Source organism: Pseudopodoces humilis, chromosome 4 (genome assembly GCF_049639895.1).
Source record: "Pseudopodoces humilis isolate 2021_Gansu_Grassland_sample_001 chromosome 4, ASM4963989v1, whole genome shotgun sequence".
Lineage (NCBI taxonomy): Eukaryota > Metazoa > Chordata > Aves > Passeriformes > Paridae > Pseudopodoces > Pseudopodoces humilis.
Genome location: NC_142203.1, coordinates 40,243,500 through 40,376,959, shown reverse-complemented (window position 1 = coordinate 40,376,959; position 133,460 = coordinate 40,243,500). Strand labels below are relative to the sequence as shown.

General features: G+C 38.6%; 1 protein-coding gene across 2 annotated transcripts; it reads right to left on the bottom strand.

Annotated features, from left to right (window-relative positions):
- Window positions 1-71,960: 71,960 nt before the first annotated feature.
- On the bottom strand, window positions 71,961-108,890 carry SLC28A3 (solute carrier family 28 member 3). Of its 2 annotated transcripts, XM_005522744.3 has the most exons (18): window positions 108,741-108,890; window positions 101,367-101,471; window positions 97,388-97,470; window positions 94,754-94,845; window positions 93,181-93,370; window positions 91,189-91,333; window positions 89,712-89,825; window positions 88,277-88,354; window positions 84,230-84,310; window positions 83,159-83,239; window positions 82,062-82,187; window positions 81,619-81,749; window positions 80,687-80,855; window positions 78,862-79,059; window positions 76,203-76,284; window positions 75,222-75,320; window positions 73,355-73,478; window positions 71,961-72,251 (listed from the first exon to the last, which is right to left on the bottom strand). In XM_005522744.3, exons 1-18 carry the CDS (start codon window positions 108,795-108,797, stop codon window positions 72,149-72,151), a joined length of 2,058 nt encoding a protein of 685 aa, XP_005522801.2. In that variant the 5' UTR covers window positions 108,798-108,890; the 3' UTR covers window positions 71,961-72,148. The 2 variants fall into 2 exon arrangements, with proteins under 2 accessions (XP_005522801.2, XP_087910458.1); XM_088054332.1 differs by lacking the exon at window positions 84,230-84,310.
- Window positions 108,891-133,460: the final 24,570 nt, after the last annotated feature.

The following is a 133,460-nucleotide window of genomic DNA, read 5'->3' as shown; positions in this document are numbered from 1 at the left end:
CGGTTTATAAACACAAGCATATCTGTGTCCCTTTCTTGCCCTCCCACAGGGAAGAGAAACGGAGGAGTTTATAACCCTGTGAGCCACCTCTGTGTTTATTTTCTGAGGCTTTTGGGAACAGTGCATTGTCTAGAATTGTAACAGCAAAAGCTTTTTCCTGTCTGGAGCCTAGACTACTGGATCTTGGGTTACAGTTTCAGAAAAAATTGCTTGTTAGTAGGAAACTGACCAAGCTTAATTTCATGTAATCCTTGTAGAAGTTAATAGAGCTGACTGTAAATCTTTAGTGCCATTTTATGGAAATATTTCTCCTATAATGAGTTAGGAAACTTCCTTTGAAGTTTTTGCCTTAGCATGTAAAAGAAAAGGAGTCTTTAAACTTCAAACAGCATGAATAATAGACAGATTTTATACTGCTTGTGCAAAGCAAGAGCCATGTTATTCAAACTGCAAAATTGAATTGTTATATTTGGTTTAGATGATGAAGACACACCTGCCCCTCCTTTTTTTCATTTGCCTTAGCCATCTCTGCTACAATAATTGCATGTCTCCTGTTCTCTTCCTCCTTCCTCCACCTTTCCATCTTAAAGGCAGTGTTATTTATCTGACATTTTCTCCTCCCCGCCCTCCATTGTCCTTGTATTCATATTCAAGCCACTCTCATTCCTGTGGTCCAGTTCAAGCAAGATCTCAACAAAGCTGTTTACAGCATGACTGCTCTGCAGATATTTCAGTGCAATTTTCTGGTGTACAAGGTTACCAGATCTGTGTTCAGGCTTTTAGAATAAATGAGAAATACTGCATAGTTTTTCCAACAAGAAAAGGAATGAAATTAATGATATTGAGAAAGCATGCTTAGTTAAGAGCTGATGTCAAACAGAAAACGGTTTATGTGGTTATGCATACCAGTCATTGATCTTGCCTTATCCACTTTCTTTGCTCTCAGAATCAATTTTTCTCTTAACAGTCTTAATGTTTTGGTGCTATGTGTATACATGGTGTGCATATATTGCCTCACTGTACCTGGCAGTGATGTGTGTCAGAGCTCTTCAGAGAACCGCTGTTCTTACAGGCTGAATTCACAACACAGTTGCAACCCCAGCAGAGATATGGCCACATTTCTGGAGAGTGCAACAGCTCTGCTGTATCAGCTGCTGAAGGCACTTGTCATGGCAGCTGCTCTCACACATTACATGTAGCCTTCTGGCAGAAAGCAGCTTTTGCACTTTCTGTGATCTCTTGTCTACACCATATCACAAACCAACTTCTTCTTCATGTTTTCTTTGGTTCAGGTGCTAAGTAGACTTCTGCACTTGCAGTGTATCTGACTGCAGTTTCAGAATCCGTGTTCTTCAAGAATATTTTCATTTTTATGGGGAAAATAAGCTGCTTTTTTTGTTGCTGTTCACAGTGAGAACTTCCAATTAACTTGGTCTCAATATATGAAACCTGCAATATTCTCACACAAGGACATGGATGTTATTCTATTAACAATAAAAGTTGGTTCTTGCCTTACAGTTATTCAAGAAAATGAAACCCCGTGCTATGGCAGTGCCAGGTACCTGCATCAAAATATCCTTTAAAAGCTCTGTCACTAAGGCAAGCTAGTAGAAAACAGAAGGCTCTCAGAAACTTTGCTGTGCCCTAGTTCTTTTCAAGGTATTCACTCAAACTGTAGAATAAGGCCATGGCTAGTCCAAGAAATATGGCAGGTTGCCAAATAGACTAGGCTGGCAAGAACAGCTTGAGGACTAGTCTAATCCTACTGGATGTTAGTTTGGCCACAAATATGCATGTCATTATAACCCAGCAACCTTCTTGTTGAACACTGGCAGTGTTCTCAGGAAGCAACAGCTAGTTGAGATAATGTAATTTCAAAGTATGAATGAAGAATGTTAAGGGATTTCCTAAAAGGTATTTTGGACTGCTCAGTAATGTGAGTTCACAGTAGAAGAATTATATATTCAGGTCATATCAAAAGCAGAAATTTTCACAGTAATGGAACGTGATTAGATGGTACAGTAAACAGAACATTTGATTCTAAATACAAAGACCTATTTCTTGATGTCTCACTGTAATAATGTCAAACATTTCTGTTTTGAAAAAAAAGGTAATAACTTCAAGCTTTTTGCTATAGGGGGGAAAGAACGATTTATAATACAGTGTTTCTGAATTATCTGGTGGCAAGGAAAATTACATGTATTTATCTGAGAGGAAAAGGCAGAAAGGACTTTAAAATTTAAGTAACACCTCTCATTTCAGATCCCATTCTCTCGTGTTATGGTGCTAGAAGGAACAGAATACCAGTAGTAATAACAGCTAATGAAAGGATAAAGGATAGCTGACATTACAGCTCTGAATTCAACAGAAGAGGCAAGTTTCTTACAAATCAGCTGCTCATTTAAATGTGTGTGTATGAAAGTCTATGTTCTGTATCAGTCTGTCACTCTTTTCCTTAAGGACTACGTATCATACTGGATTTTCTAATAGGGTGAAATTGCAGTGTGTGGCTGTTAAAATTTGTCCAGCTTCTGATTCTTAAGGCTAAAAAAGCCTAGTTCTTCCATCCTTTCCAGGAAATGGCATGTGCTCTATCTCCCTGACCACCTTGGCAGTGCCTGCTGGTCACCTGCTTCACTGTCAGTGGCTTTGTTGTGCTAGGGAATGCTAAATAGGACACAACACTCCACATGCAGTCTCACAAGTGCAGAAAGCAGAAGGTAGCTTGCTCTCTGGGACCTGCTTGTTGGCTCTGATGGTCGTTGCCGCCATAACGTCACATAGCTGACTTCTGGTATGCCGCACACTTGGGCTCTTACCCTAAAGCTTCCTACTAACCAGCTGGTTCCCAACCCATACTCTTGCATGGAGTTGTTTCTGCAAGGATAAAGGAATTTGCATTTGTCTTTGTCAAACTTACATTTCTGCAAGTCCACGTGTCCATCCTATGCCATATTGATTCTGTATCTAATTGCTTTCATTTCTTTTCTTGCCCCTCCGTGCCACGTGCGAAAACTTCTCTACCACTTGTGCCATATCTACACAATCAGACACCTCTTTCTAGAGGGAATTAGGTTAGGCAGACATGACACTGTAGGCCTGTGCTGACTGTTTCAAACTACCATCACCTTCATGTGCCTAGGTATGGATTCAGAGAGGATTTGCTTTAACCTCTGCGACTGCGGTTAGACTGTCAAGTCAGTAATTCCCTGGATCCTCCTCCTGAAACATGGGTGTGACACTTGTCTTTTACCACTCACCAGCTACTGCTATAACCTCTCCAGTGTCATGGAGAATGTCCTTGCGGGACATGATCCAGCACCCTCTCTGGTCCCACGTGGAGTTGTATGTGTTTGCAGGGTGAAGTACTCTTGCTACAAGGGGGTGCTGGTACGTATGAGCTCAGTAAGACACTCTGACTCTAAAATACCATTTATAACACAAGTTATTAGAAGTAACACTTCCAGATAAAGGCAAGGCCATGCAGGTGGCATTAGCTCTGATACAAATGGCAGCTGCCTGCTGGCTCCTCCAACACTGTGTCCTGCTGAGCTTGTCCCACCACTAAGAGATTTGGACAGCCCAATACAGCCTGAAGGCCACAGTGGCTGTGCACAGCACAGACCTGTGCCTGCTCAGGATAGTCATTACATTATGTGGGTCACTGGACACTCAACATCTTCTGGTCAGCATCATCCCATTCCCTGTCCCATTACTTGCAGTAGGCTGTACTACCTTTCTACAGATACTGTTCATAGGCTTGTGAAAGGTAATAGGCTTCTTGTCATCTGCTCATGGAACACCTGCTTCTTTGGGAATCTGTGTTGCCTGTGTGAGCTGTAAGTTATTTAGGCTGTATCACAGGTTTCACACTGTAGTGGCAGAGGAGATGGTGGAAGAACATTTTTGGCCAGACAATACTATTTAAAAAGCCATGGTAATATATAACTTACTGCTTTGTGCCAGGTGAATACCAAAACATATTTTAGATTGTTTTCATGGACAAAACTAACATTGATTTCAGCAAAGTTCTGTTAATATAAAGGAGGGCAAATGTAGGCTTCACAAATACTGTCTGAATTTGTAATGTGGCACAAACCAGTGAGCTGAGTTGGGTGAACTGAGAGAGGTACTCACAGAAGGAGTTAGAGATTAGAGACCTTTCAGGATAAGGGTATTTCCCTGTTTATCAGGGGAGTTTTCATAGTCACTGTGACAAAGAAAATTTGCCTCAATTCTGTGGCTATTCAAAAAGCAGGAATTCCAATCCAGTTGTCTGACAGAGCATCAAATCTTCAGCCCAAAAAGAAAAGTTTGAGCAACTTTTTTGGTAGGTGGAGATTGGAGCTGGGAGACATTCCATACTTAACACTTCTTAGTAGCTAAATGAGCACATGGACTTAGATTTTTTTTAGCTTAATTCCTTGTATAAACTTCAGAGATACACAATATAGTTAATTTAGCTGGTGTAAATCACTGTGACATGTTAAACAGCTTTTTGTTTGCATACTTGGTAGGTTGGAATTTTCTTCTAGGATGAGAATAGTCTTTTGTACAGGGGGAAGAAAAGAGCTCTACAGAGAGACCTGGAGATTTTCAATCAATGGGCTAAGGACAGCTTTGTGAGGCTCAATAAGGCAAAGTGTCCAGCTCTCGAGTCACAACCACCCCATGCAGTGCTACAGATTGGGGGAGGAGTGGCTGGAGAGCTGTTTGGCAGAGCAGGATTTGGGGGGTGTTGGTTGAAGCCAGCTCAATGTAAGTCAGCAGTGTGCCTAGGTGGCCAAGAGGGCCAATGGCATCCTGGCCTGTATCAAGAATAGTGTGGCCAGCAGGAGCAGGGCAGTGATTGTCTCTATTTGGTACTGCGGGGGCCACACCTTGAATCCTGTGTTCACTTCTGGGCTCCTCGCTTTAAAAAGGACGTTGAGGTGCTGGAGAGTGTCCAGAGAAGAACAAGGCTTGTGAAAGGACTAGAAAGCATGTCATACAAGGAATGGCTGAGGGACCTGGGTTTGTTTAGTCTGGAGGAGGCTCAGGGGGTGTCTCATTGCTCTCCACAACTGCCTGAAAGGAGGGTGTAGTGAGCTGGGGGCCAGTCTCCTCTACTGTGCCTGCAGTGAGAGGACCAGAGGAAATGGCCTTAAGATGAGACAGGGGAGATTCAGACCAGATAATAGAAACTTTATTTTTCACTGTTAGGGTGGCCAGGAAGTATGTTTCCCTGGGAGGTGGTAGACTCTCTATCCCTGGAGGTGCTCAAGAGGAGTCTGGATCTGTTGCTGAGTGGTGTGGTTTAGTAATTTAGGGGTTACAGTGGTCATGCTGGACAGTGGGACTGGATGATCTTAAAGGTTTCTTAACAATTATATTATTCTATGAAAAGCAGATTATTATTTCTGCTTAAAGGGTCAAGGATTTCTTTTATTGATGTTGATAATCACAGTCTAAGAGTGAGGCAATGGTAGCACTAACTGCAGAAGACAAAAGTATGATCTCACTTTTAAAGTATTGACAGAATAACAGTCTTCACAAAGCATTCTTTCAAATTAAAAAAAACATTAAAGTGCTAATGTGAAAATATACCTACGTTGAACACAATCTGTGATGGAAATGATTGTGATTTGTGGTAATTGAAGTGGTGTGCTCCATTACCTGCATTTAAGAAATAAATGTAATTTCAACCTAAATATCCACAACTGATTTTCCTGCTCCTAGGACAATCTCTTTTTATATTTACAATTACAGCACAATCATCATTTAACAGATGTGTACTATATACAAAATTTGGGCAAGTATTACTGATATTAAATGACAAATCTATCATTTATTGCAAAGAGAAACAGCAGCCCCTAGTGCTGCTGGCTGCCTAAGCATATGCATAAGTAATTTACTCCCTAGTACCAACTATTAGTGTAATTCCCTCATACAGTTTCTCCAAACTAGAAAGTGCCATTAAGTAGAAAGTGTAAATAAGGATCTACTTGTAACTTAAAACATTCAAATTATCTTTCATTAGATACCTTTTTATGGAAGCACGTCATTTGTCTTAAACCTTTTATTTAAAAATGGGCAACTCAAATGCAAATATTGAGAAATTTGTTTGAGCTGCCAAGAATATTCTGCTAAGCATATGTGCAGTAAAGGCCTATATAAATATTATATTACTTTAAAATAAATGTTAGTATACAGAAGAGCACTGAAATAGATTTTACTTTTTTGTTTTAGTGGTTTAGTGGTTTGCTTGTTTAGCAAGCATCATCTGTTAAGTGCTATGGAATCACATTGGATAGCGTAGGCAAAGACAACAGGAGAAAAGTAGGTGTCTTGCTTATGGGGCCCTTTGATACTCATGAAAGAACATGAGTCTAATGCTCATGATACTTTCAAAATCAACATTATCTTTTGCTTATGATCTTCTTATTTTCTAATACCAGTGTTGTAATATATTTATATAAGTTATAATATTTTAATGTAAAATAAGAAAGGACAGTGTGAAACAATCCTCTATATTAATCTACTGTCTAATATTGGTGATGGTTGATGACTAATGAAGAGACCAAAAAGCCCTGAAAGTCTGGTTTACTTCTGGTTTTCTTCTATCGGGTGACACCAGTTAGGTGACTGTTGTTTTTCCAATTGCATTTAAAACTCCTGATTCAGTGACCATTCTTCCATTTATATTATTTTAAAAATAGAATTTGGAGTTAGTTTGATCTAATGATATCTTCATAATGGCCTTTATAATAATCAGTAAGTTATGCCCTGGTTATGTGTACAAAAATAAAGAGGTAGCATAACTGAATATTGGCAGCTCATTATTATTTCTCCATACATGAGCATTGATTGTTAATCACTCTGCAAAGACAGAAACAAGTATACAAAATGCAGCATGTCTACGTATTTCATATGTTTTCCATATTTTTTAGTTGTAATTTATCCATGCAACACAGAATCTGATATGTTTCAACTGTATTGATGTATATCGATAAAATGTATTGATGGTGCTTTTGCAAAACCATTATCTTGTAGACAGAAATAAAATATTAAGGTCTCTATTCCTGTTTCTTTGTAGAGGGAAGCTTTCTTTATAGAAGTTTTTTTTTCTCATCTGAAGATACATGAAATTGTGTGCTAAGGAAAAATATTAATGTTCTGATAATCTTAATAAAGTGTTTTAAATTCACAGTTTGTTATTTATGAAGACTCATTATTTCATGAAGTGAATAGTTTTGAATCTAAGAATCCAATAGTATGTCTTCAGTGTAATTTACAACTTTACATCTTCCTGAGAAATACATTTTACATTCCCTGAGAAATACTTCCAATACTTTCATATTGTATTATGCCAAGGATTTAAATGTTTAAGAAAGATGTTTTGTCATGGAAGTAAGCAAAATAAACTTTTATCATGACAGAAGTATATTCTAATATTGGGAAATGGTGTGTCTGTTTCTGACTTCATTTGGGGAGTATAAGGGATTGATAGAGGAGGAAAATTTTTTAGTGGAAAAGGAAAGGGTAGCTGGAGAGAAAGTCAGGTATCTTAAATAAAGTTTAAGCAAGATGTTATTTCACCTATTGTTTGTTATAAATGAAATTTTAGCAAGATGTTTCCTTACTTGATTTGAGGGGAAAAAGCAAAAGCTTAAATAAAACAACTTTTAAAAAACCTGAGCGTCATATACTGGTTTTAATTTAATTTGGTTTCTGTAGAAAAGTCTATTTAAATAAACTAAGGTTGCTGTCCTAGGCAAGGAAGTAATGTGCTTTACACATATGGTGTACTTGATGTTGCTCTAGTGGTATACACAGACCAATCAGTAGCAAAACCTTTGTTGGACACTCATAGCAGAGCTCATCTGCCAAAAGCTTCATGCTGCTCTGTGTTTTTTTTACCATTCTGTCTCATTTGGAATGTTGTTCAAAACATAAGCTTGTGTATTAATGTGAACCTCATGCTTTTCAGGTACAGGAGGTGAATTTGTTTGAGTTTTTTGGGGAACAGGCTCAGTGCAATTAATTATTTGTGGTACCATTGACACAAGATGTGTAAGCTGATATAATTAGTGTCATCTTGCAGAAAGTTGTGTAATAACCCCAGGTAATAAAATAATGCCCATGTTGCACCTAAAATTTTGGGTAGAATTTGACTGACTGAAAAAGGATTAAAATAACTGATCACTTCATAGCTTAGTACTGCATTTGCTTTATATCTGTATAAACCATACTGGCCACTAAAAGCAGGTATTAAACCTTTCCTGACCCTGTTTTCGTGCTTGCATACCATTTTCTGTGGCTGCATTAAAAGCAATCAAAATCATGACCCTTAACTGCTGGTTTAAAAATTCTCTAATTGTTGGGCCAGCTTTTAGCTTGAATCAGTTCCCTGAGGTATGAAGGAGGAAATGCTGCAGGGGTGGAAAGAAGCAGGGCCAAATATTGAGAAACCGCCCAGCTATTCACCAGTCTTCACAGAAGTAATTGTGAACGCTGTTTATTTCTATTATTAACACACCTTTTATAGGGTTCTACAGGGTCCGCAGGCAGAGCAAGCTATTATTGGCTAACACACACAGTTTACATTTTTTCTCCTACACACAAGAATATTGTTTTGCTTTACTCTCTCTTCTGCAGGCAAGTTTCAAGGATTTTAGCCCTTAATACCATGACTTATTTCAAAGGCTGGTTTGTGCATACAGGCCTTTACTAATATATAAAATATATCAACAATTCCCCCTTTCTCTTTTTGCACAAACCAAGCTTTGGATAAGATAACATACAACTTAGACTGTAATCTCAATTAACACTATAAGTCCGTCCCCCTTCTAGCACGAGAGACCTCAGCCATCCAGTGATACCCCAGCTGGCGAACCAACTTCCAGTGGGGTCACTATCTTCTTTCAGGGTATGTAACCCATCCTGTAGCTGTTGTAGTTGCTTATGGATGGAAGCTGAATGATCAGTAAGATTCAAACAGCACATGCCTTCAAACTCCCCACAACCATGTCCTTGTGCTAAGAGCAAAAAGTCAATTGCAACTCAATTTTGTAATACTGCATGACATACACTACTCACATCGGCTGAAAGCTCACTTAACATTGTGGATGTTAAATTTAATTCTTTCTTAGTCTAGCAAGCGAGCCTTTTTAGAGTGGCTAGGCTTTAATTTATTCAGGCTTCGCTTTGACTGTTTGATGTTTTTCATTTTGCTAGCTACATTCAGCAATTGATGTAGGCTTGGGTGGAACAAAGTTAAGTTTCCCAAGATAACAGGGTCTTCTGTGGATTAGCAGGAATCTAATTCCACGCTCTATCTCCACAGGTTAGGAATATGGAATTAGGTAATCGCTTTGGTAATTGTCCTGTGAGATTGCACCGTGAATAAAGGCTTTACTTTCAATGGTAGTAATGAGATCAGCCATAGGGTTGACTGCAGCTCAGTGCTGCATTACTTTGTTAGAATGGCTTTTTGTTGGGGGTTCAAACATTATCCATCCACCTGAGGTATTGGTGGAACTTAACAAATCTAATTCTTCTGAGGGTTGTAACATTGAGAACTTTGGTAATTTTTGCTTGCCAACAGGCTTCAAGTTGTCTTAATGTGAAGCCAACAGTGCGACTGCACTCTTGCAACATTGCCAATTGATTCAGTTGAGTCTCATTACTAATTAAACCTTTAAATGCTGGAGGATCCCGTTCAGGGACTCCTATGAGACAGGTGCGAAAGGATCTCCAGGGGTGGCTAGGCTTAGACACATTGACCTTTGGCCAGTTCAATGTGCCAGAGTGACCCATATGTTCTGTCGCTTTTGGAGGTTAGTTAGCAGACAGTTGGTCATGACTATACACAACACAATTACCATAACCAGTTTGTTCCATGTAAATGACACCATACTTACAAACTCACAGCTAAAACTTCAGTCGTTAAATGAACTTTCAAAGATGCTTACACTACCTCTTGAAGGGGGATACTTATACTTTATACTAACATAACAATTACTACACAGGCTAAACTCTTTATCTTAAACTATTATCTAACTACCTGTAACACACGTGCTCTGGTATATATGTAGTCTAAGCGTGAAAGCAATTTGCTGAAAGGGTAAACACACAACTACAATTTGCTTTATATACAGTTAAATGGAGTCTCTACACTTCTTAGATCTTCTACAGAATTTCTCTAACACGATTCAGTCCTGGAACGTTCACTGCTCCCGTGATGCCAGCTGGCAGTTGATCGGTGACTGAGGGCTTTGATGTTCAAGTTGTTGTTCACATCCTTCTAAATCTTAAAACAAAGGATAACTGAAAAATTGGTAGAGACACAACATCATAATAACAACATAAAAGTTCTGTTGGTAAACTGTCTGTATAGTGTTCAGACACAACTGTGTCCTGACAGCTCCACTTCTGATCCATGTCTGAAGTACCAAGGCTGTGTGATGACATCTCTGTTCACTGGATCTCGTGTGTTCAGAGGCACACAGTCTAGTCAGATGGACAGGTGACCTTTTTGAGCCTGCCAACAAAACACAGACACTTCTCTCCTTGAAGTTAATGAATTACACTAATCAAATGCTTTTAGGGCATCCATTTCCCCCGTTTTCTTAAAAAAAAATAAAAATGAGATGTACTTCTGTTATAAACATCAACATCAACACAAAACCATATACACAATTAATAAGAACTTATACCAGTTAAAAATCAATTAAATCATAAACATTATTAATAACATATGTAATATAAAAGTACTATTAATTACTAAAACACTGTACCAGCATCCCATAGTTAGCAAACAAACAGAAACAAAAAAAATCAGTGAAGGATTGGATAATCACCTCCGGAAATGATTCTCCAAGCTCACTTCAAAATTGATCCAGCTGTCATATCAATAGGGTCAAATTGTTGAGTCAAAAAGTGACTCAAATACTGATTTGGTACAGAAAACATCTGGATCTGTTGACAAACATTCCATCCAGGTAAAGTCAAGGCTTGGCCAGGGCCTGGCTTTAAACTGGAAAGATGCCTCTTAACATATTTTTAGAACAAGGTTCTCAATAGTAGCAGCTATGAGATGCTTACAGCACAGCAAACTCTTAAAATGCATTTGTACAAATCAAATTATCAGGAGCCTTAGGTACCAGACCAATTAAACCATGCAGCAGTTGGTTTAATCTGAAGCCTCTCCTATGGCAGCTGATCTTCAACAATGGTACATCTTCTTAAAATTCCGGAAACACTGAAAAATAAGAAAGCTATAACAAACAAAAACTGCAGAGATTGCAACAACAAATAGAACTCCCGGTGAAGTCAAGGGTGTCACAGACTGCATTCACTTCTATCCACAAGCAGGTGTTCATCAGTGTTCTATCACAGCTGTTTCAGTTGTAGCTGTCTTCATATCTCTAGGAAAATAACTATATTTTGCAGTTTAGACAAGTGTCTCCAATAAAACATAAAACAATTTAAATTAAACAATATTTAAACCTAACAATAATTATTTATGACAAAAGGAAATAACAAACTTAACCTTAAAAGAATATCTAAGTTAGAAAACTTAACTTAAAAGCATTCAAGCCTGAACATTATAAAACTTGACTATCCTTAATTCTATTAACACTTAATCTATATTAAATAAAAACATAACTTAATCTTATTCTGTTACTACAAAAAAGCAACTAAAAGTTTGATATATACCTTTTAAACACAATATAACAATAACATGGATTCACTATAAAGATTATAAAACTGTAACAAATACATCACAATTCTATGTCATCTAGCTTTGAGAATAACCCACAATAACTGCAAATGTTACTAAAAATACTTATTCATAACAGGAATTTACCTAGTATAAAGTGCAGTCTTTCTAGAGAAAAACCACAACACAGGATTTGGCAGGTTGCCATCCAGCTTTTGTAGCACTTTTCAGAAGCATCAAGTCCAATTCTTAAACTAAAATCCAAAATCCAAATTGGTGTATATGCAGTTATATGTGTTTTATATAACAAAAGAACTCACATTAAAATTACCTTATTAAAATTGTGGGAAAAAAAAGCAAATGGATAATATATACTTTAACTTAACTTTGTCTTGTACAGTAAACTTCTCCTAACTAATTATTTTTTAAACCACAAATCTCTTCTGTAGATAACACTAATTGGAAGGTTTTCCTAGAAGCTGTAAATCACACCATGTTTTAACCTTAGGTTCTAAAACCAATTATTGCAAGGCAACTTCTGTTAAAACACTTTTTCTCTTTTTTTTTTTTTTTTTAATCGTTCAAAGAATCACAATAACTTCTCTAGTAAAATCCTAAAAACTGCAATTGCATGAACTCATAATTACTTAAAACACAAAATTAACTCTACAATGGTATATAAAAACATTTTGAAAACCCAATAAATCATGACTTTTTAACAAACTGGGTATTATCCAGGTGCTTTGTCTTAGAGAGGGAGCGGGGGGGGTGGACTGCCCACTCTGCTGCTGCTGCAGCTCTGCTCTTATCTTTCTTCACATTCTCTACATACTCTCGCAGAGAGGAAAAATGGAGAGAAAGAAAAAAAAAAACCTCACAAAGTTAACTTTAACAAATGCAGTTTTTTCTCTCAATCTCTCTTGTTCACTGATAGAGGAAAAAAGGGCACGATTTTACAAAAGCAGGCGATGTTACACGGAAAGTCTCTCACGGCCAGGTGCTAACAACGGCGATCATTGCAGCTTATCAGCGTGGCCTTGGAACTTTTCATGCAGTGCTTCTACCCCGAGGGTGCCTTTGTTCTCTGCACCCACCTCAGTGCTCCCCCATGTCCCCCTGGTTCGGGTGGAAACTAATCTAAATTTGGCTTCTTTTCTTCCAGGGTGGTAAAGATGGAACTTAAATAAGATTGTAATATTAAAAGCAACTCCAAAAATGAAGCAAATATTTCTGGATGTATCACATCCTGCCATAACTGAACAGATTCTGTTCGTTGTTTCAGCATTCGCTGTGGAATTTCTTTCTCATTATTTTCTTCTCTCTGACTCTCCCTCCCTCTCTCCAAGGGCAGCATAGATAGGAGAGCTTGCAGCAGTGGGAGATAAAGGCATCTGCCGCTGTGACGCAGGTAGAACTACGGGGCTCACAGCCTCAGCATATCTCGCTTTTCTGTTTTTTAAGGTATTAATTACAATCTGCCAAGTTCGACCGAGAGACACAGTGTCCTTGCTCTTTTCCGTGATTGCCGTTTCCCATATCAGAATCCTTATTTCAGTCCATTCTTCGACCGCAAAAAGCAGTGTGGGCACTGCAAATGCCTGTGACAATTAGCCCATATAATGAGCATATCCAGGTCCTTTTCCCGGGCTGCTTCGCCTCGTTTAACGAGGATGCGGAGAAGCAGTTTTTCCGCTGCCGCACATTCCGCTTCCATGCTAGCGGCAAACCACGAGAGGGAAGGTTGCGACCCTTCTACTACACCCTCGCCTCTCGGTCCCCCCCAGCAGCCTGAATTTCCACGTCCTACCGCTCCGCATCTCACTGCGCTCAGGCTGCCTATCTGGTACGGATCCAAGGCAGCATCTATCTGCTCTCAGATCCGCTCCACCAACCTCGGTCCAAGGCTCCATCCCACCGTGTGTGGATCCAGTGAAGCCCCCCTGCCCGCAGGGTGTCCCTGTTCGGGCGCCAAATATTGAGAAACTGCCCAGCTATTCACCAGTCTTCACAGAAGTAATTGTGAACGCTGTTTATTTCTATTATTAACACACCTTTTATAGGGTTCTACAGGGTCCGCAGGCAGAGCAAGCTATTATTGGCTAACACACACAGTTTACATTTTTTCTCCTACACACAAGAATATTGTTTTGCTTTACTCTCTCTTCTGCAGGCAAGTTTCAAGGATTTTAGCCCTTAATATCACGACTTATTTCAAAGGCTGGTTTGTGCATACAGGCCTTTACTAATATATAAAATATATCAACAGGGGGAGGGACATGGAGAGTGCATATGCCAGTTTATTGTGTGTGGAGCCATAGCCACTGTTCTGCTGAGGGATAGCAACAGGCATCCTTTGGAGTCAGCAGGAGGAAAAAAGGATGAATATATATGAAGAAGGAAGTCAAGAACAGAAGGGAAGGAAGCCAAGAGGTACAGCTATGAATATCAAAATGAGAAAAAGCTTACTGTATCCTTTGTTTTCTTTCATGAACCAAATAATGTTTTTATTAGGAGCAGTAAAGAATAATAAACAAAGAAGGTTGGAGAAAGGGAAAATCAAAGCTTTCTGTTATGTTGAAAACTGTATGTGATTGTGGAAAGCCCAGAAGAACTGCAGAAGAAGCTAAAAATTAAAATCATGCATATTAATATTGATTAAAGCTACCAGTAAAGATATACAAAATAATCGGAATAAATTGCTTAATTTGAGGAGGCTTAGTATCTACAGTATGTTTCTTGTTGAAATTTTCCTATCAAAAGAGAAAGGAAGGCACAGTGAATCAATATTTTCTCATAAGTATTCCACTGAACTCGAATTTCTTACATCTGGAAGTGCTAAAGTATATACTGTACTTCTGTGAATGAGTACAAAAGTAATGTAACAGTAACAATAATATTTGTCTTCTTGACAAGTGATAACACAGAATCATTGAATTGTTAGAAAATGTCTCTAAGATCATCTGTGGAACTGTTAACATAATAAAATATTACCTTTAATAAACCTTTAAACAGTCGTGTATCATGGTGCTAGCTTCAGTTTTTCTGTCAGAATTCAGGGGGGAATGCAATGCAGGTATAATACAAGCAAAGGAATTGCATGTTTAGGACTTTACTCCCAAAGAAAAACAAAATGAGGTGTGTCTTAGTATATTTTGAATCCGATTCTATGCCATCCTGTTCACTTACTGAACTTTTCACTCACATGAAACTAAACATGGTCTGTTGCAGCACTTCACCCATCCTTCCATTGGTTAGGAACATAGCTTTCTTCTAGGTACCAATATCCCAGTTCCCCTGAGCTGCATAAGTAAAGAACAACCTGGTTCTAATAAGAATATAGGCAACCATGCTGAATTTTGTAGCACTATTTTATGACAGCGAAGGGGAGTATGGGTGAAGGCTGAGCAAGGATTCTTGATGCTAACTTTTCCCCTGATGTTTTTTAAGCAATGCATTTATCTGTTCTTTATTTCTCAAAGTATCTTCTTCAGCTGTGCAATTGTAATTCAGCAGTGTCATGTGTTGTCATTTCTGCATTAGTAAATAGGTAGGACCTATTTACTGGGTAATTATGAAATAACCTCATAATGAAATACAGGAAAGGGTTCTAATTAAATTTTAAAGTTGCTAAACAACTCTTCGACTTTAAATGAGGATTTTTTTATCTGTGTATCCTAATGAGTTCTCAGAATACATTACTAAAGTATGTAAATGATACAGTAAACACAAAATGTGATTTTCCCACTTTTTCAGTGTATAGAAAATAATTTGCAAATGAAATATACACAAGAATTCAAATATTAACTTATGATGGAATAGTAGGGCAACCACAAGAAATTTTTAGTACTTTTTAATATATAACCAGCAATAAAGGGAGCCTGTAAAGATTGATATCAATAACCCATGTAGTTGAACATTTTGTCTGAAAATGTCTAGTACTAGGTGTGGTAGATAGCATGGCAAGGGTGAAGTGTTATTTCCTGGGTTCATTCAGCAGTATTCAGCTTGTGGACATCCTCAGCCAGAGGTTGTATCCTTGCACTTAATAGTCCCTCACTGGAAATCAAGAGAATGAGATTATCAGACTGTGCCAGATAATCAGATGTTTCAGTGAATATAAAATGTTAAAATTTAGTTCTTCTTTACCATCTCTGATTCAGGTACTGCAACACTTATGTGCAAAGAAAAACTATTTTTTGGATATAATATCTATTCCTAGTTTTCTTAAATTCTTACCTTGTTCTGTTACCACATAAACCTTAGGTTAATCTGTTTTTAAGAAATCTGGTATGTGCACAGTCTAATACAGGTACAGTTAATGCCATAATCTACATATCATTAGTATTACTTAAACTGTAAAAACAACACCAAAAAACCCAGCAAACAAAAATCTCCACACAAGTTAATCTAATAGTCAGATTAACACAAATTAATCCAATAGTTAGATTAACACAAATTAATCCAAGTAGGAAAACGGATTTAAAACACTAACTGAAGATTTATAAGTAGCATTAATCATCACAATATTAATTAATAATAATTTGGAATTTGTAGCAAAGCTACATGAAGTAGCAATTATAGTATTGTTTGAAAAATCTTTTTGACAACTGATAAATTCAGTGAGGATAGATAGAGCTAGTCTAAGGAAAGTCTTCATTAGATTAGAGAAATAAATACACAAAACTAGTTATATTGCTATATAAAGAAAAAAAGAAAAAGAAAAGAAAAAAGATAAAGAAAAAGAAAAAGTATCTCAATCACACAGAAGCCTTACCAATAACGCAACCCTATCTTCAAGTTTCTGACTTTACCGTTATGTATACTGCTCATACTACTTTTTCTCATATTCTTTCTGGTTTTTGTTCTTGAATTTTAAGTTCATTATCATTTTTACTATTTTTGTAATTAACTTTAACTGAAGTGTCTTATACTGTTTCTCTGTACTTGGAACTTTTAGGTAAGTAATAAAAAACATAAAAGTATGTATGTAAAACATACAAGTAAACATAAACCAACCCTAATAACCCCAGATACAAAACTGTAACACCCTAAACCGAACTCCATAATCCCTAATCCTTAATCATAACCTTAAAATATGAAATAATGCTTAGAATCATAGACTCATTCCAGATGGAAAAGGTCTTTAAGATCATTGGGTCCAACCATTCATCCAGCCAAATCCATTCAACCATTGCCAAGTCCACCACTAAACCATGTCCCTAAATTCCACATCTACACGTTTGAAATGCATCCAAGGATGCATTCTTTGGTTAACCTGTCCCAGTGCTCGACAACCCATTCAGTGAAGGAATTTTTACTGACATCCAATCTAAACTTCTCCTGGAGCAATTTGAGGTCATTATCTCTTGTCCTGTTGCTGGTTGCCTGGGAGAAGAGGCCAACCCCCACCCGGCTGCCCCCCCCACCCAGTCAGCGAGTCGTAGAGAGTGATAAGGTCTCCCTTGAGCCTCCTCTTCTCTAGATGAAACAACCCCAGCTCCCTCAGCCACTTCTCAAGTTCTGGACTTGTGTTCCAGGCCCTTCACCAGCTCCATTGCCCTTCTGTGGACACACTCGAGCCCCCAATATCCCTCTACTTGTGAGGGGCCCAAAGCAAGATGCAGCTTCATCAAGGTAAAATGCAGGGGGGCGATCCCTTTCCTAGTCCTGCTGACCACACTCTTGCTGATACAGGCCAGGATGCCACTGACCTTCTTGGGCACCTGAGCACATACTGGCTTGCTGTCAACCTGTACCCTCAGGTCCTTTGTGCCAAGCAGAAGCAGCTTTCCAGCCACTCTGTCCCAAGTCTGTAGAGCTGCCTGGGGCTGTTGTGGCTCAAGTGCAGGACCACAGAGCTGCCTTGTTGAACCTCATACTGTTGTTCTCAGACTCAGTCCAGATCCCTCTGCAGGGCCTTCTTATGCTACAGCAGATCAACGCTCCCACCCAACTTGGTGTTACCTGCAGACTTATTAGATGCACTCCATCACCTCATCCAGATCCTTGATCAAGATATTAAAAGAGCATTGTCCCAGTACTGATCCCTGGGGAGCACCTATAGTTACTGGCCACCAACTGGATGTAACTCCATTCACCAATACTCTCAGCCCAATCATCCAGCCAATTTTTAATCCAGTGAGCAGTGGACCCAACAAAGACATGAACACCCAGATTCTCCATGAAAATGCTATGAGAAATGTTGTCAGATGCTTTATTAATGTCCCAGTAGACAATGTTCAGAACCTTTCCCTCATTTGTTAAGTGGATCACCCACTTCATAGAGTGATCTTAGGATGTCATCAGGTTGTTTAAGCGGGACCTGCCTTCCACATACCCCTCCTGGCTGGGCTGTCCTGCAAATGCCATACGATGACACTCAGGATGATCTGCTCCATGACTTTGCCTGGTACCGAGGTCAGACTGACAGGCCCATAGTTGTCTGGATCCTCCTTCTGACCCTTCTGTAGATGGACATCACATTGGCCAATATATAGATTGGACATTACATTCAATCATCTAAGATCATTTGACAAGGGCTGATGATAAATGATAGAATGTGGCTCAGACAGCACTTTCAAGAGCTTCCTCAGTATCCTCAGGTAGATTCCATCTGGTCACATAGACTTGAGACTCGTAAGTCACTGACCATTTCTCCTTGGACTGTGGGAGGTTCATTCTGCTCCCTATCCCTGTCTTCCACCTCAGGGGGCTGGGTACCCCATAACTTATTGCTGTCTCCAGCTTATTGCCCTTTCAGATACAGGAAATCAAGTAGAATAAATTCCTTGTCCAGAAGAACCTGGTTCTCTATTTTTTGGTTTTACAATTCTGAACACAATTTTTGGGCATTATTTTGCAAGGAGATTATCAGAATGCAGCAGTTTTCCATCATGTTTTCTTCTTGTTCTAGTATTTTAAGTGATCAGTAAGAAGTCAATGGGAAAACAATAGCAGGAGTAGAGTAGGTATTTCTGCCCCAAGAAGCAGGAGACTTGTGTAGCTACTTTTTTGTATTACATCTCAAAAATATTATGTTTTTTGTTTACTTACTGATATTCAAGCCTGAGGATGCATACTCTCAATTTTTTTCTCCACACTCACTTTCCTATAGGGTCAAGGATTCTGGGTTTTATTTGATTTCAGGTAATCACATAATAGCTGGAAGAGAGGCAGCACTACCATCTTACTCTGGTATACACTATGTTATAGATACTCTACTGAGTAGGGTCTGTGTTGGTAAGCACTTTATACACACAACCCCTCCCCTTAAAGGCACCCTACTTTAACTAGACTGCACAGTAAGTGCTGCCTCTTAAACTGAAATGAATGCTGAGGACTTTCCTTATAATTGCTGTCCCTGGCACCAGTGGCACTCTGGCACTTAGCACAACAGCTAAGAGGATAGGATTTTTTCCTGCACTGCAGAGCTCAACTTCTGAAAGAGAGGAATGGGAAAATGGAAAGGACTGAGTTTTCAGAAGACAGAAAGTAAGGAAAAGGCTAGATGAAAAGAAAGCATGAAAGCTACAATGAATCTCTTTTTTGTAAAGGGTTGTCCAGAGGACAGTCCTGAATTTCTGAGTACCTGGACAGAACAACAGGAAGTAAAAGCTGGAGATGTAAGAGGCAGGCAGGGCCCATATAGACAGAGAAAAAGGAAATTTGATTATGTGGAGGCTTGCAGAAGAAAAAGGGAAGAACAACTAAGGTGAGAAACTTGAATAGCTATGGGAAAGGGTTTGCACATGAACTGTAAGATGGTGGTAAATGGGCAGATGCTAAAAGTTGGAAGATTAGAAGCTGACAGGGCTGGAAATAAATAGAAGTTTGATAGTGTAGCAGACAGGTAGGCTGGACATGCAGTGCCTGTGAACATAGAGATAAGAGAGAAGAAAGACAAAAGAGATAGCTCCCTTCAAACGCATTTTCCCATGACTGTAAAATTATAAGCAACTGTAAAGCTTTTTTAGGGTCAAAATAAAAAATGTTTTCCTTCTGAAGAATATCAACACTTGAGACATTCCTAAAGCTATCCTAGGGTGGATGGAGTTAGACCTACAAAAAGTGAGTTTATTTGAAAGGCCTTTTTTACCCTAACAATAGTGGACTATGACCTACAAATGTGCTATTTTTTGCTTATCCACAGCTGTGTAATTTTTGTATTTATCATGTAGACTCACCAAGGCACTTTTTGTCAGTGGAGTCCTATTTATGCTAGGAACATCTTTTGGCCCATCTTCTGGCCCTTTGCAATCATATCTTAAAGCATCTCTGATATAAAATGGGCTTCTTTGCTTGGTTCTAATTTTAGGTCTGCAACCTGTGCAATTCATTAGCAAGAAATGGAAAAAAAGATAAAGTCACAGCAGCAGAAAGGGAAACCTTTATGAAATCCAGAACGGAATCCACAAAGACTTTAAGTGCTGATAACTTCCTCCAGTACTAAAAAAATGGAAGTTTTCTGGTCTTCAAATTCACAATCTAATTTTAAAATACAGTATCTCTTAGTTTGCAAAAGTTGATTGTTTAATAAATTGGCTTTAAATGTCAGTATGTTATCAATATATATATATTATATATATGTATATATCTGCATCTGTATCTATCTATGTATATATCTACATTGTCCATGTTTGAACCTTGCTTATCTTTTGACATTAAATCAAAAATCTCTTTTGACATTAAAATTCGAGGTGGTTCTTGCTTTACAGTTTTTGCTAATCCAGTTCCTGCTGTTCAAATAGGACATCATAGTCTATTTTTCACTTCTTCCTTGGTTTTCCTGGAGAAGGTAATGAGCTCTGTGTGGTTTGGAGAAGTCTTATTCCTTTAGAGAGTGATTTACTTAGATCATTTTATCTAAATAATCAGTAAATCCTTTACATGTAGTGGAATTACCAGCACATGCAGCAAGCAGATCAGAACTACCAACCCTTTTTTGAGATATTAATTATTTTTTGAAAATTGTGTGCTGTGTTTATGCATGTGTAATACGTTAATTAAAATGTGCCTTGTAAAATTTGTATTTATTAACTCCTTTCTTTTTCCTTAACATCCCAACCAGGTAATTGTGACACCTGTTTTAGAACACTAGGTACTGCTGAGATACCTGTATATACTATAATGCTGATGTATCTCTGGTACCCTTGCTCTTACAGTATCTAAATAATGCATCCAAATCAGTATTTAGACAAGTAGCTGATACTTAACATAGCAGTTGAGATTAATACAGATTTCAGGAAGTTACAGGTTTCTCTGATGTTTTAAAACAGAACATTGTACAGTGAGAATGTTGTTAGCTATATTAATGTTTTATAAGTAGAGCTACTGTAATTAAAAGAAATAAGGTGGCATTTCCAGTTCTTCTATTTTCTCTCTACAGATCTTAATTATTCAACCATAAAAGCTCTAAGTTTTTCACATTTTTGGGGGCCTTTGTATGTGTAATGCAGAATTCAAGCAGTTATTCCTGAATAAATTCTTTAATTTGGTCTTGCTATAACATAGAATATATTTTAAAGTGTCACAACACATTGCATTTATTGCATACGTTTATCAGAAGATCAGCAAACAATGTATTTCAGCTTCCTAGGGAACCAGATACTGCTAGTGATGTTTGTTTTCAGTATGAAATAATGAAGAACAGTTACTTCACATACGTTTGTGTTTTCCTTCTGGGTATTTTTAAAAAATACCTTTTAAAACAACTTCTTATTTCAATAAAAGAACTTCAAAGCATTGCATAGAATCAACTTCTGCTCCCAGGGTTGTGTTTACTGATGTTATTCTTCTTAATGCAGTTCCAGCAATTAATAGAAATGGTTCTGAGTGGAGACATCTGGAACATAAAGATAATTATTCTGTGTACTGTGACTTGATACAATGAGGATATGCTTTCTATCTCTCCAGCAACAAAAAGCTATCTATTATCACATGAACAGTACTAAAAGAAAAGAAATGCTATCTTGATTTAAATAGGACTCCCTATTTCCTGTTACAAAACCCCAAACCCTCAAACAATGCTAAAAACAAAATTTTCAGATACAGGAACAATCACAGAGTAAGAAGTCAGAAGAGAATAGTACCTAGTTTTTATTCCAAAGGAAATATAGGAAATGTTCTTTCCTGCTCTTGAAGATGAGAATTTATTAGACCTCTTAGCAAATAATTTAATTTTACAGTAGATTACCAGGAATTAGTGAGATTGGTTATGTCACTAATTATGTGGTTTTTTAAAATGTCCTTAGGCTACTTTGAAAAATTTTGAAGTGGAACTCTATTATGCTTCCAGAATTGTTTAAAGGAGCATAGCACTCTCAAAATAAGGGTCACAGGTGGAATGTAGCAAAGCTAATATAAAAGGTAGTGGAAAATCCACTACTGCTCTTCACTGCTTAAATTATGTGATTGGGTAAATGGATTTCTCTACCTTCTAGGTGTGTGCTTCTACATTAGTCTAGCAGCCATTAGAGAGAAGAGGTTGCTCTGCAAATTGTCTCCATGAATCATGTAGTTCATCTTTTTATTGTGTAAAACATAAAAAATTGCTCCTAATCAATCCACTTCAATTTTCCATCTCAAAATTACTTATCATCCCTTTTTGGCCTAGAGTGCTTCTGAGATGTTTTCCTGAAATTAAGTAAAAGGAGATGGTATTTGTATCAATAAGCAGATTATGGCTATGTGAGGTAAATCTTACTGTGGCAGCAACAAAGATTCAACATTTTTACCTCAAAGTTGTTAACAAATTGATCAATGCTTTTAGAATAATTAGTCCACATTTCAGATGTAATAGTGGTCTCTAATAAATAAAAGATGCATCTCTGATTACAATAATAGACTCATAGAATAGAATCATAAAACATCCTGAGTTGGAAGGGACACAGAAGGTTCATTGAATTCAACTCACATCCCTGCACAGCACCATCCCCAAGAGTCACACCGTTTGCCTGAGAGCATTGTCCAAATGTTTCTTGAACTCTGTCAGGCTGGTGCTGTGACCACTTCCCTGAGGAGCCTGTTCAGTACCCAACTGCCACTGGGGTAAAAAACTTTTCCTAATATCCAGCCTAAATCTCCCTAACACAACTTCAGGCCATTCCCTCAGATCCTGTCACTGATCATCACAGAGAACAGAGCCTGCCCCTCTTCTTCCCCTCAGGAGGAAGCTGTAACTCCAGTGAGGTCTCCCCTCAGTCTCCTCCAGGTTGAACTGACCAAATGGTCTCAGCTGCTCCTCATACAGCTTCCCTCAAAGCCATTCAACATCTTTGTAGCCCTCTTTTGGACACTCTTTGATACGTTTAGATTCTTCTCATATAGTAACACCCAAACCAGCCCCCAACGCTGGAGCTGAGGCTGCCCCAGCTCAGAGCAGAGCAGGACAATCCCTTGCCCGGCTGGTGATGCTGGGCCTGATGCCCCCCAGGACAGGGTTGTCCCTGCTGGCTGCCAAGGCACCTCTGGATCATGTTTAACACATCATTGACCAGGAACCCCAGGTCTCTTTCCATGGTGCTGCTTCCCAGTGTCTCATTCCCCAGTCTGTCCATACATCCAAGGCTGCCCCATCCCAGCTGCAGAATCCAGCACTTTCCCTGTTGAACTTCATGTGGTTGGTGATTGCCCAAACCCCTGATTTGTCAAGGTCTCTCTGCAGGGCCTCCCTGACCTCGAGAGAGTCAACTCCTCCCAGTTTTATATCATCTGCAAACTTGCTCAGTATCCCTTCCAGTCCTGTGTCCAGGTCATTTATGAAGATGTTGAAGAGCAGAGGGCTGAGGATGGGGCCCTATGGAACCCCACCAGTGGCAGGTTCCCAGTCTGATGTCACCCCATTCACTGTGACCCTTTGTGCCCAACCCATGACCCAGTTGCTCACCCAGCCCAAGATGTGTTTATCCAGCTGTGGGCTGGACATTAGGTCCAGAAGAATCCTGTGAGAGACAGTGTCAAAGCCTTCACTGAAATCCAGAAACATCACAACAACTGGCTTCCCTTGGTCAGAGGAGATGGTTAAAAGGTGACCAGCACTGATGGACCCCAGCACTTTTAAAAACATTTTCCCCACAGGACCTTTCTCACTATTACTCTGAGCAGCCTGGCATCTGCTCCACTCCTGTCCAGGGTTGAAGTTTTGCTTTTCCAATTGACAACAGAGATTTTAAACTTGATCACTTTATGGCCACTGTGACCAAGACAGCATCAATCATGAGACCTTCTCTGTTAACAAACAACACATCAAGGAGCATCGATCAGCTCCTTTAGAACATGTACCATGAAGTTATAACTGTAGCAGGACCTCTACCCCTGCCACAGGAGAGCTTATCTGTTGTTTGCTAGCTGGTGCAGTAACTCATGGAATCTTTCTCTTACATAAACCTCAGATGAGTTTTGGTGAAGTAATTCAATCAGGACAGCTTGCCTTGTCATGAGTTGTTTCAGTGCCATGTGGTTGATGCTTTCAGCTGACAGTAAACCTCTTGCTGTGGAAGCAGATATGGAAAAATAAGATGGAATTTCTGACTGACACTTCACTACAAAAACTATAAAAGCTACACCATACTTTCACAAAGCAGAAGTCTGCCCATTCCCTGAAATGTGTGGAGTTTTCTTCCTGAAGTCAGGATGCCTACTCCATGATTATTCTCCTGGGGGCTGAGAGAAAGGACTATCACCACTATTGTACACTATTGTCAATTTGGTGGTAAGTGTCATTGACTCCTAATCTACACTATTTCTTTGCTAGCTGTAATGTAGGTACCATTGTGTCATGCACTGTTTTATGTAATCTACTAGTAGTGCTTTTTGTTTTATCCTGTCTAGTAAGTAACTCTGTTTAAGGCCTGTTATCTGTTAATCTCCTTTTTATTCAGGAAATAACTCATTTTATAATAGGCCTGATTGGCTATCCTTAACAACTTGCGAACCAGAGTGATTTAGGTGCAGGGATTTAGAGCTGCTGCCAAAAATCTGATCCTAAGGCAGGGCTTGTCTGAAGCCCTCACTCAATCCATAACAATCATTCAGGCATTTAGGAGTCTTCTGGACCTGTTTGTGCCATCTCTGTGGTTTCCCCTTGTAACATCTGTCAGGACAAGGCCAGCTGATTTACAGGTGCCTGTTAGTTCCTAGAAGAATTATTCATTGGCATTCTCATCCTGGCTAGGAGGTCTATACTAGATTCTCACACTGACATCCACATGATTGTTTTTTCTCTTAATCCTTTCCCGAGGGCTCTCAGCTGTGCCAGTGGCAACCAAAAGCTCCATACATTCCAGTCCTCCATTACACAGAACGTCACCCACCTACATCACCTGCCTATACCTCCTGAAGATCCTGTAACCATCCAATATGACACAACACTTAGAGGGCTCATCCCACTAGGATTCACTTATGCCAGTGATGTCATGTCTCTGGGACTGGGCCAAGGCTTTGAGCTCCTTTTGCCCACTCTTTATGCTGCATGTTTGTGTAGAAATGTTTCAAGCATGGTTCATTGTAATTAACACCTCCTGGAGAAGACTGAAGGATGTCTCTGACACTCAGTTCCTCAAGTTTTGGCATGCCATCCCATTCCTTACCACTGGCAAGCTTGGTTTTGTCCCTTCCCTGCTTCAAAACTCATTTGAAGTTCTACCAATCAGCGCTTCTAGCTCCTGTGCTAGAACACTTTTCCCTCTCTGAGAAAGGTGCATCCCATCAGATGTTGGTAGACCAGGTGTCAGATGCACCATCTCACAGTCAAAAAGCTCAGATTTTTTCCAGTTACATCAGACTTGTATCCATGTGTTGGACAATTCAGTCTGCCTGTTAATTTTGTTTTTCTTTCTTGCTACTGAATGACCAAGAAAAACACTACCTGTGCTCCTGATCCTTCAACAAATCATCCAAGTTGATGATTCAGTACTGAACTGTCTTATTTTTTAAAAAAGAAACTAAATTATTTTGAACTTCCTAGCAGGAAGGAAAGGTAGCAAGTAACTTACTAAATAAAGATTATTTTTGGCTTATATTCATTCCTCTGAGACTTACAGAGACTTCTTTTGTGAACAGAAGTAATTTCCATTGGCTTACTGATAGTCATTAGCTCCTAGAACATCATACTCATTATGTTCAGGTTAAAGAACAGTTAGGAGATATGATGGTAGGCTACTAGTTTGTCAGGAAATTATTAAATCTCTGGATTTTCTGTAGTTTGCAGGTGTGATGTTCATGGCTGGAATATTGCAAGGCTTAATTAATTGCTCTTGAGATGTCCTGGCAGAAGAACTTCTGAAAAGTACTGTTGTCTGAATAAATATTTTGAGTCTAGTTTTGTAATCCTCTGGAAAACAATGTTATTATTACAGCTGATAAAAAGCTATAATTCCATTTCATTGTAAAAGTCAATATTTTCAAGTTTGTTTCTCTTCTGTGGTGCAGTAAAACCAAAACTTTTAAAAATTTTTCACACAGAAAACTGCACTGTAATAGCGTTTTCTGAATAAATTATTCAGATTTTCAATTTCATCTTCTCTCAGCAGAAACAGCTGCCTAACTTAGGATGTTCAAAACCTTTCCCACAAAAACTCCATAGAGCTAACAATGTCCTATATACTTCAGCTTGGACAATCAGGATATTTTTTCAAAAATGTGTTTTTTGAAAATGTTGCAACCAGATTTACTGATATAAAAATTTTCTGATCAATTAGATCTTGCACCTGTACACAGAAACTATAATCTAATGGTATTCAAATTTGCCTTCTATAGCCATTTTGTAATTTTGCTGAAAGTAGTGACACCAAAAATAAATCACACTCAGAATGTCATAATGTTCCTATTGGTATGTAATAATGATACTTGAAAGTATATTAAGATAGCTGGAAGTCTTCTCTAATTGTTTAAGTAAATCAGTGCAATCATCCTGTACAGTGTATGTGAAACTTTAATAGCATATTATGGCATGTGGTACCAGAAAACTGAGCAGTGAGCAGGTTCTATTCTGACTTCTAGATGGATATGTGCATCCAAAATTCACATTTCAGTGTATTCTGACTTGTGAATGGCTATGTGCAAACCAAAATTCACATGGTTTACTTGGCCAAAAGCATGCAAGTGCAGGAAAAAAACCCGTTCAAATTCATAAAAATCCAGGTTGAATTTTTAAGGCTAAAAGACAGACTGGAAGTCTTTTGGACCCAATCAAAGTTTGTGCTGGAAATTTTCTGAGTCAAATTAGAATGTTACTTTATGGTGACTTAATCTTTTTAGGTGAAGGTGTCCCAGAACAACAGCAGGGATTTCTATATGTTTCCAAAATTACCTTCACAGCCAGTGAAAGCTGTCTTGGAAAAAGAGAAAATAAGTTCTTATCTTTGGAGATATAATATTTAATACTGATAAATTTATAATTACTAGTGCTCAACAGGATTTTCAAAGATTTGCTGTGTCGGGGCAGGCGAGGGTGGTGGAATGTCGTGACCTTCCAAGGGAAGTGTCTCCAAAGGGACACCCCTTAGGCACACAGGCATGTCTGCCTTGTCCCAGTCTCAGCTCCCAGCCCTAAGAAGGGCTGTTGGGTGCCACAGTTCTGCGGGTGACACAGAAGGAAGGGACCAGAGTCTTTGTATGGGGCTCCACGAGGGATCTTTATTCTTCTCTCACAAGGGGATGAAGGATAGCCCCAGGTCTGAGAGGGCCAGGGTTATATAGGGGAAGGTTATACTTGGGAAGGCAGGAGGTGGGGTACACCAACAGGGCCAATGGTCTGAGGGCTCAGGGGCAGAGCAAGGGGGAAGGGCCAATAAGGTACAAAAAATATACATACATACATACAGGGGAAAGGCATGCTGGGGGGAACTTATCAACTCCAGAGGAGAATGGGTGCACTATTGACCACCTCGCCAGCCCCCACATTTCTGGTCAGTGAATGTGTCTGTCTGGCTCTTCAGAGCACTGGGAAGAGGGATGCAGGCTGTGTGACAAAAAGGATTTCTGATGTTACTTGCATATTATATCACACTGCCTCTGAATTTGGGTTTCAAAGTGCAGATGAGAAGTATCATTTATTGTCCTTAAACGAGCATACACGTAGTTCCTGATAGGATACTGCTTGTAAGTGTGGGAAGAGATTTTTCAGAAATATTTGGAGACATTTGGTGCTTCTGAGTGCAGATAGTTGGAACAGAAATAGAACTTAGAATGCAAACAATAAGGTGAGAATGCCATTACTGGCACTAAGGTGGAAGATTGCAGGCCCACATTATCTCAGACCTGCTTATTATAAGTTAGCTCAAGAAAGGCAAGTAGGTAGTTATAAGAAATTAGAACTTGGTTCCAGCATTACAGGCATTTTGAAGGGTATTATTAGATATTTTGAAACTTCCTGTTACACAGAGATGTAGACTTAGCTTAGCTGCCACTATGCTTATCATCATAAGTGTGTAGGTTTCTGTACATGAAAATGTGAAGATATATAGGTGTAGAGATTTTTATATAAATACAGACAGATATGTAGTGTTTTTCATTTTTTCCAGAAAACCAGAAGAGGAGTGGAACTGAGTTGTTTAGCTGTTTGTTGATATGTCACTGTGAGATGTGTGACATATTTTGTTTCTTAAAGGCTGCAGCTACAACACCAAATTACTGTCACGTTGTAAACAAAACCAACAGCTTTTTTCTATATGCTTCAGAATACTGTCCCTGAGACCAAGCTACAGCCCATGTTGCTTCCACTTAGAAGTGACTGCAAATGTGATTCTGTGTCTATTTATCTGCTTCCCAAACCCCAAAACTATATAGGGCTTGGCTGAAGATTCAAGCTTACAGGTGCTGATGTTTGAAATGCTGCCATGCACTTCTAGTGTTCTTCACTGGTCTCACAGGCAGAAGTATAGCAATCCTTGTCAGATTTACGTCTTGCTAGGGGTTCCTGAAAAACTAGGAATCAAAATGGACTGTATTTTCCAGTGTCGCTCTCTCTCTTATGCAGAAGAGCAGAGGGAGAGCATATTGGTAAATTCTGCCCTCAGGAAATTATTTCTCCAAATAATTAAGTCAACAGACTTTTCTGAGAAAAGGTCTGGAATTCCCTGTGAGCTACTATTGCACCCCAAAGAAGATAAATAATTCAACTTACATTCAGGCAGCCAAAGTCTCTGGCAGACCTGTGACAAAGAACTCAGATTCTGATTATGGAAAATGGGAGTGGAAAACTAAGGTGGCCAGAATGTGATCATGTGATTTTTCTGTGCAAATAAAACTAAATATAGCATCAGGATCTTCCTCTATGGTGTGATCTCCCACAAAGGACTAAGTACATAAGTACTGGGGTTCAGGACAGTAAGACTGTTGTGGTTTAGGAATGGTATTCCCCAAATTAGTTATTGTGCTAAAACCACACCGTCACTCACTTCCCCTCCCTACACCCCAACACAGTGCACAAAAGGCAGAGATCATGAGTTGAGAACAATTTACTGGAAAGACCAATGAGACAAGAAAATAAGCAGTAAAAGCAACAATATTAATGGAAAAAGTGTACAAAGAGAGGCTGATTTACATGTAAAATGCTCACAAAGTCTGAGACAATGAAACATCTGCTGATGAAACATCGGCTTCCCTCCATCTGCCACATTGGTTCGACTGGAAACCACGCCCCTCTTCCCAGAAGCCAGAGGGTCCCCTGGCCCCTCTCCCAGCAATGATGTGAGGTGGTATAGAACAACCTTCTATCCAGGCCGACAAGGCTCCACCGTCTCATGACTATGGCAAAAATTAACAGTGTCGTGGCTGGAACTAGGACATTATCCACCTGTATGCTATACAATTTACATCATGCCCAGATCCTACACCTTCCAACTATATGCACGCACATTTTTATTAATATACACCAAATCAGAAATAATTCACCCTTATGGTGCCACTCCAGATCCTCCCGAGACAATTTTAATTTTGGCAGCTCAGTCCACCCGTCCCTTGTTGAGATGTTCTTCAGCAGCCTAACACTTGGGCACATATGCATCTCATGAGGTACTTCTACACAACTTCTCTACCCAGTTATATTGTAATTCCTCCCTATCATGTGATATGGAACAAGGATGATTTCTTTATTTTATTTGTATTTAAAACATATTCCTTTAGATATCTTTCTTTTTATTTCCTCACTAGCCTCTAACAAGATTTTATTTTTATTTCCTTATCTGTCCATTCCTTTTTGACAAGCATTCTGGTTTACTTTGACCTATATGGGTCTGATGCCTTGAGAGTCTACCTGGAACAGTGGCTTGACATAGTTAAAGGAATAAAGTAGGTTTTTATTAAAAAGGCTTTCAAAGGATACACCCTGGGCAGTACAATGACCCAGTTGTGGCTGCACCCAAGATGGACACTGAGTCACGAGTTCTCACACTTTTATAAGTTTTGGTCCATTTACATATTGGGGTTAATTATCCAATTATGGCTTCAGGTTATGAGGTCCCACCCTCCCAGACTGCTCTCCTCAATTCGCCATTGTTTGTACTTTTTTGGGCTTGAAGCTGCAACAGTTTCCTTGGTTCTTGGGCTGGAAAAGTGTTATAAATGAAATTAGAATTTTGACAACTAGGTCCCTTGAGTTAACAGCAGTTTAATTAAAAATTAATGCAATTTAGTAAACTGTATAGCAATTTGGTATAAAAGAATACAATTTTGTAAAAGAATACAATTTAGCAAAAAAAAAATTACAATTTATATATGTAATTTGCCAGTAATTAAGTGTGATTAAAGCATAAGCAAAACCGACTGGGGTACGGAGAGGGCTTACCACTCTGCCTCAGGTACAAAACAAAGCACTTAAAGCTAAACTTATATACTGTATACTTACACATATTCATTAATGTTTCCCGTAAGTTTCCTCCTATTTCCGATTTTTCTGACTTTACGTGACTATTCTTCACAGCGCATGCTTCACTTGTTTTAGGGGGTCTCCAGTCTTCTTTTGGTGGTCTTTGGACCACCTTATCCTCATCCTTGCTGTCCTCTGGATGGCCTCACAAGTTTGCACGTGTGTACTAAGCGTTGTGTTATGTAAACCTACTAATTAATCTTACATTTAATGACTTTTAGGCCCTATGCCTAAAGTCATTCTAATTTTGTCCATTTCCAGGCTGTTTTCAACTTGGGACATCACTTACCTTCCAAACTACATCCTGTACCTTAATTTTAACATAAAACATCTATGAAGGGGTACATCTGCCTTGTAACACTGATTCTCTTGATTGTTTCTAATAATAACTTTCCAAATAGTTACAATTTAGTTAGCATAAATCAATTCCATTTATTACAAAAGGATTGTTTTGTCTAACTACACTGTGAATAAAAATTTATAACTTCATATAATGCTTTATATGAAGTTTAGAGTTATATACCAATACAGTACAGAATCTGGAAAATATGAAAGCTAAAACTTAAGGCATCAGGTCAAAAGTTCAATGTTCTTGAAAAATATACAGCTTGATATGTAAAGATTGCATTGCTTTTAGTAAATCATGCAGTTCATTCAATGCTGAGAAAAACACACCCCTGCACATATTTAAGAAAAATAATCCACAAATTTGTGCATAATCTTCCTTTATTCCATGACTACTAGTCTAACTAATCCTTACTAATTAGTATTTTCATCTGTGCCACTTGTTTTATTTGCAGTCTTGGATGTGAATTTATGGAGGTTCTTTTGGCTGTCCTAAACAAATAATCTATTCCTCTTAATTTTGTTCAACATTTCGTTTCTTTATAAGTTACTGGTGATTTGCAAACATGACATGTCCACATGTTTCTTTCAAATCTCTAGTCTACATGTTAAAATGGAAAGGTGCTTAATTTGGAGGCCAAAGACAGAACAAATCAACAGCCAACAGAGGTCAAACAAATATTATCAGGCTTTCATAACTGCAGTTTACAGAACAGGCTGTTTGTTTGGGTTTTTTCCTAATTATATTTGAAAATCAGCATGATTCAACTCTACTGGATAATATCATCTAGACAAAACAAAATTATTTTATCTGGCTATACTCACCTGCAATGTTATACCTCTTGACCTTGTTATTCTGTCAACTTGAAATAAACTGACCTTTCACAATCCTTGTTAGTTTTGTTTCAAGTCCATAAATAAATACCATATAAATTATACTTTAAGAAAAGGTATATAAAGCACAGTCTTTAAAGATAACATTTAAATTTGTATCTCTTAATGTTAGTTAATTTTTTTCCCATTTGTCTCCTTTAAACAAGTGAAAGTGGTGTGCTCGCTGTAAACTGCTGGAAATCAACGTTAATACAGATGGTAAGTAAATAGGTACCTTATCTTCCCCATGCCAGATGTTCACTAATCATAGAACTGAATAATGGATAATAACACATCCTAATATATTTATCAAGCCACGTATCTTTTTTACAATGCAAAAGAGGTTATCTGAGACTTTTGTAGGTTTTTTCAGCTCTTACTATGCACTAACAAGGAGCAGCCTGAAAAGGCTGCCATGTGAAAGAGAGGCCACATTACCTAGAAACAATAACAGAGTGTGATACCACATTAAATAGAAATTCACTTTGACTGTGGCTGGGATACAGTTGCATTCATCAGTATCACTCAGAATTAAAGTTACACTTAAAAAAGGATATGAGGTGAGTTTGATTTAACAGTGACCAACCTAGTTTGTTCCCATTAACTCCAAACCTTTGAAAGAACAGGAGGGAAAAACCAGTGATATGATCACCATATTGTTAACACCAGAAAAAAAATGCACTGCCATTTTAGTTATCTTTAAAGGGAACAATAATAGGATAATAACTTGATCAGAACACATGGACCACTGTATTCCTCACTAGGACTTGGAGGTTAAAACCTCAAAAATAATGTTCTGGGGTGATTTTATGATGCTTGTTTCCCCTATAGTTTGTTCTGTTTAGATTACATATTAAGTTCTGCATCTTTAAGACTGGTTCTGAGAGGGAAGGGGGAAAAGAAGAAGTGCACAGTTTGTTTTCAGAAACTGCACTCACTCCCCTGCATGCTGCTCCTAGACTGTGTTGTCTGCAGCCCAGACAGACACTAAAAACGTTTTTTTAATCCCTTCAGGAACTTCACAGAGAAAACTGGAATAATGCCTGTGAAAAATGGAGTCCTAATTCTGAAGCACTACAAGAATCAAAGAGGGAAGGGAGTTTAGTGTGAAAGCAGTTAACAGACAGGAATGCAGTTAAGCTGTCCAGCTTTGTGATGGCAAACTAGCTGTCCATCACTGTTTATTGACTTTGCACTGCTTCTTGTCCTTGATTTTCCACTAAAGCAATAAAAACGTTCCTGTTTTTCAGCAGTAGAAAACCAGCTATTCTGCATATTTTTAAAGATTCCTAATCAGAAACAGGAGACTCTTAAAATTTCTGGTGGAAGGCTAAGAGAGACAAGAAAATAAAACATATTTTAGTGAACTATCATATCAAGTGTTATTATATTACACCTGGCATCTGTTTGTCTCTTTTCTTTCTCTTTTCCAGTGTCCTTGCCAAGTGACTGCTAATAAATAGATTTAACCTGTGCCATCTGTTGTTTTACTCTAGACCTATGTGCTGCAGCCTCCTGTTTACTATAGCATTACATTTAATCATTTTTTTTGCTAATGACATTTAAAACATGCACACATCCAGGCTAACCAGACAACCACTGTTAAGAAGCAAAGAGAACCTCCTCAAACACATGTTATATGACATTCTCTTTCATTTACAAGACCCGCTTAGTCCTGGAGTGCACTTGGTTTTGTTTGCAACCTTAGTTTTGTTTGTTTAAAAGTTGCTGTTTATTAATGCACCATACTAGAAACGGCAGGGGAATCCCCATATGGTATATTGTACAGATGATTAAGTAACTGAAGAATTGATCATTATGTGTTGACTCTTTGGCTCTTTCCCGTGATTAGATTTCTTTCTTGCTTTGCAGCATTTTTCTTTGCAAGGGACAAAGTACTGCTGTCACTTCAGTTCCTGATAAAACAATTCTTTCACAAGAGGAGGAATTGGTAGCAGTGTAGTTTCTTTTTCTGAGCAGAACAGTAGATTGTAACTCTTATCACCTTTCTGTCCTCATCATAGGTGCAGGAACCTGGCCAATAGAAGTCTATCAAATGTGGTGTGCAAGCACTGAAAATGGATCTATCTTGCTGTCATATACACAGAGATTAGGCATGAATGAATAAATACACAAAAACCCAAACATGCGGTTTGTTTTCTTTTTCAAAGATTTTTAGAGCTATACTTACCTGTGTCATAAAACACAGCTATGTGTTAAAAAGATGAAACACTTCAGATAAACCATTTGGGCAAGGTGTTGCCATTATAACATGAAAAACCTTTTAATCATTTTAATGTGGTCAATTACTTCAAATCTGGGTGTCTGGAGAGTGCTCAAATAGTTGTTTTTTCCCCCTCCTGTAAGAGACTAAGTAAAGATGTCCGGGGTTTAAGAAGTTCTAAATATGTGGAGGTATTGTAAGAGAGAACTGAAAGGGAGCTGCAAGTACTAAGTGCTATTAAACAGTGAAAATCAAGAGATGAAGCTGCAAACACTGTTTTCCCCACCTTTTTAATGAAAATCCTTTGAAGAAGTGATACTTCTTAATTCTCGCTCATTTCAGGGCTCAAAACTGACCATAAAGAGATTTGGCAAAGGATCCTTAAAACAGGTGGCCAGAATGAGTAATACCCTTATGCAACAGCAGATTTTTCTGTGGTATTTCTGAGCTCATGGAAGCAGAAAGGTTAGCAAATCCTAATACTATTTGAATGTATTTAAATTGTAAATAATTAGCTTCTTTATGTAAAATGCAGGCTACTCTTAAAGATTTTGTTGTTCTTCAGATGTTCAAAATGACGCTTCCAAAGATAATAATATCACTTCAATACTTCCAAAGATAATGGCAATATCAATGTGTGTGTAGTACTTACAGCTCAAAAAATAAAAATGTAAATTTATACCTAGAGATACCTCACAAATATAGTTACATCATTAAATATTGGTTTAAATAAAAAAAATCCACATCTTTCCCTGTTTACAATTTTTTCAATATCACAGTGTCCTAGTACTTACATTCAATTAGGAGCGACATAAAAACTTCATCTGTGTCTCCATTTCTTGTTCTTTTATTTGATACTCCATCATGAATCATAGAATCATTACAGTAGGAAAAGACCTCTAAGACGATTAAGTCCAACTGTCAACTTAGCAACACCACCATGTTCACTGCTAAACTATGTCCTCAAATACAATATCCACACATCTTTTAAACACTTCCAAGTATGGTAACTCAACACTTCCTTGAGCAGCCTGTTCCAGTGCTTGACAACGTTTTCCTAATATTCAGTCTAAACCTCCATTGGTGTAACTTGAGGTAATTTCCTCTTGTTCTATCCTTGTTACCTGGGAGAAGAAAGCAACCCCTACCTGGCTACAACCTCCTTTCAGGCAGTTGTAGAGAAACGAAACATTTAATTTAATTACTTTCCAGATCACTGAATAGTCTGAGTTGGAGTGATAACATCTCCCTGAACCTCTTCTCCAGGCTAAAACAATCCCAGCTCCCTCAGCTGTGATTCCTCACAGCTGGTTCTTTCCCCTTGGGCACTGCCCAGCCGCTCTGCCCCAAGTCTGTAACACTGCCTGGGGCCATTGTGAGCCAAGGGCAGGACCGCACACTTCACCTTGTTGAACTTGTCTTGGTTCGAAAAAGACAGGTGTCTGCTAAGGAAGGCAGAAACCTCCCTTGAAATGGAAAAATGCAAGCCTGTCCCCCCTGTGAATTACTATAATCTTGAAATCAAGGGGCTCTCAGGCAAAGACATGGGCATAGGAATAACAGTTCTTTACTAGGAAAATTAAAATAAAATGCAGTAGTACAAAAAACACAACCCATCAACAGAGTCAGAATACAACCTGGCACCCTGTTGGTCAGGGTGTTGGTAGCAGTCAGATTAAATGGTGGCTGCAGCCCTCCTGCAGTGACAGATGTGGTTCTGTTGAAGCAATGATCCTGTAGGAGGGTGTAGTTTTCCTCTGAAGGGCCAGTGGTGGTGTAGATGGGTCTGGTCTTCCGGAAATCCAGTGGAAAAAGGCTGCCTGCAATGTTCCAAGTCTCAGATTATATCCAGGTAGGAATGCTTGGCTCCTCCCCCTGGGTGGAGCATCTCCCAATGGGATGATGTAATTTTATCAGCCATGCAGTGAGACTCACTGGCCCATTAACAGGAGATATCCCCCTGGAGGGAGGATGGGTTGTGGAAGAGATAAAGAACACTGCCGCACCTGGTTTTAACAGATGGTAATGGAATTCATACTTTTGGTTACACCTTGCATTCCAACTCAAAACAAAACCTCAAACAATTGACCTCAGCCCACTGATCCAGCCTGTTCAGGTTCCTCTGCAGAGCCTTCCTGCCCTCCAGCATATCAACACTCCCACCTAGCTTGGTGTCACTTCTAAACTTGCTGAGGGTACACTCAATCCTTTCACCCATGTCTTTGATGAAGATACTAAACAGGGTTGCCCAAGACTGAGCCTTGGGGAAAACCAGGACTCAAGAAGGAATTTTTTAATTTATTTATCTATTTCTTGATTAAAATATTTTACTAGTAAATGGCAACATTACAAGGCTCAAAATACTCCACAAACGTGTAAAAGGTGAAATCTTCCAAACTTTAAATTTAAAAAAAATGTGTAAAAATGTTAAGCTAAGAACAATCATGACTGCATCATGTAAAAAAAAAAACAATCCTTGAAATGCAGACTTTTTTCTGCTGTTTTAATAGTGATACGGATAATAATTTTGCTGGTGTTTAAATGCCATGACCATTTTCTCTTTCTTCCTTTATTTAAAATGCCTATATTTATAATGCCTATAATGAAGACTAACAATGTGCAAGGTAACTACAACAGACATATTAGCTGATGCACAGGGATTACCTCAAGAACATACAGGAATTAAAGCACAGATGGCAGAAGACCTACAAAGATGAACAATGAACTCATAACAGAACTTGGAGATAAGGGAAGAATTCAAGAGAATGAAGAGAGACACTGCCCAAATGTGCAGGAATGGAATTAGGAAAGCCAAAATCCACATGTTCCTTGGCTTTGGTCTTTATTCGTAGAGCTCATCTTTAGGACTGCCAAGTCTGCTGAGCTGCCTGACAGCCCCCAGCTATGCTGTGATGCTGTGGTTATTAAAGCTGTATATCTCTTGCAATATAACCTGCATTAAGACCAATGCAAGAAGAAACAGCAGCAAGGTATATTATTGGTGATGCCTTGTGGTATGGAATGGAAACATCTGTTTGCAGACAGATCCTCTATTGATGGTGATTTGTTGCCTCCCTGGGACCCAAATTAGCGATGTCACCACAAGGCTCAAGAAGCTAGCATGACTTTCAGAGAGGGATCCGAATAGACTGGAGCACTGGGTAACTATCAGTGGCATGAAACTTTAATGAGAACAAATACAGATTCTGCCCCTGGGATGCAGTAAAACTGGGCACAAGTATCGGCTGGGAGAGGAGTGTGTGTAGAGCAGCCCTGCAGAAAGGGATCTGGGGGTGCTGGTCTGCAGCAGCTCAGGGTGAATCAGCAGTGTGTGCCCGGGCAGCCAGGAGGGCAAACCCCATCCCAGACATAGCATCACCAGCCAGCCAAAAAAAAGGCTGGAAGGCATGACCTGTGAGAAGCAGCTGAGGAGTCTGGGTTTAGAGAAAAGGAGGCTGAGGGGTGGCCTGTACAACTTCCTAATGAGGGGATGTGGAGAGGCAGGTACTGACCTCTTCTGCCTGGGATCTGGTGACAAGATGCATGGGAAGACATGTCAGGGTAGGTTCAGTCTGGACGTTAGAAAGTGTTTATTTACCAAGAAGGTAGTTAAACATTGAAACTTGTGAAGTCTTGTAAAGAGGTGGTTGATGCCCCAAAACTCTCAGTGTTTAAGAAGAATTTCAACAATGTCCTTAACAACGTGTTTTAGCTGTTTTTCAGCCCTGAAGTGGTCAGGCAAGAGGATTAGATGATAGCTGTAGGTCTCTTCCAACATAAATATTCTATTGTATTTTATTGGCATGTTTTGGTTCCTGTAAGATTAGCAAATCATATACTGTAAGATAGCTGGTGATCTGTGCCTTCAAATTTCAAACTAAAGCAGATTTCTCTGCTCAAGCACAAGTCTTGGAAGTTGTGTCTGCAAGACTGGTGTGTTCTTAGTGTACTTGTTTGCTATGGCCCCAAGGACCTGATAAAAAGATACTTGCCTAAAAGAAAACCTATTTTTCTTGGAAGACAGAGTCCAACACACCCATATTCAGCTTTGTTTTGATGGTTTTCTCCCATTCTATAAAGCCAAAATTGTGCCAGCTGAAGAACAATCTGAAAATAGCAATACCTATAAACTTCTTTCTGTCTTCTAGCTTCAAAATAGCACCTTATCAGATGCTATGCAAGGAAAGCTTTTTTCCACCAGCTTTGCAGTTGGAATTTCATAATTTCTTGCATATGTAAATGCTAATCTTCTAAAGAAAAACATTGTTAATGTTGTTGCTCAAGTATTTCAGAGCAACAAAGCTCAGTTCAGAAAAGTCAGTACTCAACCATCTGAAATGCCTGAACTAGAAATGGCTGCTGAGTTGGTACCCTGGTACCATCCAAATAAATGGCTTAAATGAAAGCCAGGGAAGAAAGACAGCCCATGAAAACGTAGAAGACAAAATCTATTTTTAAATATTTTAAAATATTTTAAATATTTTTAAATCTATTAAAATCCTCTTTTTTGAGGATGTGCTCTTTTCAATATTAATAATATTCAGCATTTAAGCATGCTACTAAACATGAAGGTCTATTTCTGCATGCATTTGAGTGTACACAGATTTACTGAGCCAAAGACTGCTCCCAAAATATCACTGCCCTCAAAAGTATCAGGCACATCTATCTGGACAATTTCTATCCCCTTTTGAAAGCATCCAACACAGTGAGGATATAGCACATCTGGGAACTTTGACAGCGAGGTGATTTGTTACACTCACAAATGTTTACGTGCAAAAGAAGTGGATAAATTAAACACTTTGTGATGGGATGTAGATCTGTTTCCCTCCATATGTCTTCTGAATCTGGTACAGCCTGTCTGGAGCTGAACTTGTGGGTGGCTGTGTAATGGGGAAAAGTGAAGCAGTCTTCTTTGAAGTTCTACTGACAAACACACTTTTTAGAAGTAGCAAGCCATCTTCTCTAAAGATACTGGCTGGCTACACTAGGAGTTGTTCTGCACAGGGGTGGAAAGTGCAGTGAGGTGAGAGTGAGCCAGAGGAGGGATATTTCTGAGTCTCAGTGAGAAAAGCCCAACAACAAGTGCCTTAATAAGGCATCTGCTTTAATAAGACAGAAGAAGATGATTATAGGTAGCGAGAAGAGTCTTACATGCCCTCATATGCTGGGCACCCCATGTTTGTGCAGCATCAGGCATGGTCCTGAGGGTTTTCTTATGGCTAGAGCAGATCCTGTCCATGGGGAGAAACTCTCCTTTTCTGCCATTCACGTTCATGTATAAATGCCTTGAGAGTAAACAAGTTTGGGAATAATAAAATTATTTTGCTGCATTATGGATTCTGTCTATCCTGCTGCTATCAAGCTTTCCCTGGTGGGTAAGTGATTATTGATATGACAGAAAAATTCTTAATTTTTTATTCCAAAGCTATACCACAACACTGTTAGACACTCTGAAATGCAATGTCATGTCCGAAGGCAGAAAAAGGGGCCTGTGGTTGTAAATAACCAAGATGTAATTGCTAAACACTGCCAGCAATAAATATTAAAGTAAACTCTAGTTAATTTCTAATAATGATTCATGCTGAAAGACCACTGTGTTGACTTTCAAATTTTCATCTCTTTTACAGGTAATATGTTTGAAATATATTTGGAGTAATGTATTATATTATGTATATATTATAAGAAATTAAAATCAAGCTGGCTGGGAATCTTGTGCTTGAATTTGTAAGACTAAAACAGAGTTCTTATTATATTCCAGGAAAAATTTACATGCTAGGTAAAAGACAATAGTAATTTTTAATTCTGACAGACACACTAACAGTAATGACATGAGAATTCTGTTATTAAATTACAAATCCTGCAAATAAAAGCCTTACTTAAGGAGAGGAGTTGTATTGGTCATCTTCCAAGTCAACATTTTATATAAAAAAATAGCTGGGAACAAAAAATGTCAAAATTACATAGTTAATTATAGCTGAAATATAGTGCTGCAACTTTGGATTTCTGAAGGTTCTGAGGTTTTTTTCTATTTTTTTAGGCCATGAACTGTAATCCTGCCAGGCCCAACAGTCCCTACGAAAAGGGTGATTTGCAGGGACACTGTAGGCATGTCCTGTGAGTGAAGGTAGGGATGGAGAAGGCTGGCTGCTCTCTAAAGACGAGGAGGATTAAGGGTCCTTGTGGAGATTAGGGAAAAGAAGAAGAATGTAAGTTACATAGATATGGCAGCTTAACAGGAGACACTTTAAACTGGCATTAGGCCACTCTCTGCTGGGCACAACAAATTTACTTGGTCATTCACGACACAGAGGTGTGGTTAGGATAGTTCACTAGAATAATACTGGATTTCCTGTCAGGTTTTTGGGCAAGAGATATGTTGTCTGTGGCAGAACAGGCACATCAGAATTTTTCACTCTGCAGTGATTGAAGGACACAGACCATGCTATGCAAGCAAAAGTCACTTTATTACACTAATCACCAGTATTTACAGCTCCCTGACTTCCATACAAAATTTTCTACTCAGACCCCTTTGCCCCTATTCCTTTAGCAACACAATATTTTTGGTTATCCAGTCCCTATTACAATCTTTTGCGCCAGCAATGTCCTTGTTACATCTTTTCTTGTCAGAATGGTCAGAGTGACCAGACATGATGTCTTCACTTTTGTTCTTGCCTTGAATTTATCTCTCCCATGGCTTTCACTGCACCAGGGCCGAGGTCTGTGGCTGTCTGACCTTCTGCACACCTCTTAGTTCTTAGTGGTCCCATTCTGTGAAAGAATCTGTTTCCTTCTTGCACAAGTCAAACAGTAAGATTTGCAACAGCTAAAAGAAACATGATGAGAACCCCTTCTTTCTCACTTCATACACTCCTTCTCTGAGCAGACCCCTCTTACTGGGGCAAAGTGTGGGCTCTCACCCTTGATAAGTCTCCCAGTCTCCATCAGCTGTCATTGCGCTGGTGTTCTTCATCCTACCCTCAATTTCCTTTTCTTCCGTGACAGGTTGCAACTCAGAGATGAACTCCTGCTCTTTGGTATCTACCATTGCATCCTGCTCTCCTGTCACAAAGAGCTCCTGATGATGACCCTGCTTGCCACAGATTTGTGTGATCTCTGCCCTTCTTTGTCTCACCCCAGAAGAAATAGCCCAGCAGGGTTAGAGGGCAGTCACTGAGGACAGCTAATGCTCCAGTTTTCCCTCCAGGTGATGCCTCCTGTGGTGGCTGTTAAGTCAGTTTGCATCATTTTCATAACAAAATCACATGGCATCTCCTCATAGCTGTTGTCTTAAAAGCCTTGGTCCCAGGCATCTTTAAAGCTACCATCAGTTGTTCCCATATTTAACTGAAAGAGAAACAAGGAGATCTTCTTGATTGCCAGGAAAAGCCTTCCCAGGCTCTTTGGAGAAGAAAGGGTCTGAGCTGCCCAAGGTTGCTGAGCCACAGCATATAATCTCCTTTGTAAAAATTTGCTTTGAGGTCACAGACAGAAGGAGAAAACATGGAGAAATGTATACCCCAGAAACTCTTTCAAGAGCCAGCTGGCAACTCAACATTTGTTGAGTTGTGCTTCAGTGCACTTGGTTGCCATTGTATTATTACCATTTCTTTTTGCACCAGTTAAATATGGTTGGCTGCATACAAAACTGATTTGCTAGAATTAATTTCCCTCATTTTCCCCATGTTGCAGTCCTGCTACAGGTTGTAGAGAGGATGTATATGGTTACCATAACATAAGAGTAGTTAAAAATATTGAGAGTTAGTAAATGTATAAAGTCTTTGAAAGTGCTCTTTGCTGGAAGTTTCAGAACTTTCCTAAATATTGTGACCTATACAATAAGAATCACACTTAAAAGACAGCCAACAGTGATTCAGAAAAAAACTTCAGCAAGATGCAGACTCCCTGTTCCAAAACTGTTAACTAATTAATTAGCTGCTTGAGCACTAAAAGGCTCTTTCAAAAGCAGTTATAGCTCCTGTCCAAACTCAATAGGATGTGAGAAATCATGAAGTTCTGCTTTAGCTTTACTAGAAGAGTGAATCATTTAGTGAACCTAAATGATTTCAGTGAGCCATGAGGAACAGCCTTCTGCTAAAAATTTTTAACATTTTTAAGATAATGTTTTTCTTCTCTTCCTTTTTCACAGACAACATAAATTCTGGGATTGGACTTGAACGTATTAGAAGGTAAACAGCTATTAGGCAGGTTGTTGTTGCACTTTACTTATTTAACTTCTATGTCTACAAGAAATATGAAAAGAATCTCAACTCCATAAGATGAAAACAGGAACATAGTGCCTCCTGGCAACAGTGCATGCAAATGATATGAACATGCTGCCAATGTTCAATGATTACCTCTGCAGCTAATTTTTGTCCTCCTTTATAAATAAGAGAGTTTTACTTTATGAATGATTGCACCTTCAGATCACATGTACTTTCTGTGATTGGAATGTCCAATAAAAAATTTAGATTAATTCACACTTGGGTGAATATACGGTATACAGGTAAACATTAAGGTATTTATTTGAGAATCACTGATTGCCTTCGACACATTTCTATTTTTAATAGTAGCCTGACTGTCAGGCTAATTAATACTCAATCAGTAATCGATACCTTGAGAGTGTGAGAACTCCCTTGGCTTTTGGCTTTTGCTAGTGTATGCCACACTCAGCCTGGCTCGAAACACCAAATCTGTGTAAATAACACAAATACGGATATGCTGATACACCATGTCCCTGAGCACCACTCCTTTGGGTCAGGAGGAGTTTCCAATGCGTTGTTTCCTCCTCTTCAAGCCCTGACATCATTACACTCTAATGCCAGGCAATCAAACACCTAACAGATCTTCTACCCACACTCTAGCTCCTGTATTTTAATCTTTTCAGGGGTCATGACAGAACCCTCAATTCAAATCAATTAATTTCCTTTATGAGCAGACCAGCACCATCAGCCTGGAAGGCATCATCATCAGGTTACAAAAGTTGTCCCACCAGTAGTTTGGTTTAATTTCATTAAGCCTGGATTCTCATGTTTCTAGTCTTGATTTCCTCAGACTCCTGTTCAGTTGGATGGACACATAATAAGCTTAAACATTATGCAGCTACTAGCTTTGCATTAAGCTGAAGTTGCAAACCACAATTTTTTAGTTAGTATTGTGCTCAGAAAAATAACATGAGGATTTCAATTGTAGTCTATATGCAAACTAATCCATTACTGAGGATAAGGAGCATTGGCCAAAGCAGGGCAAGATGAGCAATTGTGTAAGAGCATGTTATAGTCCCTGAGGTACATTAAAGTGCACTTTAGAAAACCATAGAGACCTTGTAATTACAGAGATCAGAGGTTTTTTCTTCTCTCTGCCTCATTTGTTTAGAAAACAAATTGGTATACATTTTATTTGAGAGGTTTGCCTTATTTCACCCAGCTTTTTTTATTTTTTTAATTTTAAAACAAAATGTAGAGACAGGTTAGCTCTGTCAGGTAAATAAGTTTTGAGGTATGGGTCAGCTTGGAAGCTGAAACAGCTAATGGTCAAAAGAAAGGCACAAGCTTAAACAGCTGCAGTGTGGCAACCTCACTGTAGCATTTGCTACATTATGTTTGTCTTTTGGAGAACAAGCGTTTTACCATATACTACTGAAACAATCCTTTCAAACAAAAGGTTTTTTTGAGCAAATTACAAAACCTTTGCCTTCAGGAAACTTCAGGAGCTGAAGACACGAAACAAATTCTTTTGTATCAGTTTATTTTATTTCATGGCAAGTAATTTTTAATACTGCAAAGTTTATAATGTACCTTGGCCTTTTTGCATTCTATTTCCATCAAGGCCTGCCACCTGTATAGATTGGACAATTAATATTTTAGAATCCCAGAGTAGTCAATATGAATTAGGCACTTAAATTATTGTCTTGAAACAGCTTTTGTGACATGGAGGACAAGTTTTTCTGTCATCTGCTCAATATTTATTTTAAGCATTTTAAACACCTCAGGAATATTCAGTGCACAAGAACCTTTTTATGTTTGAATGGATTAAATTTTCAAGTCCAGATTAAAGCTATAAATTGCATTTACATAGTTCCTTCTCCACAAAGGGGAATTTGTGTAGCTTTTAATAGATGCAAATGAAGATGGAAACACAATACATGTTGCTAACTTGGACAAAGCAGAGTTTTTAGACCATTTCAACCCCAGGTTGATGACCTTTCTTTCAGCACCTGTGTTTCACAATTACGCAGCATGTACAGGTGTTCTCAAATAAAAAGGGTTGTGTTAAGTAACAGACCTCACTTTGGCTCTTAGAAATATAATAATGCTTCAAGAGCTATTATTAGTATTTTGGTTTTTAGCATAAATAGGAAAAGGCAACTGGGGATAAGTAACGTAATTGAACAGAAGGTTAGGCACTGCTGTTTTTCTTTTTCAGTTTGAAACATCTGCAAGAAAAACAAAGCCAAGATCAAATACTAATTAGAATTAGTTTTTGATTTTAAAAAAATGAGAAGTTTTCTAGAGTTAACCAAAGCACTAAACCATTTTGCCGTGCTTGAAATTGGTAAAATTTATGTGGATAAATCCATCTGTCATTTTGAAGTCACAAATCTCACGATAATTTTGAAACTATGAAGTGACTTGTACATTTGGAATGGTTGATGTTAGCAATTTTTTTGCAAAATAGAAGAACCTTAATATACCCAACTGCTTAGTTTTAGAAAACCTGCCTTGTAGCATACTAACAACAAAGAGTGTTCATAAGTACAAAGTATGAGCACTTGATAAGGTGTTTGACAGCCCAGTCTTAAGATTTGTGTTCATTTAGATGTACTTAAGAAATCAGACTCCAATTTTTTCTCTTGTGAGCCAGTGCTAGTTTTTTAGGTCAAAGGAAACACTGAATATCCTCTTCCTTCTGCCTTTAACACATTTTTTTCATTGATTAAGAAGAGAAACCAGATTCAAAAGTGCCTACAAGCACCTGCCTGGCAGTCACATTAAATAATTGATGCCTAGGCAATATTTGAGTGAATTTGAAAGCAATATTTGAGCCAGCTCTTTTTATTTTTTTTTTTAAGTTTGTGGTCTCTTTGTCTTTCGGCACAACATATGTACACAAATTCAATAATTTGAAGAGAAAATTATGCTGGTCTCTTACTGACTTATATGCTATTAACTCAGACACATAAATAAAACTTAATACGTATGTGGTCAAAAGTTCTTGAACTGTAATTATTAGTAGTATTATTATTTGTTACCTGAGCACATATTTCTAGAGCCTGAATACTCCTGCATTTTCTTGCTTCAGTGATGGGTCAGCTTTCATCTATTAGTGGCACCTCGTTATATGTAATTTCAGCTTCCATTCCAAAAACTCCCTGAATGATCATGTCCCACTAAAATTAATTCAACTTCAGACAAAATACATAAAAGAAAACAAAATTAGAGTAACAGTGAAGTGAGGATACAGGCTAATACTTAGGCACAAAATTTTGTATCCTTGAATGCCCTTACACAACACCTTAATGGTCCATATTACTGGGGCCCTTCTTGCAACCATGCTTACCCATTGGTCCTCATGTCATATTTAAACTACGTGTTTCCACCCATGGCTGTGTAGGACCTCCAGTCAGCAACTGTGTTCTCTTCTGGATTTTGTTGTGTTTGGAAAACACCTATGGGGATGACACTGATAAAGTGCTCAGACATTGGCAGCTTGGGGTCATCTCAGAAAAGATACTATCTTAAACAAAAACTACTGCCTGTTAGAGACTGTTCAGCAGTGTCTGCCTTATGTCAGAGCCTACCTCCTCCAGGAAATGACATGGTGCTTTCTGAATCTGAAGGAACTGTTATCAGCAGAAACTATATTTCAGTTTAATTTGTTTTGAGCTGATCAGGACCTGCTGAGGGTTCATTCACTGCCCTCCAATCCCTCACCCTCTGTAGAACTGTTAGTAGCTCTGAGCATGATATGTATTTTATTGTTCATGGGCTTGGTCTTATGGCTACTGCAGGACTTGTGCCATACTTCTGGAGGCACCAAAGCATTTTGTACTGCAATCCCCTTAGTCAGAGAAAACGTGATGTTGCGTCCCTTTTCAGCTGTGGAAAATCAGCCAAGGAAATTTGCAGGTAATCAAAAAAACAAATCAAAAAGCAAAAAGTACTGAGTCTGGTTGGGATGTAGTCAATTCTCTTGCAGCAGCTTGTACAATGCTGCGTTCTAGATTTGTGGCCAATACAACACTGGTAACACAGCTGTTCTTGCCTGTCTTGCTGAGCAGTGTTTTCCCAGCATCCAGGGCTTCTCTGTTTCTCCCTCTGCCACCCCAGTGAGGGGGCTGGGGGTGGGCAGGATGTTGTGACGGGATACAAGGGAGATGAGCTGAGTTACCAAGGAGATACTGCACATCATATCATGCCACAGGCAGCAATGAAACAAAGAGGAGGGGGTTTAGAGACATTGTCCATGTTTTGCTTCAGTCTGCCTGTGAGAGGCGGTGAGTGGTTTTGCATGACTTGTTTCGTTGCAATGTATTTCTTTCTTCTTCCTCTCCTTCTTCACTTACTGAACAATTTTTAGCTGGATCCAAAAGGTGTTTTGCCAATACCCTTCCTTTGCTCCTCCCCCACTCCACTGGGGGAGGGGGCAAAGTGAGAAAACAGCTGTGTGATACTTAGCTGTCTACCAGGGTTAATACATGATAGCAATTAGTTTGAAGGGCTGAAGTTCCTGTTATTACTAAGCAGAGTTCTCTACCAACATCATGAGTTATGAGAAATAAAAATGTTAAACCAATCGTACTCACATTGAGTAATTTTATTCAATTCTGCTTTTTTCCCCCTTAATTATAAAGACATTATCCCTTTCTTCTCATAAATACTTGCAATGTAAAGTGTATGAAAGCTGTTGCTTCAAAGACTTTAATGACTATGATTACAATAATTTTAAAATAATGACTGCATAAAAGTCAAGGTACTCCCCTCGCTCCACTTCTGAAAACATCTTCTCTGGTAATGGAAAAGACTGAGGTCTCATTTTTATTGTACAGAGCTGTGTAGAGGATCCTGACTTGACAGACTGTAATGTCAAGTGGAGTATCCTCACTGCAGAGTCAAGCAAGAGTTTTTTCTAATTCAGTTGACCAGGCAGGTCACCCTTACATATGTGTGAGGAGCAAGCCCTTGCTGATGGCCACTGGCATTTGTAAATCAGATGTTCTGATGCTTTAATAAACTCAGATGTTTTGTGATTCCTCCATGCTGACTCAAAAAAGAGCATGCTTCTTCTCTGGACGTGATATGGGAGGCACTGGAGGCCCATACCCACAGCTGACTGACATCAGCTGCAACCTCACTGCAGCACGGAAGACTTAAAAAGCTGAGCCTAAAACCTAGTATAGGGTTTAATATGTAGTCTAGAGAGCAAGCTAGCACATCTAGAGGGTTACTGTGAAGATGGGCAAGGTTTTAGCTGATGAAGAGGAAGATTTATGTCAACCATGCAGTAAATGCTCAATTCATAGTAAATGCATATGCAGTACACTATCTGGTGGGAAGTTTTACTATGGTTCAGACAGAGAGAAATGGACTTGGAAAGTTCATCTCGGGCAGAAAATGTGAAGTGTTTTGAGCACCTTGTGCTGAAATCTGGCTTTGAAGAAAGTGTAACATGGGGCTGACACACAGCACAGGATATTCCAGCATGTCATAGGCCCTACTCAGAAAGATGTGTAAGGTCTCCCGACAGCTGCCTGAAAGGAGGTGCATCCAGGTAGGGGCTGGTCCCTTCTCCCAGGGAACCACTGACAGGACAAGAGAACACAGTCTTAAGCTGTGTCAGGAGAACTTTAGGTTGGACACTATGAAAAAGTTCTTCACAGAGAGGGTGACTGGGCATTGGAGTGGGCAGCCCGGGAAGATGGTGGAGTCATCATCCCTGGAGGTGTTTAAGGAAAGATTGGATGTGGCACTCAGTGCCATGGTGTAGGTGACAAGGTGGGTCATAGGTTGGACACAGTGATCCCAGGTGTCTTTTCCAACCTAGTTAATTCTGTGATTCTGTCTTCCTCTTTCACTCCTGTGTTGAAGGACTGTTTGAGACTGGAGAAGTTCAAGCCTGTAATTAACAAGCTGTAACTAATAAGCACATCTTTTAGAGCTTAAAAATAGCCTGTTGGGTAAAAGATGGTTACTGACTGTCTTGGTTTGAAAGACAGGTGTCTGCTAGGGAAGGCAGCAGACTCCCTTGGAATGAAAAATGTAAACCCCCTCCCTCCAAATTACAATTTTGAGATCAAGGGACTCTCAGGCAGAGATCAGGGAATAGGAATAACAGTTCTTTACTAGTATCTATAACGAGGCAAACAAACAACACTAACTACAGCATTAACAACAAAACAGAACCAGGGACCCCATGACAGACGGGAAGGGATGGAGGAGAGGTTTTGCTTCACAAACCCCCTCGGGCGGGCAGTCCCGGTGATCCTGCAGGGCTCTGAGGAACACCCAGCTGGACATCCTGGAAGGACAGGGAGTGGGGGGGGGGAAGAAGAAGAAGAAGAAGAAGAAGAAGAAGCAGCAGAAGAAGAAACTATGAAGAAGAAGAAGAAGAAGAAGAAACTTCTTAGGAGAAGAAGAAGAAGAAGAAGAAGGAGAAGGAGAAGGAGAAGGAGAAGGAGAAGGAGAAGGAGAAGGAGAAGGAGAAGGAGAAGGAGAAGGAGAAGGAGAAGGAGAAGGAGAAGGAGAAGGAGAAGGAGAAGGAGAAGGAGAAGGAGAAGGAGAAGGAGAAGAAGGAGAAGGAGAAGAAGGAGTAGGAGTAGGAGTAGGAGCAGGAGCAGGAGCAGGAGCAGGAACAGGAGCAGGAGCAGGAGTAGGAGTAGGAGTAGGAGCAGCAGTACCGGCAGTCAGGTTTCCCCACAACTAAAGGGGAAAATTCTGTAGGTGAGAAGGAAGGAAAGGAAGGACACCTAGCCCCTCAGAACTACAAAATCATGCTTCAGTTCAACTTGTGCTGTCTCTCTAACTGCACAGAAAACACAGGCTGTGCTCTGAATACCATTTGATTTTCTGATCCCCTATGTCCTGCTGATGCACTTGCTCTCTTTCTCTGTGCTGTATTATCAGATGGTCTCCACTCTCAGCAAAACTGCTGGCAGTCAGCCATTTGGAATAGGCAGCCACAGAGTGCAGAGAGAGTCTTGCTCAGTTTAGTAAATGGATTTTACTGGACAAAGAGCTGGAATTTTCCTGGGAAGTGGAGTATTTTAAAGGGATAATTTCCTCCTTTTTATTTTCTTTATTTTTGCAAGGTGCTATTTGTTTAGTAATTTACTTCTCATTCCCTCAGTTTGCAAATTCACCAAATATAGCTTCTCCTGCACCATGATTGTTACAAAATACTTATATTCCAGAGAGAACAATCCCCCCATTTGACAAATAAACAAATACACAAAGGATAAGCTTTCAATCTTACAGTTCCCATATCAGGGACTGAACAACGTCAGTATTAGTACTGGATGCAGCTTAGAGCAGTACTTGAAAGAAGAAAATCATTGAGTGTATAAACACTGGACACTCAGGAAATAGAGATTTGCTGTTTGTTCTGTGTGATTTACCTCTCAAGTTGCAGGAGCACAATTACCAAAAGCAAGTAAGTTCACCAGGGAAAACTCAGATCAGCATCAGGGCTGCAGAAATTATTGCCCTTGAAACTTCAGCAACAGGTACTAAAGAATTGTTTGTATTAGGGTGAAGCAAATACATTTGAATGCAAAAATTTCCTGAATGTAATCACTAATTTCAGTTTAGCAAACACCCTAATTTCTTTCATTTGCCATATCTAGGGATGACATTGCTCATCAACTACTTTCTATTCCAGATACGTTAAATCATTCAAAGTAAAGAAATATGACCAAATAAATTGATTATTTAAGCTGGATATTCCAAGTCTATCAGACTTCAAAAACCGACTTTTGTATTTAGGGTCTCTGGGCCCAGTTGCTCATATTTTCAGCAGCTGCTTTCAAATCAAGGATTTAAACTAAAAAAAAAGAAAACTTTTTTCCCCTCCCTCTACCTTTCATTTTTGTTTTTGTTTTTGATGTTTTTTCAGCCATTGTTTTTTGTCAGTGGATCCACTTGCATTTGAAAGCTTCCAATTAAACTTTTGGAGCTTGAATAAGTAAACAGAAATGCCAAGTAACTTGAAGTTGCATCTTAAAAATAGTGAAAGGAGCGAAGCATCAGAAGTTATCATACATATTGCATTGGTATAGTATTGACATAATGAGAAAGATCTAAATAAGGGATTTTTACTGAAATAATATTGTTCAAATAAATAACAAGCCTTTTTCCCCTGCAACTTCTCTTCCTTACTCTGCTGCTGTGGTATAATAACCCTGATCCAAAAACCTCAGTTCCCCATCTGACTCAGGTAAATGCCTTCTCCCCTTAAATCCCACAAATTAACCTCTTTAGTCTTCTTCTTAGGTACTGTGCATGGACTGAAGAAAATTACATTTGCATTTTCTGTTCCATTCCTAGTACTGCAGCCAAAGCATGATGAGTTTCTTGTGCTGCTTTCAGTTTGAAAGCATGTAGCCCTGCATGTGGGAGAAAATAACACACCACAGTATTACTAACATTTTAAGGGCATTCTCAGGCCCCCAGTCATGAGGATTACTTAAGTGCTTTAAGTCCCTAAAATACAGGTTGTTATAGAAATGCAAACAATTATTGATCCATTTCAAATTGTGATTTCTGAAACTTAAAGCCCTAGGATACATTATTGTGGTGGAGGGAAAAATCTTTCATTTTACAGCTTTTACAGAAAAAATTGTCTCCAGTCCCAATGTAGAATATGCTGTACATTAGCATTTAATTGAGCAGCACTGGAAAATAGAAAACCAACAATGAGAAATATCTGGAATGTACATTTAGAAAATAAAGCAACAATAATAAAGTAGGGTCCATTTAAATCCAAGATAAAAAGAAATAACTTGAAGTAAACAAAAAGATAAAGCCTTTAAGCAAGTCTCTGATTATATATGCTTGAAAGATGACTACTCTGATGCACATAATAATAAAATTAATGCACTCCATAACAGCATCCAAGTGCCCCACATGCCTACATACACAAAGGGCTGACGTAGAAAAAGCATTAGTTGAGGAGACCATTAATGCACTGAATTATGGGAAAACAGCTGGATTGAATGTTTTCCCATACAAATTATATCAAATATTTAAAGAAACTCTGAGTTCCACTTACTGTGCACCATTCACCATGGTCTTGAACATGGTGACAAGCCAAGACATTTGGCACAATTTGGCATATCCAACATCCTGCCATCTATCTGCAAAGGCATTTCCAGAGGACTTAAATCTGTATTTTCCCATTACTGAAAACCACAAGTAGATAAACTTTTTAAACAGACATTATTTGTTGAATAATAAACATATTTCCTGTATTAATCAGAGCAACAAGAATCATTACTCATGAAGCCTATAAAGAATTTGGTTACAAAGTCTTACCTTTAAAACAGTGGTAAAGGCTTCTACATCCATATTAGCAAATTGCACTAGATTTTTCAAACAAAATATTATTCCTTAAGGATATAGTGCCTGGAGTAATTCAAAGCACCCTTTTCCTCCCATAAAATGTAATTTCTCAATCCAAAAAATGTTTCTGAGGAAACAATCATTTCAACAAATTCTTGAGCCCAAAAAATGTTTGGAGAAGTTTCAGAACTATCAAAAAGTCTGTTCAAGATACAAAATTGGGTCTTTTTTTTGAGTGTGCAAAATACTAGTTATAGTGACAGTTTTAATAGATTATGCCAAAGAAATACTTTAATGGACCTTAATCAATATGTCCCCAAGTTGAAGGGCAGGGCATCCCGACTGAACCCTTTCACTGCATTTCCCAATTATCAGTTTAGAAGATAACCCTGTTACTCTGAGACAAGCAGATTCTTCTGGCCTTACTTAGCAGATCTATGGATTGCTCATAGCAAGGAACTGAAGGTTTTCATCCACTTTGTGTAGGCCAGAAGTGGCCCAAGATTTTCTTAATCTGGATCATCTGCTATCCTTGTGTCATTTTCTTCCTCACAGGGAAATACACCATAGAATGAGGTTGAACGCACAGGAGAAAACTCAGTTTGTGTAATTATGTCTTGCATTTGTTTTCCTGGGGTTTTGAGTTATTCAATGTCGAAATAATTTTTTCTCTGATTTTTGTTTCCACTTCGTCATCCTGGTCCTGTAAATTTAATGCTCCTACTCAATTCTGCAACCTTTCTTTCACTCCATCCACTCTATTTCTTCCACTCACTCCTTTCTTTCTAATCCCTGCCCAAATGACAGCAGATTGTTCAGTTTCTTTGGCAAGCAGAATTAAAAATGAAAGCAAAAGCAAATTACAGTAACAAAAATAAATCGACCTGTGGAAATTATATCTACAGTTCACATTCTCATATTAGAGAGAAGAGGGACAATGTGGTTTTAGGTCCAGCTGAAAATTAAGCACCACACAGACACTCCCTCTACCTCCACTCTCTCCTCCTCATTCTTCCCCTGTAAAATGGAGAGCAGAATCAAGGTAAGATTTGTAGGTTGAGATAAGAACAGTTTAATAATTGAAAAGAAATTTAATAAATTGAAAATAAAATACAGTAATAATGGCTAATAATAATAACAATAGTAAAAAGGAAAAACCAAGTGATGCACAATGCAATTGTTCCCTGCTCACTGAAGGGTGCTGTTCCCACACCCAAATCAGCTGCCCTTCCAGGTAACTCCCCCCAGTTTATACACTGGACATGATGTTCTGTGGTGTGGAATATCCTTTTGGCCAGTTTAAGTCACCTGTCCCAGCTGTGCTCCTTCCCACTTTCTGTTGTGTTCCAACTCACTGGCAGAGCATGAGACACTGAATAAGTCCTTGACTCAGGATGAACACAACTTAGTAGAAAACCAAAACATCAGTGTGTTATCTACACCATTCTCATTCTGAGTCCAAAACACAGCACTGTAACAGCTGCTGAGAAGAAGTTAACTCTATCCTAGCTGAAAACAAAACAGAAAACATTTATTTTTAAAGGATGTCAAAACCCACCAACCCATGAACTGCACTGCCACAGGGTAGTAACAAGCATTCAGCCCCCCAGAGCTCCAGTGTGGCATGCCACTTGAGAGTTACTTATGATTGTCATGTCATCAACTCCTAAATATAATTTTACATTACTCCAGCTCCCAGCAATGATTTTTCTCCTTCAATAAAATATAACTAACCCTCTGAAAAACTTCTGTTTGAAAATCCTTAGATAGAGATCTCTTTACTTAAGCTTTAAAAGCTTCATTGTTCAGACATTGATGTCATTCTTCAAGTTTCTTCAGGGAAAAAGAGGAAAAACCCAAAGGTTTTATTCATTAATTCAGATATAAATCAAATAAGAGAATATGTTAGTTACTTAGTCCTGTATAAACACATATTTACTGTGGATATTTTCAATCTGACTTCAGAGCGACCTTGGAAAGACAGTGGCAAACGTCTAAGCCTACGCAGTATCTGTTACATGCAATCTCCTTCCCATCAGTTTTCCCTGTTAGTGGCATCTCAAGAACCCACATACATTATGTTTTTTTCCACTCATGTTCTTGCAGTTATAAAGTGACGGGTAACTTAACCAATATTTTACATATACAGATCTATTACTTCATCATTTTACAATAACACATCATACCTCAGCTACTGTCAAACTCAAAAGTTCTCTGAAATTATTGTGACTTATTGATTATTATATGACTTCCTCTGACTGCTTGCATTTGAAACAGGCCCTACATTGCTATGACTCTCTCACAGAGCAGCAGACAAGAAAACTTCTTAATGCTCAGCATGGCCTTCTCCCCCTTTTATGGTCAGATATTAATCACATGGACATTTAATTACATATATTTACAGCTGCTCCCTATTCAAAAACAGACCAGAAAAACAGGAGAAGGATTAAATTCAGCAGTGAGTGGGGGAAGCCAAGAACTTATGAATGGCTGTGACTGGATGGTCCTAATGTGCTTAATTGTCAGAAAAGCAGAACTGTTCAACAGGTTTGTGAGAAGGGACTAGAAAATAGAATGCAATGTAACTGATGGGCTCAGAAAAGCATTTTAAAAGTGGGGAACTACAGAAACAACACACAGCTGAGTTAGTAGGACACAAGTGGAACAAAGTCAGCTTAAAACCAGGGCAGAGGAGCAAGGAAGCAATCATTTAAAGAAGAAGAGGAAATTTTAGAAGGTTGCAAAAATTTCTAGAATAGATGAATTTCCTATTATTCTCAGAGAATGAAGAGGTTAGAGATGAGTTTTCAATCAGCCAGAGATGATGAGGTGACAAAAGAGCAAACATGCCTCTGTGAAAGTCTACACAAAATTTGGAGTGTTGAAATACTCCATTTTCACATTGAAGCTTAGGGTTTTTCAGAGATTGGTGTTTGAAGTAATAGGCTTCTTTGGGCTCAAGAATGATTACTGCAGAAATCATCACTTGATGAAAGGTGAGTGCACTTACTATTCTATCATCTTCTCTCAAATGTTGTGTCACTTCTCTGATGCTTTGCAAACCTGAGCTTGGGAAACTTACAATTAAATAACAGGAAGCTCAAAGTGAGATCAGTCATTCCCACAAAGAGGTTGGCCCATGGATATAAACCAGTTTCAAGCCTTTCTAGAGTGTTTCTCATCACAGTAAGTATACTCTAGCTCTGTGAAGAGATATTGTGGTAGACAAAACAAATAAATAGACAAACACCCATCCAGGAAGTAAAGAAGTTGACAAAGTAAAAAATGAAGTCCAGCTCTAAAAAATATTTCCAGTCATCCCTGTTTTTATTTAAAATTTAAAATTATTTTCTGGAAACCAGGTGACAGAAGAACTTATATACATTATATCTATAGATATAGATAGAGATTATATTTACATATCTATGAGAGATTCACAATCAGAGATGGAGGAGGAGTCAAATTTTCAGCATTGATGGGAGTTATTACACATTTTCCTGGACATGCATTGTTGAGGCTTTTGCAGGTGTGCTTGGCTTACAGCCTCTTTACAGAGCGTGCCGACCCTAACAGTGAACTGCCAAAGAAAACAAAGTGATAAATATTCCTGCTTGTTGAGCAAGAACAAGGATCAAAGGTCTGCAAGCATCTAGTAATTTGCTTTAAGATAAGGATAGTAATGTGTTTAGAGAAGAACGAAAACCTACCAAAGTGTTATAAAATAGAGCTATAAGTTTGTATTCTATTTTTAGATGCTTGGCAAAAACTATGTAAGTAATGCAAGAGCAAAAAATAAAGGTCTCAGTTTCACATCATATTGGTGTGCTGTCGGATTCCTGCCTTAAGATTGGACTTAACAATCCATATTGTTAAAATGTTGTCTGAAGGCTAATTTTAAATTTAAACCTTTGCCACCTTCTGTGTCAGGAAAAAAATATAGCTTTAAATAAACTGGTTGATTAGCAGCAATGAACCTATTGTATGTAAGTTGTGTAGCACATAATAATTTTGGCAGGTTGGGAAGTCCAAACACTGGACAAAATGAGTGATGGTCTCAGCTATCATATGGAAAACCAAAGTGTGTTCTGAAAAATCTGTCTCAGAAAATAACAGTTGCATGAATAATATACGGAGGTTTTAATTTCCCACTGTTTTGAATTTTGTATTTCAGGTCTACTTTCCAGGCTTTCTTAACTGCTGTCATCTTTTACCTTTGGGATGGTGAGAAATTTTAGATATTTCTGCGTATTCCCAAAGGACACAGTACTGAAAATCCTATTGGGGTATGACAGTCCTCAGCTCATGAACAGTGTTTAAGTTCTTGTTTTGCAAAGACAGCTTTGAAATTGGGTACTCCACATGTGGTCAAAGGCCGCACTCCCACTCCCATCCCACCCCACACCGTGTATCCCACGGCTCCTTTCTCCTTGTGACGTCCCTTTGCTGTCCTTCTTGTCCCCCAGAGGGAAAGCAGTCAACTGGGGAGGCAGAAACACAGTCTGACCTCTGAAAAGAGAGACAAAGAAACACAGGGAAGCACAGAGGGGGGAACAGAGAAGAGACAGAAAAGTATCAGAGGAAGAACAGAGAGAGGAAAAGGGAAGTCTCCATTCCATGGATGCTGGGGAGAGGTGCAAGCCCACTGACCTTTGGCAAGCTCCTTCACAAAAAGGTCAGAGCAGACATGAAGGACAGAAAAGAGGTTTGAAAATCTTAAAAAGACACCTCAGAGTTAAAGAAATATCTGTCAAAACCATAAACACTCAAGTAGGAGAAAACATCCATCGTGCTTGGAGATGCACGTTCTTCCCTGCCTCTCCCCCCTCTCCACCTTCCTTACTCCTCAGAGGAAGTCTGAGGCTCAGAATCTTTCACAACATATGCTACAACATATGTCAGTATGTCACCAATGCCATATGGATCATTACAATCTCCAGTGTAAACAACATGGAGGGGATTTTTCAGATCTTTGTAGCAAAGGATGACTAGAAACAGCTTAAGAACATGTATATGATGGGTTAGCAGTCAGGATCCTTCAGTCTGGAGATTTCAAACTTCTTTTCAATTGTAGCATTCATCTCTTGAGGGCATATCATTACAATAAATTTCATAGCATAAAGCTTTACATTCCCTCCAGAAATCCTGTGAATTGCCACTTTGTCCTTGACTAGAGCTTTAATCCAGAGGAATAGGCAGTACTCTCTGCCGAGAGTAATGGGCATACTTCAGGATACTTTAGCATACATTATTAATGGTGGATGAGAGGTACAAAACTGTCACATGAACCTCTCAACCTGGGGAATGTTTCTCATTCAATCCTGCATGTCCTATGCCATCATTGCTGGTTGGTTGCTGTTCTCTATAATTATTTTCTTTCCTGACATATGTTTGTAGAAGAATCATAGGATTCCAATGCTCTGAAGAAACCTTAAAGCCATTTTTTAAGTAAAAAAATGCTGATGAGTAAGGTACATTTGAAAAAAACCTTGGCTGATGGCAGAAACCACCACAGTTCACAAGCCTAAACTCTATGGAAAGTCCTCTTCTGACAAGCTTACTCAGGTAACACCACTGGTACACAGTCAGTTTGGAAAGGGTGCAAATCCCATTTCAGCATCAGATATACCAGACTCTGGATTCTAACCTCTCTGTACATTCTGGCCATGTGTGCCAGGATGCAAAGTGCTTGATGATGAACATGTAAAAGTTGCCTGTAAGTGAGACATGCTTGAGAAGCTGTCCCCAAACCCAGCTCTTCTAACATATTCACAGCAGCAAGGCAGCTCTGAACTTGGTCACTTCTATTGCTGCATCCAGACTTCTTGGAGTGGAACCATAGGGCAGTCAGTCCTGGTGCCAGCATGAATGAAATGCCTAAGCAGGAGTGTTGGAGTAGGTGATCTTCAGAGACCCCTTCCAATCCTAACAATTCCGTGGTTCTGTGAGCTCTGCACAAATGCATACAGGAATAGAAACAAAGCCTGCCTCTGAAGATGTCCTTTTCCTTCTTTAGATGTTACCAGGCAGGTTTTAGCTATTCAAGAGCAGATTGCAATTCAAGTAGCTGAAAAAAAAAATGAACATTATCCTTAAAGATTCTTGGAGTGTATATGAGAAAAAATAGCATAGATTATGATCACACTAACTAGAAGGGTCAAAGCGGTTCATGTAGCCCTTTTTTTTTGTTAAATAATAGTGCTAAAATGGCTTGTTCTGTGTTTCTAATGAGACACAGGGCTAATATAAAGTGTAATCTATTAATTAGTATTAGTATTAATTAGTATTGTTTATGTTATTTGTAACTTTTTATTAATAGAGAGCCCTTGGAATTTGTTTATTGTTTCCTTTTTCATGTCCAGTCTGCTGGTGCATTCAGACCAATTTCACAGCCTGAATATTTTCCAAAGCTGTACATAGACTGTGGAGGTATTTTCACACACAAAATATGTGGACTTCAGTGGTGGGTCCGTTTTGGAGCTTGCTGTGTCTGACATGGGGACAGCCCTTGTCTCTTCTCACAGAGGTCAAACATGCAGCTCCCCACTACCAAAACCTCGCCACATAAAAAACAATATACCACTTTCTGTGTGCTTGTGTGCTGAAGTGCTCCGGCAAGAGCAGCTCCATAACTTCTGACACTGATTTCAGAGGAGCTCTAATGGCAGCACCTGTATTGGTTTACAGTGGAGATCTAGCACAGAGCCTTCTACACCGCATCGGCCAGTCCTAGACCCAATGTAGTGCAGAGCTGAATAAGATAGTGCAAAATCAATATATTCTTTCACTTTTGGTCATTATCAAGCTGGCTAGTTATAAACTAATCAAACAAAACCTCCAAATGAAGTTGCCTCCCATCCTCACCCTTTACAAACACTTATGAAAAGTTTGTCTTTGTTGACAGTTTTTCGGCCTCACAGGTGCTGCCAGCAGCGCCATGAGATGCTCAGTCCTGGTCTATGTAGACTTGTGGTGAGGAGACCAGGGCTAAGACTGGCTAAAACAGAATACTTGCCCTGAAAATCTTACTGATTCTACAGCAATATATGAGTCTCTTCAGAAGACATGTATATATAAAACTCTAGTATCCACCCAAAAAGAAACAGTGTTTTTCTGTGGTGCAAACAAAGCCCCATGGGCCCATCTCTGATATAATAAAAGAGACCTTTGTTATGCATTGCAGCAATGGAACTGACTGATACAGACCTAGCAGTAGGCCACTAAATGTTGTCAAAAGCAGGAGATTATCTGATTGTGGCATATCTGCATAGTTTTACCAGGAGTTGAGGACTACACTGCACAAATAATATACAAGTGCAACACATCCATACTCTGGCTTAGGAAAAGAGGCCTGGTCATATTTGTATTGTGCTCTGTATTGTATCATTAGTGGCTGCTTAATTTGTACTGCCTTTATGGTAGCCCTACTATGATTACCATTGCATGCACCACTGTCTGTTGCCTTGATCTCTAAACAAGTTCTTCTGTTTGCTCCATAAAAATCGGATCAAAAGCTCTCTGTAGTTTGGTCTATTTGTTTCCATAATGTACACTAAAAGGAGGTTAGTGCCTGTTCATGGGCCCTGATGAAGTAATATACTCAGAATTATGTGGGAGTCAGCTTGACTAAAACAAAGGATTTGCCCCTGATAAGCCAAGCCTCGGTTTTAAGCCCTGGGAAGCATTTGTTTAACACAGGAGGAACCTGAGTTCTCCTCCCAGGAGCTTTTGAGGTTGCTATGTTAAGTGGTCCAAGTTCTGTTTTCCTATTGGTTAGTTGTGTTCCTTATATGGTTTTGTTTCCAGAATGTTCCTCCCCTAAGGTTATCTATTATTGTACCCTCCTTTGTTCTTGTCTTTGTTTGGTTGTTCCCCGCAGAGTTCCCTGGGTTACTGTGATCAGCTTTTGGGTATTGTCCCTATTTTCTTTATTCCTTATTAAAGTGTTATTTTCCTGGCACCAACCATCATTCCCACTCCTAATTATTTTCTCCCCACCCTCTGCCATGAAGTCAGGGGGCCTAAAGGTTTGTTACAGCCACACTCACAGCGACAGAATTATATCTATTGTGTTTTAGAACATGTTTTGCCAGACAGTGCCACCAGATAGAACAGGTACCACCAACATAGTCTTATTTAGTCACAATCAGTAAAAAGACATCTAACAACAGGTGTTTTGGTGTTTTGATTCTTTTTTCCTTTTTTTTCTGTGGCATTGTTATAGTTTCAGTCCAGATGGAAATTAAGTGCCACAGAGCCACTTGTTTGCTCAACCTCTAATCTCTCCTGCTGCCATCCTGGTGGAATGGGGAGGACAATTAAACCTACAGCTCTAGGTTGAGATAAGAACACCTTAATAATTGTTGCAAATAAAGTAAAATGTAATCATAATGATAAATAATAATCATAATAAAAAAGAGGAAAAACAAGTGATGCACAATACAAGCTTTCACCACCCATTCATGTGTTCCCCCACCCAGATCAGCTGCCCTTCCAGGTAACTCCCCCCAATTTATACACTGGGCATGATGTTCTGTGGTGTGGAATATCCTTTTGGTGATTTCAGGCCGTTTGTCCCAGCTGTGCTACCTCCCAGTTTCTTCTGTCTATGTCCCAACTGGCAGAGCATGAGACAAGAAAACAGTCCTTGACTCAGGATAAGCATGACTTAGCAGAAACCCAAAACATCAGTGTGTTATCTACACCATTCTCATTCTGAATCCAAAATACTGCATTGTAATAGCTGCTGAGAAGTTAACTCTACCCTAGCTGAAACCATGTCAGGCATGTAAGCATAAGAGAGTCTGCCAAGAATTCTAAATGAGATTGCTTTTACAAAGACAACAGTAAGGGTTCCCAATGTCACCATAATAGTTCCTTGTTGTAGTTGATAGCTTGAAATGTATCTTTTCCCATCTTTTAATTGTGATTCCCCGCCCCCCCCCCCCCCCGCCCCCCGCTTCTCTTTCTCCTAATTGTTTACCTGGCGTCAAGTTACCATGAGTTACCATGGTTACTGAAGTTTCTCTCCTCATCTCCACTGCGAGAGGCCGGATAGAGTAAAGAGAGGACCCTGCTGGCATTTTCAGCTGCTTGAAGTTTCCTTAGCCCAGGAAAGCACGAGGTTGGGAGAAGGAGACTCTTCTTCCCAACACGGAAGTTTGTAACTCTGTTTTTCCTGTCCCAGAATGTCTCTGAGCTATGGAAGCTGAGAGGGCATGCTTACCTTGCCTTCCCTTTCTTTCCCCCCTGTGTTGCCAGGAAAACAGGCTCCCCCCCCCCCCCCACTGCTCCTCCTCTGCCCCTCTGTAGAGAATACTCCTACATCTTTGTGGGCATTTGAAGAAGTTGGTGTCTGTTATTTCTTATCTTGGTGTGTGTAACCTTGATTTGTAGAAAGTTTGTAAGATGTACTAACTGAGAAAAATAATTGGTTCCCTCTCTGATGTTCCCTCCCTCTGAGAAACCCTGTTAAAAGAGACCCCCCCAAACCCCAAATCCTTTGTCTCTCATCCTTTGGATTCCCCTTCACAGAAATAAACTGTGGAATGCAAACCAGAGAGAGAGTCCCCCCCTGATTTCTTTACTCGCTCTATAGACTTGGATTCTTGAAGAAAATCAGTGAACCCCACAAACATATGCTGGCTCGAAACTCGAGTGAAGAGAAACAACACTGAGCTAGCTGGGCCACACTCGAGAAGATCGAGTCAGCTCCTCAGTCATTTGTATCAGCAGCACCTTAGGATTCAACCTTCTCTCTTTGAAATGCCTGTATTTGCAAAGATAATCTGCAAGTGGAAGATTTCTTGTATTTTAAAAACTGGTTTCTTCCATCTCCCCTACCAAAATAAACCAGGAGGAGAATTACTATTCTCCTCCACTTTGGACAGCATTATCAAATTTGGTTCAATGGAAGTTTTCTTTGGTAGATTCATACTTGTCAGATAATGTGTTTGTTGGTTTTTATTTTCTTGACTACTAGTGCAGCTAAGTCAAATTTTTGTCAGGTATTAGACTAGCTCTCTCTTTGATGGCTAATGAGTAAACTACCTGATTGGATTTGTGTAGAACTATTACAAGCATATCTAGAAAAGCACAAAGCAGGAAAAGAATGCAGTTCACTAACTGCAGCCACCTGATGCAGTTTTAGTTGGGAGTCAAAGACACTGAAATATACTTTTTTTTTGCCTAAGCACATGCATGTGAGCCCAGTGCAGAAGCCATTTTTGTTGATGTCTGTGTTGTAGGGTTTTGGGAGACGTTTGCACAGACGAAAGACTTTGCCTCAGAGAAGGAACAAATCTAGATGCAGCTGAAAGCAGCTATTACTATTTTAGGGATTATTTAAAGACTAAGGAGGGGGTGAAGGTAACTTCTAATGCAGAAACTAATTTGGTACATTTTGAACATCTTATTGAATCCTTAAAGGCCTACAAAGGAAAAGGTCTTTGCAGATCAGAATAGCAATGGTTAGATAAAAAATTATATTTTTATAGTTACTGCAGTATACTCAGATATGGAAAAGAAAGTTCTTCTCTTTGGCATGAATATTTTGAAGGAACTTCAGGGAGCAAACTTTATGGAAAGTAAAGCTACTTCTATTTAATTTCTAGCAATTCTCTGTTACAAAATAAGTAGAGAAAATACTGTGGTGTATAAGAGCAACATTTTAGTTTTTTCCTTTTGACCATTACTTGGCGAAGACTTCTTTGGAAGCAGTTTGGTTGAGGTCTCCAGGACAGAAATACACTTTTTGAAACTAGCTGATACTATCTTTGGAGAATGTGCTCCCTTTCATGTCCAAGTGAAAATGCTTTTATGAACAATTTTCCAGAAGAGGTAGCCTTTTCAAAGCTGGGTATTGCTAGTAAGAGCAAATCAACCACCCATCCTATACTGCTCCCAAGGGGTTCAGTTCATTCTGTTGGCTAACATAAACACTAGGCTTTGTAGAATGACATAAGGAAATACGAAGAAAAGCTAGCGCAAGAAAGCCAAATCTGTCTAAGCTCTTAACAGTACATTGTTGTTGAAGGACTTTGAGCCCTTCAAGTTTTCTGAGTGTTTTGTGGATGGTTCCTGAAGGATAGGTGCTCATATCTTGTATAAGCTTTTCCTGAAATTCCCATTAACACAGTCATAGACCTGATAGATGAAGAGCAGCCCAAAGTCAGTAGCTGATGTCTCACTTTGTTAGATGAAATGTTTCATGTTAGATTAAATGTTGGAGTGAAAGTAATGGTGAGACCTTCTTATTTGGTATTGAGACTACTATATCCATCCAATCTCTTTCAAGGAGCCTTTTAAATTCTGTTGAAGCTCTTGCAACTCACTGTGAACAGATTGTTACTCTGCAAAGTGGATTACTTTGCTGTATTTAGAACTAAGCATTTAAGCTCTTGAACAGCGGCCCTAGTACCTCTAGAAGGCAAGGAAGGCTCATTGTTCTTCCCTCTTCCTTGTAAAAACAGAGTTTGCCAGACACTGTGACAATCAATATTCCAGAAGCAAACCATTTACTTGAGTAAATGAGTACATATCATAAGGATGTCCTGTCATTGTTTTCTCCACAATGAGTTTCTCTCTCTTTTCCAAGGATACTGTTTTCTAGGACTTCTACTCAAGGTTATGTCATTATTAGTATGTTTGTCTTAACCCTCTGTCCAACAGTGAGATGATTCCCCCTTCTCCCCCTTACCTCTATAAGGCAACTAAGGAAGACTATATAGTTGCCTGGAATAAAACACGTATCTTTCCCAAACAGCATTAAAATTATAATATATAAGCAAATCCTTTATTGAAAGTCTTTCAAGGTGCACAGTATGGTGATATGCACACATTATAGAGTGTTTCTGCAATTTTTATAAGGTTAATTGATTAGTATATATATCAAATATTGTCCAGTTGGTTAGGTAATTCCCCCCTGTGTTCTACCCCACTGGAGTTATTCCAGGGGCTTTCTTGTTATGTCTTTTAAGTTCTAGTGGAAAACAAAGTGTCCTTGCTGGCCTAAAAAGCAATATTAAGCAGAATTCCAAGATGCTATCATAATATCTAGGAATGTGTAGGTATTATGCCAAAGTGACAAAGAGTTAAAAACTATATAGCTATATATTAAAACATATAAAACTACAGATATACACAAAACACAAAAATCTTTAGGCATCAATATCAGCTTGTAAAAAGCCTTATTGTGTCCAGCAATCCTGAAGGCAAAGGACAAGCTGAGAGCTGGACTGGTGGTGGGGGTTACAATAGAATAGACTTTGGTATTATTAACACTGTTGCTATTCTGGCCCACGCATAATTTTTAGAAACCTTTAGCCCCATGTTACCTGCAGGTAAATAGAATGAAAATTTTGTAGCAGGATACACAAATACCCTCTTCACACCTTCATCTATTGCAAGTTTTGTCAGCGTCTAAATTTTCTGTAATCCAAATTCATTCTACTACTTCCTCTAAGGTTACTACAGACAGGCACTAATAGCCTTCACTACAATCTACAATGGGGACAAGAAATGTAGGGGAACCAGCAGACATCAGTTTAGGAAAAGATGATCTTCAGGAATGTCTATATGGCACTTTGGCATGTGGAAATGTAAAGCGCCCAGAGTGGCCCCTTAAAAGCAAACCACCCTAGCCAAAGCAGATCACGATTTTTATATGAAAAAAAATCCTTGAAAACAGGGTAAAAAAGTATTTAACACGAAATTTTTATCAAGAAAACCCCCAAGTGGACTACATAATAAATAAAAAGACTAGATACTTGTATCCCTACCTATTTCCTGGGAAGAGCTTTTACTGAGTCTCTTGTGCCATCTAGTGACTGAGCGAAGGAAAAACTTCAGCACCCCGTGACAGTGTGTAAAATCAAAATAAAGTTGATCAAAATTAGTAGGTAGAGAAAGCAAGATGAGAAGAATACTTCTGTAAAGTCATGGAGTGATCAGAAGAAAAAAGGATGAAGAGAGGGAAGCAAGATGCTTGGGAATTCAGCAGTTACCTAGGAAATGACACCTGACCTGATATCTCAGCCTTGGCTCTGCTGTGGTTTTATTATGGCAGTAAAGTAGCATAAAGGGCAAAGTGATAGTTATGGGGAGATCTCTTATTTTTCCTACATATGGTTTCAGGTGAAGCCAGGTCTCATAATCACTTATGAATGGAAAATATGCATAGTACAGAGGTTACCTTAGCTGATTTCAGCTGAGCTGTCTACAGGAATAGCACATAGTGGCAAGGTTCAGTTCCTTTTTTGAAACTCCTGAGCATGATTATTCAAAAAACTGTGGAGGATGGATGTCTTCTATGTGATATTCCTGAACTGAAAATAGAGAAAGACTTTTTTTAGTGGCTCCTTGGGGAAGTACCTGTAACAAAAAAAGTATTCCAAATAAAGAGAAAATGCTTCAGAGACTTTCCCTATTATGTAATATGGCCACATAGCCAACTAGAGTCAAATGAGAGTTTTGTAAGACAATTTCAGTCAGGAGTTAATGAAACTTGGATTATTTAGAGCTCTAAACAGCTGTGTAAGATAGGTGGGATTGTGTGATGTAACAGTAGTTTGGCATGGACATTAAACTTGTGTCCCTGCTGTTGCTTGAGGTAAGATATTTCAGCAGTGTGAGAGTTTTTCTTCAGAGAGAGGAAATAACACTGGTACAAACCTGTCTTGCTTCTGAACCAGAAACCAGAGCTGTTAGCTCAGGCAAAGTACCAGGCTGGTGATGTTGTATCTGTTTCAATCCACGTATAAGAGAAACTAGGCATGTAATGTATAGGTTCTCCTTGCTTTACAGTACAGTCAGACAGATGGATTTCCTGGGTGTATAATCACCTGCAAAAGTCCTGCTCTCTCATTTCTGCTAACAACTTTTGCTGTAACTCAACTTCCAACAAAATACCCAGGTTACTGCTTCATTTTACAGATCAGGAACAGAGATGAGAAACTTTCTCAAGTTTCCAAAACACAACTGGATACAAATCCATGTTTATTATACTAGGTATGGGGCTATTCTCCCTAACATGGGGACTCCAAACATTGTAATGCAATTGGTGCTGAGGTAGGAATGCTTCCCTAGCAGGCTGAAAACAAGACAACCAAACTTGAAATTTCTTACCTATGTTTAATTCTAGTAAAAAGCAAGATTTTGCATGCAAAAATTCAAAATTTTCTCATTTCATCTAGACAAATGTGATCCTTAGCTGCCATCAATATTTACCATCAGGAAACAAGAAGAATGTCATGTAGTGTACTCCAATGTCCCTCATATTTCTAGCCACCTGACATCAATCAATGTAGAAAAAAATAAAATATTCACTGTGACAATCATGGCAACATATGCATTCTGATCAATGCTTTATGATGTAATGCACTGGTTGCTATAGTGAACCCCTATGCTGCAGAATGCCGTAGCAACAAGAAAATTATTTGATTTTTCCCCCCTCTATAAAGCCATCAAGAGCTAAAGAGTGAGCTGGTTTTTACCAGTCAGTCTTCTAGTTTTGTATCCTCATGTTTCATAGCTTCACAAAGCAAAACAGAAGCATGTGTACAGTTGTACACATGCAATACACAATATTTGATTAAATTAAGTACTTTCATTGGTTTCTGTGCACTGATAGACTTTAAAATCAGCTTGAAGTCAAAATGAAATGTGAGAAAACAACTATTTTCTGATTTACATTGTTGTAAGTGTATGATAATTCAAGCTTCAGTGAAGATCCATCAAGTTTAGACTGATGCAAATGAAAAGAGAATTTGATTCAGCTTCTCCAATATGAAAGTTTTGTGACCTGAGCTTGTTTTTATGTTGATACCAGAAAACAGCATAGGATTGCAGCAGACCTATTTATTTTGTGGGTCTGCTCTCAGAATTGAGATGGTCCCACATAGATAAACTCTGGCCACAATTGTCAAACTTAGGGCTTCACCCAGGGCAAATCCAGCTGTGCTGGTGACTGCTGAGCAGGGCTGTGCTCCCCATGCCATGGTACCTCACAAGGACAGAGATCTTCCCTTGCCAAAGCACCAATGCCTTTGACAACTGACAGGGCTGAAGTTCAGAGACACCTTCACAGCTATATAGCACTGCTAAGCATTTAATGCAAGCTATTTCTAGTTGAAATTTGAAAGTCTGTCAGTGATGTACAGACTTACAACTTTTGGGAACAATGAATTTATGGCACTGCATAGTGAGAAGTAGACTGACCACTGCATAACAAAACCAGTTTCATTCTATAGAAGAACTGGGATTAATATACTGTATCCTTGGCATCTTGCCTCTCTCTATTCATGCCTTTTGTAAGAGAAGTTCTCCTGGTTTGGAGAACACTGATTTGACTCTGTAACTTGCTGTGTAGAACATGCCTCTGACTCTTAGTTTGGCTGGGATAGGATTGTTTCTCTTCCTAGTAGGTGGTTAAGTGCTGTGTTTTGGATTTAGGATGAAAATTATGTTGATAACACCAAGTAGTGTAGTGCTTATCCTAAGTTAAGGACTTAAGCTTCTCATACCACCCCAACAGTGAATAGGGTGGGGCAGAGCACAAGAAAATGGTCCTGGTTCCAGACAGGACAGAGTTCATTTTTGCTGTACCCAGGACAGGGTGGGGTCAGGACCTGGCAGTTACTCTATACCAATTTATTATTCTATACCACCTCACATCACTGCTTAGGGAAAGAGGAAGGGAGTCTCTGCTGAGGTGAAGGGGTTCCTTTGGGTTGAATAAGCATGGGAGTGAGGAGCAGTAGGCTAATGCTGATTTCCACAGAGGGAAATGTTGGGTGATTCTGGTTCTGACACTGACAGAGCAGTTGGTGGTATGGCTGCAGTCAGGCTGAGCTCTGTGGTAACAGCATTTTTGCACATGAATCACTCTCCCTCTCTTTTGTACATTTTTGCTCTTTGTATTGCTGCTGTTAATGCTTGTTTTCTTATCTCATTGATGTTTCCAGTAAGTTGTTCTTGTCTCAGCCCATGATCTTCGCCTTTTGTGCCTGCTCTCCAGCCACTCACAGGGGCCTTCCTGTGGGAAGGGAGCAAGAGGGGAAGCAAGCGATTTGTGGTGTGGTTTTGGAGGGTCTCAGTGAGAGCACTGCACTGGGGAATACCATTCCTAAACCATGACACACACAGAGCACAGCAGACTCAAACTGTTTGAAAGGATATTCCATGCTATATGGTGTCATGCTCAGTCTATAAACTGGGAGGGAAGGCTGGATGGGGGCTGCAGCCTAGGGACTGAGCGGTCAGTAGTCAGTGGATAGAAAACAATTGCCTTATGTATCACTTCTGTATTTTATTGTTATTATTATTACTATTATTGCCTCCAACTGTCTTTACCTCAACACACAAATTTTACTTTTGTTTTGCTTTGAATTCTCTTCTCTGTCCCAGGTAGCAGGGAGTGATCAAGTGACTGGGTCGTGTTTAGCTGCCTGCCAGTTAAATCACAACATAAGAGTCAACTATTCATTTGTTCACAAAGGTATATAGGTTTCAATGGCTGCTGTGATACGTAGAATTGGAAAAAGCTTGTTTCTAAAATGTCCTTGTTTTTTCCATCTGCCTCTCATCTCAGCCAATTAAAATAAAAATATTCCTGTTACCTGCCAGACATCCCTAATTTACATATTTCAGCACTTTTCTAAATTGGTTGAGAAAAAACTTTGTCTTACTTTTAGGGCAATTTCCATTGATTGTACGTGTTCTGAGCATGATAAGGGCTATACAGTAGATTTCCTGGAACTCTTGCACACAAAATTGCGTAAAAGTTTTCCTGGAATTATTAGCAGTGACTTTTAGTGACTAACACCCTGCAAAAGCTACAGCACAAAGCTATTAGATATGTACTGACATCCAGTGGGTAGCTCGTGAGGGTGAGAAATTGAGTCATGCCACTAATGCTTCATTCACTTGTCACCTTCATTAGTTCTAACCTAATGTGCACTGCCGTTCTGATAACTTGAAAGTTAAACTCTCTTTTTTGCAAGACCTTTGAAGCAGAGTTACCTCCACATGGACTTCATCTATTATTTATGGATTGAAAACATGTTCATTTACATCTTTGAGCCTATAGGTGTAGAGTGTGTACTGGGTTTATGTGCCCATGTTTTGGTAGTGGAGGGAGGGAGGGGAGTGTGCTACAGGGTGCCTTCTTTGTGAAGTTACTGGAAGCTTCCTCAGTGTCCAATGGAGCCAATGCCAGCTGGCTTAAAGACGGACTTGCCACTGGCCAAACTGAGCCCACCAATGACAGTGGTAGTGCCCTGTGTATTTAAGAATGGGGAAAAAACCTGCTGCAGAAGCAGGCAAAAGATAACAGTGAGAAAATGTGAGAGAAAGTCTCCCAGGTCAGTGGAGAAGGGGCAGGAGCTGGTCCAGGTAGAGCTGAGATTTGCCTGAAGTTCAGCCCATGGTGAGGCAGCTCTGCCCCTGCAGCTTATGGAGGTCCATGGGAATGCAGAGATCAACTTGCAGCATGCAGAAAAGACCCACCAAAGCCCAGATGGATGCTCAAAGGAAGCTGTGACCCTGTGGGAAGCCCACATTGGAACGGGCTTCTGGTAATACCCATAGCCCCATGGAAAGAGGAGTTGGTGCTAGAGCAGGGTCCTGATAGCCTGTGGAGAGAGAAGTCCACACTGGAGCAGGTTTGCTGGCAGGACTTGTGACCCTGTTGGGGTCTAACACTGAAACAGTGTGCTCCTGAAGGACTGCACCCCATGGAAGGGACACATGCTGGACCAGTTCATGAAAAATTGCAGCTGATGGAAGGACTCGAAGGATTCACACTGGAGAAGTTTGTGGAGGACTGTCTGCTACAGCAGGGATACCACAATGGAACAGGGGAGGACTGTGAGGATTCCTCTTCCTGAGGGAGGATGGGTAGAGACATCATGCAATGAACTGACCACAACCCCAGTTCCTCATCAGTCTGGGTTGCTGGCTGGTGGGGTTGGAAGTAAAGAACATCACAGGTATAGCTGATCACAAGGCAGGGGAAGGTCAAGGAGAGGGTTTTAAAGATTTGGGTTTCGTTTCCCTGTAACCTACTCTGAATTGATCAGCAATAAATTAATCTTCCCCAAGGTGAGTCAGTTTTGCCTAAGATGAACTTGGTGAGTGATCTCTCCCTGTCCTCATCTCAAGCCATACATCTTTAATTGGCTCTTCTCTCACCTGTACATCAGAGAAGGATAGAGCAATTTTGATGGCACCTGGCATCCATCCCACCACCACAAGGTCAACTCATCACAGGTGCTAGCAAGCATTTGATTAAATCAAATACCTCTTTTGAGGTCTGTAATGCAGATTTGTTGCTGCTGGTATTGTCAGAAATGTGTTCCTGGGCACTGATAGCTCAGGGTCCAAGCTGGTGAAATGCACTACTCCACTTTCATGTTGAGAGAAACACAAAGAGCTCTACACTGAACTCCTAGCACCATTACAAGGACAGGTAAAATACTCACTGGCACATATATGGTACTTTGTAGAAATCCCCTCCTGTTTTCACTTCTCTTTTTGTTACAGTTAGGATGTAATGTCCCACATATTTTGTCTGTTGATTAAGCCATTGCCAGGTGGGCAACCTCCTTGAGCAGATGTAGAGAAATATCGTATATACTCTGCAAAAATTGCTTTCTATCTAATCCAACTATAGAGGAGTCCTGAAAAGAAACACACCACATCTCTTCTACAGGAGGAAGGCTGCTACATGCAGCTATATGAAAGGCTTTTTTAGCAGTTTATACATGATTATATTTACTAGCCCAATTAGCCCTTTTACCCACCATGCAATTGTGAAATGCAAAGAGTAGCCATTTCAAAAGACTGATATTAAATAGAACATGGTAGGGAGTAGCAAAGAGAGAGAGTGCCAGTGATGATTTGTAAACAGTGCTCGTGGGGAGTGCTCTTCGAGACAATGAGAGATAATGCTTCTGATTAATTTTCCTTAAAATAATGTATTTATTTCAGGCTCTAAACTTACTTGAAATCTAACCGCTGCTATAACCAGCATGCTGGATCAAATCCATGCATTTTCTTTAGGATGGGTTCACATTAAATATATGATCACATATTTGTCCTAATCAGAATTATCAACATCCTTTAAAACCACTGGAAATGGAAGATGACATACAGTCTCCTAAACCTAGGTGGATGAGACCAAAGAAAAACATCTAGCAATATAAAAGCAGAGGTAAAACTCCACAAGTACTAGCAATACTGACATTTATAACTTTTCTGGAGATTAAGTTAATAAACTAAGCTTTACAGGAAGCTAGCACTTTCACAGTAAGTTCAAATAAATAACCCCTGGAAATAGCTGTACTGGCAGCTGTCTAAGTTAATGAACTTGGATTTCCTGGAAAAGATTCTGCAGCAATTATTGGAAGATTGAAAAGTTAGTAATTGCTTTACCTGAATAGACCATCTGCACAATTTTTATTTGCAGAACATGTCAGAATTTTCTGATGTTCCTGTACTTTAGTTCTGACCTTTTTTCCCCAAGTCTTTAGCATTAATGATGTCATAGGATAGCAATCGCTCTCTCTCCATCTCTATCTCTCCCTATTTCTTCACAGAATTTATCAGTTTTTGAGTCCATGAAAGTTCTGAAGCTTAAAATTATAACATACTTTCTTCTTCTTTTTTTCTACTTCCTGTAGAGGTCTCCTACCTTAAATTTGCTTGACAGGGAATAGTCATGATATGGACCTGATTTTTCCAGCATTTGATAATGGTCAAATGTGTGTAAAGGTTCCTCTTTGATGACTCCAGGATCAATTTTCACAGTGGTTAAAAACATAGATTTAGAAGAATTAATACAGGAAACTTTACTTGGGATGCTGGACATTTTCATTCATATGAGTTAATTCTAAATAGGAACCAACCTCCTGCACTCTCCTGTGGGCAAGAGGAGGAGGAAGGCTGTGGCATAGAGTGGCTAGCCCCCAGTCTGGGTGTTTCAATGGCAAAGCTGATGAGGTAGAACAAGTTTTCAGATCAGTTCATTTGCAGCTATAGCTACCTAGATATAGGTAGGAATATATATATGTATGTATTTATATATGTATATATATTTATATATATATATAAAAATAGCTATCTCTGCAGAAAATGCAGATTTCTCAGTATTTCTCTTCATGCAGTAAAGACTTCTTTGCCATCAAAAAGGGCAGAAATACTATTAGAAATTGATGGCAACTCCAAATATTATTTCTAGTTCATAGCTTTTTGTAAGTGGCAGCCAAATATTCTGAATCTGATTTTCTCCATGCCTATAGCAGTTTAATCTTCAAAATTAGTTAGTTAAATTAGTTAGTTTCAGGGTGAAAATAAAAGCAGGAGAATCAGGCTTAGAAATGTTCTTCTGCAGCAAGAGGTATCTTCTCTTTATCCTTGTTTAATTTATAAATAATTCCGAGCACGTCAGAGGAATTGGGCTGGTAAGAGATGAAAAATAAAGACTGCATGGGGAAAATTCACACTTGTAGCAAAGGAAATTCTTTATTTCCTTTCTTCCATGGAACACAGTTCATATGTGGTTTATGCTGTCAAAAAAATGAAAACTTAACCTAAGGGCAATGAAAAGCAGGTTGACCCGATATTTGGCAACACACTTTCCAGGAATTCAGACTGTAGTTTCCTCCAGGAAAGATCTCCTCTGAATGATTTGCACTGGGGAAGGAAATAAAGCAGAAATCAGATAAAACTTATTTTCACAGAATCACAGAATTTTGTCATGGGAATCTCTCTCTCTGCAGTAAATGTATATACACACACTCATATGCGCATGGGAACACACACTTTCTCCAAAGCAGCTTTAGATGTGTTAAAATTTTCATGAGAAACAAAACAGAGAGAAGACTTTCCAAACACCAGCCCAGTGCCATATCCAGATGTTCTCCGTTTTTATCAGGATAATTTCTGGTTTTCTGTATAAAGTCCTCATGTCCCTGGTATAACTCCCTAGTGTGCTGATAATAGACCTTTGGTTCCTTGTGAAATTGTGTTAAGTACATCTGAATATATTCTTTATTTAATATTAGTATTTCTTTCTTTGCCTTGGATAGAGAGTTGTGAAATACAATTTATCTTGAAATATTTTTCTACTTCAAATGCATGTAAAGTTTTCTATGTAAACAGGTCTGTTTCAGTCACAGATAGAAGAGGGAAGGGAGGAAAAGGCTCCTGACTTTTTTTCAGCTATTGCTATCCTCAAATACTAGATTAACATATTAGTTCAAATATTTATTTTTTTGTCAGTATTTCAGATAAACCAAGAACCATTGAGTCCAGCTCCTGGCCCTGCACAGCACCAGACCCAGGATTCACACCATGTTCCTGAGAGCATTGTCCAAATGATTCTTGAACTCTATCAGGCTTCATGCTGTGACCACTTCCCAGGGGAGCCTGTTCCATCCTCTGAGGGAAGAACCTCTTTCTGATATTCCTCCCCTGACACTATTTCAGTTCCTCTCACTGGTCACCATAGAGGAGAGATCAGTGCTTGACCCTCCTCTCTTGAGGAGGTTTCAACGAAGATATTTTGAATTGTTTGTTGGTTCTGTAGGTGTTTGTCATACAACAGAAAAATACCCCAAGAAGAGCAAAACAATCAACAGCACTAGAACAGTCATTCCTCTAAAACATGTTAGTCCACTGAAAACAAATGCCAAAGAAAAAAAAACCCAAATACAAAAAATAAAAATAAATTACATTTTCAGAGACCATATGAGATCCCTAAATTTTACTCTCAGAGGATAAAGGGTTCTCAATACCTGTTGAAGAGATGCTTGCAACATTCAACCAGCTCTGTGCTGTTTGCAGGGAAATCCGTGAAGTTGGAAGCATTTCCTAGTAAGATGTGGCAAGGAACTTCAAGACCAGGGACAGTCAGCATCCCTGTGAAATAAGTTGCAATTTTCTTAATGAGTAATGAAAAGGAAGATAAGGCTTGAGAATGTGAGTCATGGGGTCATGACCAAATGAGCAATCCTGGCTGATGCAAAATCACCATCTGAGGTGGCTATGTAAAGGTACAAGGTCAAGACCTTTCAACTGTGGCAATTCCAATCTGAGTCATTTTCAAGAACTGAATTAAGGAGCAACCACAACAATTTATTTACTTTTTATATGCAGAAATTAAACTACAACAACCTGTTGCACTTAGGTAATTTTGGTTTTCTGCCCCTTTTAATGATATCAATACTGTGTAATAATGCCTTTCTCACTCTGGATCAGTGTGTTTTCATTAACTAAAATGAAGCTATGATGCATTTATAGACATGCAAGTAAACACAGAACCTCTTGTTTTGTTTGAAATTGAGTTTGCTTTGCTAGATATTCTCTAAAAATTCCTGCAAATACTGTCATTATTCATTAGAGTAATGGAGACACAAAAGTATGAAGGTGATAGCTTCTTCTATATGTAATGTTGTGGAACTTGGACACATTTTTAATATGTTCTTATCTTAACTGGGGTAATAGAAATTACTTGGCTTTTCTACTTTCTCCTGAGCCTAAGGAAAGCATTTGCCATGGCAGGAGTGGGTGGAATGCAATTTTCTTTCCAAAGCAGATTCTCTTATTTTGGAGAGATTTTCCCAGTGGCTGTTCACAATATTATTCTTAAGATCAGAATTGTGAAATGACACATTTTAGTAGGGTTTCCTGGTTCCTCAGTTATGCAGAGTAGTGTCATGTATTAAAATATTATGGATGGCTGTGAGACTAATGTAATTTCAGGTGTGCTGGTTGTGTAGCCTTCAGAAAATAGTGTGTGCTTATCCTTAAAATGTCTGTGTTTCTGTTGCTACCAAGAACACAAAGACATAGAGAGCTTGCAGTAGAAACAGGCATAGTGGTTTTAGCTACATAAAGTACCAAGATCTTTTTTCACTACTGAAATATAAGTGCTTTAACCTTCATCATACAATTTCGTATATCACATGTTAAGGAAAGAGAGCTGGAAAAGGGATTGTGAAATACTGAGGATAACTTTTACTTACTGAAACATAGAAATTAATTAATCTTTTGAATAATTAATTTGTTCTTTTAAATTTACTTCCTAAAATGACTGTTGCATTGTGATTCTTCACTCAGATTGAAGCTGAAATTTTGAAAATAAGGTCAACTGTGGAGAAATTTTAGGACCATTTCACGAGCCTAAGTGCTCTATGGAAATAATATCCACTCAAAATATCAACTTAACATTATGACAAAGTTGTTGAGCTTTTCTCTCACTCTTTCTCTTTTACACTCTTTCATTCCACTTTTCTATTTCTTTTCCAGAATTAGTTCTCTATTCCTCTGTCTAGTGGTGTGGAGGAGGGATTGTAATTAATCTATAACTTGCTTTGTTTATGAGTCATGTGTTGTGGGCAGACAAACAAACTAACTAAAAAAAACCCAACCAAAAACTCCCCCATTAAAACACCATACCCCCCTCCCAAAAACACAGACATAATGGAAGAACTAAAATCTTTACATCTTTTCATATTCTAGTTTTCAAGAACCTGTTGTCTCATATCAACTTTTAATTCCACCAAGCACAAAACAGGCAGCCCAGGCAGTTATGGTGTGGTGGTGGTGCACCGACACGTGGTGATCACTGATGGTAGGGGACACCAAACCCAAGCACGGTACCTGCGACACAGGCTGTCATGAAACAGGCCGCAGTTCCTGCAATCATTGCCCTGAAAGCACCGTCGGCTATTTCCTGCTTTTTTGAGGGAGCAATGCTTGCTAGGAAGGAAAACAAATTGTATGTCAAATAGAAATACATACAAGCCAGCTTTTGCCCCTCAGGAGTCCCACCCTGCAGTTTAAACTAAGGGAAACATGGAGGAAAAATGGGACATTTTTTAGTGGGTTATTTGAAGTCCAAGTGCCAGTGTTGGCTTTCTCTGTTAAGAGGGTGGCTTATCCATAAAATGGTTAATTTTGTTTCCTTTGGCAGTTTGCATATCTGTGCTGGATGATTGCGCCCTTCAGAAGAGCCTGGCCCCGTGGCTGGGTCTTGCTCCTCTGTGGTGCCCTGCTGTTGGCACTACTGTGGCTTCAGGGTAAAGAGGACTGCCAGCAATTCTGGTTGCCTGGTGAGAAACTCAGATGTTTTTTCAATTTTTCATTTTCCATTGAGATCTGAAAACCTTTTTTTTTTTTTTTTTATTATTTCCCTATAAGCCTACTGCACATCTGTGATATTTTTATGGGAAATAGCCAAATTCATCTTTCAAACCAGCATTCGTCTTTCATAGCAACATGCTATGGAGTTGATCTGCTGCTCCTGAAGCTCATGGGTAGTAGTATGTTTGAGGTCTAAATGGGGAAGGCTATCAGAAGGGCTTGGTCCCTCACCCCTTGCCTTCAGCACCTCTTCCAATACCTCCACACCAAACCCTGTCCCCTTCTGGATGCCCTTGCCTTCAGCACCTCTTGCCTTCAGCACCTCTTCCAATACCTCCACACCAAACCCTGTCCCCTTCTGGATGCCCTTCCATTTACAGCTGAGTGCCAGCAATGCTCAGCCCCTAATGCTACTAAGCTTCACCCCCAGCCTGTTCCTTTGGGTGCTTTCTTTGGGATTTGCTCAACAAATAAATTGTCTGTGAAAGTGGTTCTTACTCAGGCCTCCTATTACCAGTCCCAGGGAGCCGAAGTTGGCAAATCCACAGAGAGCATAGGTGGCGATGACTTCAGAGCGAACCTGAAAACCAAAGACACACCTCTGAGTGGTTTGAAAGAGCTCATTGGGATTTAAAGGTTTGAAAACATGGCTTCCTGGCTCCGAGTACATAAATATTTTGCTTGGTTGCTGCCCAAGGTGTGTCTTTTAGAAAGGTAGACTTGTTCCCTTCTGAAAGTCACAGGCTTTTACACCCACAGCCCATGTGAGGATTCACAAACCATGTGATGATTTTATCTTTCACATATATTGTGCCTTTTTGAAGGGAGTACTAGTAATTAAAGACAAAAAAAAAAATCTTATCTTACTAGTGGCAATTTAGCTGCTCTTTTCTGAAGGTATGAGTCAGAGTGCTATAACTCAACTTGTTTTTCATAGCTGGATGCCTCTATAAAACTCTTTTGAACCTCAAGTTTTGTTATGTATCCCCAACTTTTTTTGTCCCTAAAGAATCAGAGGGCTCTACATACGAAGCTGCTTCTTGCATGCTGCACCCTGTGCAAAGAAGGCAAATTGGTTCCTTAGGAAGAGGATACACTAATGTGTTGACAGGCAGAGAGGTACATTATGAGTTTGGAATCCCCTTTAACAGCCTCTTTCCATACTGACTTCTGCCACCTTTCTCCCCTTGGATAACACCAACTAAGCCTGGACCTCAGAACAGAGACAAGGTTGGCCTTTGCCTCCGTTGAGGGACCCCTCACAGGACAAAAAATTACTTTAGGTGAAATCAGGCTACAAACCTTACAAGCTTTCAAACAAATGTAGTTCAAACATTTGGAGAAAGGAGGCAACATATCTCAGCAAATGGATTTTTGTCTCCCTGGCAGCTCTGAATTCCTATTTACTGTGGTTTAGGTTCAAGCTGAAAATTAGTGAATGTTCTAGCAGGTTTCCTGTTTATTAGAAGTTTCTCTGGTTTAATTCCTCTTTTATGAACAGCAATTTGTAGATACTTCCAATCAATCTGTACAAATGCAGGAAAATGTTTTTCAAGTACCCTCTCTACCAGCTTTTCCTAGAAAAAGCTCTGTGTACTCTGATTTCCCTGCTTTCATTTGCACTTTCCTAGCTCTGAAAACAGGAAGCAATGTAATTAATGACTCAGGTGAAGACACTTGTTTGCTCAGTCTGAGTGAATATCTGTATGTGGATGAATTAGAGAGCTCTGAAGCTGAACAGAAATTAAAAATGGAAGCCAAGCACACCCTTATTTGAACTGTTGTGCTGTAATTATAATGGTTTCCAGCCAATTTTTACCAGCATTATGAATCAAAATTGTTTATGTTTCTCAATGCTTTTCACCATGGAAGCTAATACAGCTCTTTATAGGTATTAGAAATGAATGTGAAGGTTCTGTATGACATGGGGGGAGAGGGGGAAAGTGAAATAGAGTTCCTAGGATCTGTGTTTTAAGGCTGTATTCCATACTGAAAAATTCTTATTCAGTCATGCAGGAATTCAGTGTCATATTCATGTAGTAGAAGGAAGCACAGCTATAGCTGGGCACATCGAAGATCATTCTAGCCCAGGATTCTATTACCAGGAATTTCAGGAACACTGAAATGTAACGGATGCTCAGGCAAGGGTGTGAATATTTATACCATCTGGCTTTCTACCACCACATGTGAAATATGATCAGTTAATCAGGAATGCAAGTGGTCAAGAATTTGGTTTTGGTTTCTAATATAACAGGTATCCACAGCATCCCATCTAATTCATAGAAGCAAATAAGAGCTGTACAAAATACTTCCTAATTCAGGGTGGGTTTCTCTACAGTGGCAATCAGTCTTGATTTGAGAAAGAAGGATCAATAGAGGTGTAAAGTTGGATATAATGGTTTTTGTTGCCTGTGCTCAGGACAAATTCAGCATATGCTGTACATGTGAATAGTAGATAGTGGAGCAGTCATGTCTGCAAAGGTCAGCTTTGATCACTGAATGACCTTTGGCTCTGTGCACACACACAAGATGCCCTTAGCATTGCCTTCCTCAGGGCACTGTAGTAGGAGCTACACGTCTGTTGGGTTAACTGTGAATGAGAGGTGGGATGAGGCTGGAAAGCTCAGTTGGGACAGACTGGTTGGACTCTGTATGCCATGCACTGCATGTCTTATTACTGCCCTCTGCAGAGGGAATAATAGCCTACAGCAAAGGTGTGCCAGTAATGCCACCTGCTAGAGCTTGCTGGATGCCTCTCTTCAAGTTTAATGCTTGGACAAACCTCTGAGGGCAGGAGGATCCTCAAGTTCTTCCTTAAGGTTTTCTTGGGAGAGTAGCTCATAGAGAAGTGCTGAGAATCGGGTAAGAAGAAACGTGCCTTGAAGATAGCCTCTGTCCTAAGTGTGCTATCCTGTGGGACACTGTATGTTCCCCAAACCTACAACCTTCTGTTTCTATGCTTGTTCAAGACAGCTAGGGCAATGACAGTCACAGCAACTGCACAGAGCGATGCTGCACGTTCATAATTGAACTCTGTTGCTCAAAGACACATCTTAGAGTAATATGCAACCATCTTATGCCCATATTAAAAATAAGCTGAGTTTCAACATTGAAGTATTATATCAAATAAATCTGTAGAACAGAAAATGTTACTTACTGTCATATACTGTTTCACACCATTAATGTACATGCTTCCACCCTTTTCTCGATTTTGAATCAGTTTTGAAAGGCGCTCATAAGCCAAAAATTCATTGAAGAAGGTTTTGTAACCTAGTAGTCCACCAACAATAAAACTGTCTTCCCAGTCTACTCCCATCATGAAAGAGAATGGCATGAAGACATAAGCACAAATGTTCTGCAGAATGCAAAAGAAAAAGCAGGTGACAAGACATGGTCAAAGAACAATAGCAGGCAGTAAGTTTTCTAAACTTAAGAATGGTTTTATTTTAGCAGAGGAAAATGTGCCTTGAATTTTTGCTGCCATGAACTCTGGGAGAGTTTTTAATTGTCAGACATGCTTGAGTAACTTTTAAAACATTAATCCAGACTCTAGATAAATATTAAGAACAAAATATTGATATATATGTCCATAATTTTATATCTAAAATAAAACAAAGGTTTCTGTGCCTTCTTTTCCCTCAATAATGGCTTCAAATTATGCATGGAGCTTGATGAAAAGAAGGAAGATTGAACTAAAAGAGCTGATAAGAGAACTGAGGATTCTAATTCTTCTGCTGATTAAATCAAATGTGTTAATGAACACGCTTAATTATCAGGTTATTGGACTCCAACTGGTGTAAACAAAAGATATGTCTCTGCATAAAAGCTGTGTATCTGACACAATTAAAGCTGTACCTACTTTTCCTGGCTTATAAGATTTATGTAAATTGAAAAATAAATCCCTTATCACAGTATAGCTTATTTCTATATGAAAAAAAGTAGCTCCAGCTGTGAAAGGGTTTGGTCAGATTGTCCTTAGGGAATGTAATGGAGGTTTAAAAGCAGTTACTATTTCTGGCTGGTTTCTTTGCCCACAAAAGGTTACATGTTAATGTCTCTCCTAAGGGAAGATTGGCTGCATGCATCATGTTTGTGTGTCTCAATTCCTTGTGGACTGTCTAAATCTTATACCACCAAGCAGTTATGAAGATACCAGCTCCTGCATGAGTATGCCTGAGGTATGCATACTTGTACCTTTCCTCAGCTGTGTGTGTTAAGGGTGCAGTGAGAAATCTGTGAAAGCTCAGCAGGGTAATAACTTAGTATTGCTGAAGGCATATCTGTTATGGGTGGCTATTCACTTTTGTAGCACCTGTAACACAAGTTACATCCATGTCTCTCACTGGGCTTTTGTTAGGGTCTTGCAAAACAAAAAGGCCCAAACCACTGAAACTAGGTGATTACACTGGGTCAAAAATGACATATTGACCTAGGCTCAAACAGAAGTCCTGTTTGAAACCCATTTCCTCTGTTGAATAATTTGGGTGAAGTTTTATATTGTACTTGTATTGAGAACTAACTGATATCAAGTATGTTTGGTTTCAGACAAGTCCAGCCTTTCCCCAGCATCCCCATCTAAATGAACCTAGTGAACATTTGATGGGACTTCTGACGCTAAAGCCATTTTATGTTTAGCCAAAGAAGATGCTAATGGCTTGGCAAGTGTGTACCTGACAGATGTGCTGCACTGTCTAGTCAGAGGAAGCAGGTGCTAGGCTACTCTAAAAAACTCTACTGTAAAAACATACCCTGAGGTATGTGCAAGAACACCACAGAGGAAAACTATATGTGAACTACTAGATACAGAAATACTCACATGGCAAAAAATTTACTTTAACCGTTAAGAAATTTTTCAGAACATGCAAATAAAATATGGGTTTAGATCATGTTAAAACAAAAAACAAGTACGAAAAACTGACTTAAAGTTGAGAAAGACAAATTATGCATGTATGTCAGCTGCATGAAGAACCTGGAGACCATACCTCAAAGGTCAGCTGTGGATAGTCAAACAAATTGCCCACCCAAGAAAGGGCTGAGTCAAGGAAGCTCAGCAGGGCAAGGAAGGAGATCACATTCACGGCGATGTTTGCTACCAGCCCGATGGAGGTAGAGGCACCCTGACTGGCTGCTTCCAGCAGATTCTTTGATTCACTTTGCCAATGAAGAGAAAAACAGAGTGTGAACATCCTTGAATTCAAGAACAAGCAGCAGAACTAAAAAGTACATGCACTTGATTAGAATTATAGTACTAAAGATATCTCTACACTCAGAGGAAATAATGAAGAGGAGTGATGAGGCGAAGTAGGCTTTTCCTGTCAGTCCTCATGGCAGACACTTGAAGCATATGCTTGTGGTGCCCTGAGGTTGAATTCTGGTACATTCAAGGTTGGTCAAGATATGGATCAGATCTCAAAACTGCAGCACTGCTAGGATTAGGCAGTGGTCACTGCTCTTCCTCCATGCAGCCTTGCAGAAGTGACTGGGCCATTCTGGAACAGAACCTTACAAGCCTTTTTGCTTTTCCTGTCATTCTCAAGAGAAGTCTCCTTGCAGAAGGGCAACAAATTTGCTGCTGTTGCTGAAATGATTGCTTTTTACGTGTATGCATTTGCACAGTCATTACAGAAAAGAGACAGCAACATTACAAATGGGAAAGCCTCCTGGCAGGTCAGCTCAGGTAGGCATTTCCCTCTTTCTTTTGAGAGTTTATACAGTTTGGCTCAGGTCCTTGGCATTAGATTGTAACAGAGCACACTCACCTGAATTCATAAATCAACCATTTGCAGTATTTAGTCTGTAATTAACTTATTGCTTGCACACCTACCATGTAATCCCCCTAAAATTTATGTGTGAGGACTAGTTTTTCCAGATCTCATTTTTGCAGTAGTATTAACTAGCACGTAGATCAGCTTACCTTTTTGCCATTTGTATGCCACTCCTCAGAGTTACCAGAGGCTTTTCAGTTTCAGGCCAGAATAATTTGGAGGCAGCTAAGGATGCTGGTGCTGACATGACAGAAGCAGTCAGTAGATGGGAGGAGGAAACCTAGAATTACAGGTGACAGAAAATACTCCATGATAACCATATTATGCACAAACATGTAGGAATGGAATTAAATTCTTTTTGTTGTTTGGATGATTTTTCTACAGGAGGTCATTGAAAGTTCATATTGCTCATAAGGAAAAGAAGAGAATGAGCTGTCAAAAGACCAGGGATTTTTCTGGCTAATTCCTACAAAAAAACAAAACAAAACACTGGGAATGACTGAGGGATACTTTCAATGCATTTTAGCTGGGCTAAATATTGAAAAGACTTCAGATAAACCATATATTTTCTAGCTCTCTTCCACTGTCTTACCCCAAAAGAAATATATGCTCCTAAGACACTTCCAGCAATAGTTGAGAATCCTGCTGTCATGACTGCATGGAGTTCAGATTTGGTGATGTATGGTAAGTAGGGCCGTACCAGGAGAGGAGACTCTGTCTGGAAGTGAAAAACAAGTACCAAATTAAGAAATCCCTAATAAAAGCCCAAAGATTTCTTTTATTAAGGACAGAAAAATGAATGTCTGCATCATACTCTCTTAGGCACCTTTGACCTAGTTAATTCTAGTGCTAAAGAGTGGTCAAATTTCAGTAGTCTGGGGCTTTTTTATCCCAAGAAAGTGAATGTCTGAAGACAATTCTGGCTGGTTTGCTGTCTCCCTGAAAGGCACAATGAAACTGCCAAGAAATTCTGTTCCAGTTCTGAGTGTCTTACGGACAGCCACAGGTCTGACAAGGATGTTTGTTTAGTTAAGTGAAACATGCCCCTCTGGCATGTGTGTGAGCACATCCTGGAGGCAGCGTCATGCAATCTAAATTTTGAAGCAGTGTGATGTGGTGATGTACCACTGCTAAAATATCATGCTAATAGTGCATTTGGGCTTGGATGCTAATTGTTGATCTTCCTACACTGCTTTTGAGCTTGGGGAGATGTTGTAAATATGTGTTTAATGCTTTTCCCATTAAAGTGGTCTGTTAGATGCTGTCCACTCTTTTGGTGAATAAGGCCTTTTACTGCTAGCCCTGGATCTTAGTTTTCTTCACTGTCTCTCTCTCCTGCCCTTGCCTGCTTTGCGTGCCATCTTTTCATATCACTTGCCTTTTCAACTGAAAAAGAACCCTGAAACTGTTATCTTTTCATAGTCTAGGAGGGAGACCTATCATCTACATTTATGCTTGACCCTCTGTTGGGAAAACATATTGCTTCCCAAATCCTTTCCTGTGCATCACTACCAACATATGAACATACTGCAATTTTGGAAATCAATCGTCAGCCTTGCTGTAGTGGAATCTTAGCTTTCTAAGAGATTATTTTTTTTTTTAATACACAAATGCTCAATGAGCAGCATAATTTCCCTATATTCTGTAATATTGTTACATGTTAGCATGGCTTTCTGTGCTCCAACTCACCTGTCCCACAAATATGTTACCTGCAGCTACCAGAGACTCAACAGGAGTTGTCCCCATGAAGACATGCATTATCCAACCAACCTAAAATGATTTAAAAAACAGCAACAAAAATTTGTTCTGCCTGTTCCGTGCCCTTCTTGAGTTAATCATATCACTCTAAGAGTTCAGAGACATGTTACAATACTTCCTGAGTTAATGATTTCAGCTTAAAGGTATAACACATTCATGTAATTTTTACATGCTAAAATAAGACGGAGGAGGAGTAATTTAACAGAACTGAAAGTACTCCAGCTTCCTTCTGGACATAAAAATGTTGAACTAAATTAAACAAAAGAGATACTTTGATGTGTTTTTATTACTTATCTTCTTGTCCAAAAACACTTGGATCATATGATGGGAAAAAATGTGAAATTTAGATTAAGGCTAAAAATGCCTCACTGGAATTTTAGCACACTAATGTCAGCCAGGTGATGTTCATGGTGCCCATATAACAATCCTGTGAATATAAAGGGCAAAGTAATTTTAATTTAAGAATATATTCAATTTAGTTTTAGCTAACACCATAGAGGAAGATCTTTTCCCTCATATGATAAGGTTTATTGGGCAGAGAGGACAGAAAATGGACTTGATCTTATAGTAGATGGTAGCACTAGACATAGATGCTGACAGAAATGAACACTTAGAGAGTTAGGTGGGGAACCTACTTTGATCTTATCTGGCCATCTGTGATAGGAAGGTATATGCAATTGCTACTGAAATGCTTAGCAGAAATCTACTGCCTGTGATTTAATCTCCACCCTGCACTTTGAGGACTGGGAGAAGGGCAGGCAGAAAAGAAGATTTAAGTAAATATAGTGTCTGAGGAACATTAAAGCAAGCCAGGCAAATCTAGCAATTCATATGACACAAGCAATGAAACCAGACTGAGAGAGGGAGAGTGTGCTATGTGATGCCAATTAAGATTTTGCAATGGTAACATTTGGAACTATTTCCAGGCTACAGCTCCACTGCAGGTTTTCAAAACATTTCCCACACTAGACAAATGAGCACCTAATTGGAAAAAATGCATACCTTTCCAATAAGCCACTGCATGAATCCAATGTGGTAAAGCATAGACATAACTGTACTGAAGAAAACCACAATTGGCAGTACCTGATTTGAAAACACAAGATCATATAAACTTCTAGAGAGGTTACCTGTTCTTTATTCCTTGAAAAGAGAGTCATGTTTTGAAGTTGTACTTACAGGCATTGAAAATTTACATTAAGCTTACACTTATGCTATAAAATTGTTAGCTTTCCTGTTTGTGCTGTAATTAAATAATTTTCATTTATCTGCATAGTTTTCTAACACAACTGCAATTTTTGGAAACTGTTTAGTTTAGCATAATATACATTAGTTTATAGAATTATATACTTATTAAATACAAAAAGTAAATATAGGTCTCTTACTGTGGAGACTGAAAAATACTTTCTTTCAACATAATTTAAACAAATTGCATGAATGTCTAACCTACTCTCAGATGGGCTGTTAAAACCACATTGATTGGGTTTTCATCCTGAATAAAACTAATATAACTTGATTCTCAAGTATGTGAAATACACAGGACACCACCACTTCTATGCTAGTGTACAACAGAAAGAAAAATCCCCCCAAAAGGTCCAAAATTAGTCAGACAGATTAGTTACAGCTAAAACAATACCACTGTCATGTGAAAAGGGGAGACTTCCTCGACCCTTAGTGTGGAGAGACTTATTTGTCCCTTAGTGCGTGTCTAATTTGTCTGTCAGTGTCTCAGGAAAGCCAAGACTTGTACCTGACCAGACCGTCAGCATCCTGTTAGGAGGATCCTTAACTGAGCAGTCCTGCTGGATTGGAGGGTGGTTTGACTGTCTTAGGGAAACACACCACCCACATAGAGACCTCTCAGCAGGTCTTGCCCTTTATTAGAGTGTCACCCGCTGCCAAATGCCAGTGTCCATAAAGGATTCACACTAATAATTTTAGGAATAATACTCTTATTAATAAAAAATTGCAACAGGTTAAGGTTTGAAGGTTGCTAATTATATCTGACTGCAAAAATATACTTGAAGGAATATACAGACAGAGCCTGGCCGTGTTGCCTCCACTCCACTCCACCCTCCATTCCATCCCTCTTAACAGGTGATAAGGGATCATCACGGAAGAGGTTTCAAGTCGTGCACCAACCACATTTCAGCCAGAAAAAAGCAACTGTTTTACCCTGTGCTCCTGTTAAAATGTGAATACAACCCCTCAGTTTCCTCTAAGTTACCAGTCCACAGGGTCTGCAGTCATTTTCCCACAACCACTAACACTAGGAAGCTTTCATCTGTGTTCATTAATGACATAATGCATTATAAACAAAATCAAGTAACACAGTGAAAAACAACAAACCACTTTGTTAGTTCAGATCCTTTCAGTACATAGACTCTATGCCTTTCTAGGGGAGAGTTGGTACTATCAAAAATTTTGATAAACATTTAGAAACTCAATTTTGATGATCAGAACCTTTCACTGAAAGGACAGAGTGCAATTAACCAATATTGTTGTGCTGTTCAACAAGTTAGTATAATGGTCTCTCTCTAGTTTGGTTCCTTGATCCTTTTCACAATTCTGTAGGGATAGTTTGCCATGCAGTAACAGCAGACAGTTTAGTTCAGTAAAATTAATACGTTTCTCCCCTGCCTTTTCTTTTGTTATTAACATACAGAGCAGGAAGTCAAAATTACTGGCTGCTCTCAACTCCCCTCTTATTTGTGGCTTGATGCTTAACTTTTCCCCTATTTTTCTTTAAAGAAGTTACTATTGATGTTTAAGAAACATCTTGCTTTTTCATACACTCCTAAAGCTTAACCTTCAAAGCAAAGCCTTTCTCAGCGTACCATAATTCTCCTGGTGTAAAAAAGAAGCTACAGACTTAACAGAAGTCTAATTTCTTCCTTGCTCAAAGCAAACTTTGTCTTTTGTAGTCATCAGGTTAGAAGATTCACTATAAAAGGTCTTTTCCATCTACTAAAGTACTTGGAAGTGCTTATTTATGTTGGCAAGTGGTTTTTTCACAACTCTGAAACTCTGCATCTGCCTGCAAAAGTACACATTTAAAATAACCTGATTTATGCACATCAATTTGTGCATTTTTGACTAATTACTGCTTCCAGAACTGTGTGCTCACAGGCACCGGGGGACTGGTGGAACTAGCCAGAACATATATGAGTGTCTGTATGTATATATGGGATGTGTCTGCTCTGGTGACAAGTCCACTTCACCTGGCAGAAAACTGATACTGCTAAGCATATTGTGAAGGACGCAGTATAGATATAATTTGACTCCTGACAGTTTTCTGAAGACATATCCTGTCCCTTCTCTAATCTCTCAGGAGCTAAGCATTTTCTTTGGAGGACGCTTTGATATATCTTCAGGCAAAATTTAGAGAGCTCATCGCAACATGCAAACCCCATAAAATATCTGAAAGACCTACAGAAAAGCACTTTGGACCAGCTTAATGTCTAAATAGACAAGTGTTTCAAGAGAGAACAAGCTGGCTGTTGCTCACTCTTGTTGGAAGAGGGAATTTCCTGTCTAGAGGAGAAGCAGATGAAGCATGTTTTGATACTGTTGTACACTTGTCTGCCACTCTGTTAACTATATATATATGTATATATATATATATATACATACATATTCCTATATATATGCAGCTCTGAAAACCAACTTGTTTTCTCGTTTTTCAATGTGAGGATAATCTACTTGTTCCTGTTATCATCTTCTAGAAATTCCATGGTTTTGCTGGAATAGGATACAACTGATAGATGTTTGCCTATACAGAAGCAAACTTCTGGCTGTCTAGTCCCTAGTTATGGTTTTAGTAAGCAAAGTATTTTGCATCATCAGTGCAGACCCAAAACCACCTTGAAAAAATCATATTCAAAAAGCATTGCCAAAACCACAGGAAAAATTACATGGGAGGTAGGAGGGATTAAATAATTTCATCCCTAAAACATGTAGTTGGGAATCAAAATTGTTGTTTGGATGCTCAGTAAAGGTAGGAGGAGCCTGGAAAGTAAAACAACAGTTGTAAAAGAGGTGCTTTTAGAATAGAATTCATATTTATTGATGAAATGCCTAAATTTTTTTTCCCCTTCTAGGATGTTCTGACTTTTCTTAGTAGCAGGCTATTTTACAGATAGCACCTTCTTTCTCAAGTCATGAACTAAGTTTGCTGAAGATCTAGTTTGGAATATCACCTCAAGAAATAATAAGATAAAAGGCATGTAAGCCCATGGTCACATATATGAAATATCAAAAGAATGGTCTCCAGGTAAGTCCTGATATATTTCTCATATTTGTTTGGGGTTTATTTATTTGTTATTTGGGTTGGTTTGGAGTTTGGGGTTTATTTTGCTTTGTATGTTCTTGATTCCAGCCTAAGCAGGCATTGTGGCATGAGTTACTTTCTCAGAGCAAAACCAGGAAGGATGATGGTGCAGATTAAAAGCACAGAGCTGAAAAACTGTATTCCATCTGTTTCCCAAAAAGGTCTCTTAAGAGAGAGAAGGAAAATCTCCCTGTGATACTCCTAATGCAATAGTAGAGAAACATCACATAATACTTCCTGTTTACACAGCTTCTAGCTCTTTGCCAAGGCACGAACAAATAAACACCTAGGCTCCTCACTTCTTCAGCGGGAAAGTTTCTGAAGCAGTGGTCTATACAGAACTTAAGGGTACAACAGCATAGCATGGCAGAGCACTTTTACTCATGGAGAGGTGGGGGAAGACGGAAGGAGGTAATATTTCTGTCAGTGGCCAGGTACAAGCCTTTGAACCTATTCCTTGTACAAAGATGATATAAAATTCTGCCTACATGCAATATATGTTGTTATAATTAGACTAAGTAAGTGCAATCTAACTCAGTGTATGGCAGTGAATGAAAGTGTTCCCAAATTTTCTATTCATAATATAACAATAAGGAATAGATTATATGTTGATTTCTCTGGTGACTACATAGGTATCACAAGACACACAATTTATTTCCCAGCTATACGGTTCCTCTTACCATTGTTTTTCTGCCACATACAGCATATAACAAACATCTTACCTTAAAAGCAAAGAAATGATCAGTGTATTTGTCACCAAACACAAACTTGGCACCTGTATCAGAGTATGCCAGGAAAGTCTAGGGATAGAAAGCAAAGTAAATCAGTGATAAGCTTTGGGTACCTGCCAAAACCCAACAAAATATTGCTATTTGTCTTGCAGAGATATGGTGAGAAGCTTGGGCTCTGATTTGTAGGGGTCAGAACCTCTTTGCTGGCTGTATTTGATGGAACTGAGGGTCTCTGTTGTGCTCTGTTCAGTACCCAAAGCAATAGAGGCCAAAGTTAAGCTGAAAAAATAATTACTTTTTAATCCCAGTACTATAGTGCATTTCTGTGCTCCATCTGTTGCAAATAAGTACAATGAATTATACAGCTTAAAATGGAGATTTGATGGCTGAAGTAATGAGGTTTGAAAAGTGTAGCTAAAAGCTAGCCTGAGGGAATCTTCTACTTTTAAATTTTGATCCAGTGCATTTTTATACTTCTGATGCAAATATATGAATTAATAATACAGTTTTAAATGGAGTTAAAGTACAGTTTATAAAAGTTGCAGTAATTAGTTCTAACAGGATAGACTGTCAGACATGAAAATATTAAGCTATCAAAAGGGGGCACCAGACTTGCTTCAGTTAGAGACCAAGAACCTGGTGACAAAACCCAGATGACTCCCACTGCCCTCAGATTATACAGACATCAGACCTGTGCACAGAAACAGTACATTCTGCACTGTCTGGTTTTACATGCACTTAATTACCTGTGAAGAACAGCTGTGAGAATAGTAACCCTGAGGTGAAAAGTCTGAATGTCCTTCAGTGGGTACTCACTGATTTGTATTTTGGATATTGCGTATTCATTGCTTTACAGTAACAGACTTTTAAAAAAAACTTTGTGTCTGCAAGGATACCTGCAGATAGATACCATCAACTTTCTAGAGATCCTTCTGGCATGCAGATCTGGATTTTGCCATCTGTATGTAACTGAATTAATTTTCTTATATGTCATGAAGACTATGAGATGTCCCTGGTGCCAGGAATGTTGCTGCTCTGAAGATAATTAGGGCTGTGCCCTAAATCCCATGGTTTTTCAGTATATTTTGTTTATTGTAAGGATGATTTGGAGTTGAGCCATTTCTAAGAGTTCCTATGAGTGCCCTGGCACAACAGTAATTTGTGTTTCAATGATGCAAATTTGTAACTTCATCCCAAAGATGGTAAAGCCATTAAAAAGTGGGAGTACTCTGGTCATTGTATTAACTGAACAAAAAATAAATGAGAATAAGGTAGAACTCAGGAAATGAATAACCTTTCTGAGAATCCAGTTTTCAAGAGAAGAAAAAAGGGACAAATGGATCCTTGAACAGCCTGCTAATATAATGTAAGACTCTGAAGACAAAAGATTACATTAAGCAAGTAAGGATTTTGCTCAGTAGCTCACCTGGATCTGAATGCCTAGCCAGTTAAATAGATCAAACCCCACTTTGGTCCTCAGAATAAGAATCCCAAGAATAAACTGCATTCCTATTCCTGAAAATACAGGTCTCCAAGAAACCTAAATAGAGAGAAAAAGAAAGAAACTGCTTGGTATTTAAATAATGGTTTACACTTTGGTTGTTTATTTAAATAACGTAAGGGGGTCTACACTGCAGGATGGGAGCAGCTGCCAAAAGAGGTTGTAGGGGACTCGGATCTTCACATATCTGGACGGAGAATAAAGATATTTTGCTACAGCATTTGTCCTTGGGTAATTTCAACTCTGTTTCTGTCCTCTAGCTTTAAAGACTTTTGATACTTGAGAACTACTCATTTTTATATTATAATTCATCATATAAAGGCAGTTATGGGAGAAAATGTGGCTGCTTATGATGAGTTCCTCTTCAGTACACTGATAATTCCTGTTCTGCTGCCTCAGAAAACATCTTTGTTTTGTGAAAATTGAATCAAATCACTTACAAAACAAAGAGCTGAGATGGCATTCTCTAATTTAGTCAGATCGTATTTGAATAACACAAACCAATTAGGTGTAATGAGGGCTCATGGGAGAGCACAAAGCATTTGGAATATGAGTTTTAACCTCAGCTGGAGACAGCAGCAGTTGCAAAGGATAGGGCAAGTTCTTAGTCCTTACTGAGAGGTCTTCACCTGTTAAGAAAATCTCAGCACTGATGGAAGACGCAAAAAGTATTGGGAAAACTTGGTGACCTGGACAATGGATGTATGATTAATGAAAGCATGCAGAGGTATGTGAGGCATGCAAGCAGGAGTAAAAGCTAAGTGGTAATTGTAGTGATTGAACTACCCTTTGTATTGAATTGATTGAATTACCCTTTGTAATACCACAGCAAAACAGAGTGGACATTTCTGATGGAAAATTAAAATAAATGGCATTTGTGGGCCTATGGGAGTGGGTGAGCAAAAAATTAGGACCTCAGCTCAGCCTCAGCTGCTGAATTTGCAGCTTTGGTTTGGAAAACCAAACTTGTGAGCTTATAAAGTCTTATTAAGAGCTATAAAGTCTTTCATATCTCTGGTTCTAGGCAATTTGTATTGATGTGATGAGAGTGTCCTCAAAGAAGTTACTAAGATATGCTGAGGACTGTGGTGAAGCTCCTGTGGATGAAAGAATGGAGAAGGCCTATCTCAGCTTGAACTGTATCAGGGCTGGAACAGAAGATGGGCAGCAGCTTCCCAAATAGTAAGAGACAGGTGTTAATACAACCCCATACATGGTACCTCAACAACAAAATTACATCCCTCAGAAATTAAATGCAGCATTTGGTCTCAGGCAAGCCTATATTCTTACTTTCCCATATTTTGTTACTCTTAATAGACTTGGTGCTTGGGTAGGGGAATAGATTTTTAGACAGAGAATAAAAAAACAATCCCAAAAGATCCATAATGGAATAAATACTCACTCTGGTTGGATATTTGGAAAAGATAAGCATCAGGAGAACATACATCACAAGCCCACCAAAGGAGATTAGCTGATGGGATCCTTGTTTTGTTGTGTCAAAGATGAGCCAGCAGGTGATGGTTACAATGAGAGTTGCACACAACACCCTAGGAAATAAAAAGCATCCCAATAATGTGAAAAAGACATTAGGGATATTCCTTTTCCTTCCCATACCCAAAGCATTTATATCTCTGTTTGTGAATAAACTCTTTGTACAATGTATTTCACTGAACCCAGCAAGAGCCTGCCTTTGCAGATGCATCTCTGGCAACATCCTTTGGTGGCATCTGGAAGAAATTCCCTCCAAGCCAGAGTATGGGGGGAAACTCAAAGAAAGTATGAGAGACTCTTGTCTGGGTGCTATTTCTATTAAATAGTTATGTATGAAGTGTTATAGCTTCCTTTCTCACTTCATCCATCTTTTCCTTCCCTTCCTTCCTTTATTGAATCTTTCTGCACAAGGCAGGCTGTAGTATTTATGGCTTGCACTGTGCTCTTTAGCTGGTGGGCCTCTGAAGCACACTTCACAGAGGAGCAGGCTATAAATGGATCATTTCTTTGTAACCATTTGTAGTCTGTTGAGCTATCTCAGAAACAATGACATGAGATATGCACATCTGTGTTTAAGTGTTTCTATGGTCCCCACTATCAGAACCATGTTAAGCTTATTTATTTAAGGTAATTATCGCAACAACAGACTAGAAGGCAACAAAATACATCACTCCATATACAGAGAAGAAACAAACACAGCTATGTTTTAATGCCAGTTTTGTCTAACAGTAAGCTTTCACTGATTTCAGTGCTACCTAGATACATAAATTTCATTTTTAGATGTGGATTAAAACCACTGAAGGAATACTCCACAAAATGGCTTGGCCATTGCAATGCTGAGTAAACCTTTCTACACCTGAGGCACTTTCTGTCTCTTGGAAGAAAACAGTTAAGCACCTGATCTGTGATATGTACAATTTAAGGACTGCAGCCCAGGTATTAACTGCACCCAACTCATTCCATCTGCTCCTCAGGGCTCTCCTGTTCCTTTTGTTCCTTCTCCCAGAGAGGCTGCCAGATCAACTAATGCAAATACCTCTGTGTGAGGCCTCTAATGTGGCTACTGAGCAGAAGGACCACAATCTTTATAGCACCATTCTTAGCAAAGCCATTTTTAAATTTTAAGAATAATCTGGGACGTTTTCCTGAACTGAGAACAGTGAGTCTTTAAACTCTCTCTCAGCTAGTAGGTGACCTAGCTGAAAAAGAAGGTAGCTGGTCAATTTAATTTTCTTTTTTTAATGACATTTCATTTGTTTTTTCTTTGATCTAAAAGTTCTATTGTCTCTTCATTTTGGTGGGGATAACTTCAATATCCCCAATGACTGCAGGAATATTTGAAATAAGTACCTGACAGGTCTAATTGTCTACCAGATGAATGTCTTCTATCCCAAATTAAGGTCATACAACATTAAATCTGGCTGGCATGTTTTGATTCCTGAAGGTCAAGTAAAAATTGCTAGGGTGATATGTGGAAAAGCAGTGTCGAGACAATACACTCCAGTCTTCAGCAGTTTGCAAATGTTAGAGCTAACGCTTTTATGAAACTCTGTGAACAGTAAAGCACTTTCTGGTTTGTAGAATGAATGCAAAAGGCTGCAACATACATGAACTTTTGTGAACATATTCTATTTCAACCACAAACTTTTCCCATCTCAATTTGCGGTATTTTTCTATGCTTTCTGTGAAGGCATTTGATCCTTAGCTACTTCATTGAAATTCTGAATGTGTTTCTGATATCTATATACTGGTAAATACTGAATTATTCTGTGGTTTTATTGAGATATGTATGATTGACCCATCTCCATGTTCTTATGGGGAAGTAAGTTAAAATAAAATATCATAGGGGTAATTTGACTAGTGAATTGTCATTCTACATAAATAGAAAGTTAATAATATTTACCATTTCAGCCAAAACCACTGTTTTTTCAGATATCGGTCTCCAGAGGAAAAGAATGCAGAAATTCTGTCTTCATACTTAGCTATTAAAAAATCCCAGCAGATGAAGAAGATGGCTAGGACAGTGATGACAAAGAGTGGCAAAGCTCTCTGAAAATTCAAACTGCAGGCTGCAATAACAACTGCCAAGTATGCTGTCACAGAAACAAGAATATACACATCAGTTAGGTTAGTCTTTTTAAAAATAGGATCAAATTTTAAATTTATAAGAGGTGATCAAAGTCACGGCTTTGTTTATATTTTCAGTGCTTTTCTGACTCTCAGCCTAAATACTGAAAAATTTTGGTTTTTTTAGATATTGTTATGGTATGCTCATTGATATGAAAGGTGGCTCTCATTCTGTCAAAGCAGATTATATACTTTTGCCAAGGTAAATATGAAACATGTTTATCACTCATAAAAATTTAACACATGTACAAAAACTTTTTTCCTGTGTAAGAAGTATGAATTAAGAGCATGAGACTTATTCCTCTTTTCAAAAGAGGATGAATTTATGCAATAAAACTAGAAACAAACACTTATAAAACATATATCAATTGACTGATTTGATGACCTCAAGCAATTGTGAAGCTTAAAAGTAATTTATTTTATGAAGTAGCTATGAAATTATTTATTTGACAGGTTCACTGATGATAAATGCTGGCAAAAAAAAATATTCAGATCTTGTAAAGAATGATTTAATTTTGTCTGTGGCAAATAAAGAAGAAGGACTAATGATGTTTGTTATGCAGGTTGGTTTTCATGGAATTAATCTATGAAATCCTGACATATTCTTAGAACTCGCTCTCTTGAGCCAGAATGTGTCTATACTATGATAAAGCAAGACAAGATGATGTTATGAGGGCTGGGTATTCAGCATGCAAGCAATACTTTTATAACCACCTCCTGGTGTGCTGACATTTCAAGTCTCTGTGTTCCCAGTGTTTAAGTAGGAAGATCTCAAAAACAAACTTGGTGAAGTAGAAGGAAACAAACCAACACACTGGCTAATTAGGAAAGGGAGAAAGAAGAATATCTGAATGATTTTGCAGTGCATACTGTCATAAGTAAATTTACTCTAGAAAAAATTTGCAGTGAATATTGAGTGAATATGGGTCAGAAGAGAAAGCTTTCATTTCCAGCCTGCTGACTTAAGTCCAGTCCTATTTGGTGTCTGACAGCTTTTAAAGTGATTTCATGGTCTTGGACAAGTTACTGAAAGCGTAATTTTGGAGTCAGCTAGTAATGGAGCAGACACAAAGTCTGAGCTATGCTGTTATCACAAGTGTAATTGCTAGTCAGACTTTAAACATGCTGGAAAAGCAGTTTAGCAAGATTTGTGCTTTTCTTATGTTTGGGAATGAGTGGAGGTTTTGCAGTCTGGAATTTTCTCTGGGACTAAATTCTAAGCTACTTTGAAATACATTGTTAAAGACAGTCAAGAGTTTTTACATCAGACAAAGTGACAGCACAGCCTATAATCTCATACCGGTAAATAAATAAGGTTTCAGCAATCCTGAGTGTAATATATACTGTACCTGTTATTAAAATTCCATAGATCACATAATGAATTCTGGTTTTATGTTTCTTGCAAAATTCACAGACTTCATAATATTTTTTTTCTAAAAGCCTAAGAAAAAAAATTAACAAAGAATAGAAATGTGAGCTTTTGCAGAAAGAAATGGTGTTAAATTGTGTTAAATTTCTCCACTGAAGTTCACTGAATTTGGAAAGGATTAAATTTGGATCTCAAAGTGCCAGATAAAAAATACCTTTTGAGAGAGACTTCTTTGGGTTGATGCTGGACTGGTAAAAAAGAAAATATAGCAGATATTTAATGGGACAACCTGTCAGCTACATAATGGGCCAAAGTCAGCAGGCCAGTTCTTCTACCCTCTGAAATACAGCTCTTCTGTGAAGAGATCTGTTAACAGGGTTCGTACAGAGTAGGGAGTTAAAAGATTCAGTGTCAATTACTAGACCCACAAAGTCTGTTAATACAGCCAGCCCAGCAATACTATGTGGAATAGTAGTGTTGCTGTAATTGTGAAGGCCTAAGGCTGCATTTGAGTGTGTGTAAAATAACCAAAACCCATCTCAAAACCTCATTACAATGTGCATAGATGTTTCTGGACTTTTTAAAATTTGGTTGTTATTACACTAACTTTTCATCTCATCATCTCATAGAAGTTAAAGTTATTTGTTATATTTGAATGTCATACTCTAGTGTCAGTTTTGCCAATTATAATGTATTTCACTTTCTTTGTGTTCCTCACTAAAGGTAACAGTGTGATTTCATGACGGAGGTTGAAATTTAGGAAAATAGCAGTTAAGGGAGTTAATTCAACACGGATTTCAAATGTTAAATATGCTGGTGACATGGACGTATATCAGTTACGGAAGCAGTGGCTAAAAAAACACCTTCATATTGCGCAAGCCGGAAAAAAATTACAGCTATGTCTCTGTCATCTCAGAGGTGCTGCTTTAGAGGCACATCTCTGAAGCAGTGCCTCACATTCCCAGTCCATAAAGGCAATGCTATATTTAGAGATGCTAATTATCTGGACTATTTGTTTGGAAACTAAATGCATCTGGAGTTAGATGCACACTGAAATTCAGCACGAATACCCTTATTTTCTGCACTCAAAAAAATTCAATTAATTTAAAATAAATTTGAGAGAAGCAAGAAATTATTTTAAATTATATCAGTACACAATAGAACAGAGCAGGAGTGCACTTTTTCACAAGTACAAAGAGTAATAGGTTCTCAGAGAAATCTTGATTGCTTTTGATACTTCAATTTCAGTTCTGGGAATTCCTGTTGCTTCACAAATCATAGCGCTTTTTTTTCTAACTTGTAAGAACATTAGGTTATCTACACAGTCTCAGCAGAAAGATTAGATACAATGGGAAAAGAAAAAAGGAGAAATAAGAGATAAATAGATGAAAAAGGCAGTTATTGTGTCCAATTTATGGTTCATCCATCACCCAAGAGAAGGAAAAAATACTATCTACTATCTGTTACTGCTACTTATGAGACATCTGGAATTTAAAATTGTTACTTTCAGATTACAATTTTTTGTAATTTCTTTTATCTAACATCTCTCTCTCTCTCCTTTTTATTTTATGAATTTGATTTGATTTTGAATTATGATTTTGGTACCAGAATATCTTATATATTTAAGCACATATGTCATAAATGTGCAGGTCTATTCTGAAAGGCGGCAGAAAAAATATGTTCTTATGAAATTATGTTTAATTACTAAGGAAACACTCTTTTCTAAAAGCTGATCTTATTGGCTTGAAATGTAACTGAAGATGTTGAAAAAAGAGATATCACCCAAGAACATTAACGTGAAATATTTATATATGTCAAAACAATTCTTGCTTGCATTTTGTAACTCAGAAATCAATTTCCTCTTGTGCATGTACTCCAGAAGAGATTTTTAAAACCTTGCACTCGTAATAATCTACTTGTAATAAACGATGTTATTAACAGAATGATTTTTCAAAAGGGTTGTGTCCTAGACCTCAGGTTATTCAGTACTATCTGTTGAAAGAAATCAATGACACATATAAACATTTAGGATGATTTTAAGTATTACTTCTTAACTTTTTAATGCCTTAAGCAGTGTTTGTAATTTTCAAAAAAATACCTAATCCTCAAGTAAAACGTGGATGTGTGTTTGTGTGTTTTCACTCTGTGATCACTTGGAAGTAGAGCAAACACAATGTAGAGCTTTTGCTCTATTAAAATGGCTTTTTTCATAGCTGTTCTGTTCTTTTTGCTGGAGAAAATGGCTATGCAAACTGAAAGACAGTTGTGAAACTTCCTGAAAGAGACCATACTTTAAAACCTGTATTTAAAAAACACTGCCCTAGAAATATTGGATAAGAATTTACTGTACAAGAAGAAAAAATATTACTCCTCTAATTTGCAAGCCTTTAAAAGGATAGTTCCACAATCAGAGATGTCATTTGTAAAGTATAATTATTTTAAACAAGTTGTGTTTCTGGATTACAAAAATTTGTAGGCAATACAAAGGTCTATATAGCATAGGGGTACAGCAGTGAAATTTAGAGCTGTCACTCCAGAAGCACAGGCCCTGGCAGCTTTTTTCTTAGGCCAGGATGAAGTGAGTGGAAGACTTACTCATGCAAAAACACATTACCCTTTCAAGCGTGGTTGCTCATCGTCTATGGAGGCACGTTTGTTTTCAGGCAGATCACTCTCAATATTGATGTATTCATCCCCCTGGAAAGGAGATCAGTACCGAGGTTGTCAGAGGGGTTTATGCTTCTTAAGGTGCAAAAAAACATCCCCACTGGCAGATGGCTGAAGCAGTCTCTAGACTTTCTTGTCTGCACTGTGTGCATGGCTGCAGCTCTCCCATCTGCCACCAGCTCTGTGATCAGTGTTTAGATCAGCTGAGGAGTCTCCCAAGCCATCCACACTATTTTCAAAAGGGAAGTAAAGGTGGGGAAAAAACTGTGTAACTCAGAGCTGAAGAGGGTAGTGCCTCAAAGATAGTACTACTGCATACCATTGAAAGGGGCAAGCTGTGAATTAGCCAGCTTGCCCAGCACCTCCTGTTGACACCCCCTGGTTTTGTTACTTCTCTTTTGCAGAACTTTAATATGATGGAACTTTTATATATGGAGACTGGTTAAATTGGGCGATGCTCAGTGTTTTAAAAATTTAACTAAGCCAATAATTTTATTCTTAAGAAAAACTGTTGCCTGAGTCCACACAAGCATGACACTGTTAAAGCTTAATACTTTAACAACTACAGGCTGCCCTGCACCCTGTCCAAGGACTGCCTTGAGGCGGCCAGGAGGGGCACAGCCCCTCAAACTGCTCAGCACACCCATGGGGCCTGTCATGCCCACGCTGCACCATTTACCCCGTCCCGCTATGGTGCGGCACAAGGAAGGAGCTTGTCCCATGGCTACTTACCTCCATGCTCATGGTGGGGCCTGCAGAGTGGCCAGGGCCCAGGGCAAGCAACCATTGTGTTCAAAGACAGCAGTGTACCTGCATGTGGCCCTGAGGACTCTCCCTTTGAGCACTGTGCCAAGGGCACTGTGACCAGCTGACTGGCCTGGAGTGTCTGGCCATGGCCAGGGTGAAGACAGAGTCTTTGCCTAGCCTGGTGGACATGTCCTACCCTCTTCAGAAGAGCGGCCCACAGTGCTCAGCTGCTTTTGGATCTGTGACGATCTGCAGGTGAGTTTACCTTTTGTTATCCTGTCACTTTTGTTTATGTTAAGTTAGCTCTCCAGTCTGCTGTGGAAAGCAAGGCCCACCACAGACCTTGCCCTGGCCCACGCATTCTGTCTGTCTGTCCTGCTGCAGGTGCTGCCAGAAGCCCTGGAAAGCTCTCAGTTGCCAGGGAGAGACTGGAACCACAGAGCCATAGAATGGCCTGGATTAGAAGGGACCTTAAAGATCCTTAAAGATCATTGAGTTCCAACCCCTTGCCACAGGCAGGGACACCTCCCACTTATGCCAGGTTTCTCAAATCCTTATCCAGCTTGGCTTTGAACACCTGCAGGGATGGGACATCCACAACTTCTCTGAGCAAATTATTCCAGGGTCTCATCAACCTCACAGTAAAAAATTTTGTTCTAATATCTGATCTAAATCTATCCTTTCTCCATTTAAAGCCAGTTCCTTCTCCTATTACTACATGCCCCTATAAAAAGTTGCTCTTCCTTATTTTTTTATAAGTCCCCTTTAAGAGCTAAAAGACCACAGTGGGATCCCCAGAGCTTCTCTTCTCCCAGCTGAACAGCCACATCTCTCAACTTGTCAAGTGTCTTTAATGATCCCAGAGGCAAAAAAAAGCACATGCCGAGACCAGAGGAATATATATACATGAAGCTGCTGTTCACTCTCCTAGGGAAAGCTCAGCCTAAGACCAGCAAGAATCTTTTGGTCCTCTTTGCTGCAGTTTTTGGAGTGGGGTGCTGTGTAAGTCTTGGGAGCTGCACTGTAACATATGACAGCATCTTCACTAAACTCAATTTCTTTGCCTCATTGGTGTTGACTGTGAAATAAAGCAAGCCTGAAAAATGCCTACTAACTTACTATTACTTTTGGTAACTGGCAGTACTCTTCTCAGTGGCTGTACAAGGTAGGCTTATCTGAGGGACACCTGACTGCTGATAATATGTAAATATCATTTATTTCTGAGCCTAAATTTGGATTATATTGAATACCAGTGCTTCTCACAGATTTTTTAACCTACATAATAAATCAGGAGAGTCCTAGCCCTTCGAGTAGAAGCACCATGCTTTCACATTTGCAGGCCCCTACACTCCCTTTGGCACTGTGTCAACTCTCCTGATTACAGCTTGAAGCTGATGTCCTACAGATATTGCTTTCATCCTCACCATCATTCCCACCACTTCATGCACTGCCTAGCCCAGGCCATGCTCTCCTATCTCTTTTCCCCATACCACAATATGTGCCCTGTGCCTGGATCACCCACAGCCTGAACTCTGGCTCTCTGAATTTGTGAAATATATGGTTTGTCTTGAGAATATAATCTATTTTTGCTTTTGAGTATTTCAATTACAAAAGCACCAATCTACATCTTTTCACAATGCTTACAATGTATTTAAATATGCTCAGAGTATTTCTATGTCACCCTTTTATTGTCAGAAATCCTTCCCTACAATGGCACTAAAAGGTAAGAAAATCTGAAATCAAAGACAGCTTTGTGTGAAAGTGTGCAGATACAAAAGGAAATTGGAGGATGGATGCAAACCCCTTTTATTTTTTTTTATGGCCAAACATGATACTAGGTTTGGCTCGTGGGGGAGTGCTGGTCCTTGCTGAGAGTTCCCTAAAGGCTGTGTGGAACACGTAAACATCTGCCAGCAAAGGGAGACACTGCTAAGTCCATACTGTAAAAACCCTCAAAGTAAATTATTATGCCTCAGTCAGAGTGTGCCTTAGTAATTGTTGGTGTGAATATACACATCTCTGATACTCTTGCACCAAGTAGTGGCAAGATGTTTTCAGACGAACATTTTCAGTGGGAAATTGGTTTCTCTGACAAAAATCAAGCTTTCACAGATGCCACTACTTTTCTTCAATTTTCTACAGTTTCAATCAGTTCTGAAAGTCCCTTCTAGTTCAGGAGTGTCTTTTTGGTTTTTTTGGTTTTAACAATTTCCTTTTTTCCAGCTTAAGGTATAGGCACCATCTACCACCTTTCTCTCCTAGGATCTCAGATTCCAATCTAGTTCCCAGGAATGCTTATCAGAGCAGTCTATGTGACCCTTTCCACCACCATGTATCTCATGTAACTCTGAGAGCAGAAACATTACTTTGCAGCATACATTTGCAGCCTCTGATCATATCCAAGAAAACAATACAAGATAGAAATGAGTACCCACTGTACCAAGTATTTCTTATATGCTGCTTCGAACCATTGGCAAGTAGATTTGATTACAACAGAACAGAATTTTTTCAGTAGCAAGTTTTTTCTGGAGTGAGGATGTGAAAATATTAATACTTGACAATGGTAAAATACCTGTGGATTTTTTTAACCTGACTCTCATGTTATCCTAGTGGGATACTCACATATTGGGAATAGCCCACTATGTGGGCTTGAACAAACATACAGTCAAAAGAAGTCAAAATGAATGTGTTTATTGTTACAATAATCTATATTGTCCTCTCTTCTTCTCTGGTCAGTTTTACACGGGACCTGTTGCCTCAAGTTTGTTTGTTTGAAATTTTCCCCATTTAGGATGTTTTTTTAATAGTTAAATATTCATTTATTATGATTACAAATTTTCTTTTTTCACTGTCTTATGAGAAAATGCTTCTGTCAATTCCTCATCCACAGCTTTCCCTCTGATTACCATTTTTGATGCTTCTTTTGTATCTTGTATGAAGCCATTATGGCATTGGAATACAATTTTCCTGAACCCCACACATGTAGTTTTGTTTTTTCTTTAACGTATTTTTGAAAACACAACTCACTTCCCTGTCCATTTATACACTTTAAATTATATTCAGACTTAGAATATCTGTCTTGGGTATATTATTACATTGCTGACATTTACTTTGAGGTTTACGAATTTTCATAGCACTATTTGGAAAGAAAAAAAAAAAGAAAAAAGAAAAAAACATACCTGGTTAGTATGCACTGTTTCCTTATTTTGGGAATTCTTGATTCTCTGCGAATTGTCTCCAAGGCCTTTCAGATTTCTATCATCCACACCATCATCACTGTCATTCTAGGACCAAAATGACATTGGTTCAAATCAGAAGCTGAAATCCTCTCTCATGTACAGTAAGAATTTATAATCTGATGCTTGGGCTACCATGGAAGCAAGAGAGTGGGTGACAGGAAATGGCCTCAAGTTGCACCATGAAAAGTTTAGATTAGATATTGGGAAAAATTTCTTTGCTGAAAGGTTGGTCAGGTATTGCAACAGGCTGCCCATGGAAATGACAGAATCAATCTGGTGGTCAGGCATTGCAACAGGCTGCCCATGGAAATGACAGAATCAACCTGCCCGAAGTGTTCCAAAAACCTGTCGATGTGGCACTTTGGGAGACATGGTTCATTGGTGAACATGGTAATGCTATATTAACGGTTGGACTCAATGATCTTACAGGTCTTTTACTATCTAAATGATTCTACAATTCTCTATGTAACTTTACTAGAACAGGGAGCCCAAAACTTGGTGTGCAAAGCTTGGCTATTCAAGTCCCTGCACTATTGCACAAAGTTGTTTTGGTCATGGACAGTTGTGAATCTGCTGTTTTCTTGACTCAATTCACATATCTCCCATGGTGAATTGTGCTGCTCATTGTCTCAGGACCGGTTTAACAAGCTTATAAAAATCCAGGTCACCAAGGGCAAAATAGACTGTTTGAGACCTTCCCCAATTGTTAGTACCTTTGCTCCAGTATTTATGTTCCTTGCATACATGGAATAAATATGAATATGCACTTGTATTGCTCTTAGAATAAAACAATCAGGGTATCTTTAAAGAGAGGAGTTACCATGTTAATCCTCTGAGGTATACCTTTTATCAAAGAGATGAAGACAGCCATAAACCCAACTACTTCTAATTTTTTTTTAATAAATCCCAAATCTGTTTTGTTGTTTCTTAATGTTTTGCAAGATATGATATCTCTTCTTGATGGTCCTAGAATATCTGGTTCTTGGTTTTGTAAGAAAGCTGCTTGAACAAAATTTCAGATAACTTACATCTGCAATTGCTGTGAATGTTTTGTATTTCAGCGGGGTTTCTTATAGCAGCAGTAACAGTGCAGTCATTTCACTGGGTTTTATTGCATGAAGTATCTAATTATTTACATGATAATAAACTCAGTAAATTAGTATTTACAATGAAAACAATCACTTCCACGTGAACAATACAAAATAAGCTGAATCACAGTAAATTATGATAGACAGGAATAAGCATTCTAATACTAGAAAGAAATTGAATATTGCCTTCTAGCAGAAGCATGACCTTAGAAGCAACTAGAACAATGCCCAGTAACATTTTTCTTTAAAGATACTTTCGCTCTAAACTTCACTAAAAGTCAGTTTCAGTCGAAGTGTTTCTGTAGCTTTGTATGTCTGGGAGAAGAGAGAGGAGTCACAATAAGCTGTTTTTCTAAGCGCTGCGGCCTTGATACTTTAATATCTTCATTCTAGGCAGAGAGTATCTTTTCCTTCCCTTCTTTTTCAGAAACACCTATCACTTGTTTGCCTTCTAATAGTGCCGTCATAGGAGTTTGCTGTAGCTGCCTCTGTAGCCAGCAACAAAAGCAACTACTGAACACTCCATAGAATTAAAAAAAAAAAACCAAAAAACACAAGAAACAGAGATTAACTGTAGCATTAAGACATAATATATTAAAAATACTATACAAGACAGCATAGCAAAGTCAAAGCAGTATATTTCTGTAATTCACATACACATGCACACACTCCTGAGAACAGTGCCTTTGAAGATTTCTATACTTGTTGTTAAAGAAGAAAAAGCAGAAATTTCCTAGAACTTTTGTCAGTAAATGTGTGAAAACCTATAAGCATGCAAATTTCTGTCTATGAAATACAGAGAATATCAAAGAATAATCTGTGTTTGAAGAAACTTCTAGAAGTCGCTTTGGATAACCCACTACTCAAGTGCAATAATTACATAAGCATTTCTTCTATAGAGTAATTAAAATATACAAATGTATGGGTATTGTAACAAAACCAGAAAGAGCATCACACAGTTACTGGAACTCAGTAGCCCACTCTGCACTGACAGATTTGTCTTTCTCTGTGAACATAAAGTTATTTCAACTGATCATATTACATTTCTGGATTATTACTGATTTAGTAGAAACTTTAACCTTACTACTTGAAGAAAAAAAGTAAATTTTAATTTCTAATTAGAACAGAAATATTCAAGCAACAACTAAAACTGCCTATTCCCTTTTCCTGCTTACTTAGTGTCTAAGGTGCTGAAGGAACTCCTGAACAAAATGTCAGTCTGTGCTATGTAAGCAACTCAGCACAGGCAGAAAACTTCTACCTCATTTATTCAGTGTCCTTTTCCAGTCCCCTGTAAATGTCTGGAGAAAAAAAAAAAAAAACAGTGCAAGAGAAAATGGGAGTTCAAGGATTAGGAACTACAGTTAGCACAGTCCTATTATGAGCACAGGCCAGTCCAGCAATACATAAAGTCACTTCTGAACCTACTCGACCTCCAGGTGACATAAGAGGGCAGGAAGTTCACAGAGAAGCTTGGATGGGAAAATTGTCTTTCTTTTAGCGCACAGTTAAAGAATTACCTAACCGGTCCATCTATTTTGAATGTTTGTATTATGAAAACTGTTTTAGAGTTGTGCTTTTGCTTTCACAAACTGCTTTACTTTAACTGATTGGAATTCCCCTCTTGTAAAATACTTGATTAAATGACAAGGACATAGCTGTGGCAACTGTGTAAGTGAAATATTCTTTCACTATTTGTTTAGTTCCTTCTTGATGAGCTGTTAATTCACCAAGTATTGTTGCAAGGCTACACTCATTGGCCTTCCCTGCCATCTCCTCCTTGATTTTGAAGGAGGATGAATTTTGCAAAGAGATAATAACTAGTATTGTGCTTTTAACAATAGCAGACACTCTGGAGTAGATGGTGTTATGCTCATGCTATTTAGGAAGGAAAATAGGCTGGCCAACATTGCATCCAGGCAGCTGCTTAAACTGTTTATGGTTTAAGGGTGGGTCCTAACATTATGTTGGAGATTAGAATCAGGATACTCAAGGAACTTAGTGGAAAACAGATGCTTTGAAAGCAAATAGTTCAAGTTATAACGTCAGCTTTTTTTGTTGCATTCTCATTAGATTTTTAATTGAACTTGCCCAGCAGAAGCAAAGCCATCTAGTTTACAGTTCAAAACTTGCCTTTCTTTAAATATTCATTGCACCTGAACTTCATTCATCTAGGTTTCTGTCTTTTGCTAGCCAGCGCCATGATTGTGAAGGAATTTAAATGCATTTGAAATATTGAGGAATAATTTCTTTAAATTAATAATCATAGCAGTCATAAATATCTGTCAAATTATAAAACTCAGTGTACAAGGCAGGAAGGATGAATGTTCATTATCCATGTATTAAACTACAGTAAATGAGCTTTAGAAACAACAGATAAAAAAATGGTTCTGCCAGATTTAAATTTAGCAGGCTACATCTTCATGGGCTATTTGAAAAGGACTGTAAATAAGACTACCCACCTCTGAGTACATTTTTGTTTTGTGTAAAAATTTAGGTTGTTAGGGTAGTATAGTTTGATAGCGGTTTTCTACTAAACCCACCCCCCCTCCCTCCCCCAAGTATGGCTTTGGAAAGAAAGTTTTGAAAATGTGGATTTCATAATTTCCTGTCTGGATCTAGTTAAGTAATGCAGTGCAACACTACCTTCATTTTCAAGGGTAAACATAACAGTGATGCTCATGAAATATGAATTCTTAACAGCATCTGTAGTCTTAATTAACCAACCAGACAAGAGTATCTAGGAAGGGTTAGAAAATGGCAATAAGCAGAAAAGGCATTTTTTGGGATATGTTTTAAGCTTGTTTGAATGAAATAGAGTACAAATACCCCATGCATTATGGCAATACCAATGTCCTATGCACTGTGAATAAAGGGCAGAATTTTAAAGGGGATCCTTCCTCAAGTCAGCTTCTTAAGAGGTGGTGTGCTCTGCTACAGAAACAGGTAAAGGCTGTTAATTCTTCATAACACTAGGACTAGGAGGCCAGTGAACAATATGTATTTATTAGCTGTTATCTTCCCTTTGCATTGTATTTATTTTATGTTTGCCTCAGTGTTGCTTTTAAATGTAGAGCAGTTTATTCATCCAGCCTACCATTTCTTTTTAAGATGCAGCTTTTATCATTCCTTATGGAGTAAGTGTGACTTGATGTTTAATGTTATTGGAGATCTGAATCATGAGAACTGATTAAATAAAAATTTTGCCTCATTAATAAGACAAGCTAGACATTAATTAAAGACAGACCAGGTAAAGTAAATCTCAGTTTTAGTGTTATTGTTAGTGATACGGGGTTTCTGAGCAGGAAACCGTGGGCAAGTGTGGTGGTCCTCCAGCCAGCGCCACGTATGAGAAGCTGACTGGATCACCCTGAAGGCAAGAGACACAATAACATTTCTACATATTATATATGACATTATTGTAGCTATAGATACACAAACTGTTACACTGGTACACAGACACTTCAGGAACAATTTTCTGAACTGAGGATAATGATTTAAGTTCCTTAAATTACATGACATTTTTAAGACAAAAAAAAGCTAACAACCTGAATGTCTCATAAACAGTGCAGCAATCTGTTGGTTCTAGCTGTGAGGCAGCACTCAAAGCAGACAACTTTAGCATGTAGGTTTTAACACCTACATTGGGTTTTATTAGGGTAAATACTTTATTACTGAAATGTAGGAGCATGGTGGGGAAGACTGGCAGTATGGGTAAAGAAAGCTATGGATCTTCTTAAAACAAATAGAAAAAGCTCACTCGTTGTAATACACCCAAATGACTGTTGTTAATTGAAATGTTCCTAATATCAAAGAGAGAGACATAGAAACAGCAGAGGTGTACATTAGGGGTTTAACGTCTGTTTTCCTTTGAGACAATTTTGAGCTATTAATTAGGGGGAAAGTTGAGTCTGGGTCTCCCAGATACTGGCATTATCGCAAGGCAATAATGCAGAACCTGCAATTTCAATGCTATGCTGAAGTGGAAACTGCATAGTGTACAAAAGAAGTAGCTGATATTTTGTAGAGCCATTGCATTTTTTAAAATGCAGTTAATGGTATTAATATAACTTTGTGCTACAGGGACACATATCCTATTCGAAAGTTAACATTGGCTGAGGGTGTACTACAGCACCGATGGATGTGTGCATTTACATTTCAATAGCAACTGAGAAACTGAGAAGAGCTCATAGTTATCTCCCTTTGATCATGGGTGACAAATCAAAAAGACTATATTACAACTTCTTCATCCAGTTAAGAGTCCCTTTGCAACAGAAAGCACAATGCTTCTCATTCTTGGTTTATTAAAGATCCGATATGGTCCTTCATCCATCACTTGTTAACCTTGACCTGCTTTGTATTACACTGAGAGCTGATTTACTAACAGGTACTTTATAAAACAAATTGCCTAACTTAGATTTACTTTGTTCCTCTTTTACTTTATCCCTACGCGCATTAATCATTAAGTGGCTTAGGAGCATCTGAAGTTACTTATGGATATTTAAAATGGTTTAAATTACACCTTTTCCAGAACACTTTTCTATTTTGTGGCTTAGGTAAGATACTTATTGCTTAATACATTATGACACATTTATTTTGGAGGAATTAAAGTGTTCACTCTTTGTGAGTGAACACAAAGAGTGTTCTTTAAACACAAGAAATAGTAGGAAATTATGAGATTGTTTACTTTTCAGTGGCTTTTACTGTGAAGTGATTTGTTTCTTTAAATAATTTTATCTATTTCCTTCTGTGTCTTCTTTTCTCTGGTGAGCAAGTTACATAATGAAACAGAGACAATGTAAAAGTAAGTAAAAATGGCCCAGGTAAGCTAGCTGCATAAGGCAGAGGGTTAACCTAGGTCACTACTGTGCTCCACAGATTTCTGAAGAAAAAGGTGATTTTCAGCTTATGTCATTCAAGAGAGTTCAACATCGACCTTTTGCAGCTAGAGAATCCTCTCCTTTCTGAGTCTGTAAGCGGAAGCTGATGGCACTAGTTCAGGCATATATTTTGTGTGAAAACACAGACAGGATGAAACCGCTTACCTTGCTCACTCGAACTGAGGGAGACTCAAGTTCAAATTGCTTATCTGCTCTGAAGCAGATGCGTTGAGGGCGCTCTGATTACCCAGGAGAAAACCCTAACCACTGGGCTATCATGTGTTAAGAGCTACCTCTCTTACCTACATTCCATCTCGGCGTTGTCTGTCTGTATAGCGCAATGAATAAATATACAGAGCTGTTGAATGTCCCTGATGTTAGGCAATAGTCCACATGCTGAGCATCTACAAAAATCCCGTGTTATTTGGATAGTGTCGGCAGATACCCACATCCGCTACCCGCTTCCTGCTAGCTGAAATCAGGGGCAGCGAAAGGGCCGGAGACTGCAAAAGAGAGCAAGGGGCTGTTTTGCTAACATAGCACTCCTTCAGAGTATTTCACAGCCACTGTGTCTTTCCGACCTGTTCTAGTTTCAGCAACAAGTACAGTGAGCCAGCCCGGCAGCGGGTTTGCACCTTCTGTTTGTGTCTGCTCTAATTCCAATGAAAGCATAGGGATGCTGGGCACTGAGAAACACTAACTAGTTTTGTTTTTTGATTATCTTTTTTGTGGTGTTTGTTTGGGGGGTTTTGTGCTTCCGCTTACGAAATCTGTGGTTTTTTAAATGGCTGTTAATATTACTTTATGCCTAGAAAACTCAAACACTTCTGGTTTGGTTCCTTATCTTCTCTCTGTGCTCTTCTCAAGAGCCAAAGACAACTGCACTTACTTTATGCATGGAAGAATGATGTGCCCCACTATGATTACATTATTACATTATTTTTTTTCTCATATTATTAAAATACATTGCTTTGATGAGTTATGTCTGCTGCATAATGCTGGCCCTCTCTTCAACAGAACTGTAAATAACCTATTATGGGGGAAAACCAACAGCTAACACAGCAGATGAGAGGCAGTTGAGAAATCCATCAGCCTGTGAAATATTACCAAGTCAGGGCACTTTTCAAACCTAGCTGAGTAGAGCACACTCTGAATAAGTCAATTGTGCTCAGCTTTTTTTTTACATGAGCCGTGTATTTTGGCAGGATATCAACACGTAGAATATTGTAAAACACCTGCAGGCAGAGCGCAGAAAATGCTTTTTCTTTGTTTGCGTCTGAATTCAACATTGTTCAATGTTTTGAAGTCCTTCCTCTTCCCCAGAAAGCAAAGGAAACCACGCTTACCTGGAAGGCCAAATTGTGCACCCCTGAGTGATCACGGTTGGTCTCCGTCAGCTCCATGTGCCTGGTAGGGAGTTTCGGGGGAATGTTGGAAGCTACTTGCAGCACAGGGCAGAATCAGCCAGGACCTGGTTAATCCATCCATAGGATTGGTATCACCTGAAGTCAAAGTAGCTGGAGGCCGTCTCAGGTTACTCTTATTCCCACTTAGCTCCACCTTCTCGCTTCCGTAGTACAGCCCCTTTTGGCCAGTATGGAAAACGACCTTCAGAGAAAAGAATGGAGGATACCTGCAGGCCCAGAAACGTATTTTACCCAATATATGTTCGGGGGGTCCTAAAGGCAAGTGTGTGCACTTACATGACTTATGTCTTACCTCACATGTGTGGGAGAAAGTATTCCACATCCAGATTTTGAGAAGCCAACACCATTTTTGTCCTTTTTTTACAGGTATTCTCAAGCCATTATTTTTGTGATATTAATGCAGTTTTATTTTCGTTGGAGTTGGGGACTTCACCTAGCAGGAGGAAAAACGAGAATGTGAACAACACTCAAAACTCTGACAAGTGCTGGTTAAGGCACTTTCAGTTGGCATCCTGCATTTCATGATACAAAGTCTTTTGGTTATTTGTCCACAGATTACTCACTTGTAACTGAAGAATTTTTATTATACTTTTCAGGCTTGCTATTTGCTATTTTATCAAATAGATAGTGAATATAGTGAATATAAATTTTGCCATTAGGAACAGCAAAAATGACAGTATTCTGTTTCTTGGAAATACAGCAAAGTATATTTATGAATTCATTAGCTGCCTACATTCATAACTTTGTACACACAGATGGAAAATGTCATGAATGATGCTTCACCCTGTGAAAACAAAAAGCTATGCCCTTTTTTATGTATAAAACAGGAATGGATTGTCATGACTGAATATATTATTTGTAATAATGAACAATTACACGAAAATAAGATGATGCATCTTTCTGAGTAATCTTCCAACTGTTTTACTAGTATCATAAATCATACTGTTGCAATATGTGCTTTTGACTGTTATAACTATTGCAGAAAAAGGAGGATCACCTGTTTTGTAGGGTTTTTTTTTGCAAGGAGTGCAGAGTTTTTAATGATTTTTAGGTTTGCAGTGTTCAGAATATTTTTGGTGACCCAGGTTTAGAAATCAGCGTTTTTATTGGTAATTGTATTTGCCCTGTAAGTAGAGAAAATTTTCTGACTAATTCTCTCCACACAATAATCTTCATCAAGAAATAACTGCAAATATCTTTAACAAGTTTTTATGAAATTGTCTGCTGATTTCTGCATACCTCAGCTGCTTTTCCTTTCTTTCTTCCTTCTCTCCCTCTTCCAATTTTCAACATGCTTTTACTACAAGAAGGTAGAAGAAACAAGGCATTGAATAATTTTCAAATCCAGTCCATGCAATCTCAAAATCTATAATCTGCATTTGCATAGTTGGAAGAAAGTTCTACCCTCCTAACAATTACAAGACACAAGTATTTTCTGCCATTGTTCCTTACCTTCTGGCAACCCATTAGATAATTTTTAAAACTTTCTCTCATTTAAAAAAAACTCAGAATAACATTGACTCAATAAATTCAGTGTGGTTTTCTCCTTTGAATTATATTTTATGTTAGAAAACTCACAGAATATTTAAAACAAAATACCCACACATCCAAGAAAGATCCTGAACTCACTATAAAAACCATGAAATATTGCCATTTCTTGGTGGACAGAAGACCATATGTTTAAAGAGAATTAGGTAACTCACTGATATTTTTTGACATGATCAGTCAGAATTATATTTAGTGTTTAATTTACAGCAAACCTTTGCTGTTTCTGGCTAGTTTAAGTACTTGAAGCTATGTTATTTTTTATCAAGACATGTTATATGTCTGAGGGATATTGAATCTCACCATTTAAACTGATAACAAGCTTGGATGTCTGTTTTCCTCTAAGGTGATTCCTTTGGTTGCAGGAAAGCATTAAAGACTCACATTCTTAAATTTTAGGGTGTTTTTACAATAGATTAATTGCTAGTCCGAAATAAAAGTGTTACCAAAATTCTACTGACTAATAGCAGAGAAATAATTTACAATAATCTTAGAGTTGTTTCCAAACAATAGTGATAAGGAACTTTATGTTCCATCCCACTATTTCTGCATAAACTCTGGAATCTCTTTGTCTCATTTAGAGGAAGACTAATCAAAAGGCCTAATTGTCTCACTGAATTTCACTTATAAATGAGATTTATATTTTTCCTAGTGTGAATAATACATGGAGAAGGTTTATTTTCATTTGAAGGAATAGTTTTCGTGTGTGCTTCTCACTTCCATTTTTAATGGTAGAGGTTTATAAATTTATTGAAAGAATTCTGCTTTTTTCAGTTGGCAGACCTGAGAAACTAGTGAAGAAAAGCATTTTACTGTATTAAAACAATCAAACTGGAAAAGCAGAAACTACTTTTCATGTATAGACTAAGGAAAATGTAATGTTAGTGTGTTGGGTATTTTTACATTATGTGGAGCCGACAAAGTGAACTACTGTTATTTCATCATACTTATGACCAAAATGTAGAAAATGAACAAAATTTTTGTAATTAATGTTTTTTATAAAGTTTTGAATATACCCAGCTATCTTCTTGAATCCTTTCCTCAAAACATGTGAAAGGTGGTTTCAGTCATTCCCCAGAAATGTTTTCAAGAAGAATGTTATCATAATCTCAGAGTGATTTTCCTTGTATTCTAATGCAGATGAAGGAAACAAGAAATCTCAGTAGGAGAGGCTTTCAGCTGAGCTTTTTGCTTAGAGGTCTGAGTGGCAAAGAAATAGAATGCTGTGTCAAGTAAATAAACTATTTTGTTAGCAAATGAAACCTTCCCACTGCTATATAACTCTGTCATGAAATCCTAGTCACATGGTAAAGCATTCAGAACCTCTTTGCTCCTCAAGTAACAGCACAGAAATGTTCAATCTGCTCTGAAATTGGCACACAGACTGGAGAAAACTAGAAAGGGTTTTTTTGGGTATTATAAAAATATTAACCAACAGCACAGCTTACTGTACACACATCAGGCAAATATATAGCAACATAATTCTTAATAATTTACGAGGTAAATAGAGAAGAATAGCAAGAGTATGAAGGAATGAGTAAGGTATCTAAAGAAGAGTAAAGTCATTTTAAGGTATCTAAAGAAGAATAAAGTAATTCGGTTTTTTTCATATCTGAACTGCAAGGAGCAACTTCATAGTTAGAATCTGCAAAGTTCAAAAATTCAAAATTTTTACATTCTTAACTGATCCTATTCATTATATACAGTTTTGTTAATATTATTCAGCTATGGTTTAATGAACATTTCAGTTAAAATTTTCAAAAATTTTGAGATAATCAAACCCAAATTTTTCATCCGTGCCCTGAGTAAACTGCACCTCAGAGGAAAGGTGAATGAAAAACTCTGTGCTTACCATTGACAAATGGTTAGCAAGCAGAAAATTGCTTTACATTTTGCTATATATCCTAACATTTATGTAGCCAGTCATGTTCATCTCTCTTCTGACTTCTCTGAGTGAAAAAGGTGCCTTCCATATTTGAAAAGACATGTGCCAAAAATATGTTCTTTGTTCATGTCTATAATCTACAAACTTCAGGTGTTTGCAGTATGGCTATTCAGTTTTTAGAAGTATTTTCATAGCAGTTTCATAGATAAATTATAACCCTCCACATCATCTTGAGAATAAAAGGTGAAGGGAAGAAAGTACTTGGGAAAAAACCCCACAATTTTGTATGTGTGTAAAATTGTCTCTCAACACACATTTTTTTTGGAAAGTGTGACTTTGGGCCTAGTTTTTATAAAAAGGGAATGTCCCCTCCAAATTCTCAGGTACTGCTCTTATATTTTAAAGGGAAAAGCAGATAGTGAAAAGATTCTTCGTAAGATAAAAACAGTTAAAAAAAATCAGAATGTTGTCAAGCTTGATGAGATGTGGACACAAAGCCCTGGTATAGGGCTCTTGACTGCAAATGAGGTGGCTGAGTGATCAGGTGCTGCTTCCATTCCTCCCACGTTCTGCTTTAAGTTCGGTTTTTTGTTTCTTGCTCATAACAGACTCTTGCCCAGTAAATCTCCAGCCCTTACTCTGGCTTGCAGCTGTCCCTCTGAGATATTTTGAAATTAGTATGAATTTGAGCAGACTTTTTCTCTTCCTTGTTTCTCTTATTTGGTTCACTTCCTCGTTTTTCTGTGGCAGTAGAAATGAAATATTTTCATACTCCCAGTTGAACTAAAGTTGCCCCTTCACCCGTAGGAAAACACTGCAAAAGAAGTGCATGTTTAACAAAAAATTAATTAGGGGGGAAAGACTTCTCAGAGGAGACTCAAGGGCTCTGAGGGCTACTGTGTTTTACCCTGTGGCAAATACCTGTGTAAAGTTAAAAGCAAATGAATCCTGGGCACATATTTATTTTTACTTTGTAATAATTTTGCCTTTCTGCAAAATTCCTGTTTAGAGGGATGAAATGCTACAGTGAGTCAACAGGACAGCCTGTTGTGAAAACTAGACCTTTGAGCTGGAAAGTGAATTACAGGTACCATTAATTGTTGCACTTGCAAAGGCAGGTGTGACCAGCCCCCTTGGGGAATTAATTTATAATGGTGATATAGGGAGGAAATTCAAATTCTTTCTGTAATTCTAGAGTAGTGTAGTGTAGCTGGCATTTGCAAGGACTTTGTATACAAAGGTGTGCCTCTGGGTGTACCTGTAGTGCTTCACGGGAACTTCCCAGCTTGTTTCTGTACAGATGAGAGAGTGGACTCATTTTTGACAAATTACTTCATTTAATTCCTAGCTTGCTTTGTCTAAGCAGCTAGTCGACACTGGATCTCCCCAAGTGCTGAATTCTCAGAGGTGCCAGGCGTTATGCGGGCAGCCCCCATACGAGGCTGAGACAAATTGATAGGTGTTAAGTGCACATTGTGACGTGTCAATGGCTATCCTGGGAGCTCCTCCGGGCTAAAATGTGCATAGATAAGATAATTTTCTGTTCCTGCATATGTAGGAATAGTAAGGTCGAATAGTCTTTTGTCCACTACCAAGATAACTAGAATATGTTTCTTAGGTACTTAAAATTAGCCAACAGCAATTTATTATGCCCTTATTAGGGTCGTTTTCATGCTTATAGGACTAGAATCTATCAGGGTCACTAGGGCTGTAAAAGTTTATCTCAATTACACAATTCAGGAGTCTGATCTGATCCTGTGAAGATGCCTTTACAAGGTTTGCAAAAAGAAGTCCTGCACCATCTGCATAGTGACTGACAGTCCTGTTAGAGAGATTTGGTTCTCCACGAAAGCAAAAGATCATAGGAAATAATTTTTGTAACTAGAACTCGATCTCTGAATGTGTGTACAGGTCAGAGAGTATTTTTCCTAAAACAAAACAATCTGCTATAAACCAACATAAATTATTACTACTTGTTTATAAATGAAGTGAAAATCTGTCAAGTTGGTAGTTTTTTTCTTCAGTGATTGTTGTGTTTGTTGCTGTTATAATCCAAACAATGCTACTTACCTACTTATTGAAATGTTTTTTACCTAAGTAAATAGATGTATCCTGCCAGTGCAGTATAAGTTCGAGTATAGTTCTGATTTTCAAACTCTAGCAGCACAAATTTACATTTTCCTTATAATAAAGAAATTCAAAAGGATTAAAAAGAGGACTAATCAGAAATCTAAAAATTCTGAAAGTGTTTAGATGTCTGTCCACGAGAAAGGCTGTATTCATAACACAAAACTTGTTCTTATGTGTGATTATTGCTTTCTTTGCACACTTAATAATGTTTCTGGAGCTTGGAACTGCAAGAGGATGATGATAAGTAGGAACTTAAGCTAGTCAGTGGGAATCCTCAATGGCTGGGAAATCAAGAGAAAGTCACAAAAATATTCTGTACTTACATTCCTTACATTCAATGGTAAATCGCTCATTGTTATTGGGATCCAAGGTAATTTACTGTGAATATACAGCTCTCAGTGTGGTTCCCTGTGGAGACACTCATTATACATACAACAAAGATTTACTGCTGTAAAAATGGCAACCAGCACAGTTTGTAGAACCATCAAAGTGAGGTTTGAGAATTTTTACGAAGAACAGTACCTTCACATGCAGTCCAAGTTACTTAGATTTGAAAAGAAGCAGTACTGATGAAATATTTAACTTTGAAGTCTCTGTAAGACCGTCTTAATTGCCAGTAAATGGTCCTATCTTTCCTTTTTTTAAAACCATCACCTAGTCACACTGGCAGTTCAGCAAGCTTCTGTTGTTGGAATAACAGAACTAAGCGTTATGCTCTAATTTACAGCACCTCTGTCATCAGGGGTCCTTAAGAGCACAAAAAAAAAAGTAATAGGAGGTAGAGGATGCATGCTACTCAGTACCTTTAATTTAGTGTACTAGTACCAGAAGTACTTTTCATCTAGGATAGACAACAAGGCCTATCCAAGGACATGAAGTGCTATATAACACAATATCTTGGGGCAAATTTCTTACTCATTAACTTTTTTTTTCTGTCTGTTTGTTTTGATTGAGTTTTATTTTGTCTTTCTGCCTGTGTGATGCTGATATTTCCTTTGAGAGAATGGCAAATACATTACTCATACACTTTCACTAAACAATACCAATTACATATATAAATTTTGGTGGAATGGATGACTTGGAAGCAGAACAAGCACACAGTGAGGTTTTGAATTAATATTCCGCAGGTCTACAGCAAAAAAAAAATCTTCCAAAATGAGACCTGTATGGAGGATAATGTTTTGAAGACAAATGAGTTTGAATTCTAAGTTACAGTGCTAAATCTCTCCCTCACACTGGTTCCCTAGGTGCACTAGAGATGATACAGCATCTCTCTGCTTGATGCAATGGGAACACCCAGCATGCTTCTATTAAAGGTCATTTCTCGAGTGCTGAATGCAGTTTGAAAGAAATATAAGCAAGAAAACATTTTACAAGAATCCTCCCTTTGAATATCAAGAAGCTGGTTTGTTGAAATACTTATATATGATTAAGCAGCCTTTTTATATTTTTTTGTATCTATGTATTTTGCATTTATTGACCAGATGCAGAAGTCAAATATTCTTCAGAATAGAAAATAGATTCCTATGTTCTGAAATACTATAATAACCAAGGACAACGTGCACTCAGTTTGAACTCCTGGGCATTTTTCAAAATTGCTGCCTCCAGGGGAGGGAGAAGCACGAATTAAAATGATGTTTTGAATTTTTAATGAGTATTTAGAAGTTCAGGCTTTTGCAGCAGCTGACAAGTGTTAAGGGAAGAGGTCAACAGTGTCTAAATAGCACTCTTAACATCATGCTGTTAACACAGCTAAAGCTGTTATCATCCCGATAGCTTTCAGGGAGGACCTGGCTTAGAGAACAATAGGAGAACCTCTGGGTTGTCCCAGCGTCACAACAAAGTTGCCCAGACCAGTTTTTCCAGCTGAAATCTACTGAGCGTTGGAGGCTGAGGTGCCCCGTGTCATCTCAGCAGGACTGTTTAACTCACCCCCTCCGCTGTTTGCTTTGTCTGGGAAACAGTCAAACTCATCTTGCAAGATAGCAAGCCTGGAATTATGCTTAAAAACTTTTCTTCTAAGCACAGTTTAGTATAAGGAATTGCAACCTCCCACTCCTCTCTAAGAAATTTGGGATATTCATTTAAGGTCCAAGAGACACAAAACTACATCTTGTTTGTAAAGGCAAAGGGCTTAATAGAGCATAAGTGGATTTGGACAACCAGTACCATAAATTTTTCCTCCTTTCGCCAGTGAATCCTGTGTTTGTGCAACTAATCTGTTAGTAGGAAATTTATATTTGCAGTCTCATTTTTGCAGCTCTCATTTGACTGTGTGTAAAAAAAAATCCAAAGCTTATTATAATGTTTCTGTACTGCAGGCTGTATGTACTCCTGGTTCATTAGTACACTTTCAGCTAAATAATTCCTGACCTAATAACCTTTTGAATTTTTTTAAATACAGGCTTGATAGAGCAACCTATTCATAAAACTGACACAAGATAGATGAAAGACGTTTTTTCATTATGTCGCTGACAGAGAAAAAGTAATCTATTTCACTTCACCCTATCACTAGTATAATTTTTCCTTCAGCTTTTTCAATAGGAGATTGCTCTCTAGCAGATTTATGTGACTTAGATCCAAAGATTGATGACAGACAACAATGCTGTTGCAGAAGAATTGGGTACTTCTTGTTTATTTAGCTTGAGCTAAAAACACTTTTGAAATTTGGTGATAGATATACACAAAGCTTCTGCATAGAGGATCCTGTTCACTTCAGTCTTCTTATTCTCCACATAGTTCCTTTGAATTTTGGCAGACTTAATACAGGTTGCAAGTTCTCTATATGTCTTTAAATTCCATGTTTTGTCCTGTAGTCTATGGGAGCCTTGAATGTTACTGGCGAGTAAATGAGACCTTTTTAAGAAGTGAGAGTGTACCATGAATAAAGTCAAACACTAATCCTTCCAGGATCCATTTCCAGAACTCTATTGTACACCCAAGTACAAAAAAGTAGAGTGAGTCAGGTGTATTCAGTATGTATGAGGAGTCAAACCTAGCTTAAAAGTAGTGAAGGGGAAAATAATTTGTTTACCATTGGACTAAAAAGTAGATAATTATCTCAAAAGCAGGAAGGAATTGCAACCTGAGGGCAAGATGTTCTAGTTAATTATGGAACCGGGTGCAGAGCATAATGAGAGAAAAGATATTGTGTTGCAGAAAACTAGCAATTGCCAGTTGAATACTGAATACCACATGGGGAAAAAAAGTAAATAGATTATCACATTTCCTTTTAACCACTGAAAAAGCACTTGCTACTTCTTTTTCGATTGTTGCCTTCCTTTGTGGACTTCTTTCATATTAAACAGGCTGTCTATTGACACCGTCTGGAATTGCTAACTACCATCCAAGTCAGACCCTCTATCAAAAAAGCTACCTCTTCAGTTCATGACTAACCAGTAAGATAACGTTTCTAACTGACTAGCCAAGTCCTCTAAGTTCAGGTCTAATTATTTGTGATGGATTATTCATTTTACAAAGCTTTACACTTAAGTACTTTAAAGTATATTCGAAAATTGTACTGGAAGCAAATTGCCTTGCAGAGCTGTCTTGCACCAGCTGTATATAAGATTAATTGTTAGGCAGCACCAAACCACTCTGTGTGGGAATCATATTACAGTCCTCATAGTAATTGATGTGTAAAATTATGAAAGGTTAGGTGCACTTCCTGACCCCTTTCTTTCTTGGAAAAGGGAAACAAGTTCTACTAAATTATGTAATTTTAAGCAGATGAGTAACATTTGTTGGTAGCAGAAATACAATATATATGTGGTGTTCTTCAGATAGACCACACAACAGAGACTTGTCAGAGCAGGAAGCCTCTGTTTATCCTAAAGTAGCAGTGTTAGCAAGCACTGGTCTTTTGAGCTGTCTTTATGAATAGTGAGTGTAAGCATTATTTTTCCTATTTCTCATATGTGATTATTCACACATATACCCTGATTCACTGATGAAATAATGGAAAACAAGTATCTGGTCCTTGCATACTGACATATGCATTCTTTAGTGTACATTCATATTGGTTTCCCTACCAAGAGACAAGAATTTCTCTTGAAAGATTTTCAAGATTTTCAAGACAGTGCTAGATTCCCCTGCTGCTCGTGAGAGCTCCCAAATGGAGAGGTCATCCTTGGTCCCAGATCCTCTGTGGAGACACAGGAACAGCCAACTCCCTGCCCACATCCTCTGGTGACTCTGAAATCCCACCTTCTGTTTTGCTGTGGTATCTATACTATTTGGATTAACTGTGACCTTCCTCTTTTCAACACGTACATTAAATCACTCCTACCTTTTTTGTATCTAGCCTTCCTAAGTGAGGATTTCCTCTCTTTGTCAATGTAAGGATCCCAAAACTCAACTATGGCCAGTAGTACTAATGACTATCATACTGATAGAGAATGCACACAGAATAATTAACCCACTGCTGCCTATAAAATTATATTCTTGTTAAGAGTCTTGGACTCCATTTAGATATATTGATTATCTGACTATCTTTGTATGTCATATTCAGGCTTTTAGTTTTCACCTTTATACCATATGTAATACTGAAGCTATGTATTCTATGTAATCTCTTCTGTGTTTTTATCTTGGTTGTTCCATATAGCCATGTTTCTACTTTAATCTACAGCTTTATTTATTGTAAACTTCTCATAAATTCAGTTTGCTTTCCTAGTCCTTTAATTTCTTCAATCTCTTTCTCTGCCTTTCAACTTCTTACACCCTGCCCTGGTGCTTCCTAAGATTCAAGAAGCTGCACAATTTCTGTTCACCATCAGTCTCCTTCAAGCCTCTCTGAAGTCAGTTTAACCAGAAAACTTTCCTCCTCCTGCTTTTTGTACTGATTATTGTTGTTTGAACTCACTTCCCTCAAGACTTCTATTTATGTTGTTCATATAGTAAGTTACAGAGTGAAAATTAATATGAATCAGAGGACACACTTTTTTTTATGACTGCAAAGGACTCTTTGTACATTACCTGCTTAAAGTAATAAACAGTGGAAAAATGAAGTATAAATATTTTTAATGAGAAGACATCTGTTCCCTGCCATTTTTATGAATCAGCTATCTCACAAGATTAATAAGAATAAAACTCTGCTAATGTTTCTCCTTTTCACTGGAAAGCACCAATTTTCAAAAAGTACATACATTCAATTAGATTTTGTTGAAATTGAGCAGTAAGATCTAAAGATAAAGAGGGGAAAAGGGTTTGTTGCCAGTGAGTCAGAGGGCCAGACTGGCAGTGTGGTGTCACCTCCCAAGTAAATAGGAAGGAAGAAGGGATAAGGCCAGGAGCCGGTTCCTGTCTTTGCATGGGCAGTGCCCTGAGTGTGCCCAGTGGGCTGGGAGATCCTTCTGGAAGTTGTAGGGTGTTGTTGCAGTGTGGTCAGTGCATTGTCTGAGACACCCATATTGGCAGCCCACAACAGCGCCGGCAATGTTTAAGTGTGCTTTCTCCTGAAGCTCTTGTCAGCACCTAAGTTCTGAACCTCGGGAAAACATTTAAATTAAATTTTGAGGCGTTCCAGGAAATTGAATAGGCTGCACAGCTACAGAAGCCCAGACATAGGGAGAATGATTTTCCATCCTGGCTACACTTTTTAGACTCTAATCCATCTTTGTTGTCCCCAGGAGGATGGGTTTGCATTGACTTGTACATTCAGATTTGTTAACCATTTGATGTCGTACCAGAGAGAATTGTACATAAGCATCCACCACCAATGGCTGCCGTGTGTTAACACCCTCACGTCCATGCACAGATGTAGAAGAGTCTGCACTGCAAATAGCTTTGTTGGACACTTGATGGCAGTATTTGCTCTGGGTTCTTCCACTGGTTGTTCCATTAGCTCTGTTTAATGCAGTCTCCAGAGAGCTGTAGGCATTTTGGGAAGGGCGCACAGGGTGCAAGGGAGTCACAGAAGAGGAGTGGAAGGACAATAAATATGATTTAGTCTCTTCAGTCCTAATGTCACAGCTGTCAAAAACTATTTTCCTTTAACTATTTCATTTTCCTAGTTATTGTTGGCTTTCTGCCTTGGGAGCTCTCACTGACCCTGTCTGTTCGATCTCAGGACAAAAGTTATATAAACAGATTTGAAATCTATCACAGTGCAGCTAATAACATTGATCTGGTTTCTATTGATTAAAAGTGAAGGTAGGATTGTTATGACAGCACTAGCCTCCAATAATTATTGTTTTCAGGGGACTATGATTCTTCAGCAGTGGCTGAAGTACTTGTCAACTTGCAGGTGCTGTACAATACGTTTAGTGAGTAGGTGAAAGCAGTTCCCAGGTGTAATGAGCAGCCTCCTACACAGATTTCTGCTGATTCACCACTGGCAATACTTTTGGAAGTGATTATCTGACAGTGGCTAGCCTGTACAGATGACCCAACTAATCCACTGCTAATGCTGCACAGAAATGGCAGAAGTAGAAAGGTGTCAAGAAACAATCTGAGGGGAGCTGGCAAGTGCACCCCAGCTCAGTACAGGTGAACAGGAATGTACAAACCACTTCAGCACACATACCAATACCTAATTTCAACTCTTTCTATGTTCTGAAATTTGTATCAAATCTACTTTATTTTCAAATAAAATTTGTGTAAATGGTTGCATTTCAGTCTTGTTTTAGTTTTGTCTATTTTTTTTGTTTTTATTCTTGTAAACAGCAGATTAAAGTGGTGCCACTACTAAAAGCTACATTCTGATGCTCCAGTGAAACTGAGCAGTGAAGGGTTCTAGGTAGATATTTTCTTGCCTTAATGTATTCAGCTTTTTACTGTTAATTAAGACAGAAATATATTTTAAGGTCCCTCTCCTCCTAGTTTCAGTTCTGCTTTCCCTGCTTGTTTCAGAGGAGAGGATCTGTTGGTCTCATGAGATAGCTTTTACAATATGCAATAAATTCATTTTATGTTATGGCTTTCTTTGATGCTCAAAACTCTGGATTTTTGTCCTAAAAACTGACATCAGGATTATAAAAAAATCACACTAGAAAACAGCTCAAGTTCCCCTAGATGCTAAGAGAGGTCTTTAGTTGATATAAAGCAGTACATATTTAGTATTGCTTGCTTTTACAAACCTGATCCACTTTGTAATAATTTTAGTGATGAGTCTGGGGGATTTTCATGTCCAGTTGAGTCATCCTTCCATATGTTTCATTTGAAAAGCAATGAACAGAAATTTTCCTCTCTTACTACATGGGAAGCTCAGTCTCCTTCTGGTAGTTGTTGTTTTTATCAAGCTGAATTATTTCTCATCCCCTTGAAATTCTTGGTAATAAATTAATAATTTATGCTAAGTGAAGCAGTACTGCTGGGAGCTGGGAGTTGAACTAATCAGAATTCAAAAGTTACAGGGCCCACTGAAAACATTTACTGAAATCACTATGGCTCCAAGAGATGTTAGGATGTGTGTGTGTGTGTATGTATGTGTGTGTGCATATGCTTGTGCATGTGTGTGTGTTTGAAGAGAGAGGAGAGCTTTGGCCTTTTTTTCATTTCCCAAAGGAATGACTAGCAATTGCTGGATTTAGGAAGACAGCAGTGCACTGAGTAATCTTGCTCAGAACAGTCCAGCAACTGAAATTTCCCTCCATGGAAATTTAAAAAAATATTCTCTTCTCTTTGGAAAAAGTAAATCTGTTTTCCAGCATTTTCAGTGGAATAAAAAACTTGAGGACCTTTAGTTAGCAGTGATGAAAATAATTTATTTAGGGTATAGTAGTAGAAGTCTTTTATTATTTCCTTCGCGAATCCACATTCTGAACTTAATGACTTGGATATGAGTCTCCCAGGGAGAAGCTAGCCATTTCTGAAACCTACAGCTGAGCTTCTCTCCAGCTCCAGATACCTAGTAGGAGCATGATACTATCCTGCAACTGCAGCCCATTCTGGTTCTAGTGCTTTCCCTGAGCTAGCTAGAGTCCAGAGAGGCTACAGCTATACCTATTTTGTTGGACTCTATTCATTAAATATTTCAGTTTTCACAGAATACAGTTAAAAATATATATGAAAAGCCACTTCCCATGGAAACTCCTAGCCACTGTTTTCCATAGAAAATATTGGGGATATGGGAAGGACAACACAGAAACAGTGGTTGCTGTTGTGTCCCAAGGCACCACTTCTGGAGAGTGGGTTATTCCTTCATACTGGAACTGTAATGACAATGGCCATTGTGAGACAAAGCCACATAATTTATTAAGACCCATTATATATTTATACCCTGGTATCTCATGTAATCTTTTCCTCCTGTCCTCCCAAGTGAGTCTATGTAGCCAAGCCCCTGTTGCCCTGGGTTGCATGGGTTGTCCAGATCCTGAGCTGAGCATTCCAAGGTACTGATGCATTTTAAGGATGCGCTGTAAAAACCGAGATACCTGTGTAATGTATTTGCTGTGGGTGACAGGAATATTTTTGTGAAATACAGTCTTTTCTTCAATTTAGTCAGCTTCTCCACTTTTCAAATGAACTTTCCCCCATCTCTAGTCCCCTCAGCCCCTTAAGACTCCAAATCACAGAAAATACAAAGCTGCTCACTGAGAAAAAGAAATAATTGCTCTAGTGAATAAAGAATTAGTCAGGTACCAGCAGATGGTGATCTGGAGTATGAAACACTATTTGCTGCTTTACCCAAACAGAAAAAAATACATTGCAATTTTATGGTGCAAGGAATTTTTGGAGGGACTGTCTCATTATCTTCTTGAGGGAGCATCCCATTATCTTCTTGAGTACACAGATGAGAATGATTTCATTTAAAGAGATGTCCACTATATGCTGTTCCCAGTAATTTAAACTAAAAGTGCAAAAACCACTCATAAAAATGGCTGCTAGTTTTTAAATGTCTTGGATAACCTAATTTACTCAAACCCAGATTCTCTTTAATGCCTCTAGAAAACATAGAAATAATAATAGAAATAAATAATTGAACACACACAGACCAAACAATAGAACAAAAACCAAACAAACCAATCCAAACAGAAACAATGCAGAGAATAGAGTCTAAAATATCTGCAGTGCAAATATCAGTCCTGAACTGGTTCTTTGCTTTCCCGGTTACACAAACAGAAAATAATCCACAGATTTAAAATTATAGGGCCTTGGCATTGGGTTGCAAATTTTTGTGAGTGGTTTGTTTGTTTTTTTGTGATTTTGTAGGGTTTTTTAAATAATTGTTGGTTTTGGTGGTGGTGGTGACGAGGTTTTGAGTTTTGGGGGGGTTTATGTGTGTTGGGTTCCAGTTTTGGTTTTGGTTTGAGGTTTTTTTTTTTTAGCTTTAGAGTTTTTACAGAGGACCTAAACCAGCAGCCAGAAAGCAAAAAGCTTTGTCTTCCTTGTCAATTAAAAACTGGTTTGGGTGAGCAGAGAACAGTTGTGTTCTTGCAACCACCCACTCACCTGTTCATCAGCACATCTATACAAATGACAAGGGCAGAGCTTTTCTCCATATACAGACTTCACTTGTCTAAAGGCACCCTTAGTAGTCTGGTTAATTTAATTTTATAGATTCTCTTAATCTTAGATGTTAAGGGAGCTGCAATGTTGTTGAAATGGTCGAAATGTCTGGTCTAAATGTTGAGATAAAATATTGATCTGAAACTTGACCAGGACTTTAAACTGTGTGTAGTTCAAGAGATGTTCATCCTAGACTTTTTTTTAACTTTACAGTGATAATTCAAAATTATAATCTGGGTTTTGTTTCCATTCTACATCAAGAGCAATAGGCTTGATTGCTTTGATTTTGGTTCATCCTCAGCTGCATATTTTAAACTAATGGTAACAGTTAAGACAAGCAATATTTAAGGAAAATCTAAATCTTCTTTACAGTCATCTGCCCCATACAGCATTATAATTTTTTGATAATAAAAGTGTTTGCTCTTCACAGATGTGCTACTTAAATGTTTTGATCTTCATGCTGTAATTTTAAAAAGTAAGTTCTTGAAGCAGTGCTCAATCACTAGGTTACTTACATATGCAATCACAATGAAACTCATAGACATCAACGATGGAATTTGCTCTTGGATTGAACTTCAGGAGAAAACTTTTAGAATATTGAGTCAAAAGAGTATAAAAGTCAAAACAATGTGCAAAAATTTCCTTGTGTCAGGCTGTGGCCCTTTACCATGTTATAAGATCCTTCTAACTCTGATCACTGTGACTCTGGTCCCAGTGATCTCACTGTGCTTGCACTAGGTAAGCCCATTATCATGGGTTTACCTAATAAGTAAGGCAATGCTTCATACAAAAAAGGCTGTTGCAAGTTTTCCTACAATTAGTAGGAATTTCCCACACATGGTACCCTAATCTTTCTGTGGCTTCCATAGCTTCATTGACACACAGGGATCTCCTCTCCCCTTTTTGTTCTATGAAATTTCCTTTGCTCCCATATAAGGGGATCTCTTCAAAACCTAGGAAGCAAGGGTCCTCTTAAAATAAACAAGAAAACTCCCAAAATACCAAACCAAAAAAAAACCAAACCAAAAGTCTGGAAAAAGCTTCTCTCAAACTGTGATTCCATGAGATGTCATTTTGATTTGTGGTGCTTATGTGTCTATCAAAAAAGCTGCACTATTATGATAAAACATGCCAAAGTAATATAAATTTACCTTCCCCACCCAAAGTGGTTTTAATATATTTTGTTTGTGGTATTGCTGGCAAATTTTATTTTGGAACAAACATAATTCGCTGTAACTCTCTATTGTATCAGGGGTTGTTTGCTATGGTTAATTTGATAAAACTTCAATTATTTATCTACACCTGATTCAAATAAAATTCATAATATCTGGTAATTCAGTAGTTTAAAGCTCCAATATTACAATCTCTGAAACTGAGTTTTATTTTATGGACAGATGTTCCCTTTCGAATGCAGCAGCATCAGCTGAAGATGTTATTTTTTGCTCCCTCTGGGTATCTTTCTTGGGTGGGTTGAAATTTCCACCCCCCACTATTGTGTCTTGTTAAACTGGTCCTGGAATACTTCCTAATTCAGATCAGGCAGAATTGACTAAGCCAATTCAAACTATTACATGAACTGTGGAAATTAATGCAGCTGATTTGCTGGCAGTTGAATAGGAATCATTCACACACTTTGCTGCAAGGGTGGCAACCTCCAGCAAGAAAGCAGTTGCTAACACCTGGGGTGTGGAAAAAGAGAAATCTTGAAGTAGCTCATCTGTGAAGAGCAAAGGTCTCTTTGCGGTTTTTGTCTTTAATTGAAAGACTTATCACCTCATTAAAGACAAATTGTAAGTGAGATAAACGCTGAACCAGTATGAAATAAGGTGGTAATTGCTGTAATTGTAGTTACAAGAACATCAGATTGCTCTTGAAGGATGGATTGTTTAGTTCTCTTCTGGCATATTCTGAGAGTACTATGAAGAGCTGACCTGATGCCACTTAAAATTGAGAATCCAAACCAATAAATATGAACATCTGGAAGCCAAAGGCATGGTGCAGGATTGAAATATAAACCCTAGAGATGCAGGCCCTGCTCTCATTTTATAGTATGTAAGGGCACTATATTTCAGAGTGCTACTCCAGAAAATCAGTAACCCAAACAAGTCAATAGGAAATATCTGAAAGCAGGGAGGTGGTGAAATTTTATCCCTTTGAACAGGGGTTGAGGAGTTGATTTGGGCTATCTTACTATGTTAGACTACTTTCAGTGCTTGATTGTAAAGCACTCTTCCATGTACACAGGTTTGCCAGTACAGGTCTTCAACCTGTGCTGCTCAACTTTTTCCTTGTCTCCAACAAGTTCTTTTCTCCTGTGCACATGTAATGACTGGGTAGAAAGTATAAAATTTCTCACACCAAAAAGAGGTGTCTTACTGTTCAGACTGGTAGAAGAAAGGGATGCCAGTTCATATTCCTAGTTTTCTCTATATTTTTTCTGATGATGTATAACAAGATTGGTTGGGTGTTTTCAAGGCTTGAATCCCATCAGAGGAGGCTTACAAACTGATTCTCTGCTGCCTATGTGAGTGCTTTTTTGCTGGCTTATTACAAAATAATTAATTGTAATTACATTACAATCCTGGTCAAGTTTAGAATCAGAACTGATAATGTCTTGCAAAATTTCAGGTCAAACAGGAGTGTTAATATACCATTCCTAGCCTCATTTTTGCATCTAAATAGAAATTCAAATGTGGATGCATTCACCCCAGATTCTGGCTATAAATCCTGCTTAAGCATATCTGTAAGACAAATACCCCAACAAGGAGTTCTGATTTTATACTAGTGTTATACACTTTGAGCTGAGCAAGTTGAAAAAAATGGTGCAGGTATCTTGACTTAAAGACATATTTGCAGATAGAATGTATATTGTACTCTTTTACTGTTCCCCCCAATGCCCATGGAGAGTCTGACATGACTTTAAGCTCTTTTGATTCCTTGCTTCATATTTATTTGCTTTTTTTGAGTTGGAGGTTTTCCATATCTACACCTGCTCTGCTCTCTTAAGAAACATTAAAACACTGTATTAAAGTTCTGAATTTATGGTTGCCTATGAATTTCAAAGTTGGAGACAAATACAGTATAGCCTTAAAATATATTATTGTAAAAATGTAATTAGTAGGAATGTGGAAAGGTTACTGATAAACCATCACAGAAAAAAAAAATTATTTTCTAAAGTATGTATAAGTAGGAATAGAACTGTATTTCAAATATTAATAGATTATTGCCATCAATAAACAAGGGTATCAATCTCACATACTTACTATATATTACATCCATTAGGTCTTTCTTTCTCAAGAACATAAATCCATACAATCTGAGCATGTATCATTTTTAAAATCCATAAACATATTATATAGCAGTTCTCTTTGAGGAGATAATGCTTTGTTCAATATTCTATTAAAATGTCTCAAATGAAGTAAATGGGCTTCTAGAGTCTTATTTATGGAGGCTCAGAAGACCAGAACATAAAACATCTAAGTTAAAACACTTGCAAGCTCAGAGAGCACAGCACCATATTCTTCTAACCAAATTGAGAAACTGACTGTTTCTAGATGCATGCAACTCACTGGTGTCTGAGAGAATCCTAACTACGTCAGAAACTTTACCCTGCCAGAAAAAAGAAAAATAAAAAAATGTTACCTTAAGAAAAATAATTTTTTACTTTTTCCTGTGGTGTTCTTTTGCTGTATCCTGGTAGCTGATATAGAAAGACCAGATCAAGATGTAATAGATTTAATTTTATATTGCCATAGGAGTTAGAGCTTTTCCCTGCTTCAGAGTGACAGGACTGATAATTCAACTGAAGTGCATCTACACCAGTGTGTGCAGCATGCACAACAAACAGGAGGAGCTGGAAGTCATTGACATAGTTGCCATCATGGGAACAGGGTTGAATAGCTTGCACAACTGAAGTGCTGCAGTAATGCTTCAGAAGGGATAGACAATGATTGAGAATTGGTAGAGTAGCCCTGTTTGTCAGGGAGTATTTTGATATTCTAGACCTTAATGATAGTCACAGAAAGGTCTAATGTTTATGGGTAAGGATCAGAAGGAAGGCCAAAAAGCAGATATCTTTGGGGGAGTCTGTTAGAGACCATCCAACCAGAATGAAGAGGTGGATGAAATATTCTGTTAACAGGTGGAATAAGTCTTACAGTTGCTGGCCCTTGTTCTTGTGGGAGGTTTCAACTCACCAGATGTCTGCCAGTAACAGACAGGAAAAACAGATCAGAGATGAAACAGTCTAGGAGGTTCCTGGAGTGTGCGAAAGATAACTTTCTGATGCAGCTTGTGAGGGAGCCAGCTGGATAAGGTGCTCCACTCAACCTACGGTTGTTACTAGACTGGTGGGTGGTGATGTGGCCAGCTTAGGCCAGCAACCTAAAATTACAGTTTTTGATTCTCAGGGAAGGAGAGAGGTCAGAAAAGCCACTCTGGAGGACACACTTTGGCCTTTTCAGGATAGTGGTTGGAAGAATCCCTTGGGACGAAGTCCTTAATAACAAAGGGTTCCAGGAAGACTGGACATTTTTCAGAAAGAAAATCTTACAATCATGAGAGCACACTTGTCCCCATGTGCTGAAAGATGAGATGGTGGGGAAGAAAACTGGCTTAAAAGAATAAGGAACTTTCATAGGAACTCAGGGGAAAAAAGAAGATTTACTAACTTCGGAAGAAGGGGCGGGAACTCAGAACTACAAGGATATTGTTAGGCTATGCAGGGATCAAGTTAGAAGGTAAAAGCCCAGCTAGAAATTGATTTGGCGACTGCTTTAAGAGATTACAAAAATATTTTTACAAATACATTAGAATGGAAGGAGGACCAAGGAGAATCTCAATCCTTTATTGGACACTGGAGGGAAAAAATTGCAGCAAAGAGCGAGGAAAAGACTGGGGTATTTAATGCCTTCTTTGTATCAGTCTTTAATAGTCATACCAGTTATCCTCAGGGTATTCAGCCCTCTGAGCTGGAAGATGGAAAACAAGGGGCAGAATGAATTCTCCCTAATCTAGGAGGACACAGTGACCTACTGCTTTGCACATAGGTCTATGGGGAGAGATGGGATCCACCCAAGGCTACAGAGGAAGCCATCAGAAGAGCTCACCAAGCCACTTTCAATCATTTTACTAGCAGCCCTGGCTAATGAGGAAGGTCTCAGGTGACTGAAAGTTAGCAAATGTGACATCCATGTATAAGAAGTGACAGAATGAGAACCCAGAGAACTGCAACCCTGTAGGTTGTGACCTCTGACCAAGGAAAGAGAGAGCTAATCATCCTGAGTGCCATCACATAGCTCATGCGGGCCCAAAGAGAAAATCAGACCAGTCAGCAGGGGTTTGTAAAAGGCTGGTCCTGCCTGACTAACCTGGTCTTTTATGGCAGGTGACCTGCTCAGTGAATGTGTAAAAGGTTATGCATGCTGTCTGCCTGGACTTTAAGACTTTTGTCATGGGAATGTTATTTTCCAATTTAGTATTACTGTTAAAACTGCATGCTGCTCCCCCTTCCTGCCCACCCCTCCAGCTGGAGGCACCAGAGGCAGAGATCATGGGTTGATATTAGATCAATTTACTGGAAACAGCGATGTGATAAGAAAATTAACAGTTACATTGACAATATTAGTAACCAAATGTATAAGAAAAGGATTCACATGGAAAGCCTGCAACAGTAACCAATTACCAGATGGTTTCCCCCACCATGTTTTCCTGACCAGAAGAAACCCCTTCTCCCCAGAAGAGTGTATTTTCTCCCCACCCCTGACAATGATAGGAAACATTGTAGCATAGAATACCCTCATCATCAATGTAGTATAGAACAACCTCTCTTCCAGTTCCTGCAAATATCAACCATGTCCTTGTCAGAATCAAGGACATTTGGCAGAATTCTTCTGGAGAAAGTGGCTGTTCATGTTTTAGACGGGTATAATCTTTGATGAGTTAGGACAAGAGGCCTCTTGCCATGTGCTGGGGGAGGTTTAGATTGGATATTAGGAAATATTTCTTCAAGGAAAGAGTTGAGTTTTTGAACAGGCTGCCCAGGGACATGGTTGCAGGTATTTAAAATATGTGTAGATGTGGCACTCAGGGACATAGTTTAGTGGTGGATTTGGCAGCACTACAACAGTTTGACTCTGTAATCTTAGAGGTCTTTTCCAAACTCTTGAGTCTATGATTCTGTAAACTAGTAGCTGAGTTGGAATGAAGATGCATTTTCACTGTTAATGTTTGGTGTTTTATGAATAGTAAAGATTACACCAGTTCTGCTGTGGATGTGGCTTTAAGATATACATTACCCATGACACAGTGAGGGAAGCTAGGAAATTATTTGAACGGAGCACAAGATACTAATGCAAAACACAATGGATTTTCTAAACAGTCTCTTTCTTTATGTAGGGCTACATAATACAGGTTCTCTTTGATTGCTTTCACTCATAATAAATAAGAAATACACAGTTAATTACGCACTTCCTTTCTAGTATATGTGAAAATTACATCAAGTGTTTTGCTTTTTGTGGCAATAACATCAGGATTTCCAGCAAGTAGATGGTCAAATTCAGGTTCCCTTTGAAAGGCCTGCAGCAGTTTTTTGGCAATTTACTGTCAGGTTACACAGTTAAATGTTTCTCTGGACAAATATTACCACTTTTGTGGTTGTGTCTGGCTGTGTGGCAAACAAACAAACAAAAGATCTATTTAAGTAAGAGTTTATTTTTCTACCAGGTTTGTTTCCTGCTCTGATTTGCTGTGTAGTTCCTTGTGCTGGAAAAGCACGTGGGATAATCTTGGGTGAAAACTAGAAAGCAGGTATCTAAAGAGGGGAAGAAGGAGGAAACCAGTCACCTAAGGTGGTTTACTCACTTCAGCTACATATATAATCCTGATTTAAGAGCTGGGACTACACATAAGAACACAACCTTATTGCTGGGACCATCTCCAGAATGACCAACAGTGTTGCAAGGGAACTAATTTTTCATTTGGCTCCCCTAGTTATTTCATAATAACCCTAAACAGGATATTGACTGTTTCCTATGTGCTATATTAACCGTATACAAAATGCAATGTTGTTATAAGGATAAGAAGCTCCTAGTAATGTAGAATCAGAATGGTTTGGGTTGGAAGGGACTTTTAAAGATCATGTAGTCCAGTCTCAATATATTTCATTTTACCCTGTTGTTCAAAGCCTGAGACAGCTTGACCTTGAACACTTCCAGGGATGAGATGATGAGATATCCACAACTACTCTTGGCAACCTATTACAGTGCCTTACCACACTCATCATTAAAAAAAAATCCTTCCTAAGAATATCTAATCTAAACCTACCTCCTCCATCTTAAAGCCTTTTCTCCTTGTTCTGTCATTACGGGCAGGCCGTAGTAAAAATTCTCTGTCTTCCTTATAAGCATCCTTATTGAAAAACTTCTTCTCCAGGCTTGAAGATTTGAACCTGATCTTCAGCAATGGGGAGGACTTCAATCTCCCCCAGTCCCTGTCCATAGGCTCAGGGGCTGAAGAGATGGGGGGAAAGAGACTACCATTGAAAACTGGGGAAAAATGTTTTTGAGTACGAATCATATTTGAGTTTACAGTGAGTATTGTTTTTCCTCTGCATTGACCTGGTGATAGAACTGGAGCAGTAAAGTCCCCTATATGCCTGGCCTGGCTCTCCTAGGGGCTAGACAGAGCATTCATGGGAGGCCTCCAAGCTCCCAGCAGCTGATAGAGGGGAAATTGTCCCCTGCACAGTGCTCATGTCAGTTGCCACTATCTCTCCTGTCTTATTTTTAGGGAGTGTGTATTTTCTTTGATCATCCTTTTCAGGCCAATGTACTTGTAGAAGCCTGTCCTAATAATTTATTTCACATCCACTGCCAAATCCAGCTCCAGCTGTGCTTATGTGATCCAATCTGTTTACATCCAGGCATCATCCCTGTATTATTCCCAGCATACATGCCACTGATTCCACTGCATGTGCATTTATTTCTTATACTTTGATTAGGAGGGTCCTTCTCAGCCATGCTTGTCCCCTGCCCTCCTTGCCCAATTTCTTATGCATGGGAAATAGGGCTTTTTTATTCTAAGGAAGAAGTCCTTAAAGATTCGCCAGCTCTGTGTGCTCTGCTTGTAGTCCTTTACCCCTGAGGGAAGGTTCCCAAAAGGTCCCATTCACTAATTCGTAAACCAACTGTTTATATCAAGTTTGTATAAAGCAAAGATATTATTTGTCTGCAAGTTTGGATAATATAAATAAGACATGGTTTTGCAGAGAAAACTATGGGAAATCCTGATCAGATAGTCTGTTTTTGTTGCCTTGAGATATGAGATTTCTTGTAGTCATTTTACATTCTGTGACATGGTGTAAATTTCACTGAGCTTCAGCAATGGTGACTGCATATCTGACTGGAAGATTATCCAGTGAGCTTTTGCAAGCATATAATTGACCATTTAACCCCTGGACCATGTCTCAGTTGTGATAAAATTTTGATGATGCTGGATTCCTTCAGGAACTTACGTGGTTTTTGTCTGCCTTACATAAATCCATGAAATTTACTGATGCCACGTAGGATGAATTCTGATTACTTTTTAGGTATCATATTGCTTGTTGCTCTCTAGATACACTTCCACCTCCAAAGCATGCTCACAAATTGGGTACTGACATGAGAGTAAAGAAATTCTCAAAAATCTCCTTAAAGAATTTTAAAATTCTGGTTTCTATATTCAATCAGTCAAAATGATAGTATATCTTGGGAGTTAATTGGAATTAAAAGTATTTATTGTAAACCTATTGAAGTATTACAGAAGCAAATAAAGTCCTGAGTTCATCTTCTTTAGCAGTTATTAGTTGGACTTCGTCAACTAGATGCTAAAACAAAGAAACAAATTAAACACTGGTAGGTCCATTTCACTTACTTTGGACCTCTGAAAAGATCTGAAGCACACTAATTCAGACCAAGGACTGTATATTACTTCCATAACACAGAGGACAAAAAATGTTTTCCATATGGAGCACAAAACATGGAGAATTATTTGTTTCATAAGAAACCAGCACCAGCCTGTGCTGTCTAAAATGGGAGAGGAATTATAATAAGAAATGAAGGGTAGTGAAGATCTCTGGAGCTGAACTCCACTAATATAGCTGTAGAGCTGTCACTTGGCATCAATAAATAAATATGTGGCATCAATATATTTTATAGATTTATGTGAGGCAGAAAAAATCCATGTAAGTTCCTGAAGGAATCCAGCATCATTGAACTTTTATCACCATATAACTGTGGATGGCAATCATGCTAAATTTAGGATGAGGCAGATTTTTAAAAAGAGGAAGAATATTTTCAGATTTTAATAATATTTTTTTTTTATTGAATTGTCCTGCCCCTTATTTTCCCCAGCTGTAGATGTTCAAAAGCTCACAAGTGAAAGAGATATGAACAACCACCTAATAGGAACAACCACCTAAACCTAACCTTTAAAATGGATACAATTTCAGGCATTTCTCATTTGACTGTTTTAATACTACCATCTTGCAAACAGTATTCCATTTTCTTATATATTGCAGGGGAAAACATCCCTCACTGTCATGTTACTTCTATTAATGAGCACTAGGAAAAACTACTGTAACTGGAGAAATTTTA

Coding starts and splice junctions, on each gene's coding strand:
- SLC28A3 (XM_005522744.3), bottom strand. CDS start 108,797: ATGGAGCTGACGGAGACCAACCGTGATCACTCAGGGGTGCACAATTTG. Junction 83,240..84,229: donor TGCAGTGGCTTATTGGAAAG/GTATGCATTTTT, acceptor AAATCATTTTAG/GTTGGTTGGATAATGCATGT. Junction 75,321..76,202: donor ACTGGTAATAGGAGGCCTGA/GTAAGAACCACT, acceptor TTTCCTTCCTAG/CAAGCATTGCTCCCTCAAAA.